General features: G+C 41.4%; 13 protein-coding genes and 1 long non-coding RNA gene across 18 annotated transcripts; 8 read left to right on the top strand and 6 right to left on the bottom strand.

The window, feature by feature from the left end:
- The first annotated feature begins 28,865 nt into the window (after positions 1–28,865).
- cunh14orf180 (chromosome unknown C14orf180 homolog) lies at positions 28,866–41,906 on the top strand. The gene is made up of 9 exons (XM_010767038.1): positions 28,866–29,315; positions 30,042–30,072; positions 32,873–32,959; positions 34,513–34,633; positions 36,500–36,530; positions 36,643–36,751; positions 38,789–38,952; positions 39,072–39,204; positions 40,132–41,906. The coding sequence occupies exons 1-9, from the start codon at positions 29,163–29,165 to the stop codon at positions 40,335–40,337; spliced, it is 1,035 nt and encodes a 344-aa protein (XP_010765340.1). The 5' UTR covers positions 28,866–29,162; the 3' UTR covers positions 40,338–41,906.
- On the bottom strand, positions 41,511–44,112 carry LOC104941874 (transmembrane protein 179). Its single transcript, XM_010767039.1, has 4 exons — positions 43,773–44,112; positions 43,189–43,326; positions 43,017–43,095; positions 41,511–42,935 (listed from the first exon to the last, which is right to left on the bottom strand). Exons 1-4 carry the CDS (start codon positions 44,072–44,074, stop codon positions 42,762–42,764), a joined length of 693 nt encoding a protein of 230 aa, XP_010765341.1. The 5' UTR covers positions 44,075–44,112; the 3' UTR covers positions 41,511–42,761.
- Positions 44,113–47,968: 3,856 nt separating this feature from the next.
- LOC104941886 (uncharacterized) lies at positions 47,969–50,950 on the bottom strand. The gene is made up of 4 exons (XM_010767050.1): positions 50,875–50,950; positions 50,318–50,762; positions 49,461–49,567; positions 47,969–48,076 (listed from the first exon to the last, which is right to left on the bottom strand). The coding sequence occupies exons 1-4, from the start codon at positions 50,944–50,946 to the stop codon at positions 47,969–47,971; spliced, it is 732 nt and encodes a 243-aa protein (XP_010765352.1). The 5' UTR covers positions 50,947–50,950.
- Positions 50,951–57,509: 6,559 nt separating this feature from the next.
- Positions 57,510–59,790, top strand: LOC104941884 (photoreceptor outer segment membrane glycoprotein 2-like). The gene is made up of 3 exons (XM_010767048.1): positions 57,510–58,090; positions 58,601–58,847; positions 59,563–59,790. The coding sequence occupies exons 1-3, from the start codon at positions 57,510–57,512 to the stop codon at positions 59,788–59,790; spliced, it is 1,056 nt and encodes a 351-aa protein (XP_010765350.1).
- Positions 59,791–61,047: 1,257 nt separating this feature from the next.
- On the bottom strand, positions 61,048–78,689 carry ubr1 (ubiquitin protein ligase E3 component n-recognin 1). The gene is made up of 47 exons (XM_010767036.1): positions 78,588–78,689; positions 76,313–76,572; positions 75,299–75,377; positions 74,792–74,902; positions 73,554–73,681; positions 73,326–73,464; positions 73,131–73,193; positions 72,882–73,005; positions 72,470–72,577; positions 72,287–72,375; positions 72,084–72,182; positions 71,648–71,805; positions 71,463–71,562; positions 71,215–71,343; positions 70,881–71,061; positions 70,740–70,792; positions 70,483–70,593; positions 70,313–70,378; positions 70,105–70,206; positions 69,953–70,016; positions 69,742–69,866; positions 69,595–69,647; positions 69,399–69,501; positions 69,263–69,311; positions 68,990–69,144; positions 68,788–68,887; positions 68,559–68,662; positions 68,356–68,436; positions 67,742–67,923; positions 67,420–67,628; positions 67,228–67,327; positions 66,950–67,102; positions 66,761–66,861; positions 66,291–66,390; positions 66,058–66,206; positions 65,916–65,971; positions 65,738–65,834; positions 65,494–65,561; positions 65,151–65,298; positions 64,960–65,044; positions 63,944–64,080; positions 63,755–63,863; positions 63,622–63,678; positions 63,452–63,529; positions 63,187–63,357; positions 62,944–63,045; positions 61,048–62,474 (listed from the first exon to the last, which is right to left on the bottom strand). Exons 1-47 carry the CDS (start codon positions 78,630–78,632, stop codon positions 62,333–62,335), a joined length of 5,223 nt encoding a protein of 1,740 aa, XP_010765338.1. The 5' UTR covers positions 78,633–78,689; the 3' UTR covers positions 61,048–62,332.
- A 430-nt stretch (positions 78,690–79,119) lies between these two features.
- atxn3 (ataxin 3) lies at positions 79,120–83,603 on the top strand. 2 transcript variants are annotated; one of them, XM_010767035.1, is made up of 11 exons: positions 79,120–79,186; positions 79,691–79,855; positions 79,942–79,986; positions 80,086–80,171; positions 80,265–80,331; positions 80,414–80,501; positions 80,584–80,713; positions 80,821–80,984; positions 81,223–81,379; positions 81,613–81,673; positions 81,770–83,603. In XM_010767035.1, exons 1-11 carry the CDS (start codon positions 79,142–79,144, stop codon positions 81,776–81,778), a joined length of 1,017 nt encoding a protein of 338 aa, XP_010765337.1. In that variant the 5' UTR covers positions 79,120–79,141; the 3' UTR covers positions 81,779–83,603. The 2 variants fall into 2 exon arrangements, with proteins under 2 accessions (XP_010765337.1, XP_010765336.1); XM_010767034.1 differs by having other exon boundaries at positions 81,609–81,673.
- Positions 83,604–84,207: 604 nt separating this feature from the next.
- serpina10b (serpin peptidase inhibitor, clade A (alpha-1 antiproteinase, antitrypsin), member 10b) lies at positions 84,208–86,090 on the top strand. Its single transcript, XM_010767033.1, has 4 exons — positions 84,208–84,889; positions 85,017–85,290; positions 85,498–85,645; positions 85,733–86,090. Exons 1-4 carry the CDS (start codon positions 84,286–84,288, stop codon positions 85,922–85,924), a joined length of 1,218 nt encoding a protein of 405 aa, XP_010765335.1. The 5' UTR covers positions 84,208–84,285; the 3' UTR covers positions 85,925–86,090.
- An 844-nt stretch (positions 86,091–86,934) lies between these two features.
- ddx24 (DEAD (Asp-Glu-Ala-Asp) box helicase 24) lies at positions 86,935–92,704 on the top strand. 2 transcript variants are annotated; one of them, XM_010767028.1, is made up of 9 exons: positions 86,941–87,041; positions 87,246–88,228; positions 88,542–89,039; positions 89,131–89,284; positions 89,770–90,285; positions 90,606–90,681; positions 91,555–91,743; positions 91,829–91,958; positions 92,059–92,704. In XM_010767028.1, the coding sequence occupies exons 2-9, from the start codon at positions 87,250–87,252 to the stop codon at positions 92,340–92,342; spliced, it is 2,826 nt and encodes a 941-aa protein (XP_010765330.1). In that variant the 5' UTR covers positions 86,941–87,041; positions 87,246–87,249; the 3' UTR covers positions 92,343–92,704. The 2 variants fall into 2 exon arrangements, with proteins under 2 accessions (XP_010765331.1, XP_010765330.1); XM_010767029.1 differs by having other exon boundaries at positions 86,935–88,228.
- Positions 91,988–96,002, bottom strand: LOC104941866 (ubiquitin thioesterase OTUB2). Of its 2 annotated transcripts, none has more exons than XM_010767031.1 (6): positions 95,984–96,002; positions 94,266–94,346; positions 94,042–94,160; positions 93,883–93,967; positions 93,107–93,298; positions 91,988–92,986 (listed from the first exon to the last, which is right to left on the bottom strand). In XM_010767031.1, exons 2-6 carry the CDS (start codon positions 94,344–94,346, stop codon positions 92,780–92,782), a joined length of 684 nt encoding a protein of 227 aa, XP_010765333.1. In that variant the 5' UTR covers positions 95,984–96,002; the 3' UTR covers positions 91,988–92,779. The 2 variants fall into 2 exon arrangements, with proteins under 2 accessions (XP_010765333.1, XP_010765332.1); XM_010767030.1 differs by lacking the exon at positions 95,984–96,002 and adding an exon at positions 94,457–94,561.
- Positions 94,347–97,872, top strand: LOC104941867 (uncharacterized). The gene is made up of 4 exons (XR_797942.1): positions 94,347–94,438; positions 96,018–96,130; positions 96,642–96,770; positions 97,785–97,872. It is a non-coding gene; the product is annotated as an uncharacterized lncRNA (long non-coding RNA).
- ccdc197 (coiled-coil domain containing 197) lies at positions 94,871–98,044 on the bottom strand. Its single transcript, XM_010767032.1, has 9 exons — positions 97,729–98,044; positions 97,572–97,617; positions 97,318–97,494; positions 97,049–97,206; positions 96,878–96,960; positions 96,603–96,775; positions 96,402–96,512; positions 96,184–96,300; positions 94,871–96,101 (listed from the first exon to the last, which is right to left on the bottom strand). The coding sequence occupies exons 1-9, from the start codon at positions 98,019–98,021 to the stop codon at positions 95,916–95,918; spliced, it is 1,344 nt and encodes a 447-aa protein (XP_010765334.1). The 5' UTR covers positions 98,022–98,044; the 3' UTR covers positions 94,871–95,915.
- Positions 98,045–100,089: 2,045 nt separating this feature from the next.
- LOC104941863 (ankyrin repeat and SOCS box protein 2) lies at positions 100,090–108,585 on the top strand. Of its 2 annotated transcripts, none has more exons than XM_010767026.1 (9): positions 100,090–100,277; positions 100,788–100,971; positions 105,377–105,546; positions 106,224–106,379; positions 106,471–106,716; positions 106,803–106,974; positions 107,335–107,938; positions 108,024–108,177; positions 108,305–108,581. In XM_010767026.1, exons 2-9 carry the CDS (start codon positions 100,850–100,852, stop codon positions 108,433–108,435), a joined length of 1,755 nt encoding a protein of 584 aa, XP_010765328.1. In that variant the 5' UTR covers positions 100,090–100,277; positions 100,788–100,849; the 3' UTR covers positions 108,436–108,581. The 2 variants fall into 2 exon arrangements, with proteins under 2 accessions (XP_010765328.1, XP_010765326.1); XM_010767024.1 differs by lacking the exon at positions 100,090–100,277 and adding an exon at positions 100,589–100,668 and having other exon boundaries at positions 108,305–108,585.
- Positions 108,586–108,714: 129 nt separating this feature from the next.
- On the bottom strand, positions 108,715–110,367 carry LOC104941864 (protein FAM181A). The gene is made up of 2 exons (XM_010767027.1): positions 110,068–110,367; positions 108,715–109,937 (listed from the first exon to the last, which is right to left on the bottom strand). The coding sequence occupies exon 2, from the start codon at positions 109,877–109,879 to the stop codon at positions 109,106–109,108; it is 774 nt and encodes a 257-aa protein (XP_010765329.1). The 5' UTR covers positions 109,880–109,937; positions 110,068–110,367; the 3' UTR covers positions 108,715–109,105.
- Positions 110,368–115,822: 5,455 nt separating this feature from the next.
- Positions 115,823–127,401, top strand: prima1 (proline rich membrane anchor 1). Its single transcript, XM_010767023.1, has 4 exons — positions 115,823–116,654; positions 117,494–117,635; positions 120,029–120,161; positions 125,178–127,401. Exons 1-4 carry the CDS (start codon positions 116,373–116,375, stop codon positions 125,275–125,277), a joined length of 657 nt encoding a protein of 218 aa, XP_010765325.1. The 5' UTR covers positions 115,823–116,372; the 3' UTR covers positions 125,278–127,401.
- Positions 127,402–128,851: the final 1,450 nt, after the last annotated feature.

Below are 128,851 nucleotides of genomic sequence, written 5' to 3'. Positions count from 1 at the left end.
GCATCTCAATTGGGTTGAGGTAAGGAATGACTGGGCCACTCCAGAAGGCGTATTTTCTTCTGTTGAAGCCATTCTGTTGTTGATTTACTTCTGTGCTTTGGGTCGTTGTCCTGTTGCATCACCCATCTTCTGTTGAGCTTCAATTGGTGGACAGATGGCCTTAAGTTCTCCAGCAAAATGTCTTGATAAACTTGAGAATTCATTTTTCTGTCGATGATGGCAATCTGTCCAGGCCCTGAGGCAGCAAAGCAGCCCCAAACCATGATGCTCCCTCCACCATACTTCACAGTTGGGATGAGGTTTTGATGTTGGTGTGCTGTGCCTTTTTTTCTCCACACATAGCGTTGTGTGTTCCTTCCAAACAACTCAACTTTGGTTTCATCTGTCCACAGAATATTTTGCCAGTAGTGCTGTGGAACATCCAGGTGCTCTTTTGCAAACTTCAAACGTGCATCACATGTTTTTTCTGGACAGCAGTGGCTTCCTCCATTTTATGACCAACTTATGCAGAAATCCAGGTAATTCCAAAGGGTTCACATACTTTTTCTTGCAACTGTATATATATGTATGTATATATATGTATGTATACATTTAAGCAATAGCTCACGACAGGCCGTGGTATATGCTCATTATATCACAGCTAAGGGGCGTGGTTCGGCCCGACGCGAAGCGACAACCCCCTTATACTATACCCCTATACTTTTTTTTGTTTTTTTTTGTTTTTGGGTACCTGGCTGGCGCCCCCTAGCAGCGGCGCTCATATTTCAGCAGCGGCGCTGCGCCGCCACTATTTGTATATAGGGGAAACACTGAACTCTCCCCCAGTGTTCCTAATTTCATATTTGTTCCTTGATTTATATTCAACATTCCCAAAGGAAATTGAAACTCCATATTTCCCGAAAACTGCTGCTACACTTTATCTCAGTTTTTCTCTTCTTTACAACATGTATACGATGGGAAATACATACACACAATGTATTTCTCCTCTTAAAATAAAGATATTTAATAAAGCACAGATCATCACAAGATGGTACTTTTATTTGTTCTGTTTTTTTTTTTTGTGAATGGAGGAATTCATTTTATTCAGAGGACACCTCTTTTTGGGGGGGATTAGGACAGGGTTTGAAATTCCTGTATTCTATAGACATTTTTGTTTGTTTATAGATTTATTTTTACATTTTAACAAAAGACTTAACTATTTTCCTACTATTTTATTTACTAGTGTGCTTCAAACGAAAGACTTGTTTGCAAAGTGTATCACAATTTTTGTAAAATCCTAAAACAGACGCAGGGATTGGTCATGTTTCAGTTTTCTCTAATTCTAAAACTCCATATTTTAATTCATTCATTCAACTACTTGTCACATTCAGAGTGAAGAACCGAGTGCAACACAATAAACGGCAGAGGAGACACTGTTTGAAAGTGTGTGCTTGTATTGTACAGTATATATATATATATATATATATTAGCATAGGAACAGCGGCTGTTAACAAGTGCTCCTCTCTATGATAATAATAACACATTTTATTTGTAAAGCACCTTTCATTGCCAAAAAGTAATCCCAAAGTGCTACAAGGGGCGGAATAGAAAAAAGAAACAAGTTTAATCAAAGGCTTTTTTTAAAAGAAAAGTTTGTAGGCCTTTCTTGAAGGCGTCAGTGGTCTGTGGAGTCCTCAGGTGGTCTGGGAGGGAATTCCACAGGTGAGGAGCAGCTGCACAGAAAGCCCGATCCCCCATGGGGCGCAGTTTGATCCTGGGGGGGCGAAGCAGATGGTTAGTTGTGGAACGGAGGTTGCATGTGGAAGTTTGTGATGAGAGTAGTTATTTGAGGTATGAAGGAGCATTCCCGTGGATGCACTGATGGGTCAGCAGTGAGATCTTGTATTTGATCCTGAATGACACAGGAAGCCAGTGAAGAACGGGTGTGATGTGATTGTACTTTCTCACCCTCATCAAGATCCTAGTGGCACTGTTCTGTATGTATTGGAGCTTCTGAAGGCTCCCGCTAGGAGTCCCGATGAGGAGAGCGTTGCAATAGTCAAACGTTGCAGTTGTCAAACGTTGCAGTAGTCGAGCCTTGAGGAGACTATTACGTCATTCACACAAACGGTGTTTCAGGGCCGGTTCGGAGCTGGTCCCGGAGCTTGAAAAGCACCGGGTTTTCCTCTTCACACCGCAGCGGAGCAGCCTCTTAGCTCCGGAATCCGGTTTATTTCAAGCACCAAAAAATTGTCCGGCCAGAGCAAAAGCACCACATAAGTCACGCTTACGTCGAGGCGGGGGCAGGGGCAGAGGTGGGATCAACTCCTGAACAACAACAAAAAGCCGGCGTTTTATCCAGTTTGTACACAACGATGGAGAAACTTAACAAGCAGCAGTGGTCCACTGAAGAGACCAGCTACCTACTGGGAATCTGGTCTTCCGAAGAGGTACAGAGGAAGCTGGAGCACCATCGGCCATTGTTGTTGTTGTCGGTGTCAGCTGTGAGGGGTTTCCGCGCGGTTTGGCTTTATGAAGCAGGCACGCAAACGGTTACGTCATGACGCAAACGATGACGCAATGACGCAGCACCAGTCGGACTTTGGGCAGTGTGAAAAGAGCCGGAGCTAAACCGAAGAACCGGTTCTGAACCTGAAAAGCTCTAGCACGGAGCTTGAACCGGAGTTGCGTTGGTGTGAATGAGGTATCAGACATAAATAAAAGCACAACAATCAATATGTACAAAATAACAGTCACTTCAATATCTTTGTGGTCGTAATAATAAGGTTTCCTGAGATAAAGCCGCACACAATTTGCGTATGCCGGAAACGTCAAACACACCAAACAAGTAGCGACAGCCGAAGAACCCGGGACGTGCAGCTACACCGTGCGTAAAGACACTCAACACTTTCCGTCTTTCCGACCGACTGCAGCCGTCGAGTAATGTCTGGTGGTCCCCTCAGGGAGACCGGAGGTTGATTCGTCCTCTTCTTCCGAGCGACTGCGGTCTAGGTAGCTTCGCGCTCTACGGACCCCTACCTCTTTCCGACCTTAGAGGGGTGACGCGTGCTGAGCAGGACTGCTCGAGCGTTTCAGACGTTAGTATTCGTGTGAGGACACCGAGTACATCGTATTCCGTATATAAGTTTTACCGTAGCTACTTCTCCCGGGAAACGATGTACTCCCGTGTGCGGCTCACACATCTAAACGTCTGAAACCTCCGACAGTCTGTCCACACGGCGTCACCCTCTAGGTCGAAGAGGGTAGTGGCGTCGTAGAGGGAAGTACAAGACCCAGCTCGGAAGAAGAGCGACGATCAACCTCCGCGTCTCCTTTGGGGACCCCACCAGACCCCATTTACTTCCGACGCTCAGTCGTCCGAAGACGAAGTGTGAGTGTTCTTTACGCACGTGTGTAGGCTGCACCCGTCGTCTTCGCTGTCGTGCTTGTTTCGTCGTGTTTGACGTTTCCCATTAGGAATTGTGTGCATCTGGATATATTGATCAAAGGAACGTAGTGCTACAGCAGGAACACAGTGCCTCAAAGGAAGACGACTCTTTATTGTTTAATGTACAACTTTTGCGTTTTCAACACAATAATTTTCTCAATATCCGGTAAATTGTCTTAGTTATATAAACGGCCGACCTTTCCGGGTCTANGATAAAAACAAACAAAATAAACAAAAGTTGAATCAAAAGCTTTTTTTAAAAGGACTCCACAGACCACTGACGCCTTCAAGAAAGGCCTACAAACCTCTCTTTTAAAAAAAGCTTTTGATTCAACTTTTGTTTATTTTGTTTGTTTTTATCATGCACCTTAGGATTGCTTTTAGCAATGAAAGGTGCTTTAAAAATCGAATTTATTATTATTATTAATATGGCATTAAAAGTTCCTTGCAACATTTCTGCTAAAGAGCTTCTTGTGTGAGCAGGTTAAGTGACAATACTTTTTTGAAACGTAAGACCTACTTTTAGCACTCGGTATGAATTACTCTTAGAAAACAAACTTGTTGGGAATGACATGCCCTTTTATTTTTTGTCATTTCACCAAACTTAGCCATTTAGGGGCTACTTTAAGCTTTAGGATGTTTTAGCAATGCACCCACTGGTTTTTAAAACTCTTAAATGTAGCTGTGTGTCGAAATCTATTTGACTTAACAGCTATTCAAACTGAATCATACTCCTACAATAATTTATTTTGTCAAATATGAATCTGGGAAAGGATCTTGAACACTAAGTTAATAAGCTTTGAAAACCTGCCTCCTATGGTGTAACAGCTCCTTTAAAGGTCTATGAATATAAATTGCATCTCAGAAGAAAATTACAATGCAAGTCAGGATTCAGGACACTTCTGCATTACTGCTCATGAATAGCATGTCAATATATTTTCTACTTACATGCTTTACAATCATTTAAATGTATTTTGCTCAAATATCAGCTTCTTACTCCAACCGTAGCCCATCACTTGTTGTAACAATAACATACCTCAGCCCTTATGTGTTACTGTTGAATGTAACAGCTAATATGCAGTTGATTTACAGTAGAAATGTTTCTCTAGCCTTCATTGTACATGTCTACCTCAATCCACAACATCAATCCATATGGTCAATAATATATCCAGGTCCCTTTCTTCAACTTCTCCAAAGATCTCAAAAAAATGTCCAACTCCAGGGAAAAACAGAAGATATTTGGGAAATTGAGACGAAATTAGATTTGTCATGGTCCATAATCAATAACAATTTACACTCTTTGCTGTTGATTTTGTGTCATTAGGGGGTCCCCTAGTACATTTAGATTTTGGGAGTGGCTAACAACATAAGCTTAACTTTTCTGTAGTCTCTGTTATCAAATTAATTCCGCCTTGAGAAAGACCAGAATCTCAACTGTTGAAATTTGTTATAACAGAAAAACGTGTTCTAAGCCATTAAGGAAGACTTTAACAAAGCCACACAAAAAAAACAAGTACCGAGACTAACAAGTTAAATTCTGCAGCTTCTAAATGAAATAGATGTTGTTTTTAAAGGAAGAATCTGAGTATTCATTTATTTAAAAATACAGCATGGGTTAACACCAGTTATCAAAGAACCCATAAGAAATAATTGCGTGAGGGGTGGAGACATAATTGCTGAGCTCTCGTGATCTTCCTTCAGGAGGTTAGCCATGCTGACAATGTCAAATCCCCTCTTTCATCTTCCACAATTTTTTCAGGTTCATTGCAATACACATTTACAGTTCGCAAACTGCTGAATGAAATGACGGAGACAATGTTATCTGAAATTGAACTCCGGTTTGGTGCATGAGAGTTCCTACTATCGTCAGGTAGAGATGGGATTGACCCTGAGAGATAAATGGAGCTGTGTAATTGTGTGTCTTTATCAGGTCCAGGCAGCCTGGTGCGGGAAGAAGTCATCAGGGCTGTGTCCTTGTCATCTCTCCATGAATGGCACGCTGGCCTCGATGCCAAAGTGGCCTCATGGCACTGCGACAGGAAAGGTGCTTTTAGGGTCTTTTTTTCACTGATGTTTGTGGGATGGCACAATTTAATTTAATTTAATAATGTTCACATCAATAAGCCGCAGTTTTTGTGGGATAAAATATGTTATCCCACAAAAAGAAAGGATTGCACTTGCTGGATTAAGTTTCCTCCCCTGGTTGAAGAGACATTTTCAAACAGTTATGGGACTAGTCTGTCTGTGAGCTGCATGGAGCACTCTGATGTAAACATAGACATCTTCTGTTATACCTGTTCTTCCTAATGGAAACCCCCCCGTCTGCCCTCACTGGTATTTCAGCTGATTTAACCCATTACTACTTGCTTCTTGTGCTCAGTCACACACACGGGAAGCAGCCATCATGTTTGATGCATGTGATGTGAGCTGACAGCGAAACACTTAGTGTTCGCAGGAATATTCAGGCCAATGAGCCGCTCGGGCTGCCAGCAGGGCCGAGGCGCAGCGGAAACAGGATGCTCCTTCTGCGCTGTGTTAGAACACTGTCCTGAAGAAAAAAAAAGGAACTAGGACATTGCAGCTCCCTCACTGAGAGAAGCAGGTTGTGTTGCTGAAACAAATGACATCATCGAGATCCCTGTGTGGACGGACAGACTAAATCAATAATGGATAAGAAAAGCGAATGATGCGGAAGAGAACCTGCTGTATAGTCTTGGTATTTCCAGTGCTCAAATAGATTTCAGCTGAGATCTGATTCCCAGTATACTGTGTACGTCATTATATTGTATATAGCACTTCTTTTGTTCAGCTCTAATCTGTTTGGTACAGATATCTTTTGCCTCCTTACTGTCTAGCTTATCTGTACCTGAGTAAAGGTGACAGGCCATTTTTCTTGCAGCCAAAGCCGTTTATTTCAAAATCCCTCGCTGCTTGAGGATTCTGTGTAAGGATGGAAACCATTTGAATGGTAAGAAGAAAACAAAGGCCTATTCAGACCACATTTATTTTCCATTAAATGTCTCAAAACTCATGGGTTTTCTCGTATGCAAAGTAGCACTTCTCAAATCATCAATCGATTTTTTTTAAAACATAACCAACCCTTTGGATAGATTATCTTTGTAATAACCCAGCTTTATTCCTTAGTATCAGCTGATTGCAAAGACACCAATGAGATCAACATAAGCATGATTAGGCTATGAGCAGCTAGTCTTTTTCATAACTCGTTTGAGGGCCTCATTCCACTCCAGCTTGTCTTTGAGATAATGTCCTATTTAATTAGAAATTGTAGATATCACATTGTTTTTTAATGAGAGGAGCACTTTACCAGAGCATATGAGGCATCAGAGAATCGTACACAAGAAGGATAATGGCTGCATGCGAGGGCTTGAGGGAGTCAGACGTGATGCTTTTTCGCTCAACTGCCCTTTATTCCCTATTCTCTATTCTCAGAATGCTTTCCTCCAATATATCTTAACATGGAGAGAGGGAGCACTAAAGGTGTAAAGTCTCACATTTTCTCATTACCATATCTATTTTAATGTGTTTCCAATATCTCCTTTTCTTTTAACTCCTCACACATGTGCATACACAAACACAGGATAACACTGCGTTTCACCCTTGTATAATCTCTTTTGTTCTGTGATTTCTGTCTAGGGTGGTATCAGCAGGGTGGTATGCAAATGCAATGTGTTTGCTTGGGGAGAACATGGGAAGAGAGCGTTGAGCCATGAAAGCTGCGTGGGGCAGGTTTTCAGCAGGCCTCTTAATTCCTCTGCCAGCTCAGCGGCACGCTCAGGGGCTTTGACCTTTTACCGTGTCACTGTCATGGAGCGGAAGGACGCAGAAATATATGCCTTTCTCAGACCAGAGGGGTCATGAAAGCACCAAGAATCCCCAGATTTGTTTCTCTCTATGTAGCCAGCCCCAGGTGAGGCCACTGAAACACACCCAGAACAATCTGAAGTTATATTGTAGAGTAAAGGTTGGTAAATGCATCTCTGTATGCATCTCAGTTAAATAGGCCGGTTAATGACTTGTCAGTTGACAAAGGTTAATGTATGATGTATCAGTGGAGCAAAGGGTAATCTATAATAGATATACCTACTTAGGGGAAAGGCATGCACATCTTATATTTGATTAGCAGCGCCAGCTAAGTGGAAACTATTCCAAGAGCTTAGTATTATTTAAAGATGTTACCAGGATTGTAAAAATATGGAATGGTCTGCCCACTCTGTTCACAGGGAGAAATCTAGAGACAATTAAAAGTTCTCTTTTCATTCTGGTTCCCACCAGTCATCATCTCTCTGACTTTCTTTCCTCATTCAAAAACACATTGTTGTATCTGGGGCAACAGCTGCACGCATTATGGCTTTCTTTCTCTCCAGGGAAAAATGTGTTTGCTTAAATACATTTTTAAATGGGATTTTATGTGATACAGTTAAATCATGTCTGTAATAGTTTTTAGTTTAATTTAATAGGGTTTAGCCAAGAGACATAATTAAATAAAACATTGTTTAGAGCAGTCTTCTTTACACCACGATGTATGTACAAATTAAACAAACAACTATAGTGTAACAATTTTATTAGTTAGATTTTGTTGAATGTTGTTACCTTTTATGGCACATTTCCACTGCAGCGGGTTAGCCCCGTTTAAGCGTCCCTAAGCGTCCTCGCTCAGGCCTCGGGCTGCCTCGCTGGCCGTCCGAGGCCGTGGCGCATTTCCATTACAGTTTAGGACCTGGGGTAGCAACGCAGTGTAGGCCGCGGGGCATCTGTGCAGAGACATCCTGGAACACTTTCACATTTCGAGTTGTTCCGTCGAGCTCCCGCTGGATTTTATCATCCCCAATGAGATGTAGGAACGTCGTCACCTCCTCGGTCGACCACGGTGTGCTTTTCTTTGACGTTGCCATTTTTGTAGCTCCTCCGTTTACAAAAATGCTGTGTATAAAAATGCTGCAACCTTGCTTCTAGATATATATGCGACGCTAGGGATGATCTCGCGCGCAATCTTGTGACGATTCTCTCTGACTAATCAGCAGTCGAGAGTGTTGACGTCACTAGTTCAGCCCTGGCCCTGGCCTGATAGAACCACGATTTTATGGGGCCGGAAAAAGAGGGGAAAAGTACCCGCTAGCCGGTGCTACGCTATATGGAAAGGCCACCAAAAACTGGCCTGGCCGCTTGAGGACGATTAAGGACGCTTAAACGGTGCTACCCGCTGCAGTGGAAATGCGCCATAAGACAGCCATGCTCGCTTTTTCCTTCTTAACCATTTGTATGCTAAGTTGATCTAAGCTCGTGGCAAGAAATGTCAAACAATTCCTCGCAAATATAATTAACACATTCAAATATAATTAACACATTCAAATATAATGCCATTAACCTTTATTTTTTAAATTGCCATCTGCAAACTTTTTACAATTCGAGTAGTTTAGAGAATTACCAAATTCTCAGTAGAAAAATTCAGGAGTCAGCCTTGGTGTGTCCGTTATCCTCTCTTCCCACGCCAAATGTAAAGTGGGTATTAAGAATTGAAGCTGTGTAGATGAATGAAGAAAACATGCTATATACCTCAAATGATTTGTACTCAGAGGTGTGAGATATTGACACTGTCGACGTAATGATAGGAATCCTGTCAGGATGTCGGAAGACTTGCTGCTAATAGGACCTGTGCTATCATGGCGGTGGCGCCCTACAGGCTCTAAAACGTCGATGACAGCATTGTGACTTGAATAAGAAATGTCCCTGTGAGGTGCGTGGCTGGAGCCATCAAACTGTGATCACTTGTAGTTGCAGGCAGAGGATAGATAAACCCAGGCAGTAGCCCCTGACAAGGTGCTGACAGATACTCTGCTGCGCCCGCACCACCTTCCTGTGATTTGTCACCTCACCGACACCATTGTGTCACCACTTCAGGGGGGGAATAAATAATAATTGACACTTGTCCTGGTTTGAGAAAAAACAAATGATCATATTCTTTTAAAGACAATCACTCATTGCAAGTTGAATTTTCTCTGATGACTCAAACCAACAGCAAAAATTATGATTTGTAAAGACATTTTCTGGAGACAAAATATTAAATAAATAGCATCCAGACTGCATATCTATTCAGAAGAACCTTGTACTTGATTCCTTACAATTACATTCTTGATTTAATTTGCATTGTACAGGTACTTGCATTCAAACAACTTATTATTTTGTTTGAGTAAATAACAATAGAAAACAAATTGATTTTTGGACCTTTGGATGAAAGGGTTTAGAAGGTTCAACAACTTTGAAATTTGAAGAAATATGTTCCAATAGTAACATTTGAATATTGATATGACTCTTATATATGCTATATCTGTCAAATATGAGGCAAAAGCTAGCATAAATACTGGAAGCACACTATATAAAATGTTAATTAGCGAGCTTTAGAGATGCTGGCAGGCAGATTTTGTTGGCTGTGGACCAAGCCAGACTTGATGTTTACCCCTTGTATCAAGTCTGAATGCTAAGCTGCTGGTTAGTTTTGTAAATACCTTACAGTTACAGAGAATTGTATCTGCATTCTCGTATGATAAGTAAGAGAATAAGCGCCGATCCCAAAACGTCAAACTATTCCTTTAACGCTTTGGCTTTTTGATCCTGCCTTGTGAGCTGAGTGTTCACTTAAGTAGCCTTCGAGGCTCCGTCCTCCCTGGCCCTGCCTCAGTAAAGTCCTTCTCCACTGGCTGACACTGCTGGCTCTGTTAAGATTAGATTTGAATTTATGAAGATTGCCTCACCTGGAGCACGGCTGTAATCTATGCTGCTGTAGTAATTCACGTTTAGGCCCTCATTTCCAATGCGGTCAAGACAACCCATATTTCACCATGACAATGTAATCACAGTTCCACATTAAAAAGTCATTATTGTTTAAAATCAGGGGCCTGACTGAGAAAACACTGACTATACTATAGCTGTCTTTGCCATTCACACGGATGTTTACCCAAGAACAGAGGGCAGCGTGATTTAAACGCACGCTTACAACCTTATTGATCACAAGGGGGTTTGAACACACACATACACACAACACACACACACTACACACACATCCTCATTATTGTCTTCTGGCTGTACTTGTGCTTTTTGTGCTGATTAGCTGGTAATCTCAGTAACAAGCTTTGATCCCTGCAGATTAGCTGAAGTATAAGTACACACCATGTTTGTTCTGAAAGCTTAGACATGCTATAATCCGTCTCTGCTCGACTGCCCAGCGGTCTTAGATGAGAAGTTTTTCACATATTCTTCTCTATTTAGCTGAGAAAAAGTTTGTGCTAAAAGGTCCAGCTGTAGGCTTTATGAAGTAATGATTCCGACTTAGAGTTGTTATTTCCTGAAAACCAAAACATGTTGCTTATAAAAACAGGCTTTAAGAGGAATTGTATTTTTCCCCCAGGTCGAGACACTGTCCAATAATGGTCCTTGTTTTCTGGTTGGTAACTCTCAACAGATTTCTCCTGAATCTCTTTCAATAGCGTGGTGAGATGTTGAGCTTTTCATCTTGATTTATTGCATTGACAGAGAATAAAGGGAGTCATTCCTCCACTATCAGCCTGGATAAGTCCTCAGGCACCGTGTTTTACAGATGACCGGCCAGCCTCACTTTGATCCTTTCCCGGCAGGTCCTTGTCCCTGACTCTCTTTCAGCAACAAGGTAAAATTAAAGTACAAAGAAATCATAGGCTCGTCTTATGTGATCTTGATATCACCTTTCATGTTTTGAAATAATGCCCTTGGGGGCGGTTACTTAAAGAGATTCTGTTATTGTGCATGTGAAAGGAAATGTTTTTGACTACGCAAGCAAATTAGATAAAATCTTGGGTTGTAGTTTTTCGTTTTCTTTCTTTGTGCACGTAGAGTGTATGGTTGTGCCTCCCCCTGACCTTATCAGGATGCATTCATTGGTGAACCATTATTGACCTCTCTCTTGGCCCAGACTTTAATCAGCATGATTTCAGTAAGGATCAATAGGTTCTTTTCATGTCTCACACTTCTCACTATTTTATTTTTTCACAAATCAATACAGTGCGTGATGTGTTGTTCTGCCGCCACCTCCCATCCCCAAACCAACATCTGCTCCATTCAGCTTTTGCGTGTTCCTGTCATATGGCCCGAATAAGTGGTAACATATTCTCTTTCTTCTATACAAAATATATTGAACAAATAAAGATTGAATGAGGAGCAATAACAGTGAAATGCTCCATAGTCTTGTTCATAAACATGTTTTCAATGAAAAACCTCACATATGAAGTCATCCTTCTTTGATCAAGTTAAATTGACTCAAAATAAAAAACCATGTCTTCCGTGTTATTTCTGCAATAGAGTGGCAATGTGGTTTCTATGAAATACATATCCAACCCAGATCAGGGGGGATTGCAGAGCCTTTGTTAGTGCTGAAGCTTTGTTTTCCTCTAGATTTATGATCGTTGCGAGGAGTTGGCAGGAGCTTGTGTGATTACTGCTTACACACTGATTTATACCTCTCTTTTAATTATCTAAGGGGGTCTGCAGCTTGCTGATGCCAATACAGCCCTTCTTCTGGGACCAGGAGGTGGAAAGGGGGCCGTCTCTGGTTTCCACGCCACCCATTCTCCCCCTATCTGCGGTACGGGACCCAAACAGGGCTCCACTGCGCTCTTGGCAGCGTCCCTTCTTCCCCAGAGCAGAGCAGACGGATGTTTCTGACATTCATACACAGTGTGGGATCTGAAAAGAGGCTTTATGGAAATATGAAGCCGCTGTCCACTGGACATGTAACACTCCCCAACGCCCTATAAATTATATGGCTGTGAGAGCCACACAAATCACCTCCCTAAGCCCATCTTCTCTACTTATTCTCTACTTTTTCATTTTTATGGAGTTCTCTTCTGTGAAATTACAATGGGCAGGTCTCACTCAGCAACAAATCATTTAAAATAGTGTTAGTGTTATAGTGTTTGTAAAATCTATTAGTGTGCCCTTCCTGTGCTCTTAATATTGAAAATGAATTGTACAAGAACGCAACCACTGACAGGTTGAGTTATTTTAAACATCGTTCCAATGATTCATTACTTAATTATCATGCAATTTCAACTTACAGTAGAAAGAAACTAGGGCCATTAAATGCGAGCTAACGAGATGTGCATTAAACAAAAAAATTGATTAAGAAAACTACGCAGTCCTGCTGCTCAAATATCTCTCTTTCTTTTACTAAATACCCTCCAGATTAAATCAACATGGAAAATAATAAGTATGCAAAACACTACTGTGCATCTCACTTGTTGGAGTAAGACCCTTGAGCAAATGAAAGCCTCGTTAACTCAGTGATTTAAGTGGAATATACTAATAGATATTTAAAGATATATCCTGGGTTAAGACGGCGCGTGTTGAGTTTACTATCTTTTACTTTACTTCTGAAAGCTCTTATTAGTCTTTTTTTTTTCTAAATCTGTATATTTTCACTTCGGCTCCGAATCAATAACTACTCATTTGTGGTATGTTGGCTAAAAGGCAGAGATATTTCACAACTTTTCTGTGCAAAAGGCAAACCTACCTGATAACTGTCAAATCAAGTTGATTTTCTGCAACAGATATGTATCCTTTGCAATAGCTGATACTAAACAGCAAACACCACATCATGAAAACAGATTTTCTAATGACGTTTGAGGAAACTCGTATCGTAAAAAATCGTAATTGAACAGCCCGAATGCTGCTCACACAGGGACATGTCTTGGCTTTAAGGAGGGTTAATTTTGAGCAGGACTGTTTTGTCTTTCCTAATTATTTTTAATGTCTGTCATTAAGCTGTCCCTTGAGGGAGGGAGTGAGTTCTCTGTCTGTTTCGACCTCATATCAGCAGCCAGGCTCACTCCCCATTAATCCTCCTATTGTCCCACAGACCTGATATGTGCCTACCCTCTCCAATACACCACACAAGAGAAGCCATTAATGAGCTGGAGTTAAAGAACTACAACAAACAATGTAATGCTTATCATTCCTCCATATGCCATTAGCCACAATAAATGGCTGTGGATTTGAAAGAGTGCTGAATAAACTACATTTCATTCAACTAAAAAAAGTAGCTTCAGTTGTGTCTAAAATATATTACACAAAAAACTGTTGAATAATGGATTTATCTTAATCTGTCGCGCAGATTTTGTCATTCGTTTTAGGAAAAGGGATTACTATTCGTTTTAGAAAAATTAATTTTAGGATGTCTTTAAGATACTTTTCAACACTGACTGCTGCTATCTGAGCCCTGGGGACACGCAGATGACAGCAGATGGAATAAGTCGTGGATCTTGCATCGTCAAGGGTATCATTCTCATTTCCTCGTATTGTTTCTTCATCCCACTTCTTGCTTTCCGAGTCATTTCCCCTGTCTATCTCCTTGCTTCATTCCACTTCTATCCTATTCAAAATGATATAGCTGGAAATCAATGATGGGCATATCAGCTGATTAGATCAGTGTGCAGGGCTCTGTTGTGTGAGCAGGTGTGGTGTACGAGGGACTCCTCAGCAGCTCCTCCACATGGGGGTCTGTAATGAGATTAGAGGAGCCTGCAGGACCTCACACAGGAGATGTGGTGATCTGATTAGGTGAAAAGGACACAGTAACTTATAGAGGCCTGTGACTGAAAACTCCCAAGCCACCACACGGAAGCTTTTCTTGTAACAAAACACAACCTAAGCAGAAATCTCTCATTTTGACCCAGCTGGGTTTACAGTGTCCCATCCTAATGTCCCTGCTCCTCTCTGTCCACACCCACTAAGAGACGCAAGGTGTGTGTGCAGAGGTGTGTGGTGCAGGTGGGGGGGATTGGTGGTGTCACATTGATGGATTAGTCCGCTCATTGCTAGCTCCAGCGATTAGGTCAGCGGCCCAAGAGACAGCAACACGTCTTCAATGAAATGCTGATGCCAGACTTACTTACCAGTTAGAAGTCACTGCATCACTGCCAAGCGAGGCTGCACACACTCACCACGCTGCGGTGAATAATACAGCGGTCCCCCCCTCAGAGAAAAGGGCAACAGACTTCAGAGAGTCAGGGCCGTTTATTCGGTCAAATCTCTTCTCTCTGAGGAAGGCCTGAAGCTCACATAACCTCTGTGTTCAAAGCCCATAACCTCTAAACACATCCACGCCTTCTTCTTTCCTCTCAGTAAGTGAGGAAGTGGTGACAAAGGCACACACACATAAAACTGTTTAGCCCTCGCGATGCCATCCTCTTTCACAATAATGCTATTCCCCTCTCCCCAGCAGCCCACTTTCATTTGTTCCGTAGTGAATTCTCTGGCTGTTAAACTGAAGGATTGACTGTGGTGCTTGTCAAGCTTTTATCTTTTGCCCTGATTCATTTTCATTTCCACTATGAAAGGGAGGACGGAGCGGCACCCAGTGCCATTATTTTGTCTGAGACAAGCAGATCTCGCTGCAGAATCCTAAGACATATCATCTTGTGTGAGTCATCCCATTGTTTCTCAAAGACATTGCAACATTACTGTACTAAGAGAGATGATTGCAGTAGAATTTTATGGACTATTACAGTGAGAGCGATGGATCTGGTGACCACAAAGTAACGACATCTTTGTGCCCCACAGCGCTGGGTTGAACAATACAGAAGTGTGATTACAGGGGGAAAACTGTTTTTTTCTGTCTTATTACCGCACCAGAAATTACACCATATTGTTTTCCATAATAACTTCATTTTCTATAAAAGGACCATTTCGTAAGTTAAGTAGCTTGTCTCCTTCAGTTTAAAGCACACTCGTTTCCTTGTGGCCTTTTTTATGTTTTTCCCTTTTTCAGCATGTTCTTAATGAAAGAACAAGTCAAGATTTCTCGGAGATGTCTGATTGGCTTATTAGACTCTTTATTATCTGCACAATCCCATGTGTGCATATTAAGACTCCAACATTCACAAGAAGAAAGTGCTTTCTTTTGTTTCCTACACAGGATAATGTTCATATAGATCAGACTTTCTTATTGTGGATGTGCTATAATCTAAATTATGTTAAGAAGATTTATTTCTCTGCATATAGTCAAGCACCTAGCATCCCCATTTTGATGGGTCCATAAATGGTAACTATAGAGAATAGCAGATTAACTCTCCCAGAAAAACAACAAAAGGCTGCGAATGAGGGGAACTCCTGCTGTAGTAAAAGCCTCGGCCGAGGAAGGTGCCATCACCCGGCATAATAAAGATAAGAAGACAGGTGTTTTCTCTGCTCCCCAGCCATGTGCCACTGTTAGCTTTTCTCTGAACACACACACACACACTTCTTTGGATGGGTGCCTTTTATGGCTCACGTCACAGAGAAATACACTCCTATTTCATATGATTGTTGTTGCCCGCGGAGCAGTTATCATCCCATTGTCACTGTTATATTGGTGGAACTAATGGATCTGATAGGAGTGTGTTTTCCAAGCCCCATACATTTAAATACAATGGAGTTATGTATAGGTTTATGTGGCTTGGTTGTAGAGCTGCAATTTTCCAAATAAGATGTCATAAATTATACAGCTGTTGGTTCTTCATAATAAGCTGAAATACTGTGTATGCCTTGGCAAATTGTACTACTATCTAAATCTTGTACAAATGTCAGCGTTTGGGGAGAGCACATAGTGGATGTGATTAATAACTGATTTCCATGTTTGAAACAAGACTCGTCTGCCCTCTTCAGGCCTGGAAAATCATTTAGAAATGTAAAACTACCATTATTCTGTACAGGAGGAGATCACATACTGAATGTCATAAAAATCCAATTAACAGGTGTGGCAGGTGCAGCGCTGGGTGTATCTCAGTTGGTACACTTTATGCCCCCACCCCCCATTGTCTTTCCCACTGCGGCCCTGGAGGAGAACATCTAACTGAGCTCACCAGGTAACTTATTTGCAATTAGATTTGTTTTATTTGCCCCATTTCTAACAGCACAGCATATGTTGCTGCTGCTGGAGCCAATTTCTCCCCCAGTTAAAAAGGTGTGTGTGTGTGTGTGTGTGTGTGTGTGTGTGTGTGTGTGTGTGTGTGTGTGTGTGTGTGTACTATGTATATATATATAATATGTTTGCGTGTGCATAGTGCATACATGTTCGTGTGTGTGCAGACACAGAGGGAATCAAGCTCCAGTGTGTATGTGCAGTAGTGCATCTGCAATTTGTGACAATTCCCATCCAGGGGACCAGATTCTCCGGGGGCCTCTGAGGAAATTACACCTTGCTCATATCAATCCATTCTCCCCGAGCCTGTTGATCCTCCCACTTCCTCACAGACTCCCCCGCTGCAACTGACAGAGATACTCCACCACCGTATAGCACCGAAAATGTTAAAGCAGCCCAATTTCTGAAAAGCCATTTCATTTTTCACCCTTGTCTTGGACTTGCAGTAATGGGCTCCTCTCACTCCACAAGGTTCCATCAGTGATACACATTCAACCCAATACTCACTGGCCTTCTGCGACCTCAGACAGCGGATGCAATTATGCCAGGCCTAATGCCCTCCTGAACTACACTGCGAGACTGCTTTTAGCCGGCAGAGCCCGGCGCTGGGCTGCAGACGCCCCATGGAGTTTTTCCTCTCCAATCCCTTCGAGATTGAATTTTGAAATATGACATCACTGTAAACCAGAAGGCAAATATGGAACCTTAATGGATTTGAAATCTGAAATACAGCCACAGACATACAAACCCTGCAATACTTCCATGATTTTCTTTGAAAGCGTGTACGACAAAACCGTCTATTCTTCCATTGACAGGGCTTTGCACAGACTCCAAAGAGCATTCATTCAGGATTATGCTCTGTCCCTCTCAATCTGGAGTCCAGGGTCATATGAGGTCTGACAGTAAGCTGTGTGATTCTATACAGAGATCTTTACGTACATTACCGTTGGGTGGCTTCAGGAGAATGGAAGCTGGGGATCAGGAATAACGTCTTATAGTAGATTGCTCTCCTGTCAGGGCTTCAGTAAGTGCAGGTCGTGCTGAGGTTTACCCCCTGTTGGCTCCATTCTCTTCTGACAAGAAGTTAATCAGGCAAGAGGCATGCTAAACCCACATATATTGGCTGGTGGGCAGGAAGTGCCTTGAAAGATGAATGTTTGGCTTTAGTGATTCCGCCCTGTGATGCACCAACAACTCCAGACAAAGAGTAAATCAAGCGAGAAACACTGAAAATTATGTATAAGGGTTTTTTATGCCAAGAAGTCTGTAAAAAGGTAGAGTGCTGCTAGAGAGCCTAGAGGATCAGTGAATCGCCTTTGGAGGTGATTGAAGGGGGCTTTCCAACAAGGACTGCATCCAACACTATAATTCACCTTCTTCAGTTCCTGTTATGTTGAAACCTTAAGATTTCCAGCTGTAGCAGCGTGGCTCTATGGAGGTCAATGTCAATCTGCCTTATAGTTGTTTAGTCCAAGTTTGACTTAGTGATATCCCTGATGATGAATACTACTGACTTTTACTCCTGTGGAATATCTACAGTATAGAGTGATTTGAAAGATTGTCATGAAACTTGTTAAAAACATTTCCGGTGTATTTTGACATAAACAAATGACAATCCTTTTTTCAGTGCTAATACGCACATTTTGAAATGATGGAACACTAAACTAATCACTGGCATGGAAGCACTGTCACTGGGAAACGTTAGCAAGGATGATGTTAGCATTTAGCTTGAGGCCCTACAGTGCCTGAGTACAGCCTCAGAGATCTGCTAGCATGGCTGTACTTGTTTCTTTATTTTTCAACTAAGAAAAGGTTTTTAAAAAGGTATTAAAGACAAAGAGTGGAGTGGAACCTGAGAGGAAATGTAAATAGTAACAACAGATCTTATCCTGCTTCAGATCAGGGGATGACTGAATATACAAAGTCAACCTACAACAGTAATGCAAAAGCAAAACATTGAATAATGTGTTGCTTCAATACGATCCCCTATTTACAGTAATGCATAGGTAGAAGTAGCAGGAAGGAAAATGCATTGTTGAAAACATAACAAATCATCTTAAATCACAAATAGACGAAAGTTAATGTTTACATTTTGCATCTGATTGTATTCTTCTGTATAGTAAACAATACCGTTCAGAGTTAGTCTGGCCTGGTTTTTGTTGGTTTTGTGTTTTTGCTCTATGGTTAAAACCCTCCCCTCCTGATTTGGCAGTGAAGCATTGAAATTAAACCAGAAAGCAGCATGTGTTTGGGATACATCCTCCAGTAATAAAACCAATATTGCAAGATAATTATAATGGATTTTACAATATGCCCACTGCAGTTCTCCTGGAGGGGATACTGTCAAGCGTTAGCAGATACATTTTGCTTTTTATTAGCTCACAGTAAAACACTGCCTCACTATCTTAGATGTTATACAATAGCCTAGCTTTATAGTCCAGGGAACGTGCGATAAAAAAATAAATGCATCAGTGGTTGCATACTAATGTAATGTGCAACATAATGCATATTATACAGTATGCAGTCACGTTGTTTTATGTTAGGTATTTGTTTTTATGTAACTAATGTCCAGATGGGCCCACAGCGTACATGCTGACCTGCTTTTTCATAATTCAAATAGTCACCTTTACAACTGAAATCCTAACATATGGCACAGAACTCATCCTGTGTGCAGTGTTCCTGAATTTCTGCACACAAATTGGTTCTTCACTGTTTCAACTTCAAGATATTCAGGTTATTTGGTTTTTGATTTGTCAGAACAAAATATATCATTCTTATTCTTGAAGATAAGGGCATGTTTGTTTTGTTGTTGTGTAGTGACAGAAGTGATGGCAGTGACGGAGAGATCGACATGTCAGGGTTCCTGAGCTGCATTATAACAGAATGAATGCTAAGTAACTGAATGGAAATGGCAAATCTTTTTATCATGAAAATGTCCCTATAAAAGGCATGTTTAACTAACTACAGGGCAGATGTGGCTAACATGTCAACCTTTATAGCCGACACAAATCCACTACCAGCTCTTGCCAGCCAGCCACATGTTTTGCCTCCGTTTAATTTACTGCATGGAAGGTACTTCTACTTTTTAGTACATTTTACCTCAGTATTGTCGGATAGAAAGGTAGCAGTACATCCTTAGACTCACAGAAGCAGCAGGTTAGCCTCTCTGACTCCCTCTATGCAGCCTGTCAGAGTGAGCCATGGCAGAGCAGGTGGGATTGTCCCACCACGGAGATGTATGCATCAGGAAGCTGTAAATCCTCCACCGTCCTCCATTTGTTTACGCCTCCTGTTTCCCGCCAAACAAACTACTAGATTTCCCATGAGAGTTCCCGGCCCCCACACGGCGTCTTCAGTGGACATGCTTTACGGGCGTCACTGCCAGATGAGAACAGTTAAAACACCATTTTTAAAAAGCTGTGTTTGTGCGAGAGCAGAGCTTAGATTCAGCTCAATTATTTGCACAAAACGAGTTGATGTGCTATCAATCGGCATACCGATCATGCCTGTCTTTCTTTTGAATAAAGCCCGGATTCATTTAGCAGACAAGCAGTTATGCTCAAGTTTTATTTTAATCCATCTCCTGATTCCTGCTTCAGAGCCTACAATAGGTTTTAGGGTCATACATTGAATTTATCAAACCAGTATAACAATTTAGATTGAAATGGAAAGTGTATTTATAGTACAATGGTGCTTTTTCAATGACACGTGGATCAGGTGTTTTTTCAGCATTTGCTTCATACCATGTTAATCATGTTTTGCATTTAGTATGTCAGACTACAAAGTGTCTGCTTACTTTAGAATCATTTTTCAGATTTCTTATTTGAATATCACTTTTTCTTTGATGTCAAGCTCATTATATACAGAATGCACACTGAGATTTCCAGCTATTTCTCCCTTAAATGAGAATCCAAATTATGTCAAAGCTGCCATCCCAGATGGAACGCTTTAATTAGGTGCACTGAAATGTCAGCACAAGCTTTTCATTTAATTATTTTTTACACTGATTTGAGATGGTGTAACTGGAGCTCCATCTTGCCGTGTGTGTGTGTGTGTGTGTGTGTGTGTGTGTGTGTGTGTGTGTGCGTGCGTGCTTGCGTGCGTGCGTGCGTGCGTGCGCCTTATTTTTGAGTTTTATGTTTCCGTGCCAAGATGGTTTATTAACGCATTGCCTCTCAGACGAGTTGACATATTTCTCCAGTGAAGGACGTGACCCTGGTTGTTTATTTCCCATGATGAAATTGTCCATAGGGTTGATGACTCGGTAAATAAACAGGTCACGGAGCAATAGCTCTTGGCTTCCGGTGAGCAATGTAATTATTATTGTGTAATCATCACAGGGCAGATGTGGCTGTATACAAGTGTCCAGCAGTTGTGTTTTTTTGCTGTTACAAATAGAAGAGATTTAGGATCACCACCTGTATCCACTCATCCTCAAGGACAGCGCCTGTGATTCTATGGGATGCATTACTACATCTAAAAATAATTTCTACGTCTAAAAAAACTTTTATTTTTTGTTTTATGAGCCACCACTCCCATCCGCCCACTTTCTTAATGTTATCATATTAAAATACTTAATTCTGTCTAAGACTTACTCGTTAGGTACTGCAAACAACTTCTCGTAAATATAATCAAAACTTGCTACAAGACAGACAAACGTCTTCTTTTGCTTTAAAAATCCAACAATGTCCTTAATGGAAGGAACACATCATTGGGGCCCCACAAACCCAATTACAACCAACAAGCAGACCTGGTCATACAGAATTGAATCTAATTTACTGACAATTAATGGACATCATGTGGCAGGATCTGTGCGCTAACACCAGAACAGCTGAATCTGCAGAAACAGGAAGTCTGGCAACTGTTGCAAGTGCTTCATTGGTGATTTCTTGTTGTTCCTTGGATTTAGTCAAATTGATTTTTCACAATGACTTCCTCACACCATTATCTAAAAATGTTGGGTCCATGAGTACAAAAGTGCTCCATAAGGCAATAAGGTGTACATTTAGTAAATGTTCTCATTGTAAAGCAATCTCATTGCACCGTCTCCATTGAGCTCTGCGTGTTCTGCGATGTAGTTTTTTCTACCCCAGCCACCTTACCATGCTTTGTCAGCACAATTTACTGCATATAGATCCACTGTATGGACAATCTATAAAGTCCTCCCTCCTCATCACGCCCAGGCAGCTGTTAGAAACTGTGTTGCAGAAAGAGAAATTAAAGGGCCAAGCAAACAGGGATCTATAAACATATTATGTCCTGTTGTTAATAGAAATGTCATCAGCAGAAGTCTCACGGCTCTATTGAGCGATGAGCCAATTTCCCTGACTCTCTAAACCACTGGCATGTAAAACGAGTGGAAATTCCCAGGAATAAGTATGCTATGTATTGTACAGTAGCACCAGTTCGCCACCAAGAACAAAACGACCACATTTTCCAACCAATTAAATTTAAAGGCCTCTCATCCCAGTTTAGAATGGACGACAATAAAAAGGAATGCGAGAATAGAAGTGGAGAGCTTCTCTTGCAGGATGAATAATGACACATAAACATTTACTGTGTGTGGATAGTCCCTGCCGGTCAGCGGCCTTCTTTACCCTTCCATAATAAACCCCCCCTACCTATTGAGTTATCATAGAGTGAGGTATGTGTCTCTGAAGCTGTATCAGCGGTTGATTGACCGTGACGCTGACCGCCGAGGCAGCAGCATCACACAGCCACGCTCATTTCTGTGGGTCACTGAATGTGGAGCAGCGCTTGACCTTTAATTTCATCATTGGCATTCCTTTAAACCTGTGAGATGTCGCATGATATGAAGTCGTGCAGCAGGAACTGATGAAATGTGGGTTCCTCAGCGTAACATTAAAAACAGGAGTTGTTATCAGATTGCTGCTTTGCCTGACAGTCTCGCTCGAATAGACCCTACCACTCTGATCAAAAGTAATATCCACCAAATTACAATTTTACCAGCATGTAATAAAAGAGAAGAGGAAATGTGCCTGGCAAAGAGCTTTAGTTGATCAGATTAGGAGCGTGCAGTAGTCCCTGAGCTGTTTTTAGGAAAGCTTTTCACAAGGATTTGCAAATACACATTTTAATAACACAGCGCCATTTCAAATTGAGCAACTCTGTGAAGCTGTACTCAGGCACAGCTTTGTTTTGATCTAAATACTCAAATAAATCAGCAAGCTCAACCTAGCAATGCTATTATACTGATGTCTAGCTAAGCAGGTACAATATTTACCATATTTTCCATGGATATTTAGCGTGTTAGCATTACCTGATGAGCACTAAACAAAAGACAGCTGCGGCAGGTGGGAATCTCATTCGTTTTGCAGCTATATGCTGTTTAAGTGTCTGACAAATAAAATAAGCTTGGCTACAAATAAACAAAATTAGTTCAGTAAGCGGAGGTTAGTTCCTGTACTGCATACCATTTTTTTTTTTTTATAAATATGTTCGAAGCATTATTGATTTTATAAAGAGGAATTTGACAAATGAATACGTATAATCAGATTGTTGCTCCAGACCTTAGACAGTGTATCCGTAGTGCACAAATCATCCATTTGTTTGAAGCTACTGCCGTCTAGTTTGATATTCTGTTTAAGGCACAAAGGGGTTCGAATTCAAAACATCTTCATTAGTTTGTTTGCAGTATTTTTAAAATCATGCCATCGCAATTATTCCCTAAAATATACATTTCTAATGAGTTAGCAATTGCCATCCAAAACAGTTTCACAGCTTGCTTTTATTTTTGGAGAAAAGCATTATTGTGGTTCTTATGACCATGATCAGCTTTTTGTAAATGACACTGTAGAAACCCACAGTAGCTCTATTGTGGCTGTTATGTGGTTCTTCTTTGTGGCTCAATTTAGACTCCTGGTGGAGAAAAGTATAAAGACTGTTCTGGTTTTTATCCCAGATGTAGACAAAAGCTATGTGTTAGTCTTCAGCTCATATTGGAAAAATCACTGGGCTTTGGTGTGTCGCTTGTTATAAAATAAACACCCAGATCTCCACTCTCTTTTTTCCACTCAGACACCTTGAATGGGAGAAAGCAGCCCAGTGTAGCCCCCTTTGATGGAGTGGCCCACACCTGCATGATTACACAGGAAGAGGGGCAACATGGAAGAAAGGAAATGATAAAGTGATGAGCAGCAGCAAAGCCGGCGAGGCTGGAGGTGTCTTGTTGACACTTGAGCCTTATTGACAGGTGGCCTGCAGTCTAGTTTGAATTCATGACAGACATTAACCCTGTGGCCTATTCAACAACGAGAGACATCTTTCGCTAAACTGATACCAGTTGGCATGGCAACCTCCTGTCAATTGATGCTGTGTGTTCTGACATTTATATCTAAAAAGCTAAAACAGTATGAGTGAACTGTTAGCGTGGACATCAGGTACCCCATAGATGATCTGCTGCCAATAGCTTTAGTGCATTAATGTGTCCTTACTGTATTTTGTCCTTGTATAAAATACAATTTAGCTTTGATGCTCTTATATATTTGTTTCCCTTGGTTTTCTTCAGCCCCCTCTATCTTGTGGAGAAATGGAAAATAAAAGGCCCAGGTGCTGCTTGGTGGTAATGACTCTGTATGTGCAATATGACCATGCAGTGTGTAATAAGGTGATGAATACAAGGTCTGGAGAGATCCTGTGACTGTAAGCATCATGATATCCCTGTGAGAGTGAGTAAGCAGCTGTAAGTTTCACTGTCCCTATCTTACATTCTGACATCATGTCTCATTATAAGCATTCAAAATGGCAGAGACAAAAGCAGGTACAAAAGATATAAGAAGAGAGAGAGAGAGAGCGATTTAAGGAATGGCATTTAAATACATGTGATGGATAAAAGGAGTGGGAGTAAGGTGCCTGAGTTGATGTCACAAGACCTTCATTTAACAATAAGAAGTCAATTATGTCTTTGACACTTGCTGCTGTCTTGTACTTAAGCTCCCACATAGAGAAAGAAACCCTGCACTCTCTTTTTGCCAACAGATGGCCCCATACTCTGAGTGAGCGAGAAGGACTATAAGACACGAGGGTCTATAAGGATTTATGGCAACAATCACTCCACTCAGGTGATTACAGTTTTACTTGTTTCACTCACATTTGACTACCCATATTCAGACGGATTCAGTGTGTTTTTAGGAAGTTTAAGCAGCAGTTTTACTTATACATAGAAGTATTTTTATTTCGTAACATTAAGTAAAGTTTCTTAATTATTTTTTCATCGTCTAGGACTAAATATTGCAATATTCATCTTCTGCTACATACAGTATATATATCATTTTTTGGTGCTGTTTATTTACAAGCGTTTGTGGTAATCAGCCATAACACCAAACATGACTAAAAACTATAGATACACATTGCTCACCCTTTTTTTGCGAAGCTTTGTTTATCAGCATGTCAGACTTCCATCTACAGCTTGTCCACTAGGGGTTGCAAGTGTGGAGCGAAAGATAATCAGAATCAGAAATCCTTTATTTGTCCCACAGAGGGGAAGTAACATTGTTACAGCAAAGGGAAAATGCAGATAAAACACAAAATAAGAGGAAACTGGCATTTAATAAGAGGCAAGCACACGTTAATAATATAAAAATCAAATATGTACACATCCAAGGTGTAATTAGCTGCACGTTATAGCAGTTGTCAGGAGTATAAATTGCACTGTGTTATTTACAACAGTGTTGTTACAATGCTAAGTATTAAAAAAAGGTCGCAGCCAATAAAAAACATATTACATTTTAAAATGAGCCCAGCAGCAGAGGTGCAGTGAGAGGTATTCCCTTTAATCAACACTTCTTAATGAATTGATTTTAACATACTGTGATGAAACGCCATAAACCCAGTTAAGAGGCTGTTTTCATTAAGTCATCCAAGCAACTGCCTCACAGTGTGAGTCACGCTGTGTGTACCGTGGTGCATACAGTATGTTACCCTTTCACATTGAATCAGTAATGAGGATTCAGGTTATAACGCCCACACAGCTGTAATTGTACAGGATCTCTGATGATTCATACTAAAATGTTCTGCTCATTACTGAAGAACAGCGGCTGCGTCTGAAGCCCTGCTACAATGACAACTGACAAAACAGAAATCGTAAAAGAATAGTTTGGGATGATGTATAGACGTGTCATAATCTATGCTTGGGGAATGCGTTACTGTTTTTACCTGGACAGTGTTTGTCAGTAAAAGTCACTGGGTCAGATAATTGAGTAAAAAGAGACAGATGGAGGCAGCATTTACTGCTGATTACATGGAGGTCATAAACTGCCTTTCAGAAACTGGGGGTGTCAGGTCCAAGCCTATTAAATTGCTGGAGCCTGAATCTAAGAGGGATGGGGAGTGGAGGGGCTTTAACAGTGGGCCAGCAGTAAGACTCCAACATCCAGAGTACATATGCACAATATGTATATCCAAGGTACATGTTTGTAGCATTAATGCTGGCATTTGAAATCTGGACTCAGTCCTGCTGGAAGTCTATGATGCTTTGTTTCATTTAAAAAAAATAGTTTTTCTCACATCACTGGAGTTGGCATTATGTAGTGAATGTTGTAGCTGCTGTCACTCACACTGAGTACAAAAGTGTATACCACAGGCCTCTAGGCTACAGAAAACTTGCGTAGAGTGGCTGTATGTGCACAATGCAGGAAATATAAATAGTATATGCTGATGTAGGGCCATGCGCAGTGTTGTGAAATGACACGAGGACACAAGAGAGGCAATGTTCCTTCTGCAAACCTGCTGGACAATGCAAAATGCATTATTCTAACAAATGGTTTATGTCATCGTGTAAGATTTATGACCTTATAGGAAGTCAGAAAAAGAGGAATGTGCAAATATACAAAAAGTAGGACTCAGATTTCATTAAATAACAGAGAAAATGTTTGATATTTAGCGCCTAAGTTTTGTTTCTTGTTGTGATATATACATCAGCTCAATCCGTACTTATGGTAGTACATTATAAATAAAGATTACACAAAACATTAGCAATAATTGAATATTTTGGGCTTGCAAAAACTGCACTGCAATAACTTGCTGATGCTGATCTGAAGTTACCCTTTCACTCTAACCTGTTTCATGGCTTGCTTACCATTCATTTGCATTAGTCCATTGTATCGGCTTCCCTGTGAACGGGTGCCATGGAGAGTGTTTACTGATCACACTGATGTATTTGTCCACCAACTACGCAAGACAGGCAATCAATATTCCAATTACAGGTAGATTTCCATTCTTGCATCACAGAATAGCGAACATCAATCAATATGTTTGTTGAATGTACTGTCTGTACATGTGTGAGAAGGGGTTTGGAACAGGATGTGAGCAACATAACCTCCAGATAGTTGGTGCCAGAAAGTCAAATAAGTCAATGTTCAAAGCTATAATTGAATAGGTCAGAATACCTGACAGCTGTTGGTTAAAATGTAAATCTTCACCTCTGCTGAACAGTTCTTCAATCTAGGATATGCAAAGCTGTATCATGTGAAGAGTACTACAGGGACTTTCTCTGTAAATTATATATTATTGTTTTATATCATATTATATTTAACACATTGATCAAAATGAGTGAGTTTTATTTTTGTTTTATATTATATCTATTTTCTACATTTACATACCCAATAAACATTCCTTTTTAGAAAGGAAAATGTATGTCGCCTTGTGATAGTTTTCTCAATAAGCTTCTTAAGAGTGAGTTCCAGACTACTAGAAACTCTCCCATTAACATAATAAAATAATGTAATAGAAAAAACGAAAACTCAGACACGTGTAAATTATGCATATATGGTTCATTCACAGACGTAAGTATAATCTCATAGTAGATTTAGTGACATGAATGAATGTGCTTACGTATTTTGTGCATTTTTCTTAAACATTTCTTTTAAATGTGACTTTTTACCAAGGTTTTTATCTGACTGTATTTCATGTATCTGTTTCTTGATTGCGATTTGTATGTCTGATGCTATATATACAAGATGAAATATGTCAGTACGTTTATTTTTTAAAGACTGATTTCCATAAATCAGTATCATTAAAGCTAACATTGCTCTCTAAAGTAACTAGAACCTTACACTCACAGCATCTCAACAAACACAGTGACTTCCTTGAAATACATATTACTGTGTTGTCAAAATATCAGATAATATGCCTCATACACACTTTGAGATTGAAAGGCTTGCTGTCCTGCCTGGGTGGGTTTCCTGTCACATGGTTGTTGTCAAATCTTGTTAACATGATGACAGGAACATCCCGTCCCGCCTCCTCACAGCTGATGTGCGTCTGTTCAGCTTGACTGGGCTGTAATGAGGAGATGGAGCTCACTCTTTTTTCAATTAGGACATAACACAGTCAGCCATTGGCCCTCCAACTCAATCTCATCAGACGCTTTGCTTGCTTTCTCACTGCATTCAAACTGGACTCAGTGAAGGGAGTCCAATCACCTGTCTGTGTTCTCCAGTTAAAGAAACCTGCATCAGCATAATCAAGTCCCACCACTGTTCAGATTCTGTTAGTCCGAAATGAGTACTGTGTTCACAGTTCCCTGACTCTGACCTGCCTGTGCAAGTTTAATGCTCTCTGATACTACCGGCCACTGGCATTCACAACCATTAGAATCCCATCCTGCTTAGCAAGATGCATCTGACACTAATGGAGACTGACTCTGCCCATTTGCTCTGCGTTGCCCCATTCATTTCTTGCAGCTTCCACACTTGTGTCCAAATAGAGCGAGGGTGGGGAAGATTGCTGCTCTCAAAGTCGAGACTCATTCATGATCCTCTGGATCATCCGTGGATCAAGAGCTGAAGTCGTATCTCTTATCTTTTGCCTCGCTCTCCCCAGGCACAGATTGGCCTTACATTAATGTTGATTAGCAGAGTGTGAAGGGAAGTGTGCACACATTCAGAGGAGGCACTCCTTCTGGATAAATATTTGTTTCCCTTGTTTGGATAGGGAGGAGTGCTCTCTCTTTCTTTCTCTCTCATACAGTGGCTGTTCCTAATGACCCTGTGTTTGCATAGATTTGCTGTCTGGTTTGCTTCAGAGAATTTACAAAAGCTTGCTTTACTCTGAGGTGATGTGAAACGTGCTCGCACAGCATTTCTTCTGTTTTGCTTGTTAGTGCATCTTTTCCATGCACTCATTTATAAATCATAAGTAGGCAGTAAGACTTAAAGGGATTCTCTCACATACTGTAGATATAAATAATGCACTGTTCTGTTAATCCAAGGGAAATTGGGTCAAAAAACTGGATTTAGTCTTATGTATACGTTTAAATATTAATCACAGAACATGTGTACACTATATTTGTTTTTATCAATACCTACAGCTGTGTCATTTCCATTTACCAGGATTGGAGAGAGACCAAATGAGAAACACATGCTGGAGGAGCTACTGTACATTAGCAGAGCAGGGATTGGTCCATAGCTCTGTCACTCAAACAGCAAATGCTTCCCGACTTCCTCTGTCCTCCTTTCCTGGTGCAGCCTGGGAGGAGGGAGGGGAATGGATATTTTCTCTGTGAGCTGCCGGAGCTTCTTCAGCCTGCTCCTCACCACCTGTCCTTGACTTACTGAGCTCCGACGAGACTGAGAGGAAGCTGTGCTGCTCACTCCTCCCTCTGCTTTCTCTCTGTCTGTGTTTATGTGAGCAGCTACATTTAAAACAAATCTTTCACTCTGTTTCTTTCTACCTGTGGTGCTTCAGTGGAGTGGCGGGGAGAGAGGAGCGTCTGTTCTCGGCCGGTGGAGCTCTGATGGGAGGCGCTGCTGGCTCTGGCTGGGACTGGGGATGCTGACCGGGGGGAGGGAGGGCCTGTTTGAGCTGGGACAGCAGCTCCAGCAGCAGGGGGAGTCTCAGGCTGCCCTCCACTGCTTCCTCAGCTGCCTGTTGGGACTGACCCATGTGCAGAGCTTCAACTCTCTGCCCAACTGCCTACACCAGGTGAGCAAGAACACTGAAAAACCCACACCAAATACACTCATAACATTTGTGTCACTCTTTCTTTGTCTTACACCCACCAACTTGTGTGTTCATTACATGCATTCACTAATCTATTGTATCAGCTTTGTACACAGCTGTATAGACACATTTGCACCACTTCTCCTGTCAAGCATCATAAATTATCCCACACCATGACACACAGGAGACATTCAACCTTGATTTCACCAACACCAATGTCAAATTTACCAGCACAGTCCGTCATGTTTCTCTGTGTTGACACTGTGAGAGCATTTACTAGAGCTAATAGTGTGCATGCAGCTAAATGAGGTTTAGGACGCCACACTCATATACAGTAACAATGTGGTTGGACTGCTCACATTGTTAAAAATACTACAGTGCCCAGTTAATGTCCCATTTTGCTATTTTTGGTTCACAGACTTTGTAGCACTCTGTATCCAGGCCAAAGATTTGGCAGATTACACACTGGGGTCCTTTGTAAGGCAAGGTTACGATTTTAATTCTGTTTAGTGTTGCTTGAAGGAATGTCCCTCATGTCAAAACAAAGCCTCTAAACCAGAACTTTGGAATGTGTTTCACCATGTTGATCAGTGCTGTGCAGAAAAGAAGGATTACGTGTTATGACAGCACAGGACACCATACACGCACACAAGCAGGAATGATGTTGTAACTTGATAATTAACCATGTCCATTGTCTGGTCTTTACAGATCGCAGAACTCTTCATCACTGAAAAGAACTGTATCCTTTACTCAGGGAAAGACTCTCACCACATCATACACTTTTACTTTCACAAGGACCGTAAGTGTTAGCAAGCAAGCTAACTACACACCTAGCATTTCCTTGTTGTGAGGTGGACATGTAAAAGATTGTCTTTGGTGGGAGGCGTGGCAAATTCCTGCACAATGGAGGATGTAGCCCCTTTTAGAGAAAGCAGTATAAACTGAGGGGTATAAATGGATGCCTGTGTGTGAGGTCATACTTACACATTTGTCCCAGAATGCCTTGTGTTTTGGGTGCAGCTCAGGCTGTGTGTCTGTCTCTTAAGAGGATTTGTACGCTCTTATCTCTGCACAACAGAGTGGAAGAGCACTAATTAACCTGTTTCCGTTCTGACTAGCCTCTTCAGCGCCACTCACTGCTCCTATAAACTATAATAGAATAGGACATGGAGATAATAGAGGGGTGTTAGGTGTCAGTATATATTACCTCCATGACTCTTCTCCCGGTTATTGAGACACTCCAACACTTAACTTGCCAGCTCAGGTTATCTACCTCAGCATGCATCTACCCCTTACTGTCCATTTTCCAAAATAGCTCGATTTGCTGAGCTTTACTTCATCAATAGCCATCAGTAGGCCCCGCACATAATGGTACTTAAGAGAGTTATCTACCATGACAGGGTTCAATCTTTTGACATACAGTCATTTATTATGTAGCATCATCAATAGTAATGGTTTCAAACTGTGGCGTTTTATGAATGTCAGAGTTACTTTGTTACATGGTTTTTAGTTTTAGTGAAAGGTAACAGCCAGGAAATAGAATTATAGTATTCATTAAGTAGGTCAGCAGCAGAGCGGACCAAATCTAAATAATTTAAACCCAAAAAGTATTTTAAGTACTCCGCTACAATATGATATTTGCAATAGCATGAAACAGTAAGAACTACATCTAATGATATTGATAATACCAGTGTGTGCAGTGATTGAAAGTATGTAATCATTTTCAAGTTTAACTTATTTTCAGTAGTTTTCTTTGGCATCAAAGTAACTGCAGCAGGGATGTTGAGTGTTTTTAAATGGTCCTCTGGGGAAGGAGGTGAAGGGTCAGTGTGCTCAAACAGAGAGGATATGTGAACTCTAGAGTTTCACACAAATGTCTACGACAACAGGATGTACTGTGTCGCCTTACATTTTGTCTGTGGGGTCAAACTAATCTTCCCAATTAGGAAACAAACTCAATGTATATATGTGTGGCTTGGTGTATCATTATCAGAGCTGGCAGTATCTACAAGTGACCTTTGTCTGAAGCCAAAAGATCTTTTGGCTGCTGAGTGTTTACTGATATGCGTTTCTTGGGAAGCCAACCTAGCAATCAGAATGTAATCTCAAATAGAGGGGTGTATCAGATACAAATCTGCTAATCAATATAGTAGTATCACAGACAGTCACACTAGATCCTGTGATCTATAACTCTTCTGGCTAGAGATGATATTGTGCTTCATCTCAGTGCACCATTAGCAGAGCAGTGCTGCACGTGTGATGAGATGTCCCTTTAAAGGTGCCAATGCTGATGCAAGTTGTTGTCGGGTTTTGGAGTGCAGTCCAATTACCAGCTCAGGGTAGGTTGTGTGTACGTGTGTGTACGTGCATTTGGTGGAGCACATGTTCCCCGGAGAGGATAGTGTGAGGTCTCTGTTGTGGTCCAGTCAGGCTAAAAATAGGAAGCAGAAGTAGTAGACTGACCTTTGATGATGGCTGCTCCCCTAATCCTCCCTCCCAGATGGTCCACTTCAAACTCACATTATTCCCTGAAGCCAGGTGATCACAGGAACTGGGGCAGGTACAATGCGTCACCTATTATCCTGTGCTATATATCAGGATTTGCTTAAAACCATAACAAAAGTTTCATTCAGGTTGGAATATCATCTTTACTGTAATGTTCAGTAAACTTTTCACCATCCATCAACTTTTCTGGTATAATCAGATGCAAAACAATCTTTCCTTTTGATAACTGTCCTTTCCTTTTGATGAGAAGCATATCTAGAGTAGGTAACTGCACTTTGCCTCAGGTTTCCTGTTGGAACTTGTTTTGGTTCAGTTGTGTGTGGTTCTGCCATTATTCTCCAGGTGCCAAAATAAAGTAAACCAGCTGTTGTTCTTTTCACCTTTAAGAATTTCTAACCTTAAAAGTAGAAACATAATGTCTATCTTTCCTATCTCAGTATAAGAGTACTTTATATTGATGTATAATTGGCAAATAGTGTGAAAGTTAAACTAGAATGTAATTTATAGTGTTTTCCCCTCAGGAGATCTGGTGTTAAGTAGGACGTTTATACAGGCAGGGCTTTGTTTATTTTAAGCATTCTCCTTCTCATTGGTCTTTAAATTCACCTGACAAGCATCGGTGGTGTCGTTTTACAGAGGGACGGACTCTCAGTACGCAGAATGCTTTGATAAAGTGAAGAGGCTCTATTTTTAGGACGCTTTTATAGAGAGTGTTTTCATGGAAACAAAAAGTGGCATTCAGATCAATCAAGAGGATTCTGTACAAAACACCAATTCAAAAGACACTGAAATAGAGGGATAATACGATATGATACAAAGGGGTGTAATCAGATACAACTACAGTGTGAGATTTAACATTTGAAACTTGATATGCATCCACTTCAAATCACTACAAACACCAGCTCTTGGTTTCTACTACACATTCTGTTTGTCTCGAGGGGTGAAAAAACAGCATGGAGCTTGGCTGGGTTTAACTGCAATAACCGACTAAAATCTATTGACATCCATGACTTATCCTTCACCTTTAAGAACAGATGAGAAGGCCCTGCAGTTCATCCAGGCGGAGAAAATGTTCTATGAGGTGGCATTGATCGAGCTCACGGCTCTTCAGGGGAGCACAGGCAAGTACTTTTGACAGGACGATGTCGATGAATACTGTAGGTCCACATACAGTGTTGAATGTAATATACTACCATATCATGCAGCCTTGGTTAAATTATCTACTTTTGTGTTGGTAATGCTTTGTTTTCTTTATAGCTTACTGTAGGAAGTTTCATATGAAATACATGATTATAGGTGTAATAGTGTATTTTGTATTAATGATTTGATTCAAATGTAATGTTAAGCTATAGTGTAACCTAGATCCTTTTTGGTCAGTGCACATCAGATGAGCTGAATGTGTAAAGATGAACATGTGGCAACAGGCAGGCATATCATTTAGTGTTGAAGAAGTAGGTTTAAGAATTGTGAATTCATATTTACTTGTGTTTAACTTGATTTTAATGATGGTTTAAGCTTTTAATGTAACACCATTAATGTCAACGTATTACTTGTGTAAATACTCAGTCACTATTATAACACCCAATCACAAACTTTCCTAATTAATATCATTTATTTGAAAATAACATGAAATATTAATTTTAATTTTGAGGTTGTTAGCAGATCAGCAGATGCACTGAGGCTGCTCATTGGCTGACAGTCTTTTTTTAGTGGGCAGCTCTCCAAACAAACTGGCCCAAACATAATGTATAGCCTATTACACAGCTCAAAAATATATTCTGTTAACTCATAAAGCCAATATGAAATGACATCCTCTTCCTGCCCAAGTCCATCTTTGTTTACAATATACATGGTGTAGCTTTAAGCGGACATTCACAGCGAGGCCGCTCATTCATCAGCTGCTGCTCCAGACGTCTGCTCTCCCTCTGTCTGCAGCTGAGGAAGCAGCGCGGTGTAGCGTGAGCACAGTGGAGGGGAACGGGAAAGACATTGTAGAAGACAAATGGCCACGCATCTCATTAGTTGCTCTGTGTCGCTGTGGAATACTGAAAGCCTTGATTCAGCACTCACTTGGATTGAATTCTGTATGTCCAGAGGCATAGCTGGCACTACGGCTGCATCTAACAATCTCTCTTCCTCTCACTGTTTCCTATCTCCTATGAACCCTTCTCTGTATCCCCACTGACTGCTCACATAATTGTAGTTTTGTAATGCAAACAAACCTTACCAGTTACAATGATTCATTTGCACTTGCTTTTTGCACGGATTACACGCCATACTCATTTCCACTTCCATTATTGTGAGTGTGTACAGTACATGCTGTGTGTTTGTAGTGTGTCACCGTGTGCCTGCGTGTGTCTCGGTGTTCCAGTGGGCGTGGTGACTGTTGTTTGACTCCCGTATCTGCTCTCTCCTGCCCTTATCTCTGCTCTCTTGTCTCCAGTCCTCAGTTGGCTCCACTCTGCTGTTCAGGCTCAGAGTCCGCAGCAGTGCCAGACAGGCTGATAGCCAGGCTCTTTGGGCATTGTTTTCTTAATTCTGTGCAGCGTGAGAGGAGTAAAGAGATCACAGGACAGCTAGGAGAAAGGGATTGATAGTGTAAGGAGCAGAGGGAAAGACTAAGTGTTTAGCTGGCGGGCAGACGGTGACTCCATGCCCTGTGTTTGTGTAACAGGGCCTCAGGAGGAGGCTACACTGGGCTCTGCAGGATGGACGACCCCAGAGGAGCTGTCGGAGCAGGCCTCCCAGGCTCAGCACCTCGAACGGCTGGCCCAGCTCTGCATCATGAGCAAACAGTAGGTAAAACTGTGTCCTGCTGCAGCTTCTGTGGCGCAATTAATGAGGCGTTACATGTTCTGTGAGTTTAAGGACTCAGGGGGCTCATCAGGGGAGAATTTATAGTGAAATAAATTCACTTTTATGACTGTTTTACTACCAGTTCTATACTGTTAAAATACAGCATATATATATATATTTGTTATATATATATATGTAAATGTGTGTGAGTTGAATTGGAACATTCATTACTTTATAGTGCTGATTCAGTAGTAACAAATATTTGCATTTGTTTTATAACGGAAGAAGCAGCGGCAATAAAAAGCTCATTTGTTTATAGAGTCTAACCCTGAGCAAAGCTACAGCGTGCTGAAATAATCTTAAAATAAATAATTTACAGAATGACAGTAAAACGAATATTTGGGTCACTAGGGTAAATTTGTTTGGCAGTTTAACGAAGCCCCTTTAATGAATGTATCACTTATCTTTGATCACAGTTATCTGTCGTGTGCGTCCCGAATTTCCATGTATGCGCATTCACCTCTCTCGTATGGACATTTCTCAAACTAGATAAACTCTGTCTCAAGGTCTTTTTAGCTAGAGTTGAATTTCCCTGTAGATGGAGAAAAGAGACACCGCACTCTATCTGAGTGTTACAGAAGAAATAGCTCAACTGGATCTGGTGTCTCCTGTTGCAGGGGTACTTTGTTAGGCCGTAGCATGCACCCATTTTCTGAGCCTCTGTTGTCATTGTTGGAATTAGGCCATTTAACCTGACGGCCAGCGAGGGTGACAGAGGGTGGAAGGGCTGCTCAACGGAGGGCCGGTCACGCTGCTTCATTAATGAAAGGAACATACAGTCATTAAACTTACATGAGATTGTACTGATTGTGCATGGCTGTACCCAGAGGCTTTGGTTTCTGGCAAAAGCATAACAAGCTATTGGATTTTACTCTTTCATCTTTTCTTGCAGACTTGCCCTTTGGGGATTATAAAAGTTGTACAAAATGAATAACATAAAAAAAATCTAACCAGCTTTGGTTTTTCCAAGAGGGGAAATAGTCGTTATGTTTTACTACTATCATCTTAAACCTCAGTCCCAATCTTTGCTTTTGTGTGTAGACAGGAAGTTGTAATACTCCCTGAATCTTTCAGCAATGTTTTAGGAAGTCCTTTTGGCCGGCAAAAGGCGTTTCTGTCGTCGCTGATCAGATGTCTCCTGAAAAGGACGTTCTGAAGAAGTGCAAACTGACACCTGGCTATTACTAATTGAAGGAAGTGTAGGTTTGGAGCAGCCAAGCTGACATCTGTCACACTAAACAGAGCTTGCTCTACGTCTATAGGTTGTGACGTGAGGGTGATGAATGTCCTTGGCTGACTTTCCATGGCAGATATGAGTGGAACAGCTGGCAGATTCTCAATGTACCACATCATGGTATCAAGCTTAGCACCAAGCACAAGAGTAGTGAAAGGGCACAAGTCAGTAAACAAACCCGTAAGCCTTCTGAAACTCACACTGGAGAATAGAAAGGGGCCGTCAGTACTGGCAGAAATAGAAGGTTTCCACTTCCTGCCGGAGGCGCCTGGGCACCTGCAGCCCTGCGCTCCGTGTCTAATCACAGCTCGCAGATGTTTAGATTCGTCATGCTGCTGAAATTGATACGCTCACCTGGCAAAGCAGCACGGGCCACGAGACTTTATTAAGGTCACGCACTGCTGTTGTCGTTTTCTTTGAATAGATTTGTGTTTGAATGGAAGAAGAATGTGCAGAGGTCATCTGATAATTCAGTGCCATTTTTAAGACACGTCTTGTGTTTTTAGTAGGTATAAAATATGCCACCAAAAGAAAGTAGTCTATTTGTTTAACGGATTCCTTTTCCTTTCAGACCTCATCTGGCTTTAGAATACAGCGGTAAGGTATGTCCATCATTCTCTCTGCTTCATTTCTCGATTTTTGAGCAGATTAAATATTTTATAGCACTCTTTGTGTGGAATTCAAATCCCTGCTATCTCTTTATTAATGTTTCAGGCTGCAAAGATCCACCAGAGGGCTTTTGGTAATGACCACCCCATTACAGCCAGGAGCCTGGAGCTAATGGCCACCGTCTATGCAGAAATCGGCAAGACTGAATATTCAGGTAAACACTCACATGGGATGATTGACACGAGAGGCACAGTTAATCCCGACCTATGATCCTGACACAATGTTAACAGGGAAAGGCAAACATGGTTGTATGTTTTTCATAAAGAGTGGAGGACATCTCTCTCCATAGTGCATATTTAACATTCAGTCTGAGGGTGGATCCCTGCGTCTCGTGAGACATTACAGAACCAGAACAGTCATGTTGATCTCAAGAACAAGTTATCTCCTCTCTGCTTTAGAGAGCACACCATAGGGTTGGAAGCAATTCAGTTACCCTTTTTATGCATGTCAACTCGTGAAAATGTTGAATTAATAAACACACAAAGTCATGTCGGACACAGAAGTGCTTTTATGCAGGGCATCAAAAGAAATTAGCTTTGTGGCAGTTTGAGGGCACAGTTTTGTTGGACAGTGTGTATGCTTGGCTTGCTTTGAGAGAGAGCAACACTCTCTGCGTTTTTGGGAAGACTGCTGCGGTGTGAAAAAGTAATATGCACAAACCAGCCTTGCTGTCGAGTCAGCTTTCAGAGGCGGTGGTGCTGAACAGCAGGACTGGAGTGTACAGCATATAAAGACACAGATTTATAACTCTCTTTGTTCACCTCAGATCATCATAAATGTGTTTGGTGAGATGGTGAGAGTGCAGGCTCAGATGTAGTTGTTGTTGCAGATCAGCGAACACAGAGGTCTCTGTGCACTTTAGGCAACCTTTTACTTTGTATTGTACACAGAGAAATCCTCTTTGACCCGCCCACTGTAAGAGGATTGAACCGGGGCATGTTTAAGTGGTTGCAGCATTTGTCCCTTGGACACTGTTCAGTGTAAAGTGGGTCATTCCCCCTCCCTCAGCTAAAAAACTATTTATATAAGTACAAATATTATGTCAGCTGTAGTGTGTTGTGTAGCACTATGTGGAAACGCTTTGAAACGTTGATGAGTGATTAGCCAAACTGCTAACTACCTAAGAGATGGAAAATTGTTAAGGTGTCGTGAGGCAGTCAAGCCCTTTTTTGTTTCACTCTATTTAAAGCATATGAGGGGCCGTACAGGCCGTAATTCATACTGGTCCTCTCACGCACATACATTCTCCTTTTACATACATATATGTTCACTCTTACACACGTATATATTTACACTCACATATTTATACATTTTGCTCTCATGCACATTCATTCAATGTTTACATTTAATATTATAAATAATATATGCATGTCTGAAGACAATATATGTATGCAAGAGAAGAATGCATGTATGTGTGAGAGAAAGTATAGTGGAAACGGAAGGAGCATGGTCTAAACGGAAGGCAGGTCATTATCGAGCTGTGATTGGCTCAGAAGGTCGAGCTTACAAAGGATGTTTACCTGCCCTAAATATGACCCACTTTACTTTACAAAAGTGGGAAATTGAGTGTCAATTATAACACCTTTTTGGAAGCGCATATTAACATGTGTACGTTTTATTATGATTATCAATATGCAGTCTGAAGGGTGGTACTGTTTACTTTTGGCATCTTTCTGTATTTTCTTACACATGAAACAAAGTTTACACTTGTTTCATTCTTTTGTATAAAAAATATAAACGTACTGTACTTAAAGGCCTATCCGTCTATGTCTCTGTCAATGAACCCTTCTCCATAGAAGCTATTCACTTGAAAACAACCATTAATCGTAATAGATTGACTTAACAGTTGATTAAGTCATGAAAGTGATTCATCAGCTAGAGTTGACAGACAAAACAATTCAGGATTATTGAGTCGGAGGATCATTTCTACTTTCTTTTTACCTTTTGGGAAGTACATCGCTTCTGATGAGTTCAAGGCCTTTGCCTCATGTTTATAACTAGAAAGTACTAAGCTGCTCTCTACCTGGCACTGACAAAGTTACCTGCCGTCTTTTCTAAGACACATTTGCATATTTACTTTTGTATGTTTTACCCCGCCTCACAGTCTGGCTTAAGAGCAGGCTGCAGACTCCTGTGTGAAGCAGACCTAGCTCACTGCTGCTGTACTGTGTGGTCATGACTCTCTTTCTAGACTCCCTGGGTCAGTGTGTGTCTGCACTGTCCAAACGCTTCGCTGCTGCAGAGTCCATCAGAGACACCGTCAACTGTACTCCTCATTCCCACCGGGAGAAACACTCAGAGGTCCGCCAGAGGAAGGACACCCACCACCAACAGGAGGACGCACCGACACTTAAGGTAGTGTGACTCTGGGTTGTTTGTACAAGATGTGTTCTGTCCAGCTGTTTGATGCCGACCTTTGAAATGTATCAGGAGTTTGCAACGGGTATACTCATCCTCAGGTGTATCTGATGTAGGTCACCAATGGCAAAGTGCCCACCTCCATTCTAAAGAGGCCATGTCCCAGCTACGGGTCAGACACTGAACCAAACCACAGACGGAAAGGCGAGCGGAGGGTCCGATTCAGGGAGCCAGAGACCACAGTACATGGTGAGTGAAATCACAAGTAAACAGTCTAACGGAACAGATGCTGCCCTCTGCTGCTTTTATACCTCAACCAAACTATGACTTATTTTCACCTTTACTTCCTTCAGCCTGGCCTTGTCAGCTAGAAAATGTATTTATACAGTTACAATAAAAATGGGAATCATATTGTTTAATTTTCTTTAAAGCGTACAGAGGAGCCCTCAATCAAAGTTCAACAGTAGTGGATGCCCTTCACTGAAAAAAGAAAGGACAAAACGATTTCCAACATCCTGAGATTGCATCGTAAACTATTGTCCTTTGGGGATTATGTACTATATAAAAATAAGGTAATGCTGTAAGACCCCCAAACATGAGCAAGTGATTTACTCTTGGTAATTAATTATGCATGCAAATGAGGCACCTTGGAGTCTGCTCCAGAGAGATAGGAGAGTCTGTGAGGGCTCAGCAGCTGGTGTTCATCCCAGAGGTTAGCTCCTGTGGACTGATTGGCCTCTTCTCTCTCGGCTTCACAGAAATACCTTACTGTTACTCCGTAGGGGGTAATTTTGTCTGAAAACGTGAAGATTAACTATGTTAACGTGCATGACAAAATGGCAACGGCACACTTTTTATGTAAAGAAAAAGTCAACTAAATATGAGTATATGGATGTGTGAAAAAGGGATTTAAGTTGTTAGGTAATGGGTGTAAATCAAATGTCACTTGTGATTAACGTTTGATATAACTTTCCCCCTAAACAATGTTTGAAACACATAGAGCACCAGTTTGTGTGACAAGGCCTCCACTACACCCTAGTCACATTATATCATCCATTAAAAACGTCCCCTCTTGAGGTCTTGAATTTGTTAGGTAAACTGGAATAAGAGGGGTCTGTGCATCTGGAAATTCAAATGCTCTTTTACAAATCAAAATTGTACTTTTTGTTGTTGTAGCCTATGAGACAACAGCGTCCCGCCCCCACCTGGTCCTGTTCACCTGCCTCTTCCTGCTGATGTCCTGCCTGGGCGTGGCCATGTACTGCACAGACCGCCGGCGCCCTCAGAGAGTGTGTGAGGAGCTGGAGGCCACGTTGGCTGTCTACCTGCTGCACATGAAGCAGCTGCTGTGGGGCTGCTGGATATGGCTGACTATGCAGTGACTGAGACCGACCACAGGTGGCGACATCGAGCCCCCTTTAATTTTTTCAGACCCTCTTTTTTTTCTATCGCTGAAGGAGCCCGGGCCTACAAACACCTCAGCCTTTTTTTTGCAAGGCTCTGAACGCTGTCAGTGACAAAGGGGAAAAATGTAATCCCAGAAATATGTAGCTTCCATGTCTGTATGTACATATGTGCTAAGGTGGTGGGCACGCCACTCCTTATTTAGCATATTTGAACATCTGCAATGTTGATGCTCACATATACAGTGAGTCACTTAATCATCAAAACCTTTCGATCTCTCAGTTTGAGTCTATTATAGGTGAGTGAATGTTTCCATGTAATGCACATTTGTATTTTGTTACAATACACCATATTTGTATATCAGATATAACACAGAACTGAATGTGTATATATATGGATCAACATACTAAGGACTATCACATTATTCAGCCTTGTAATTGCACATAAAAGAACGTAGACATGTTTGGAAAAAGCTTTGATTGGCACTTTTGCAGAAGGACGAGGATGGACACAGATGTGTGAACTGTTGGATAATGATCTGTGAGAATGGAAACACAGGGCTGCATCATTTCACAGCACCAGGTTGAATGTCTAATAGAGGGAAAACGCCTCCTTTACTGACTGTCTGCTGTCCTGTACGACTGACTGTCTGTCTTCAGCTCCACTGAAGAGAAAATCTGCAGCACAATGTTATGATTCTCTCTCCTTATCTATCGTTGAAGAGAGTATACTCAAACTGAATGAATAATAATGCTTTTAACAGTGTTCCTCTTTATAACCGCTTTAATCCAACAAATTACCCTTGATCCTAAATGTTATTTATTCTTCTATACTGTATATCTGCATCTACACTTATATCCAACTTTCAATAATCTTTACTTTTTTTTACTTTTTGTTACCTATTGCATTTCTATTTAAAACACTGGTATTCAGGTTTTAACCGTGATGTCAAATGCTCACCAAGCTTTGGAGAAATACATGGTTAGACAATATATTTAATTTGATTAATTTCTTTAAGAGGCCAAACACAGAAATATAGCAGAATCAGATTCTGTATGTTATTGTCCCCAAATTCAAGCCACACAAATGCATTATAGAAGGGCAGTGATGCACATCGGAACTCATTATGAGCAATAACACACATCTCACAGTTTCCAGTAAAACATGTCGCTTTATATAACAGGTTTCAGGGTTTGGAAGAAAAGCATCGGATTTTGGAGGTTTCCCATTTGAATGTCAAAGCAATATTAGGCTAATAACGCCTGTATAGAAGAAACAAACACTCTCAACTCCTTACTGTCAGACTCAATTGTCAATAGCAATAAAATAGGCTATCCAGTAAACACATGTCCTGCATATGCACATTTAGCTTAGAAGCAGCATTTCATGGCTGTCTACATGTTTATGGTCACTTTGAAAGAAGTGCCTTTATGGAGGGTTTTCTTGGTTCCTACCGTTTTATGATTTCACTTGTTTTGAATAAAACTGTCATTGCCTATCAAGGTCAAGCAGGTGATGTGCTTTCTTCCTGTTATCCCTGCCAAAAAGTAAGTGTGTGATGTGTATGTACAAGGGAGAAAGATGCATGCGGGTACATTTGGGCGTCTACTCACAGTCACACAGTATATTGGTTTGTAGCCTATAAAGTGTGAAGAAGAGGCCTGAGTTACTATATGTCACAAATATGATTTTTATCTCACATAAGATTGCTAAAAGCATTTTTGGACCGGCTGCCCGATACCTAAATGTACTGAACTACAATTTGTCATTTTATGAAACACCTTTTGTCACTGCTGATAAAGGTTTGAATACGTTGCTACAGCACATATCCTTTTACTTTGCTGCCGCATGCAAAGACTTCTTCATTGAGATTCATTGCACATCCTACCAGATAAAATCCTTCCTTAGGAATACATTTATTGGTGTATAAAACAAAAAAGAACAACCCTCTACATCTAAAAACCACCACCCTATTAATTTGTCATGCATTTGGTCCATGCAGAACTTTCACAAAGACAACATGAGCCACTGGCCAATCAGTCCAGCCATTAATAATGGGTTGCTAAATAGAAAAAACTGGAAGTACTGGAATTTCCATTATATAGGCTGAATACTGTGGGGGCTGAACTATGGTTGTTTGTGTTGAAGAGGAATGCAAGCACTGGACGAATAAGCTCAATAAGGCTAAATTCCTCAAGGGATTAAACACCACTGGGAGATTTTTGGAGGGAAAATCAATTGCCTTTGGAGAACAAAGCTAAAACCGGTTTGATTCAATTCATGATCCTTGAGAGCGAAAGCCAATTTAATTGTCTACAGAGGCAAACATTGGTGTTTCTCATGGCATGAGGACTGCACGGATGAGTGTGAGCGAGTGTGTGTGTTGGTGTGTCCTCTGGTTTCTAGATCAGGCCGCTCTTGAGGTCAGAGTTGCGGCGAGAGGAGCGGCCCAGCAGAAGGTCCTTCTCGTGGATCAGGCTGTCCAGAAGGTCCTCTTGTCTGTAGTTGTGGTAGACCTTAAGGAAGGCCATCACTGCGATCCCAAGCCAAGTGAGCCACGCAGCCCACAGGCCGAACTGGAGACGGAAGGGAATCACCATAAATAACTAGAATTCAGGATGTGGTTATCTTTCCTGAAGGATATTAACCAGTCTTACCTGAGCTATAGCAAACTGGTCGTAGAAAGCTGAGTTGTCCAGCCCGAGTTCTAAATCAGTGTCCTGCAGGTCCTCACAACTAAAATATGACACAAAAGCTGGTGTTGAGGACGACCGCTGCATTGTAAAAGTAAATGTTCTGAAAAGTTGAGTTTGTGCACTGCTCTCTTACCTGCTGGGCATAGTCCCACCCTCTGTCACGGAGTCGCACCACATGTTGAAACCAACACTGATGATGGTGCTGGACAGGAAGACTGTGAACACCACCAGGGAGCTGATCAGCAGGTTGAGGAACGCGTTAAAGATGGAGCTGCAGACAGGTAGAACAGAGGATAAAACTGTGAAATCCCTGATTTATGTTTACATTATCCATATCAGATCTATCACATGGCTTTATTTAGTTATCTGTGTGTTATAATGCCTTCCAGTCAGACGTGAACATTATGACCTAGGTTGGAAATACTGTTTGTTAGCCACAGTAGGCAGTGACTTAGATGTTTCAAAGGCAACAGTGTATTGCCTCCATCTTTTTAATGGAGGACCACAATGACTAGTCCTTTTTATATACTCATTATATGGCATTCATCATAGCATAGCCTACATTACACGCAGTGCCAGAATAACACATGGAAGGGCGTGGGAGATGGCCAAATAAAAACACTTCTACATTGAGCCCTACGTGATGCAGCATGCCCTGAGCTCTTAATAGTGCTCTATTGAATTGTGTTGACGGAGCACAAGTGAACGGTCACTCACTCATCGTGTCCTTTGCACAGTAAGAAGAGCAGCCTCCATGCCTGCACTGCGGACAGTATGAGGGACGATATCCCGACAAAAGTGATGAAGCTGCACGAGGACTCGGGTCCCCACTCCTCCACGATGAAGCGCTGCTTCGACACCGTGATGTTCTCGTTTTGCCACATTCCCCGCGTGAAGAGCAGGCATTTTCCTCCGAAATCCTCCGTGTTTTCAGACATAGGCACCACGGCGATGAAGCCGAAAACGAAGGCAAAAAAATAAAGGATGCATTGCCCGAAAATTAAATTATCGAGGGCCATTTTTCTATCTGCCTCTGCTGCTCTCTGCGTCCAGGAGAAACTGCGGCTGCGCAGTGGAGGCAGCGATGAGCGGAGCAGCATCCGACGCTCAGACTGCTGGGGGGGGCTCCAGGGGTCCACATCTGATCTGCATCCAGCTGTGGAGATCTTCACTGGTCCTCTCATTAACACAGATATTTAACAGTTATATGACTCTAAATTCAAAGATTCAAAATGTTTAATATCATATCATATACACAACTTCAGTGTAGTGTGACAATACTATGTTGGTATTGTCAAACCTATAATGAAAAAGTCACAGTAGCCTATGTTGAAAGAACATGAAAAGAGTCATATTATAGTATGTTCAAAACAATTATATTTTAGTAGGCCTACATGGAAAATATCATGAAAAAGTAATAGTAGGGTGATGAAAAATCATGGTAGTGTAACGTCCGAGGTGTTAAGGCTTCAAAGATACTTCTGTGTAACAAGAGCTCAGGAACTTTAGTAGGCAACTTTTTGGAGCGTCACAGACAGCACCTCCGATTATTATTGTATAGAGTCACACCACACTCTCCTTTACAACTTCAGGACAGACTGTGCATGCTCAAAACACATGACCTCTCAACCCAATGCTTACATGCGTCCCCCCTTACTGAAAGAAATGTCCCCATTTCCACATGGTGAGAACACAAAAAAACATTTAAAAAAAACTATACAACAACGAAAAACCCCAAAACGTACACAATACCCTGCAGAACAATACGCATGACCTAAACATAAAAAAAAAAAATCTTTGAATAAAAACAATGACGAACAAAACACATCCACAGCCCAAATAAGACATCAAACTTGGTATGACATAACCTATTCCCCTGTCCTGCACACTTGAAACATGAACAAAAAACACAATTATGCAGCATAGAATACACAGGAGAAAATAAACACACAAGCATGTAAACACCAGTCATTCAGCCCATAACAAAGTCCATGAAGCGGACATGAGGCCACGCTAACCTCCCAGCCCGAGACACCGTCGGTGCGGCTTGTTCGAGCTCAGGGGAATCACCAGCCCCAGAACCCGGCCCAAGATCACAGTCACTTTCCCCATCGGAAAATCTCAAGCGTCCAGAGCTCTGTGGGGAGACCTTGATGGTCCCTCCAAGTTCAGAACTTCAAGCTCAAAACACATGACCTCTCAACCCAATGCTTACAGTAGTATAGTATACCGAAAAAAGTCAAATGATAGAATGTGGAAAATATCATGAAAAACCTCATAATAATTTCGAATATATAATGCAATAAGTCGTACTATTATATGGCTAAAATATTTTTTTTTAAAGTTATAATAAAGATTGTAAAAATATATAATGAAAACAAGTTATGTTTTTTAGTATGTCAAAAAGTCATCAAAAGTTATAGTATGTCATTGAAACAGTCATAATCAGGAATAGTATGACATAGTTTATCCTAGAATGTCATAAAGAAAAAGTAAAAGTATAATGTGTCATAAGAAAATGTCATCGAATATTATTGATTGATTGATTGATTGATTGATCGATTGATTGATTGATTGATTGATTGATTGATACATTTATTTCGAAAAAGTAAAATAAATAAATACAAAAACTAAAAATGTTGCAGTGCATAGTCATGTAAGAGAAAACGAAAAACAAAGTGACATTTACAACAACAACAACAACAACAACAACAGCATTAGCAACATAAACAGTCCCACATCTAGTGTTGGAAAAGGAGCAAGAACAAGTATAACTTATTTAATCTCACCCCCTTGTCCCTAAATAAATGATGCCATTTAAAAAATCATATAGTGTTTATAATGTTGTTAATGAGAAACATAGGATGTGCTGTTTAACATTTTAATAATGTACCCAACATCCAGTATACATATTTGGTCATTATCTCCTATATTAAAAAGAAAATTCAAGATTGGAAAAAGTTGCCATTGTGGTGTAACTTTTCAGATATGTTTATTTAAGGTGACCAGTGCAATCATGCCCTTGTACACACCTGCAACCATGACCACACACACACACACACACACACACACACACACACACACACACACACACACACACACACTGTACTCAGAAATTAGACTAATGGTTTGTTTATACATGGTGACAGTCCTTAAGGAAGGGCAGGTAGCTGTCACAGCCATCTGACACGCTTCACTGAGCCCATCTGGTGAGCTGGCCAAGGTGTCTCACCCCTCCTCCACCACCCAGCCTCACTGCCGCTCACAGTGCCCTCCAGTGGGCAAGGCCCCTGCATAGTCAGACCCTCTGTCTGATGTTCTTACCTCAATTATGTCCTTGATGTAGTCTACAGATGCTGCCCAATGGGATGAAAATACCTTCAGATAAAAGGGAAGCAGCAAAGTGACCAGCTTCTTTACAGACTAGCATGCATTCAGTGTGCGCACCAAAACAAATATGAATGATTTGTGTGCATAGACATACACAAAGACAAGTATTTATATGAGAGCTTCCCAGACCAGAGAGATGGTTATTTGTATCCATCATAAAGTGCAGCATTTTGCATGCCCTCCCTTGCACATGATTTATGTGTCATTTTGCTGCTCCACAGCTCTCTTTTTTCCATGATGTTATCAGCTCTCAGATTAGCTTGAGTCATTGCGTGTGCTTATGTGCATGTGTGCTCTAGGTATGCTTTTAGACATCATTAGGTATTGTAACTTATGTTTCATGCTCCTTATGCATTTTTCTCTGGCAGACCTTTATTCTTATATGATAAATTGTCCAGATGACTATTTCCTTATAATACATCAAGTTGCAGTTTAGACCTTTTTTGGTTGATGTATTACACTGCTTGTAACACAGCATTCTCTCCTTTTCTAATAGAAAATCAGAGCGCATGGAGTGAACCATAACTATGCTGCCATGCTAATGTTCTGGCTAGACCTCAGACATCACCTGGTATCAGAGCTGCTGCCACACCTGCAAGGTCACAGAGTAAAACAGAGTAACTCTATAAGGCTTTCCTGCTTAACACAAACAGGAGATTACATGCACATCCACACACAGAACTCCGAACCACACTTTTAAATAATACAGCATGTGTGGGCTCGTGAACTGGCCACCCAGGGGAGACCCAGAGCACAAGTGTGTCAAGCTGAAATATGTGTTAAGTTATTCACCCCCAGAACAAGCTAACGGGGGAGGGAAGGAGAGATGGAGGGAGTGAGGGAGGAGGATGCTAACCCAAATGCAGTCCCTTGGCTATGTGCAAATACGGGGAGCGATGGGCAGCAGAAAGCACTGGGAGGTCATCCATTTTTCATGAGATGCAATGGCAGCAAAGCAAACATCCTTTTTTCTAGAGGAAAGAAAACAGTCAAGAATCTTAAATGCAGAATTATTTTCAAGGACACCACACTGCATTTTTTGTGAAGAGCATTTATGTTTAAAGTGGACTAACATGCCCTTGTCAACAGATAATACACATACACAATATAAGCCAACATTGTTCTTTTTTATTGGAGTTTTAATGAGTTAAGTATTTAATAGTTTGTGTTTATCAATAATCCCTGAGAAATCCATTAATGAGTGTTTCTGACACGAGGTATCACCGTGGAGGAAAAAGGGTGTGGCAGGACAACATCAGCGGGTGGGAAAGGTTGCTGATAGAAGCAGAAGCAACAGCCGTCAGATTATACTGACCCCCTGATTGATGAGGAAGGGGAGACGGATCACTTCAAGGTGAAAAGTCTATGCGGTGCTCACCAAGCCTGTCGGTTTCAGTCAGTTCATTTGGTGCAAGTTTATCCTTACATTACAATGTGAATCTGATCTGAATCAATACAAATGTTATAGACTTAGCAAATATATTCCATTCAGTTCATGTGTAAACTAGATGTGTTTTATGTCTTCATGCTCTCTTCACTCGTTTCCCTTTCCGTAGCGTTCTCCCACTTCTTATGGCACCTTGTGAACCTTTCCCCAAACTGCTCCAACCCGCGGGCTCCTCTTTGTCTGCCTGTAACACGAAACAAAAGCAGAAAACAGACACAATTACAGCCTCATATCCTGGGCAGTGATGTGGATGGCCTGATGAAATATCCTGTGCCCATTAATCTTTCCCCAGGGGGGCGCAGGAGAATGGGTGCACTGATTAAATGCTCCTAATAGAGGCCATTCGTCTCCCCTCGGATCCTGAACGTTTCAAAATCATCCAACACTACTCCCCGCCTCCGTCTGTGAAAATATTGGTATTTTCATAAAGACAGCAAAGTCGATAATATTTCACTCTGTGATATCTTTTTAAGCGGGTATGATCTCTTTTTCCATTTCATCGATTACTTTGTTTTGAACACGGGGAATATCTCGTTTACAAGTTAGCCAAAACAATCATAATAAACAGTCACGCATTAGGTCATACGAGACGAGATCAGAATTTATAGCTAACACTAATTACTATGTTTAATATCCTGATTTTTTTTATCTTTAGCCACTATGCCATTAAATAGATGATGGTTTGATCAGCCAGTAAGGGTTTGTCCTAAACTCATTTTCACACATTAATCATTCATATCTGCCAATTAAGCAAATCCTACACAGCATAATTTCTATACAGGATGAACAATTAGATAACACTAACAGCACTGCTTTCAACACAACCCCCTGGAAACACACTCACACTGAGAGTGCAAGTTAATGGGTGTAATGCATTCACTACAAACATGCACTGTACAACCAAAGTAGATTGGCCGTGATAAACACACACTGTTTGTACAGTGTATGCTACTCAGGCCTGAGGTATAATCATCATTAATTAACATGGCGTAAACGTTTCACCTGCCAAGCTCCATATGTTCCCCAAATCTCAACAAAAATAATTAGGTGACTGCATCAAACAATTATCCAATAAACTCTCAGTAAAACAATTACATGGTCATATCTGTGCAATGATGTTACAGTGCTTGTTCAAGTCGATGCACAACATTATAATTATGCAATATAAAGAGGTGACGACATCAGCTTCAGATATTATATTTTTGACAAATAATTGTTTCTTTTAAGTCCGCACTTCAAGAAACAACACAATTGATTCATATCCCCTCAAGTACAGCCTTCACATTTGGAAAATGACATCATTGTAAGCTGGGATCTTAAAGCAGCGGTGTTAATGCTTGAGGACAGGAGAAAGAGGGATGAAGGGTAGTAAAGAGGGCACCTGCTGGGTTGTGATGGAGCAAAATCCCCAGGGACCAGAAATGAGATCATCCAAATCAGAGCTGCTGTCAGGCTCCTTAACTGGAACAACAGTGACCCCTACTGTTCCCACTGGCTTAAATCTCCTTATAATGAACACACGCTGTACACGCCTCCATGTACAGCATGTATCATCAGAAGAAAGGTACCTGTTTGCCATCGCTGCTGTCGCCTTTCTTTTTTGCAGTGAAGTCCATGAAGTTAACCAGACTGTTGGAGTATGGTTGGCCCAGAACAAAAGAAGGCCTCTTATCCTCTGTGGATGAACAGAAACAAAAACATGAATATAACATCAAAATGGTCTCTTTGTTTCTAATGATACTTCACCAGTTCTAATGATCCATTGCTGGAAACATCAGACTTAATCTGTAATCCAGAGGCTGCCTATTTGACACTATCCTTTTAATTGTATGCAACATTGCTCCACTCTCATGTCTTTAACCCTTGTTCCACTGACAAGGTTGGGGCATCAGCGAGGGGCAATAGGCCGTGGACCCCTGAGGCCCCGGAGTGATGAGCACAACGCGGCAGATGGAGGGAGGTCTGCCTGCAGTGGAAGACGGTATACACCCCCCATAGAAAGAGTGGGGGAGGGGGTTGAAGGGGTTGTTTTATGGATGACTGACTGCTTCAGCAAGGTTAAGGGAACCAATCTCTGACACTTCACTTCCTCAACAGTCCCCCTCTCCTCACAGCGCAGACCCCCTGCCTCTGCTACATGTACCTGTGTGCTGCACCATGATGTGAACAGCGGCCCCTCTGACATATAATTACATCCCGCCAGAGCACAAACACAAATTATTCCTGCTTAGACCAATGCTAGCAAGGACGTCAATGGGGTATTCAATTAGCACGTGTAAGAAGCTTTTGCAATGTTTAAGAAGCTCTAAAAAAGACAACATGTTTCCTTGTCTTTACAGACACGTGTACACCATTTGGTTGTAAATGGTGGTATATGAATAGTAGTGTTTATTCTTAAGTGTAAAGAAAATTGAAAATGCTTTACCTGATGTAAAAGTCGCTTCTGGTGCTTTAGTAGGTAGAAGGCCAGTGGAGGCTCTATGTGTTTCCAAATCCTCTTTCAAGCAAAGGCCCATGTTGTATTGTTCAAGCCAGGCTGAGGTGCTCTTGACATCCATCTGTAATTGGGCTTGGAGGGAGCACTCATTGGTGTTGTCAGAAGGAGCAGATGTGGTTATGAGGTCGCAGGTTGTGCTGGGGGTCAGAGAGCTACCAGGGAAGTGAAGCTGTGAGGGGAAAATTGAGCTGCACACAGGGGTGAGGAGGGAGAAGTCCTGCTGACCCGGCTCTAAATCCCCTGAGCCTGTGGCTGCTGGATCCTCTGAGTGAAGGTCAGTCAGAAGGTCCTGAGTGGTTTCAGACAGAGCCCAGGAGAGGTCTTGATTGAAGCATGCAGCTGTTTCCTCTTGCTGGTCAGGCTCATATGTTTTCTGGTCACATACAGTGAAAAAGAATACACATGAAGAGCCCCATTTTGTAAAAAGGTATTGTAAAAATCAATCTACGGTATGTATGTTCAAGTTAAAGAGAATTATTGCATACCAGATTAAATTCCTTTTCCATGAAAAAGTCAGATATGTCTGCTTCACTAAAATTGAATATCTGTGAGGGCATGCAGTCTGATTGGTCCTCTTGGTTGAGTGACAACGCAGAGCTGCACAGATCAGTGACATCTGGGGGTTCATGAACTATGTCCTCTCCTCTGCTGGCCATTTTCTCTGCGGGGTAAATGTTCATGCAGTGATGTGAACATTCAGTAAAGAACAATTTAGCTGGATATATTTGTGTTGCTTCAGCTGGATAAACGTACACACCATAGTCAGGTGAGAGGATGCTATGACCCTCCACCGCAGACTCACAGAGCGAGGGTCCTGATTGGCTAACCTCATTGCTGTGGAACTCAGGAGGAAAATACAACCTGCAACTTGACCAAAGCAAACATATAACTCAGTTTGAATTGACTCGCCAGTGTTAAATGCACCATAAGCATATTGCAGGATAAGATGACCTCTGACCTTTCTTTTACAGGAACGTTCTCATCCATTGAAGGTCCTGAGGTCTTGCTGGATAAAACATGTGTCTTAATATCCTCTTGCCCTGAGAAAGAGTTTATTTTTGTCTCATGAATGTCTCTCGAAGTGAATATAGTACAAGTTAAATGTTTTCTAAAGCTTACCCTCGGAAGATAGAACCACAACGTCTTTTTTCAAGTTGTGGTCTAGCAGAGAAATGGTGTCTGTGGCGCCATCTGCTGTCATCTCAGGGCAATGTGGCAAAGATGTTCTGCTTTCTTCTTCTTCTTCCTCCTCCTCCTCTTCGCTGCTTGGGTTCTCTCCATCAGTGAGGAGAGAGGAGATCCTCTGCAGAGTCACTGTACTTCTGTACTCATAAGGACCGTCCCGTCTCAACAGAGGCAGTGAGGATGCTGAGGTGAAGGAGGAGATGTTCTCAGAGCTCAGATCCTCAGAAGAAGAAATGCTCTCTGGTGGTTCAGGCTTCTGCTTGGACAAGAAGAGATGTAAAGGGCAAGGATCATTATTTCTCAAAATCAATGATCTACTGTTGTGGTCATTTATCTCAGGGCCACTGACAATGCATACATTAGAGACAGGCTGTTTCTCTTCTGCTTCATCTGTATGTGCTGTCTGAACTGTTTCTTCTAACATGGCCAGTGGGGAGGGGCTGGGCGTGAGATGACGGAAAGCCTGGGTCGACAGAAACATCTCTCTGCTGTTCGATTTTCTCTCATTGTGCTCCGGCGACGCAACCTCACTGGAATAAAGATTATGGGAAAATGAGTTGTCCATGCAAATAAACATATTTTAAAGTGATTCAACCTATGATGTCAACACGCCATCTCAGTACCTTATCTTGGGGTGTAGCGTTCTCACTTCCGTCGCAGCCTTTCTGAGCAGTCGTACTAATTCCTCTGGGAAGACTGTGTTGACGCTCTGAGCCTGATACAGTTTGGCAGACAGCGGGCAGGGTGGCCTTTCTGCTGACATGTCTATTAGGAAAAAAATATAGTTGTTAAATGTATTACACTTCAATCTATCCATTTAAACTTCTATGTGTTTATCTGAATACCTTTCTTTATCAGTGGCAACCCTGTAGTCCCATTTACAATGTCCTCCTCACCCTGATTAAACGATATAAGGGAAGATATGTCATTTCAAGGCCAAATATCTTTGGTGCATTTGCTGTATACATTGATATTCACCTACATTGTATCCTGCAGGGATGCACTTTAAAGCTTCTGCACACAGACCCAATCCATTACAGACCTGGAGGAAGTACAGGACCACCTCATCGCTCTCTGTGTGGCCTCTCTTCAGCAGAGCCCAGGCTTCAGAGACACAACTGGGGAGCAGAGACATTGTCAGAAACACACAAAAGATAATAGGTAATAATATTAGCTAAATTAAATGTAATGTAATATAGCCATCAGTGTACCATAATGCACCTGTTTTGAAGTAGCACATCTGCACATAGCTTCACATCCTCAACGCTCTCCATTGCAGGCCTGGTCCAGTGAAGGTACTTTAACGCCAGCTGAGGCTGCTTCCTGGTCAGCAGACAGCGGATGATGCAGCGATGCTGCCATGTGAGACATGGAGCAGCAGCCCGGGGGCTCAGCAGTAACTCCATGGAGGCCTGGGCAGGATGGTATATGACATAAAGTAGAAGAGACTGTCATTTAAAATGTTGTTTCTTAACATATATGAGAAAACAATTTCCGTTGCACATGTTTTTTGATAAATAAACTGGCCCATCTCATCATCCATGAAAGCCTTCGCTCTGTCTAAAGAGAGGTATACTGCAATATTGTCCATAATGCTTGCACAGTGGAGCGTCATTACAATAATCATACAAGCTACTGAAGTGGTGAATTAGTGACACCTGCTGACCATTATGGGTGCAAAGCCAAGGATGCTAATGTTTTCGACAGGATGGTAACTGACCCAGGCAGCTGTCACATCCACATTTCAACAACAATCAGATCAGTAACTCATCTTTTGTATGAAACCATTTTGTAATGTAGCTTTTTGGTTATGTACCTTGATTTGTCCTTGATCAAGCATCCAGAAGGCCCTGATTTGTTGGGAAAAGCAGAAAGGAATAGAGAAGGCGTGGCAGAAAGATTGGAGAAGGTCGTCTCTGCACTGCAGGAAGTTGGCTGTATCCAGGACAAAGTACATGAGCTGTGACACATGTAGGTTAAGGACTATATGACCTGAATCAAATACACTGTCTGTATACAATATTTGTCTAAAATAAAGCAGAACAGACTAAAATAGAAGAAAAACAAATGTACATTCGGCTTTCTTGATGCTATATTTGGAAGGATACAAGCGCTTGGACTGACATCTTGTCGATATGAGGCACCAACACGAGCTTGAGCAGAGACTGCAGATTAGGAGGGGGATAGCACTGGTCTGTGAAGTCATCAGAAACCCAAATGCTTCCATGTTGTCTCTCTAGCTGGGTCACTATACCCTGTATCAATGACCTAAATCTTCCAATTTCTCCCTCTTTCCGTCTAATCAAAAAAGAAAAGCAGAAAAAATGGAGGAGAGAAACTTCAGCTGGAGATAAAATAATAACAATGGCTCATAACTCCTTCTTTAAAGTGGACCTATCATGCTATATTTGAATAATATATTGTAGGGCCATACCTATATAAAACATGTCTGTGAAGTTTTTTTTTCAAAATACCAAACAGATAGCCATGCCTCATTTCGCTCTATTTGCTGTATTCCAGCCCTGTTTTTGCAAGGGCTGATTCTGTGGCAAATGAGCTGCAGCTGACCATGCCCCCCTGCAAAGGAGGGGGGCAAGGCACGAGCGTCATGTTACCATGCTGTTAATCAAGCTGTTACCATGCTGTTACCATGCTGTTACCATGCTGTTACCATGCCACGGCAACCTCTCATTCCCCTGATAGGTGGAGAGTTGCCCATATAGGCGGAGCTCCCTGTTTATGATGTCAGAACAATTTAAAATCTGTATCAATCTGTATCAGATCCGTTGCAGCCCCGTTTTTAGAGATTTGGGTATGGAGGAAAAGAGAGAGGGTTTTGTTTTCTGACACTTGGTGAGTTCCCTGATACACCGGGGACACATATTCATGTATAAAAGACGTACAAAAGTGCATTTTGCATGATAGGTCCCCTTTAAGTCAAATCATGAGTTACCCAGGTGTCTCGAGACAAGCTTTCCGTTGACTGTGAGCCATGTCCTTCCACATTTGGGAGATACGCCTCACCTCTTGAGCCTCTGACAAAAACAGCAGAAAAGCCTTCAGAGGCGTGATAGCAATTTATCACTTAAATGTAATGTAATGTGTGTGATCATATCTTTACCAGCGTACTTGGGTAGAAGTCCCATAATGCCCCACCACTGTACCAGCTGTCCTAGCCAAATGTGTTGCTTTAGGGCCCCGTGCTCTCGGTTCCAGCAGCCTCGTCTGATGTCTGAGGAGCCTGATGCATCCCTGCAGACAACACATGGGACGCCCATACCTAAACAAGAACATTTGATTATATTAAGTTGACTACATTTACAGTCAAAAATATCAACCAAACCATCATGCTGCTGTATGCTGTGTGTGTATTGGAGTGTGTACCATGCCAGAGGTGGGCTGAACCGAGCTGCTTCCTTGCCCACTGAGCCAGGGTGAGCAGATTCCTCAGTCTCTGCAGCAGCATGTGCACTCTGCTGAAAGCGCTGCGGTCCAGGAACATCCACAGGCCCTTGCAACGACTGAAACCTGTGGGAAGACACAAGAGATTTTAAATAAAAATACTCAGTGTACTTTGAATTTTGAACATTTAAATATGATTGATAGAGAAACATCTTACATAGTGTTAATAACTCCTTCTTAGCAAACTCTGATGTCCTCTGTACCCAGCAGCTGAAGGTCTGTAGGATGTCCTCCATCTCACCCACACCTGCAGCAGGGTGTGAAGCAGGAGATGAAATACAGACAACAATAACTCGTAAAGTGTTACTGCAGGTAGAGGACAAAATTAAAACGTTATGGTAGTCAGATGCTCCTGATGCACCTTCAGCTGTGAGCTCCCGCAGCCAGCGGATGATGGCTCTGATGTTGTTGCTGGCTAACGCCTCGGACCATCGGCCCTCTGTATCCAGCATGATGCCCTCAGACCCCGGGCTCCACTCACAGACCAGGGAGTTCACATGCTGGGATCATAGGACCATTGCTGCAAAACTAATCCTGATACCTATGGTTCATTACAGAGAAGAAACAACTGATTAAACATTTGACATACTCTTTTCTAAAGTTGTTTTAACCATAGCTTTTTTAATGTGCTTAAAGTATCTCATAGTAGGTAAATAACTTGTGCACTTAAGCCCTCTCTCAGGTGTCCATAATTAAATCAATGGATTGTGCAATAACAGACAAAAGTGGCAGTGGTGATTTTAAACAACAAAGAAATGATTTAAAGATTTGATTGATTCCCAGTACTTACTTGGAAACGTGGTGTACTCCCCAGTAGCTCCGTTAAGGTTCACTCTCTTTACTCTGCACAGTGGTGAGTGTTCTGTGTCCCGTCTACCTTGTGGATTAGCTGACTGTTCGGGGGCTTCTGTAACGTTCCCTTGTTACACAAGCTACTTTGGTACATGTTAATCCACTAATCTCACTCTCAGTTAACATTTCCTTGGCTGATTGGTCTGTGAGTGTTTACTGTGTGTGTGTGTGTGTGTGTGTGTGTGTGTGTGTGTGTGTGTGTGTGTGTGTGTGTGTGTGTGTGTGTGTGTGTGTGTGTGTGTGTGTGTGTTACATTTAAAGTTGGAAACAAAATAGCTAGGGCCAGCAAGGGTGAGATGATAGCTGCATTTGAAAAGGGACTTCTTAAATAGGAAGGAAATCCCCTGATCTATCTACAGCTTTAATCTTCCAGGCATTTGTCATTTTGGCCACACCCCAATGAGTGATGTCACAACAAGTTGTTTTTCACAATTGTGCAACAGCAAAACACCGACTGTTTCATCAAAGCACATGCCTCTAAAGTAGAGCTGCAATGATTATTCAAGAAAATGATTTATTAATAATTCTGAATAACTGTAAGCTGCCACCTCAGTAGTTATTTCTGTTTACATAAATGTACTTGTATTAAAAACTCAATTTTTTTTTAAAATGTGCACTTAATGCTTTAGATACCACAGATGAACTAAAATATCACTTTTTAGATTGTCAAATTGGATTGCTGCTCTTTTTTACTACGACTGGTACTACTACTTCTACAAATACAAGCACACCCACACAGACACAATGGCCATCCTCCATTACTTTCACAGTGCCAGGACACACAGATTTGCGTAGGTGGCAGAAGGTAGCACCAAATCCCTCTTGGGCCCACAGGGCTGATTAATGATTAAAGGAGATTAGGAGGAGGGTCAGGACTTGGCTATTAGTCTCACTCTGATGCTCCGGTGGCTGCCTACAAACTATCTGTGTCACTACGGCTAGTCGCCTCTCTGGACTAAATCTGAGGATGTCTTCAGGAAAACAAGCCAAAAACAAGAGGAGAATGATGTTGGATATTCAAGGTGAATGCTGACCTGGATAAGGTAGGCACAGTCTTGAATTCTGTGTCAGTTATTTCTTTTTCCAGGAGTTTTGTCGAGAAATAAATGATAAAGCGCTCGACAAATAAAATGTATTAAATGCCAGGACAATTGTTTTTTTAAGGAAATTATGTTTTTTTCTGTTTCAAACCAAATGATATCTCACTGAACTTTTCTCAGTATGTCTCACATAGATTGTAGATTGTTTTCATACATGTTTCTTGCATACAACTGATCACATGTCATTGTGCTTTGTCTTGTTTTAAAAACAAAAAGGGTTAGGCTAGGGTTAGTTTTGCTGTCATATAAGAATATTTATTTGATGTACTCTCACTTCTGTACTCTCACAGACCTGCAGAGATCTACAGTGTAACCATAATGCAGCGTCCACATGATATCGATCATTACAACCAAGCTAAGCTGCTTATGAGAGGACCTTCAGAGAACTGTACCACCAATCTGCCTCCCCTTGGTCCCCCTCACACCCTGGAGGATAACCCGCTCCTCTCCACTGCTCGACCTGTGTCCCACCCTTAATCCTCCTCTGGACTTAAAGGAAAACTTACCAACCGATTTAAACAATGGCATTTTTGAAATTGACATTCAGCAAGAACAAGAGGGACAAGCTGGCCCAGGTGCTATGGATCCTGAACTGGGTCTCCGTGATGACAGGGATCCTCCTGTTCAGCATGGGGCTCTTTCTCAAGGTGGAGATCAACAAGCGGGTAGAGCTGATGGCTGAGAGGGACATCCAGTATGTTCCCAACATGCTGATTGCAGTTGGCCTCATCGCCTGTGCCATAAACTTCTTGGGAGGGAAGATCTGCTACGACTGCGTGGACACAACCAAGTTCTTGCGCTGGAAGCTCATCTTGCTGCCATACATAATGTGCACCTTCTTCTTCACCTTCTGTGTGCTGGTGGGGGCTCTGATGTGTTACAGCATGCATAGGGAGCTGGAGGAGTCTCTGAACCTGGGGCTGACGGAGGCCATCAGGTTCTACAAGGACACAGACACACCAGGACGATGCTTCCTGAAGAGAACTGTGGACCTGCTGCAGATTGAGTTCAAGTGCTGTGGGAACAACGGCTATAAGGACTGGTTTCAAATCCAGTGGATCAGCAACCGTTACCTGGATATGTCCAAAAAAGACGTGTTAGAGTAAGTACTAATATTAGATTGAGGATAGTGATTTCATATCAAGAGTATAATCACATCTAAGTCGCTGTGAATGACACTGTGTAAACCCAACCTTCCCCAAATATCTCAAAAATACATGCCAGTATAATTTGTTTCAACTTAACGAATCAATATACTTGGAAAAAAAATCATAATAAATGAGTCATTTCCAATTGTGAATATTCTAGCCACTTTCTGAAATTGGTAAAAAGATACTAAATAGCTTGAAATATAATAACTTTGGTTGACAATGATGATATGATTCAGGATAAAGTTTAGTAGGGAACGGCTATTGGTAGAGATAAAACTCAAATTCATTAATATCCATGTGTACTATGGTTTTGTCATTACTGGCATATAAATCCTATTAGTTGGTTGACTCTTTGGAAACCCTAACCCTCCCATGTGGTCCCAAACAATAAAACACCTGAGGTTCACACACAGATGCATTCAAAGCATTAAGAGCATCTCCTTCTTTCTCCTGCCTTCTAGCCGATTAAGAAGTAATGTGCGGGGGAAGTACCTGATGGACGGGGTCCCCTTCAGCTGCTGCAACATCAACTCCCCCCGGCCCTGCATCCAGCAGCAGATCTCCAACAACTCGGCTCACTTCAACTACGAGCACCAGACGGAGGAGCTGAACCTGTGGATGAAAGGGTGTCGCCAGGCGCTGCTGGAGTACTACACCCACATCGTGCAGTCCATTGGCCTCACTGTCCTCATCACCTGGCTGTTTGAGGTGAGGAGACACACGTGATAACGCAATAGTGAAGTTAAGACATAACTATACTTATTTTACAATCAGGGTCGGTTTCCAGTGTCAGCCTCAAGTGACTTAACTTGAGGAAGGTCAGTTCGGAAAGTGAAGCAATTTTAGTTTGCATGAAACTAAAGATCATCATAGCATAGCATAGCATCATAGGAGGAAATTAAATGTTAAGCATCAGTTTGCACGTACTACTTTAAAGCAGATGTGTGTCTCTGTAGTTTGCGTAAAGAAGTGGAATTCTTTGCAGAATGATTTAAAGAACATTTGTATGTTTAAGGAAATGTATAGAGAAAGCGTAATTCGACAGTATGAAGTTGACTTTTGATTGTGTTCCAGTATTTGTAAGCAACTGGGACTGAAAGAATATTGCCTTTATTTTACTTTTTTATGGTTATTTAATTTCCTTTCTTTCTTTTTTTTTTATAAGAAGGGGCAGGTAAAATAAGATGTTCTTCTCCCTGCTCCTTTCCACCATGCGCTATAATATTTTGGGGAAAAAACAGTATAACTGTACATGTTTTGTTTTAAAATAACTGCCTTGTGTGGACTAAACTAATAAATATAATAAAGAAGAAATAAAGAAGAAATTCAGACAAACTCACTAGTCTTTTGACTTCTTGAACCCCGATTTGTGTGCACATTGTGTGATGTTGTCTCTAATGTGCCTCTGTGTGTTTTGTTTCAGCTGTCAGTGTTGACAGGGGTTCGTTACCTCCAGACCTCCCTGGAGAATGGGCTGAGGCAGGGCGACCTGAACTCTGAGTCTGACGGCTGGCTGCTGGAAAACGGTTTAATGGAAACCGCACGCATCAACCTGAACATAATGAAGAACATTGGCAAGTGCAACCAGATAGACACAGCCAACAACGGAGACCCGAACATTGACGTTCCCTCCTCCTCCATAGCACACTAAGGGCCGGACAATGTGCCGCCAAAGCAAATACCTGGCTGAAGGGCATCCATGAAGGCCTTTAAACCGTTATCTAAAGGTTTTTTTTATGTTATTTAAAGTTTTTTAACCATGAGGCAAAAATGACCGTGAAGAAATATCTATACAACGTTTACTGTGTGAAAACTGAAATATATTGAAAGAAATTAATCACTATATAACACATCTCTAATCATGACAGGGTAGATCTTTTCCAAAATGCAAATATGCCTTGTTGTGTAACCAAAGTCTTTCTCAAATTTCTTTTTGATACAAACCCATATAACACACGAAAAATGTACATTGTTTCTGTTCATCTGTACTGTTATCTGTTGTTTACAAATTACATCTTGTTGTCTGTGTATCACAGTTTAGCAACAGGTTTCCAAAACTGTTTTATACACCTGTCGGGTTAGCAACACTGGAGGCTAATTTGAACATGCAATATATTTTAGAATGTGAAGAAAACTGTGTGATGTGGGTCAGAAGTTTTGCCTACGTGCTTATGGCCTCAATTTAAATGCAGTTCAAGTACTTTAAGTCCACAGTTACAGTTTTGGATCCTATCGGTGCATATTATAGGACTATAGCGAATAGAATTGTACCTTTGCTTTTAGTTAAAAACACAAAATCAGACACAAATCGAATTGATAACTCCTTATAACATAATCCTTTCAAACCATTTACAATGACTAACGTGCCTCAGCAATGCCACCATGGTCTTATAAAAACACCTCAGCCATATTTGCTGGGATGAAAAACTAAAAGCTTGACAGTAAAACTTCTGAGCTAGATATGTTCATTATTATTGTTTTGTTACGGCTCCAAACTGTACATTGCAAACTACACTACCAGGGCTTACTAAATGTTTAATAAGTAAGCCTTAAACACATTAGCTGATGACGGCAGGATGACATCTGTTTGTCAAATGAACTTTTCTGCCTTTTTTCCCCCAAATTAAGGAGCACATCAGATCAGAAGCCAAATTAAAGCTTTAACATTTGGTGAAGCTAAACGACTTGTAGGTTGCTAAATTAAAGTTGGGGTTAGGTTTAAGCAATCTTGATTTTGCCTCATCGGGCTCTCACTTGATGCATGATGTAGTATTGATAGTGGAAAAAGATAATTAATTTATTCTATGGCTTGTTAAAAGAAGGTTTGTATTCCATTTCATTAAATCTTATCGCATAACAGTTTAGATTTTATACACACTCGGATTGATTCAGGGCACAGAAGCAGATAATCAGTATATAGGCCAATGTCTTTATTTCCACAGCCTGGAAGTCATGTAGGTCTGTCAAACAACACAGAGGACATTTATATTCACACATTTCCTGAAAAGGCTGAATGATGGATGAGTAACTGAAAATAAAATATATACTATCTTATATTGTGTTCAATATAAAGTACATTTCTTTCCTAAAAAGAAAATATTTTAACTTAATTTCCATTTGTATAAATTGGATTACCACCACATGGAGAATTGTGACAAGCAATGGTCCCCTCTATACGTTTCATCTTAACAAATGTACACTGGATATCAGATCATTATAATAAGAATCACTTTGGCCTAAACTTTTTTTTTGTATTTATAAAAGGGCATTTTATAATACCATATATGGTAGGGAGGGTTTTATATATTATTCGCTCACTAATTCTTAGGGTCAGCGAGGAAATGTGGCTGAAAATATTCAGAAAAGTGTCTGTTTATCATTCAATGCATCTCTTTTTCAGGAAACATGTGGGCTCGTCACTGTATCCTTCAGAATACTGGATTTATTTAAATACAACTTGAAAAAATTTTATATTCTTTATTCCTTACATATGCTCCTATTATGCGAGTAAAAGTGACGTTAGGATGTGGCTTCATCATCTGGACTGTCTACATAATGAATGGGCAAAAGCAAAAATGAGTGATGTCTCTAAACGCGCCTGATTTCCAAACAAATGTACCTTTTTAAACAGCATTATATAACGGTTATAACTCATGACAAATCATAGTGTCTAACACCAAAAGAGAATGCAGAAAATTCACAGCATTACCGAGGGAAGTGAAATATATAAATGGATAGCTGAAACATGTTGGTGTGTAACTGATGTTTGTCTTTATTTGAAGGAGCCTCTTGCGAATAACATCACTCTGGGAGAAACTCACTGTCACAGCAGACAATCAAATTAAAACAAGGCGACTTGGGTTTACTTATTATTCATCTCGCTCCACTATTCTTCCTCCGACCATCCCACCTCTCTATACTCCAGCAGGGGTTTCATCAGGGTGAGGGTGGCTGCTCAGACCTCCTTTGATTGTAGGAGGTTTCAATGTGTGTATGCATGCGTGTGTGTGTGTGTGTGTGTGTGTGTGTGTGTGTGTGTGTGTGTGTGTGTGTGTGTGTGTGTGTGTGTGTGTGTGTGTGTGTGTGTGTGTGTGTGTGTGTGTGTGTGTGTGTTTGTGCCCTAGGAGCACCGGAGCAGGGTGTGCTCTATGGCTGTGCTCTTTACTTCCCGGCCACCACATCTGGAGCAATCATCACAACATCTGCCACTCAAAGGCAAACATAACGTTGACCACCTCCAGGCTGCGGGCGATTTCTTCCAGGATGCAGTGCTGCTGCCACAGCTGGTTCAGCTTCCTGTAGCGCTCTGGGCAAAGGTGCAGTGGATTGCCCCTTCTAGAAATGAAAAGACAGAGGGAAGGATTTATGGAAGGGATTGTCAAAGAAACACACAAATCATTTGATACAACAATGGTATATTGTAACAAGCTTCTACTGAAGCAGTAATACTAAATGGTATAATTCGTATTTTGTTCAATTCAAAGGATTGTTAATATGATGTTTAAAGGTGTGATATAATCTTGCTCCCAATCCTTTTGGTCTATTACCGACCAATTTTAAACGGGGACAAATGGTGTCACTGATGTGAAGCAACAGTCTCAGATAATATTATCAGAACACAATGTGTGTCCCAGCTGCAGTTCTGAATAAAAAGCAGCTGTAACACTTAATGCCTGCAGGTGGTGGAGGTGTTTAAACTTGCAGCAGCTATTACAATACTGACTTGCCAGTAGGAGGCCATAACAACACTTGTAAGCAGAAGTTCTAAGAGTATAGCACCTGGACAAAAAGCTGTGATTCTTACCCAAGGTGAGGATCAGTCTCCCCATAATCATCCAGGTAAGGAGCGGGGTAAGTGCTTCCTCGAGTCTTACTGGCCATCAGTACAATTTCACACTCTCTTATCCTGTCAACATCAAATCAGAATTCATATTCAGCACATTTCAAGCAGGAAAGCATGCAATTCATTTCAAAAAGCAGATACCAATCCTGTTTTAGAGCTGAAACAAAAAGATCTTGATCCGTAAGAGGCCTTCAGTTGACCCACCTGAGGAACATGCCCACTCCGGCTCCACAGGTAGCAGCGTGGGCGGTGCAGGCCCCCACATCCTCTCCATCCAGCTGGCTGAGGCAGCAGGAGCTCTGAGAGCACAGCATGGCCCCACAGAACAGGCACAGGGTCGGGTGCTTCCTGTCATCGTCTGTGGACTTGGGGCACCTGAGGACGGAGTACAGAGGAGACCGGCTGAACATCTCGGACAGACTTTACAGAACAACGTTGTGACGGAAAGGCCAGTTCATTTCCCACTTACTGAAAATGGCATGCTTGATTGAGGAGAGCACTGTAATCCTCAGGAAGATCAATCAGACGATTCCTTCTTCTGGGGTATCTGGGGAAAGAGTTTATTCATTGTTTCACGAGATTATGTTTTATTACTAAATAAAAGTGGGACTAAAGTGGGAAACAAAGGCTTAAGTCTACCTGACGCTCTGGATTTTGCCTCTCAGGGCTTTGGTAACAGCTGGGTTCCCGCACCACCTAAGGAATCAAAAACATTGTCGTACAAACTCTGGGATAAATATGAACATATCTTTGCCTCATGTTCATCACCTACCTCTGCAGCAGTGGAGTAACGGGGTCTCTGTGCTCCTGGAAGAGCTGGAAAACATTGGAGGGAAGTGCCAAGTAGCTGCATAGTGCCTCAATCTGTCCTTGAGAGGTAACTGCAAAGAGCCAAGAGGTCAGCTTGATTTCCTCGAATCAGCGTATGCATTTAGTTGTAGTCGTATATTCCTTCACCTACCTGCAGTACTAGAAAGCTCCTCTGGAGGATTGACTCCTGTAAGGCAATTGAAAAAGAGAGCAGCACAGCGCAGGAAAGGTTCCATTCCTCTCTTTACTCTTTCTGCCACAGAGCTGCCGGACACATCTGGATTCAGCCTGATGAGCAAAACCAAGAGGAATCAGTCAAACAAGCTGAAGGAAGTCCACATGAAGGACACCAGGGAACAAGGAGCGACGATTGCCTCGACTGAGAGGTTGTTTGTTTCCAATGTTTTCATAAAAGGTTCAAAATAACAATGTTCTCCCTATTGCAGGGTACTGGGACGCTCAAACATAGCTTACAAAATAACATAAGGGTGGTAGCACTGCAGACATCAAACAAATAAAAAACACATTTGCCACAAAGAAGGTAACAATAGCAGAAGCTCAGTTTTAGCATCAGCATCTGAGAGGGTAATGTAACAAAGTAGAAGAAAGTCTAAGGTTGTGAACCGTCACTGCTGAGAATTACATCCATACACACAGAGGACTGATCCCATAATAACTCCATTAAGAATCTGAGCTGAGAAGTGTGACCTTTATGTAAATGTTAAACTATTAGAAACAGCTAAATAAATTGTATATATACACACAATTACACACACATATATATACATACATACATAACTTTTGGGTCACAGAACAAAAATGTATTTTTGAATGTTTTAATCAAAGTATCACAACACACCTTTGCATTTCCTTAATATACATGTCTATTAGTTTGGAGTTTTTTTTATATATCTACACGCTTGCTTTTTCTAGCTTTTAATGGTTGTGCTGTAAGTTGCTGTATAAATTGAAATTGTTTTGCTTATTATTCAGTAGAAATGGAGTGTACCTCAATAACCTTTAGTTACCACTCTACTTATAAAAGGATAACCCAGATATACAAACTGCAAGTAGTTCACAGATCTCATCCTCCTTTTGAGTTGTTATCTTGTACAAATGTTAAACCAAAAAAACATTTGCTCATGTTTTTGTCAGAAACCCTGGTACCTGTCGGTGTGGTGTGACGCTGCAGCGTACAGCTCTGCTGCTGCCCTCGTCTCCTCTGTTTCCTCTCCAGCTACTGCAGGGAAATCTAGGTAGAAATGTTACCATTATTTATTCATCTGTGATATGAAACAGCATTCTGAGGTAGTAGGGTAAAACACAACATACATAATGTATGGTTATGCTGTCTGTACCTGTGGAGGACAGGAGGACCTGCAGCATGTGAGCCATGGTGACCATGTGCAGGATGTGCAGGTGGTTGTAGGCGGAGCTGACGGCTGACGGCTGTAGGTCTACAGCCTCCTCCTGATACAGTGAGGGTATAGACAACACCAAGCCCACCTGACACACACACAAGGACACACACACCATAAACAAAGATGTTAATACATGCAAGGAGAAACAAAAATAAAGTTATATTAAAATAAACTCAGAAATGACGAGTAGAAATGTTGAATACATTTAAAAAATGAAATCAATGATGCCGATCAAAACTTTTTGAGGATCCACTGGACCCCCGTTTCAGGTGAAACCTACCAGAAGATGGAAGAAGTCGACCTCCAGGATAGAAGGCGTGTTCTTTCTGCCTATGACCGGTAGCAAGACTGTGGGAAAAGTCAGTTAAGACCACAGTGTATGGACAGCAAGAACAAATGAAGTAGCACATACTATAATACATAAAGGAAGAACACAGTATGCTTTGTATAGAAAAGAAGGGTAATAATAATAATAATAATATAATAATTACATTTTGTTAAATTCATTTTAAATGTCCACATACCCCCCAACATGTCGTTGAAGTGCCTTTGAATGACAGCCTGGGAGCTCTTTAGTCTCTGAGCTGCTGAAAACTGAACAATCGCCTTCAGACCTGCAAGCTGAAATAGAGAAGCATTTAAAAACTGACCAAGTCATAACGTTATACATATCATGCTTTATGGAGTCAAATGGCAGCCAACCTGTCTGTTCTGCAAGGACCCAAAGAGTGGCTTGCCCTCTTCCTGCAATATGTTTTCTGTGAAGACAAAACATATTTTGAAAATTGCAAAAACTTAAAAAGGGGGCAGATAGACAGAAATGGTATTATAACTATTACTGTACCTATGGCCTGTATAGTGAAGGCACATGTGTTCCAAGCCATAACGGGCACACGTGGGCACAGCTCATTGGGTCCCGTCTGCAGACCCACCCTGTGAACCGTGGTGGCGCAGACAACCAGCATCTCCACTATGCTGTCGGAGAACTTCCTCCTAAAAACCACCAGCAGCAGAGAGTTCAAGCTGCTGCTCTATCGGACACAAAGACACTCAGAGGGCGCTGACAGGTTCACTCACGGTTCTTGTACTCCGTAGCTCAGAATGGATCTGAAGTCTGGCTGGCCCTCCCCACACAGCCCCGTGTCCGCATCAACACTGCTGGCCTGTGTGTTGCACTCTGCACCAGAGAGAAATCATCAGTGTCTCGTGTAGCACATGGCAACAAATAGTTATAACGGAACTTAGTAGATATTGAAGCAGAGGAGATGATATATAAAAGGTAGTCATTTATCAACCTCCATATTCTCCAGTCAGCATGCACCTGTTTTCAGTTTGTGACGGTACATGCAAAATAAAACTTCTGCAGCTGCTTGTCCTCCACCCTCTAAAGCTTACTTTGGCTTTTCTTATGAAGCAACTGCAGTGCCGAGTTTACATTAATGGCATACTGCTAGCGACCAATCCTAACCCTCCAACACATTCATAGGTGTTGGAGGGTTAGTGCCATTGTCCTATATAGTCATTGTATGTGGATTATGTCTTCTTACCATTATCCTGAGCAACAGACTTGAGTCCTTTAATCCTAGCAGAGAGGATCTGGATCCAGCGAGGCAGGGTCAAATGCTGTCCAATTATCTCAGCATTTTCACTGCACACAGGAAATAAATATTCATGAAACATTCGTACAGGTATCAATCGATTAAAAGATTGGCCTGAAGAAGCCGAGCTGGACTTACTAGTTAAATGTTAGCGTTTCAAACGGGATGAGAGGGACCACAGTGTTGCACAGAGATTTGCACAGGGGACACAAGTACTCCCCGTTCTCCAGGTCGATGATCAGCTCAGCGTGAAGCCGGTTCCTGGTCATGTTCTGAACTGCCTCAAAATATCTGAAAAACATAGAAATAGCAACCTAATGGCAAATGGAGTCTTCAAGTGGATCACACAGATACATTATCATCAAATGTGTTCTTTATAGTTTATGTTTGCTTTTAAAATGTATACAATTACTCACTTCTGCCAACATGTGGCATGCATGACATGTCCACAGCTGCCCGTGTGGGTCCCAACTGCCAGTTCAGGAGGCATGAAGAGGGGATATGATGCCCCTGTCCCTTTAAGGGATACATACAAAAGCACACATTAGTTCCAGATTTCTTCCAATCAAATTACAGTTAACAATGAAATGAAACAAATGGAGACTGACCATCTGCCCTGTTGGCCGGTATCTTTCCTCTGCACTGTGTCAGCACTGTGGACCTCTGGACACACGCAGTCAGCACCATGGCTGGAGCCTGGGCCACCACTTCCTGTTCCTCCTGGCACAGGATGCAGGTGAGCACCTCCCTCTCGGCCGGGGAGCAGCCTCGTAGGGGCCCCACGGCGACACACAGCTCCCTGTGCTCCATGGCGCAGCTAGAGGAGTCAACATAACCCCAACGAGAATTAGCCAAATCTATTTGTTTTAGATGTTGATCTCAAGCAAGCTACACACAGCCATTGATTTGTTTTTCCATGTTGCTCCTCACTTCTCAGGAATTGTCACAGGCTCTCCCTGTGTCCCGCTCTCTGGCATGTTTTCATACAGCATCTTGTTTGACTCTATGAAGTTTTTCTGCATCGTTGACATCTGAGCCATAATCTTCTGCCGGTGGAGTTTGGCTGCTTCGGCCTTTCTTTTGCGTTCAGCTTTCTCTTTGTCCTGAGCACTCTGGAATAATAACAAACCGATTCAAATCTCCACAAACTAAAAAGATACACAATGCAATCAAGTTTTTCTTAGTTCATACAATTTCATGAGTGAGAGCTATCATTGTGAGCGGTAACTTAAACGTAGGTCTCATTGGTAAACCAAATGAATATTGAATTGTGAGTGTAATGCTGTAAGACTAAGGAGGTACGGACATGAAGACCGTGCGGCTCTGAGCAGCACAAGACGCCTGTTAGTCTTGATCATTGATCTTTTATAATTCTAGTTTTTAAGTTTCTTAAATGACTCTGACCACGATAGGAGAAGTGGTTTTATTTTTGGTAACAATGACATTAAGCTTTCTTGAATACTCACTCTGGCACAAGACAACGTTATCTTGAGCCAACAGTCAGTAAATGCAAATGTGTTCATCGTTATGCAAGGTTCGTTTACCTCCTCTGGCTTGCTGGTATCCATGCTCATGGAGGCAGATGGACTGGACTTCTCTCTAAGGCACTTCACAATCTCAAACATCTAGTAGAAAAATATAAAACATTGTTAATTGAAGATAAATTGAATGTTGAAGAGAAATGCATGAATGTACAAAAATGATAGCAACTGTTATACAATAATAATAATAATAATAATATGTATACCTGTAGAACCCATTTGACCATGTCTTTTTGGGCTTCGAGGGAAGGAACAGCCTTGATCTTGGACAGCAAGAGAAACACTGACTTCCCATGTTCTGAACCGATTCCTAGAAAACCAGAAGAGACATTTATATTATCACAGAATATCCAAAACTAAACCGATTGATAGATTTGAGAAAGCTGATTGATAGTAAGGGATTGCTGAAAACAAAAATAATTAGTTGTCACTTACTGCGGGCCTTGAGGCTGAAATCAAAAGTCACCTCCTCATCAGTGCTCTCTTCAAGCTGTGATTTCTCTTCAAGCAATGCCTGGCCTATCAAGTGCAGGGCCTGTGTGGTAAACGCATGCATTTAGTTACTGCAAGTGGTTTTAGTAATAAAAAGCAAAAGCCAGAGCAAGGTAGACTAGAAAGAAACTGATGTGATGTGTACCCTCTGGATCATGGCTTCTGTCCAATGGGTGGCTCGGTCCTCTGCAGCTCTCTGCAGGACACGCCTCAGGACGTGGATGATAATGTCGCAGCTGAGCAGACGCACTACGCTGGAGAAAGCTGGGCAGAAGGGGGGGGGCATCGGAGGACGCAGAGCTGGGAACAAAGACAAACAGAAGGAATGTTGGTGGAGCTGCTTCATTAGCAAGGGGAGAATATATTGTTGCATCTTAGAGGTATACAGAACAGTGTGCAGAGGAAATACATGAATAACCTTTGTCATTGCCCTCGTGAGTCCTCCTCTTCTTCTGAGACTCTTCAGCCTGCAAACAGTAAAGGAGACAAATGAAATAAGGGATATTCACTAAAGTTCAAATGTTATGTAAAACTGGAGTTAAAACACGGTGTACCTTGCTATGCTGTGATCTTGAGTAGTGGTAGAAGAAAGGATTGAATTCTACCAGAAGCTCTTTTTTTACTCCATACAATCCATGCCCTGAAACTCCGGGTTTTCTAAAAGAGAGAAGCAGAATGGACTGATTTCAAACCAACTCCGAAGTTACCATTAACTAATCACCCATTAGCTATGTTACGGTCTTTACGTACTTGAAGGTGGCAACTTTGGTAATTACAGACTCCAGGCCGGTTTCGTGGCTCTCCTACAAAAGAAAAACATTTTAACGTGTTCTCCAAGAATTATTCAATCGTAAAACAAAACATGTAACTATAATTTAGCCAGCATGTGGTTCTTACGTTCTCTGGCAGACCTTTGACCAGGCTACTGTGAGCCATGGGCTCAATGCACAGCAGGTGGATAACCTCCCTCATCGTCACGTCCTCTTTGGTCACCTCACTGACACCGGGGACGTATCGCTCACCTGAAACACAACACTGGTCAGATACTGCAGTTTGGTTCATATCCAACTAACTATCTTCCAATGGTTAGCAGAATGTGACAGTGTACCTGTGATGACGATAAGGAGGTACAGCATCTCCTCTGTCAGGCGGTTCCACTGTATCAGCTCATCCTGAAAATGGGGTTGCATTACATAAGTAGAGCATTTTGTGGCGCAACATTTTTTTATTCTTCTGAGTGGTTATTAGTTTGGTGCTTACCTGGTCTTTGCTCGAACAACTTCCATTGAAATAATCAAAGAGCTCGAATCTCAACAAGACCAGCATGAGGAAGTGGTTGGGGTCCATTTTGGAAGCAGCAATCTGTTTGAACATTTTAAGAGGCGGTCATATATCAACACATGTATAAAAAAGGTGAAGAGTAAGAGCAGATATGGGAAGATATTCTCAATGTATGATGGCCGCCAACCTGGAGCATGAGAATGTCCTTATCGTACATCTCGTCCCTGCATTTTACATCCTGATAGTAGTAGACCTGATGATGTGAAGCAACAGTTAATTGACTTGAAATTTGTTTAATTAGTAAATAATAAAGGAGAAGAAAAAAGATGCGTTGAGCCGCAAAGAGGTGTATTATACCTGGCTGACCAATGAGAGCCCGTTTCTCCGCCACATTTCAGCAGAGACCTGAGCAGCCAGCACCACACAGCGCAGAGGATGCTCCACCAGCTGGGTGCGGTCGAAGCCCGCCTGCAACAGATGGAGGAAAACCTTATCTCTCTAATACCAGCAGTGGACGTTAAGATGTTTATTCAATAAAGGCAACAACACAGCCCACACTGAACACTGAAACAGGCTGCTAACTAAGCATTTCAATATGGTTTGAAGACACTTACAAGATTATCCACACGATCAACTGCCCCTGCTCTGCACATTAGCACATACAGACCTAGGGATTTAAATGCACAGAAGAGTTAGTTCACTGTCAAAGAAAAATACCAATAGAATATACAAGTGTCTGAAATAAATGATCCTACCAGCTAGTAGCCTGGAGACGGGCAGGTGTATGCTGACAGGCTCTTGGGACACTTTGTATGGATGAACATGGATGATGTGTTTGCACATGTAGTAGTCGGTGGCCTCTCTATGGAAGGGCTGGTTATTGCACTGCATCAGGACACTGTGGCACTCTTTGAATGCAACCATCAATATCTCCTCCTGGGGGGACAAACAGGCAACAATTGACCAAAAGCAATGACATCCTCTCTTCTTTACTTCTGCCTATTCTAAGTGAACAGACAGTGAGGGGGTGACGCTCCCTAAATCTGTCGGATAACTTTGATTTTAGGGACAAATTGCAAGACAACTCACATCAGAGGAACACCAGTCCTGAAACATAGCAAGAATGTGGCGAAGCTGGATCTGAAGAGAAAAGCCAGCCTCCCATTCCGGCTCTACCGCAATGTGTTGACCAAACTGGCGCTTCACCTCCTCCATACCCTGAAAAGAAAAGTAAAAGAAGGTATCAAATATCTGGTTTCTCACGCTTCTGTAAGCTGATGTAATTGCCCTGCTATTGCACAGTATCAAGAATGAATCCGAGTTGAGATAATTATTACCTGCATGCATTTGAGAAGCCCAAGAAAGACTTTGAATCCCTCCATGAACTCTTTCCGCAGCTCTTCAGTCCATACTGAGGGTTTACTGATCAGGATGTACCTGGGAGACACAAGTTCCATGTTAGATAAAGGACCAAAACAAGTTAGAAGCTGAGAGTAGTTCAAGTTGTTTCCTGTTTAATGACCTGAGGTCGTGGAAGATGACCTGAATGCGTGAGAATTTGTCAGAGTTGTAGCCGAGGAAGAAGAAGCGATTGTTGTCATCCAGATGTTCACGCAGCAAATCCATGACTGTACCAACTATCACTTTAATGACATTGCCCACTTCGATGAGCTGTCTGGCCTAAAAGAGGAACAGGCGCGTGAGAAAAGACATGGATGTTGAGTCACAGATTTAAAGACAAATAACATTTACCCCATTATAGCCCCTTTTACACTGGAAAATCCACATTAATTGACATCTGGCTTTTGCCTCCAGTGGAAAAGTTTACAACCGGCATGTATTCCAGGGACACATTCATTCTGCATTAAAAAAACCTGAATATTTGCAATAATTGTCTGCAGGAAATAGGTTTATAACACAATATCTACATTAATGCCCCAACAAAAAACCACACTCACCAGTGTGGGTACAGTGAATATTTGAACAGACAAAGCAGTGATGGATATGCTCCTCTCATGGTCATCCACTATAAAGTCCCTTTGCAGCTGCTTGTAGTGCTGAGAAGACAAAGTAGAGGCATTAATTGCACATGTACAAAACATGTATTAATTTAGGCAGGTTATAGAATTGAAAAATAGCAAAAAAGTTATATTTGTTTTACCTTTGTGAATTCAATTGCAAAAAGCCTCTTGAACTCAGTCTCCATTAGCATGCTACAGAAAATCAGTTCATGGACGATCTTGCGTGCACCTTGAGGAAATAGGAAAACAACCTTCATGTTAGTCTCAAATGGAACCGAGTTGAGGATAAGCTTGTACTGAAGATCAAGCTCAGATCCACTTGCCTTTGTACATCTTGCCGTCGTGCAGCATGAGTTTGCTGATGAGGCAAGGCTGGTCCCCGTCTGGATTGGTTTCTAGTGCCACCAGACAGAAAGCCTGCCTGAAGCCCACTGCACAAACACAAAGGTTCCAATCACATGACATGCAACTGGGCAGGGACAACTGAGGACTAACTATAACCAAAATGAACATCTTCTGCAGCAGTGAGACTTGTTTGTGTGTTTCAGGTGGAAGGATATTTGTATACCACAGGTCAACCTGTAACAGGATTCTATTCTCTGGACGCAATTTGACGCTAAAAGTTCAAATCATACACACATTTTGCAGCTTTCTTTAGACAATGCTACCCATCAAAAGAGAGAAATCAATAAATGAAACTTTTAAGATTGTGTTGTGCAGGTATGGGAACAATACCTGAGTAACCGATGATCTTTTGGAACCAGGGGCCGAGGCGCAGAACAAAAGTTTGATGAGCCATAACTGCTGAGTGAAGGATCTCTACACGTAGTGGCTGCTGGGAAATGTGCTCCGAGTTGGACTGAAAAGCAGCAGAGAAAGATTTAGAATGTGCTTAAAAATGCAAAACTGGACAATAATGATTTCAGATTCAAGACTTGTTGTGATTTAAAAAGTCTTGCATGAAAGTCCGAGGCTGGTGTTTACCCTGATGAGATCTTTTGCTTGTTGGCAGGAACGAAGGGTTCCTCTCTTTACTGCCCGTCGACCCTGCAACAGTTATCACATATTACATTTTCTGCAGTAGATATGATGTGTCCATATTACGAATTAAGATTTAAGTCGTCTCCCTTCGAATTTACAGTATTGTTAAGGAAGAGTTATGAAGAAAACAAAAAATACCTCCTTGTCAATAAGTGCTGTGTGTGTCTGCGCTTCAGCCTGATCACAGTTAACAGAGCGCTGCAGGGTGTAGATCACATGGTCGTACGAGTGGTGCTCATCATTGTACAGGACACAGTAGTATGCATTGTCTTTTGCCCTGCACAGAAGGAGAAATACACTATCAAAGTAAAGTTGTGTGCTTTGCTTGTGAATGGATGTATTTGCATGTGATTGGACAGGCCATACCGGGGCTGGAGCTCGGCTGAGAGGTCGTGGCTCTCCTCCCACACTAAGAAATCTGTGACGTAGTCCAGAAGTATCCGAAACAGCCTCTCAGCACGCTCGTATAACTCAGGCTCCACTCCACACTCATCCTGCACAAAATGAGACACAGGATTATTTAAGCACACCAATAACATTTCAAGAGTTAACTATCAAAGTGGAAACACTTATACTAGGGAGAAACATTTATTTTCTGACAACTATGTGTCATTTGTTAGAGACGTCAATGAGTTCATAAACGTTTAAGACAAGTGAAAGTATTCCATGATTAAAACTGAAAAATAGAATTAACTTTCCAAAAACAAGAGCTACTCTGAAATGGATAACGTTTCTGACCTTCTATAATTCCATATTTTCTTTGGCACAAGCTCTGACGCTCCAATATGACATGGAGTCGGTCTATCTATTTTTCTTAATAAGAGCTAAACAGGCAGCCGCCAAAGTGGAGTTAAAATCAAATCCCCTGAGCAACATTCCACATAGCGGCGAAGTATTTCATACAAATGTCTGACATTTAACACACAAACCAAACTCAAACAAACAGTGAGTCTGTGTGTTTACACCGGTCCCTACGTCACACTACTGGGTGAGAACAAGCACTGGAATCTACCACAATCTAAACAACAAGAGGTGTGAAGCAGCATGATGGGTTTTCATGTTCAGCATGGAGATGTGTTCATGGCCATGTGATGAGTCACTTCTTGTTAAGCACAGGTTCAGATCTAGAGTAAAACACACCGCAGCCTGGTGGACTGGTGCCAGTAATGTCTTTGTTAATAGGAGCACCTGCTGTTTACGGAAACTGGCGCAGAGCCGTCAAGCTGCACGTCTGCTCAGAGCTCCTGAGTAGGATCTTATCAGAGAAAATCCCAAACACATCAGCAAAGAAGGGCCTGAAAAACAACTGCTGCACAGGGCAATCAATCATCAATATGTTTCCAAGCAGCAGTCGGGTAGGAGAGGCTGTAAACTGATTACACGCACAGTCCAGCACCAACAAATGTTTTCCTCCAGCTTCTCAGCACTCAAACACCCGCCTAATCTTTTAACCTAGTTATACATGTTCTCAGTCGGTGCAGGTCAACAATGTGCTTTTTCTTTCTCATTTCCGGAGCCAAACTCACAGCCAAGAGAGCAGTGACACAGAATGGGACAAGTAAGCCCCTCCCACGTCCCTCTTTCCGCTCTCTTATGTAACTCACCGTTACCATGGCAGTGTCTGCTCCTGGGTCGTGTTTGGAGCAACAGGGGCCAATCTTCCAGGCTTCTACATCCCCACAATCACAGAAGCCCCCTCCTGATGATGCGTGCATCTGGAAAGAAATGTACATGCTGTATATCACTATGGGAGAGTAGTGGATACACTGAGCTGAAATAAAGTAGTTTAACTTCTGTAGCTGTGGGGATGCATTGTTATTTAAAACTGAGTTACAACATGAAAGACCAAATATCAGTCCTATCTTGATTTGAAATCCATTAATCAGACATTTTATTGCATATGGACTTGGGTTTTGTTCCAAAGACTTTAAGGATGCGACTAAAGCATACTATAGTACATACATAGTATCTTCGACTATGCGTTAGCCTAAAAAGAAATGTCGTAACATAAATACAACAATCAGGGATTTTCTTTCTTTATCCAAGGGGGGGGGGGAAATCATACAATTGTCCATTTAGAATTCATAGAAAATGTAAACATTGACCCCAACCTTGTAACGATGGGTTTTGTGAACGCTATCCTGGAAGCAGTCCATGCACAGGACACAAGTGGGATCTATTGCACAGTCCCTGAAATGTGAAGAGGATTTGTTATTTAAATGTGTATTATCAGAGGCTGAATGTTGTCATAGTTACTGTACAAACTGAACTGGATGAAGACCGTTCCTGCATTAACCTATCCTGTTTCTTCAATGTCAACATTTCAAGAGAAAACTTGATGAGCACATGCACTTCAGTTCTGTTGATACCGAATGATTGTCATTGGCTTAATATCATATTTATTATAGTATCAGAGTATATGTATATGAATATGATTAATAAAATAACAAACAGACTTTAGTCTCATTGTATACTCAGGTACCAGCTTTCAATATCTGTGTGTACTTATGACAGTTGAGTTTTTAAAGAAACACCTAGAAAACTGCACAAAACCTTCTTTTTCTTTTTAACCTGAGTTATTGTCACTCGTCATTGTTAAATTGACTTGTTAAAAGTGTTGCCCTCTGGTTTATACTAAGACATCCAACTTTTTATGACACCTTGATAAGGAAATTGAGGAAGAACTGCCATCAAAAATGAGAGTCCACTCACAAACTGCGACATACTGAAACCTGAGTCTACTCATTAACTATTTATTTTTAACACTTAGCCTAAATACTGTGGGGTTGCCGTGTGATAAGATCATTGCTGAACTAAAACCTAATGAGGCCAAACTGTTCCTTACAGTTGTATTTAATGATGACAAATAGTCTCCAGGTAGGTTTATTGCTCTCTTTGAACTCCATGGCTTTATACCTCATCTTGTAATCTAGATTCCAACGGGGCTGAGCAATGTGCAAATACTTTTAAATTATTCATCCCTAAAAACAACCAAAACGATAAGATTTGTTGTAGATGTTGACGTCTTCCAGTACTTTTAATTACAAGCAAATTGAATCACAACTACAATTATTATTGCCATGACAATTTTCTTTTCAATTTGTTTTTCAGATATGTTTTCAGACCTGCAGGAGTAGACAGTCTCTCCCTCTTTAAAAACACGTCCGCAGAGTTGGGAGGAGGTGCTGCCCTGCTTGAGCTTCTCCAGACCCTCCTGAGGATCCTCCCCAAACAGGAAGCACTCCAGAGGGTAGAGGAGTTGGCTCTGCATGAGCTCCTCTTCCTCCTGAGGGGTGGACTCCTTCTTCAGGCAGAAGATCTGTGGCACCTGCTCCTTCAGGTAGCGGAACAGCTCCGCCCTGCTGTCTGCGGCCTCCAGCCATTGCTGCAAGACAACAGAGTTGGGCATGACTTGTTTCACAATGACTCACATCTGTCTCATCACCTGACTCATAACCACATTTATAAGGTACAATTATCTGATACATTATAACTTTAGAAATATATTATGTTTACTTATCGATTTAAACTTCACTTTTTTGGATTAAAGTCATGTCATTCAAATTATGGAGGTGTAAATGTTTGAAAAAAACACAATAGTAAGTTATTTGTTGACAACTGATGCTGCCACGTTGTTTTGAGGTGGGGAACCGTCCACCACAAACAAAATAGAAAAAGCTTGGATCTCCATTAAATGTCTTCACAACTCATTAGTAACTTAAGTTATTAGTGAGGTAGGGGTCACGCTTTTTCTTGATGTCTGCCTAAATACANNNATTCAAATTATGGAGGTGTAAATGTTTGAAAAAAACACAATAGTAAGTTATTTGTTGACAACTGATGCTGCCAAAGTGTTTTGAGGTGGGGAACCGTCCACCACAAAGAAAATAGAAAAAGCTTACCTATGAAGACACATGGATCTCCATTAAATGTCTTCACAACTCATTAGTAACTTAAGTTATTAGTGAGGTAGGGGTCACGCTTTTTCTTGATGTCTACCTAAATACAGAAGCTTTTTTTCACTGACATCTGTATTGACTGGCAGCTGAATAAAAAGCCCCATGAACTAGGGCTGCTCAATTAATCGCAATTACGATTTTGGCTTGCAACGATTGTGAAAACAACATAATCGAAATAAAACGATTATTTGTTTATTTTAATTTTTGTATTGGTTTTTCAGTTGAATTATACTTAAAGTTCAGGGTAATCAACTGTTAAAAACATACTGTTCACATTTATTTTTTTCAATAAATGGATGTTTTCAAAGTAAATGGATAATCGTTTTTTAATAAATCGTGATATCAATTATTGACCCAAATAATCGAGATTATGATTTTTTATACATTATTGGGTAGAACAGAATAAAAAAAATAGTGTTGGTTTGTTTTATTTTACAGAAAATATCCAATCAGTGACTTGAATGTGCTCTGTAGTTAAATTAGTGTTTTGAGACCTAAATTAAGTGTGACTGGCAAATGGGTTCACCTATTATATATACATGGGTAAAACCATTAGACATTTAACATACTTTTTAGGTAAGTATAAGCTTAAAACATCTAGTAGTTTAATAGAGTATACAGTACTCACAGCTGAACATGATTTGGGACTGGATACAATTACCTTAATATGACAACATTATTATTGCTCCAATTGTTATTTTTCAAATTTCAAAGCCATCCTGTTGGCAGGTAATTGCTGTGCACATTACTGCACCCTGAACGTTGAGGTACAAGTTGCAGTTAGTCATTTTTATATGTTATGTCGTTGGTCCTGAAATGTGTGTATGCCACAAACCGTGCCTGTCATTTTGGTGTAATCATTGCTGTAGCCTACTCCATCAACTTAACTTAACCAAGTGTCGAACTGCTGCAATCTGACTTAATAAAATCAGATCCAAAAAGGCCAGTTTTACTGTCACATTGCAAAAATAAACGCATTGTATAAGATTGTATAAAAAGGTTTCAAGAGTTTGGGTTTGCAAAACAGTCGGGGCAATGGTGTTTAAAATATATTAACTCATGAAAACTCGTTTGTAGCGCTGTAGCCACAATGCGCCAACCAAAAATACCACAGGATGGAGATTAACACACTTATTTACGGATAACACTGCCATATTTACACTCTCAGTATTGTGTACTATATAGCACATACCGACCCATGAAAAACAATAACTAACACGGGCTGTTGGTGAGCAGTAAATACTGCAGCCTCTGCAGACATTTTTACCATTTTAGGTAGCTAGCACAGTAGCTACCTACGAATGCTAACCACGCAATTAAATGGCTTTTAAATGCACGGTCAAAGTATTTTGTACAGAGAAACTAGCACATTATACCTCGGTGTGTTGCCCCTGAGTCTCAGTAACCACTGACAGCTATATTAGCTATTTGAATTTCATACCTTGCTGAGCTCCAGTCCGTCTAGGGATTTCTCACCCTCCGCCATATTCCATTTGCCGTAAAGGAGGTGGCGTCACTAGGAGACTCTTTCACTTGTAATCGTAACCTTTTTTGCGACGTTATTCTCAGAACGATTACGATGTAGGTATTGACTTATAAATAACTGCGATAATCAAATAGAGCACTTGTTTGGGAAAACAGACCTTTCATTTATATGTGCCTCTGGTAAAAAGAAAAACATTTTGTAAACAAAAAATCCTGCTAGACCTCGCAGCGCCATCTGGTGGTAACAGTTCTCCATGCGTGATTTGACAAATATAATGAGTTCATTCTATAATGTTTTTTTGTCAAATTTTGATATGTCATTGACAAAAATATATTTAACAGAGAAATTAGTCCATAAGGCTTCATAATTAATCGTATTTACATTGCTCTATTTCAAACAAAATCCGTCAATGGAGATTTGAATGTACACTGGAACCAGGCCACTAGAAGGCGCTGGTCGAGATTGTCCCTTCTCTCCGTGGTTATGAATGATCTTGAGGTCAGAGTTGAATGTTTGACAGAAAGCTAAATATGGATTCCATATTTCACGAGAAAGTAAGTTAAAACATTTAACTTTACTTATCAAGCCACGAATAATTCTTCTCGTTTATTTGGAAAGCTTTGTGCCTTTTAGCGGCGGTTCGTAACCTGGACCTATCTGGCCGGTGTTGAGAGATTTGTGGGGATGTTTGGTAGTATTGTTGTCTAGAGTCAGCTAACATGCTAACTGCACCTGCTAATCATAGATTATGAAAAGTTTATCTTCAGCTAGGAGTAACGACGCTAAACGCTCCCTAATAGCTACAAGCATGTTCTTTTTTTGTCCAGTTAGTAAACTAACTGGCTAAATTGGCTATCTCGTCTTTTAAAGTAGTGTTAAGAGTAGTTATGTTAGTTTACGTATGCTATATGTAGCCTGTAAGGCTGTTTCCGTGGCGACAAGACAAATGAAAAACATGTTACTATTAACGTTAGCTAATTCAGTGTCTATTTAGTTTTAAGTTTACATAACAAAAATAATGCTCTAGTCTCTCATCAATAACTCATCTTTATTTGTAGCAAGAGGGCTCTCTTTGCGCCCAACACTGTCTGAACAACCTCCTGCAGGGTGAGTATTTCACTCCTGTGGATCTGTCCTCCATCGCTCACCAGCTTGATGAAGAGGAGAGGATGAGGATGGCGGAGGGAGGTATGGCCAGTGAGGAGTATAGGACCTTCTTGCAGGTGAGGAGACATTAGATGTGAATGCTAATGCAGCAGCTGCTCTTACAAACATGTTCCAAATGTATTTTCTATGAATGTGTTTCTAGCAACCATCTGGCAACATGGATGACAGCGGATTCTTTTCAATTCAAGTGAGGGATTCACTCATCTCAATAGTTGTTTATTCACAAATCAATAACTGTATAAATCAGTAATGTCATTTCCCTGCTCTGTTATATATTTCCTCGTAGGTAATTAGCAATGCACTGAGAGTCTGGGGCTTGGAGCTAATCCTGTTCAACAGCCGGGAGTACCAGAGCCTGATGATCAATCCTATGTAAGTATTTATTATGTATTTTCCTTATCTGTAATCTCATAGCTTCTTCACAGTATACATTGATTGTGACAGCTATTACGCTCATTTTTTCAGAAATGAGAAGGCCTTCATTTGCAACTACAAGGAGCACTGGTTTACTATACGCAAACTAGGACAACAGGTATGAGGCAATTGTCATCATAACCAATGTTGACACAGCCTGAGTTGCACACAAAAAACACACCGTTTTGTTTTCATTGCAGTGGTTTAACCTGAATTCACTGCTGACTGGACCAGAGTTGATATCAGACACCTATCTAGCCCTTTTCCTTGCTCAGTTACAACTAGAAGGTATTGTAAAATTACATTTGTAATGCTATGATTGTTGTTTCTTTTGCTGTGCAGAAATAATTTTAAAGTTGAATTTGGACAGGTTATTCCATATTTGTGATCCGTGGAAACCTCCCTGAGTGTGAAGCAGAGCAGATTTTAGGGATCATGAGGGTACATCAGCAGCAGCGACCAAAGCTTATCGGAGAGGATGAAGCCCAGACCAGTGCTGGGTAAGTACTATATTTGCTAACAGTACAAACAGAACAGAATTATCATCGTTTATGTATTAAGCTGCTAAAAGCTATATCTAACTTATCTGTACTTGCGCTCTGAGCAGCAGGTCGGCAGCTCAGAGCCAGGCGGATATGACCTTTGCTGTGGAGGACGAGGTTGTAGATGAAGACGAAGAGCTGAAAAAAGCTCTGGCACTCAGCAGACAGGACATAGATGTGGAAGATGAAGAAGCTGATCTCCGCAGAGCCATACAGCTCAGCATGCAAGGTAAATTATGGGTTATCCAACGTTTTTAATATGATTTAGGTTAGGGATTTCAACAAAAACGTTGATTTAATAAATCTACAATTCTTGATACACTGCACTGTTATTTAAACTTCTACTAAAGATCATATCAACAAGTATTTTCGTTTTCATTGTTAATTTCACAAGTTGTGCTCCAGGTTTGCAATAATAGAATAGTTTAAAGCAAAACGGTATTCTTTGTTTATTAATAATATTATAGGAGCAGTGATGAGCAACAAGTCCTCTGAGTCTGAAATGGGAAACATGAAATTGGCAAGCCAGGCAGCAGGGAGTTCTACTGGAGGACAGAGAGCCGGCCAGAATGAGGCGCTCACAGCTGAAGAACTGCGGAAGAGGAGACAAGCCTATTTTGATCGGTAGGTTTGGCTCGACACAATAAATAATAAACTCTTGAATTCTATTAAATAGTCCTGCAATTAACACTACTTTTTATAATTTATGCTGTAACTGTGTCTTCATTATAACATGTTTTTAATTTATAGTTAGAACCGATTGAAGTATTCCTGATATTGTGTCCTCCCCTTTTAAATTAATGTAAACTGAATTCATGGATGTTTCTAAGAATTCTCTCTGTTCATTTCGTAGGCAGCAGCAACAAGCTCAGTCCAACATTCCTCAGCAACCTGACCCGAAATCATCAGGTGGTTCAGGTAGTGACATCTGACTTATGTTAACTAACTGTATAATATAAGCCTATCCAGGTAACCCATGAAATATACTTAACTAAGCTCTCTCCCCTCTTCTAGGATCAATGAACCCTGGCTCTGAAGAAGACCAACAACAAAAGCCCAGCCAGTGAAAGTGTGCACGGTTTGCCTATGTTGTTTACCAGCTGCCAGGATTGGCAACCCCGTACAGGGGAAGCTTTGCTCCTTCCTCTAACCTTCTGCACATGCGAACATAAGGACAGTCAGAAGGCTGACGCGTTTCCCCTGGTTAGTTCGCTGACAGGCAATAGAGAAGAGAACAACGATGAGGAAAAGGCAGCAGTTAGTCTAATCTAACTCAGCGAGACACTGACACTGGGAAAAAGGGCGACCACAGAACCCACGATGCAGTTAATCCAAGTTTGCATTTGCCTTTTTGCCATGGCGCCTTCTATTTCTATTGTACACTGTTTTTTTATTCTTGTTTTTTTCCGACAAAAGATGAAAAGGAATCTTCAGCATACAAACGGTGTGTTTATCTATTTAGGGGGAATACATATGAAGATGGTTGTCCGGTGAAAGCCAATAGGAAACCAAACACACCGATAAGATGTTTGATAGATAATGACCCCTACTTTAACATTGGACTTGTATTTGTAGGACATAGGATGTATTTCCAACTCCTGCCCCACCCAAACAACAATTTAGCTCTGAAATCACTTCTAGTAGTGAAATATATTTTAGCAATCAGCACTAACATGTGTGGGTCTTTTTGTTCCTTCCTAATCTTTACTTGTGAACGTCTAAGAGTAGTATCCCAAGGTATTCCAACAACATATAACTGATGTTGCGGCTTTGTTATTATTAGCCATAAGTGTATAAGTAGGCATAATGAAATCTAAGATTACACAGCTTTTCTATTTAGGATGGACAGTGCACAAAATAACTATAGAGCTATTTGCTGGATCTAAGATACTTTTGACTGATGCATATTTTTCACGTCTTGTCCAGAATAAGTTGGCCTGTAACGGGGAACAAAAAATTAATCTGTTAACACCATTAAACTACAGCTGCTAAATAAAAGTAACATTTTCCAGCAAGTATGATCACCTAAAAAACGAAAGAAAGTTTGACACGTCCAGTCTAATAAGTTTAGGACTGCCTCAGTCGTTTCTCCTATTTGTCATAGGGAATTTAATTTTGTTTAGGAAATGTAAAGAAAATCTTTTTGATGTACCTTCACAAGTGGTTGATAGTTTAACACCTGTAATTTAGTTTTAAAAGCACTGCTTAGACTTCTCCTCTAGTCCAATAAAGCACTGAGGTGCCATGGGTTAAATCTAACTATTTTCCAATCGATGACCTTTAGAAATAACAGTAAAATAGTGAGAGGGGGAGGGACATATTTTGATTATTTAAAACCAAAAGATAGAACAACACATCACAGTGTATTTACTTTAGAGTTTGTTGTATTTTTGTTGATACAACAATCTCTTCTTGATTTTTTTTCAATCAAAATGATGTTGATTGATTGAGCACATACTGTAACTGCATTAGAAATGTTTGTTGACAGTTATTTAGTTTGCTGGAACCAATGACAGCATGGGTATACCTTGGTTCCTCCACAAGAGTATACAATCTCATACGAAGTCTACTTTTTGTACTGGATGACAACCAAGGAAAATCCATGATGTCCTTATTGTTTTCCTTTGGATCTTTTAGGCCTTTTTTCTATTTAAATGACACTTGCGAAAGTGCATGCATTGTTGGTTGTTGGGTTTTTATCATTGCATTGTTTTTACTCCCTACATTCTCACAATAAGTACTCTTACAAATCTGTTTTGTTATATTTCACTTGTTACCATAGCACATTCTTTGATTTAATGTGTCGGGTCATGTTCCAGGATTAAAGTGACATTCACTCCTGAAGTTTCTCATGTCTCTGTTTTTCCAACTCAACAACATGCAGTTATTGATGGTTTATTTTTGGGACTTTTCACTCCTGAAAAAAGAGGCCTTGAATATTTGAGCTCTGACTCCATTTGGACAACACAACAGGCGATGCGTCAGGGTTAATATGTAACTCTGAGAGCACACTTGCACTTTGTTTCCCCAAATAATACATGGAGCTATCAGAAGTAAACTCGCACAAGCTGAATGGTACGTACAACAATTTTGGAAACCAGCTATCTATTGCATTTAAAACTTGAATTATTTCAATTTCTTTAGGTGGGAATTTAAATGGGGAAGAATTGTGATGGATGAGATCTAATGTGTTATCATTTCTGGTAGATGGGTTAGATATTGTGTTAGTATTGTGTTATTGTCAAATAGGCTCTTTTCACAGCGGACAATTTGGCTTGTCACTAGGAAATACAAAGGTGTAGATAATGAAAATATTATTTTTCTTTAGCTGCTTTGACTTTAGGTTTGGCATCATGGACACTAGCTCACTAGAACAGAGCCATCGTTAGTGTTATTTGTAACACCCACGCTTTTTCTACTGATTCAATTCAAAAGGTCTGCTGTGAGGAAGGCCTGTTGTCTTTTTTGTACTATCTTCTGACATTACTTGTCTGCATGTTTCAGGTTGTGCAACCAAATCTCTCAAAAATATGTTGGTACACAAATTGAAAATGGAACTTATTTTCATTGTCACCTTGATGTGCTTCCTCGCTCCTGTCCAACAAGCGCACATCCCAGGCGCCACCATCTCGGATCTGTCCTTCAAAAATATGGACTTTGCCATGAACCTATACAGAAAGATATCCAGCTACCATGACAAGAACATATTTTTCTCACCTTTGAGCATTTCCACCAGCTTTGCTGCTCTCTTGATGGCTTCTGATGGAGTTACACACCAAGAAATACTGAAGGGACTCAATCTGGAGCAGCTGGAGCGGGCTGACCAGCCTCAGCTTATCCCAACACTCTTCAAACTCCTCCATGAGAACATCACACAGAATGGATCTCTGAAACTCGACCAAGGCATGGCTCTCTTTACGTGCCAGCAGTTTGTGGTGGAGAAGGCATTTGAAGACCAAATCAAGATGTTTTTTGACGCTGATATTAAAAGTGTAGACTTTGCTGACACAACGGAGAGTATCAACTTCATCAATGAGTATATTAAGCAAAAGACTCAGAACAAAGTGACAGACATGATTTCCTCCCTGGATGCACTGACCCAGGTCATGTTGATTGACACAATTTTCTTCCAGGGTAAGTTGAAACAATCTCTTAAGAGTTAAGATTTACATCTTGGTTCATTATTAGCTGTGCTTTCACTACTTTTTGATGTCTTTCACCTATTGTATCCACAACTAAATAACTATAATTTCCTCTACAGGAGGCTGGCAGAAGCCTTTCAATTCCAATTACACAACAAATGCACCATTCTACATTGACAACTATAATATTGTGCAAGTGCCGATGATGTTTTTAGAGGATAAGTTCTATACAATGGAAGATGCTACTCTCCGTGCCAGAGTCCTGAAGCTGCCGTACCTGGAAGGTGTTTCCATGCTTATTCTTCTCCCAAACAGAGGCATCGACTACACTGTGATCGATGATGGGATCACTGCTGAGAGGTTTCTCAGTTGGATCAAAAAGCTGCAAAAAGAGTTAGTGCATAGAAAGTCATTATGTGGAAACGTTTGAAACATCATAAGGCTATTTTATTACCTGTATCTGTTGTATTTCAGCTATCATTGCCAAAGACTTTGTGATCTTTTTTTCCAGAAACAAATTGAAAAAAGTAAAAGTGCAAATACACAGTATCATAAAACAACAGTCCACTAAACCTGGCTGGCAATTTTTTTTTCTTTCAGCAAACTTGAAATCAACTTGCCCAAATTCAAGATGGAGGAGTCGTATTCCCTGCACAATCTCTTACCAGACATGGGCATATCCAGTATTTTCAGTAATTCAGCCAATTTGACAAAGCTGAGTAATCAAGGCGGACTCAAAGTGTCAGAGGTTAGTTTTCCATGATGTAAGAAAATGTTTGCATATTCCAACACCTGCAGTTGAAACATTTTTTTTTAATCTACTATAAAATCACAGGTGCTGCACAAGGCTGTGATCGAGGTGGACGAGGCAGGCACCACTGCAGCAGCTGCCACAACCTCTGGCATTATTCCATATTCCTTACCCCGGACCTTCACTATAAACAGACCATTTTTCTTCTTCATATACCATGAAGACACAAACTGTCTGCTGTTTATGGGCAGGGTGATTGACCCTACCAAAAACTAGCAGTCATGACTGTTTGAGTCTTGGAATGCAGGCACATATTGTGTTTATAAATGGTTTTAAAAGACTGTTTTGATGCCTTTTTTCAAACTTGAATTACAAATGCTTATTCTGGTCTGGGACCCAACTGAAATGTGATACATATTAATAAAAATAATAAAATACATTAGTGTGCTTTTTATTTATTTTGGAAACCTCAAGAGTTTAGGAGCAGCGACCCCTTCACCAGGACCTTTAATTTCTGTAAACAGCACCAACCTTGTGCATAACAAGTGAAACGATGATGGATATAATAATGCATTTTTTGATAGCTCACAAGCAAGATTATTTGCATAACCTGGCATTAAGAAGGTGCTCTTGTTTATAAAAAATATAACTGATGAGCTGTTTTATTTTTGGTGCCTTTATGTATGTTTTAATGTAAATATTAAACTCTTCCTAGTATGCTATAAGCAGAGGTTGGAAGTAACTATAATTAAAACATATGTATTATTGTGGAATGGGCCAATCTACATAATGAGTACTTTTACTTTTGGTACTTTAAGTATATTTTGATCCTAATATATATATGTGTGTTTGTATTTGAGTAACATTTTGAATGCAGGACTTTTACTTGTAACAGAGTATGCCTACAATCTGGTACTTCTAATAAACTGTGATACGGATCACAGTCTAAGTCCCGCCCATCTACTTCCGACCCATGGGACCTTATTTCGGAAAAATTATGTATTGAAGTCAATGGAGAGAGAAAACTTATCTTTCGATTTGTAGTCTTTCTAGTTGCGTATTTTTCATAGTCTTATATTTCAACAGTTCTATGACAAACTGTGACTTTTTTTGCATGGAAATTATTTTTTAAGATTGACAAACATCATATGTGTAATTCATGGCACAATTCAAACGGGATCGAAAGATACGTTTTCTCTCTCCATTGACTTCCGGAAGTAGATGGGCGTGACTTCGCCTCTGTTGTAAAGAAATCTTTGTTTTCTTTTTTTCGACAAATAAAGTTTTTTCAAACCACGTGATGAAGACTGTCATGGCTGCGCCCTCGTGTAATGCGTGGTTGTAAACATTCGTGAGCATATTTTGGCATTAGGAAATCGCCAGAGTTATCAAGGTATTGTTTTTTAAAATTATTGTACGAATATTTAGTTGTTGCGTTTGTTGTTTGGGTTATGCCAAGTCAGTTGGGTCTGATATTTTTGCGAACATTTCATATATAGTTGGAGTTCCTCGGCACCTAGCTGTTAGCTCACTTCAGACATACGCTTTTAATGAGGGAGGCAGTTTAACATATTTTTGTAACTCTAATTATTTATAGAAAGATGAAGATACAGAAGATGAAGCCCGGAAACAAGCGCATGTCCTTCGGAGTGCGGAGGCCATCTAAACGAGCCATCCAAGTGAAAGGCAATTGGAAAGCTATAGAGCTCGACCCCAGTATCTTCTCCGAGGAGGGCTTGGAGGGTCTTGTGTGTTTTGAAGAGCTCTCAAATTACCGTCTGATAGACACTGAGAAGGCTGAAGCCAAAGCAGAAAGGCAAAAGTTAAAGCAAAAGAATAGGAAGAAAGCGAGAAGCGCGAAAAGAAAAGCCAGCGAGGGAGAGGGGGCTGCTGAGAAATTGGATGCTGCTGAGAAAGTGGATGCTGAGAAAGTTGATGCTGAGAAAGTGGATGCCGAGACAGTGGATGCCGAGAAAGTGGATGCCGAGAGCAACGAGGGGGACAAAGCAGCTGAACCAGCTAAGAAAAAAGCCAAGAAGAATAAAAATAAGAAAGCAAAGGAATCAGAAAAACCAGATGACACCTCTGAGGAAGTGACACAGAAGGATGTAGATGCAGGTGAGGAGAAAGGGGAAGAAGAGAGGCCTAAAGAAGACGCTTCCACAGATATAGCAACTGCTCCAAAACCTGATGCACCCTCAAAACCAACAAAGAAGAAGAACAAGAACAAGAAACCGGAGCAGCAGATGGAGGAAGAGAAAACCCCAGAGGCTCAGCCAAACCAGGAGTCTCCATCTGAACCTCAGGCTTTGGAAAAAGAAAAACCTGGAAAATCCACCCAAGAAAAAGCGCCTAAGCCCCCCAAAAGCAAAAAGCAGATAAATAATTGGACAAATGCAGCCCGTTGTGGTTCTGGTGACCAAAATGTTGACGTGAGTGCTTGGAATGACCTGTTCGTCCCCTCCCCTGTGCTAAAGGCACTAAGCAGTCTTGGATTTAGCTCACCGAGCCCCATACAGGCCCTGACTCTGCCTCCAGCCATCAGGGACCGTATGGATATACTGGGAGCAGCTGAGACAGGTACGATGAATACCATTAGTTTTAGTTTTAGTTTTTTACCATAATGGTGTCACAATTAATTGATCTGGAATGAAATATCGATTCAATGATCCAATGATTTATTTTTTATTGTTTTTCATTTAAATGTGTATTATAGCCCTGTTCTAAAACATTTTTTTAATAGCTTATTGTTAGTTAATATACATGGCAGACATTGTGATGCAAGCACATGTCCTATTGTGTCCAAATGATTGATACCTGTTGTGATTTACACCACTAAACCATCTGTCGTCATGTTTCCAAAGTGAAGCTAATGTGAGCACTGTCATTACAGGAAGTGGAAAGACGTTGGCTTTTGGTATCCCCATGATCCACGCCATCCTACAGTGGAAGAGCGGTTCAGAAAAGCCTGTTGATGATAGCCGCGAACCAACCACAAATGTGAAGAGTTTGTATTTACCAGATGTAGAAGAGTCTTCAATAGAAGAAGACAAGGAGGATGACATGGAGGCTGAGGGAGAAGAGGGTGAAAGCATCACAGAGGAGGATCAGGGTGACGCAGATGAACCCAACAGTGAAGACGAACAGGGTGACGCAGATGAACCCAACAGCGAAGACGAACAGGAGGACATTGAAGAAACAGATGGCGATAATAGGATTGGGTGTGTTCAGGTCATTGAAAATGCAACGTTTGGTTTTGAACACACCGTTGAAGAAAAAGAAGAAGCTGCAGCCGGTCGGCGGCAGCCTCTGCTTGGACTGGTGCTCACTCCCACCAGAGAGCTGGCAGTTCAGGTCAAGCACCATTTTGATGCTATTACAAAATTTACAGGTGAGTTTTATGATTACTATTTAATTTTTTTTAATAATTAGAAAGTACAATTTATTGATGTCAAGATCCTAAAGATGTTACTTTTGTGTAGACATCAAGACAGCGATAGTGGTGGGTGGAATGGCACAAGAGAAACAGAGGAGGGTGCTGAAACGAAGACCAGAGATCATAATCGCTACTCCAGGACGACTGTGGGACTTGATCCAGGAGCGCCATCCACATCTGGTGAATTTAAGACAGCTCAAGTAGGTCACGAATTCACTCCTCTTTATTTCATGGTTTGGTCATATGGAAAAAATCTGTAGGGCAATATGATATCTAATAAATGTAATGTTGCTATACTAATGTTTGCCATATATTTACTTTTTCTAAAGCTTGATGCCATTCAGGACATCATATTATTTTTAATAAATTGCATATACTTAGAGTCAATCATTTGGCTGACTGAGTTTTGTAAAACCCTAATTTTTATCATCATGTCATCTCTATATTAAGCCTTTTTAAGGCAATCGACTGCAATTGTCATCCAGCCTTTTGTTCTTATTAATTATTTAGTTTATAATAAACAGCGTAATAAGTTTGGTTTCTTAGTGTTAAATGTCAGACCATAACCACTTCTTAATGGAAAAGTTTGCCTTGTTTCTTATAGGCAGGTCAAAAGGGACCATATTGGCTTATATCAATTTTCATGCGACATTTTTTACTTACTGGTTGTGTTTTTTTCCGACAGGTGCCTGGTAATTGATGAAGCAGATCGCATGGTGGAGAGAGGCCACTTTGCTGAGCTGGAGAGTATTCTGGAGATGCTCAACACCGTGCACTTTAATCCCAAGAGGCAAACCTTTGTGTTCTCCGCTACACTGACCATGGCTCGCAGCGTGCCCATCCGCCTCCTGCAGAAGAAGAAGAGGAAGAATCTGGACCAGAGGAACCAGCTGGAAATTCTCATGGAGAAAGTGGGAATCAAGTCCAAACCAAAAATCGTTGACTTGACCAGGAAGGAGGCAACTGTGGAGTCCCTGACTGAGACCCGAATCCATTGTCAAAAAGAAGAAAAGGACTTCTTCCTTTATTACTTTTTGCTCCAGTATCCTGGCCGCACCATGGTGTTTGCCAACAGTATAGACTGTATCAAGAGACTGAACTCCCTGCTGGTCATCCTGGACCGTACTCCACTACCTCTGCATGCCAACATGCACCAGAAACAACGCCTCAAAAACCTGGAGAGGTTTGCTGAGAGGGAGAGGTAGGTTTGCACACACTTGAAGTAGCTGTATGAAGATATTTAGCTCAGCTTAGGTTCAATTGTGTTCCTATGATGAAATATAACACCTGTGCACTACAAGGGCTTAAGGGTTGTATACGGTATGCGTGAAAGTAAATATTTATTACAAAGTACCTACTTTAAGAATATCCATTGTGTTACTTTAATTTTTCACATTTATTGGAATAAGACTGTCTTAGAAAGTTATATTCACCTTTATCCCTAAGTAAATCAACTCAAAGATTTACCATTTATTCATTGGTTACTGAATCAACAATAACATTTTAACTTTTCATTCCCAGTTGTGTCTTGCTGACTACTGATGTTGCAGCTCGAGGGCTGGACATCCCCAACGTTGAGCATGTTATTCACTACCAGGCAAGCTTTTTTAATTGTGTTCCATTGTGTATATTTATTTTGAACTCGCACAAATTTTGATGTATAAAAAAACTGTAAAAATAAACACTATAGCTGCTTTCACACCAAGTACTTTGCCGTACTTAGTGCCCAGCACTTAGTGCCCCCATGGAACTAAGTAAAGATCGCGTTCACACCGGAATAAGTCCCTGAGGGAATATTACGCAAATGAAGCCGCTGACGTCACTTCTTCTTCTTCTACTTTGGCTTTACTGGCAGGCCGCAAACCACTTCACGGCGTATACTGCCGCCCGAAGTTCCCGGCCGGAAGTCCCCGGAGTTGGGGACTGGCTTCAGTAGAAGCTGCTGGGACTCCCAGCAGCTTCTACTGAAGCCTTCCGAGTAAATCGCCAGAACGCCAACACCTCATCACTCCACCGCTCCCATGTTTTTTTTTGTGTTGCCATAAGTTATTCTCTCTCCGTTGGTGCGCGTGGCTAATGCTAATAATGCTAATGCCAGCAAATACAGTGGTTTGCAATTCGCCCAGCCAATCGAAATTGGTACTTCTTTCTCCCCAGGATAGTCCCACCTCTCTAGCAGGCACTAAAATGGAGGTAAAAGTTCTCGGAACTAAGTACTCTTTTTGGTGTGAACGCAAAATTCCAGGCACTATCGGAACTAAACGGGAAATGTACGGGTAAAAGTACTCCGGTGTGAACGCGCCTTATGGTTAAATGAAACTGCAGGAGATGCTTTACAATCGAGCTGAATTTTGGTTCCAGTTGAGCATTGCCAGATATTTGATTTTAACGAATACAGCTGCAGAACTCTGTTCACTGCAATATTGTCTATGCACAAAGCTATATTATAATGTTCTCCTGTAAACATCAGGTTCCCAGGACATCTGAGACTTACGTCCATCGGAGTGGGAGAACAGCGAGAGCCACCAAAGAGGGTCTGAGTATGCTGCTTATAGGCCCAGACGACATGATGAACTTCAAAAAGATCTACAAGGCTCTTGGGAAGGACGAGGATCTTCCCATGTTCCCCATTGAGAGCAAATGCATGGAAGCCATCAAGGTAAGACCCACCTTAAGGTCATTACTTTGCGGGATATTTAAAAGATTACATTTGATCCTAAACTGTTGAGTGCGTTCCTCCACAGGAGCGGGTAAACTTGGCCAGACGGGTAGAGAAGATTGAGTTCCACAACAGCCGGGAGAAGCATCACAACTCCTGGTTCAGACAAGCTGCAGAGGCTCTGGAGGTCGACCTGGATGATGACCTTTTAATTGGTAAGACCAACACAACACAACACCACATCTATTGTAACAGGTTCCCTTTATTAAAACATTTTCAAATACAGACAACTGAATATGCAATCTTTGTCTACAGGTGGAGCAAGGGATGATGAGGGTGACAGAGAGCAGCAGAAGTTGGTGAAGGGGATGAAAAAGCATTTGAAATATCTGATCTCCAAGCCTGTGTTCAAAAGGGAGATCATGACCAAGTACCCCACTCAAATGGGAAGGCTCTCACTGGCTAACATGCATCGAGGTGGAAAGGAAAGTGCCCTTACCACGGTTACAGAGCAGGAGGAAAAACAGAAGTTAAAGAAACGTGGTCCACAACAGCAGAAAAAGCAGAAGAAAGAAAAGCAGCAGCAGCAGCAGCAGTGACGTGTTAATGGAATGTGTATTAAGAGAAGATTTATGTATTTGTTTACATAAATACATTTCAATTCATTTAAAGTCATTTCTAAGATTTTCATTTAAAATGAATGTTGTTTAACAGTATCGTAGTGAAGGAGATAACACAATGGTGGTAAAGCCTTGGACCCACTAATGTAAGCTCTTGCATTTGGGAAGTGAAAATAAAGTTAAAATAGAGTTTATTAGCATAAATGCTGCCAAAAAGAGCACAGATCTTCGAGATTGTAACCTTAAATACTTATTGCACAATGTGCAAAAAAACATGTATTTCTAAATGTTAAATCGCTGTACACTGCAAGACTATATAAAAATCTGTTTTTCTCAAGTGTCCTTAAGCCCAGTTGGGATTTTATTGAACCAAAGTCAATATTCCTGAGTTAAGCTGAGTCCTGGTGGATCTCTGGTCAGTGCTGAAGTCGCGGGTAGAGAATGTTATAATGTGAAGTCTGGTAGAGGAGGTGCAGGGAGGGTTCGGCACCCTCTGGAATGACGTGGTGAGCCAGCTGCTGCTCATCCCCCTCCATGGAGACGATGTGGATGCAAATATCCAGAGCCTGTGACAGAGCTAAGATATCCACATGATCGCACTCCATTGCCATGGCCTCCACTTCCTGAAAGAAGAGACATTACCAAATCTGACAGTTATAATTCCTAGACTTATCTTCTGTTAAAACACTTAATTAACTATCAACTCTTCTTTTCACTGGATAGCAGCAACAGTTTGAACTAACCTGATGACAGTAGACTAGTAGATTGGGTGCCTCCACAAAGTGGCAGAAGAACTCTGCCTGGTTTTGAAGGTGTGCTGAGGTGAGCAGCCTGAGATATTGCACCACACTGTCAGATGTCCTCTGCTCATTGAAGAGCCTGAGCAGCGTGTCTTCCTGCTCATCAGCCTGACACTGCTCCAGAACAGTAACAACCTTCAAGAAAACAAACAGTTACTAACATTGTCAAAAAAGTGTTCTCCCATGAATACTCTACATTTTCATTCCCTGTGGATTAAAAAAGAAATGTATTCGTTCCAAATAATGGATAATTGCCAGAAAACTAAATTCACCAAGTCCAATGGGTTTTGAATTGCGGTAATTACCTACTTTACGTGGAAAGCTTTTGAATTAAATGTAGCTCAGCAGCTGATCCAAGTATCAGACTTCAGAGATTCATACCACAAAATCATTCTCTCTTATCTTGAGTATTATACCTGTCTTGTCCCAGGATTCCCATTCTGTGCATTTGGCATGCATTATGTCCAACACTACCTTTGTTGTATCACTGTTGTGGCCTAACCAAAGGACCAAACTAATAATCAGTCATCTGCCTAACCTTGTTTTATTGCTTGAACATTTTTTTATTTGAACTATTTTCAAACAATGAATTCCCCCTAGTGTTCTCACGTCATAGCAATTTAATGAATTGTATTTTCCAGGGTTATAAGAATTAGTGCTTTACTCACCTATGGCTACCTGGTAAGTAAACAGAACGTGAAAGGAAATGCATCATTTACTGTATTCAGGTGGTGCTTGAAGGAACTCTCATCAAATCCCGCAGTAGAGAAGTCTTCACAGGTTTGAAGGATTTTCTCCCTAAACCTGCAAAGTAAAACAAGGCCTCTTTGAATAAACAGTGAGTTCCGTTTATTTGACTGGCAAAAATGATAACTGACCTCTGCAGAGCCCTGGGGTTGTGTAAGACTGACTCCAAGTATGAGAAGAAGAGGGCTCTGTAGAAGCAGTTTCCATCTCCGCGCACTTGTCTGACGGTGTGGAACTGGCTGCTTAAATCCTAACAAAGGACAATAGGTGGGATTAATATGGGGCGGACACTGATTTAGGAAGGGAGACCATGACCACATACAGTAAACGACCCCACCCCAAATAAATGTCATACTTTATATTTGGCACCCGGCGTGTGCTCGGGGAACAGCGTAGAAATGTCCTCTCGGTATGAGACAAGGCTGCCTGCCTCCATCTGTCGAGAAACAAACAGCTTTACTATTTTCGGACCAAACTGTTTCCGGGCCCGCACGACAGACCTTCGGATTACAACAAAATGGAAACACGGTAAGAAAACGTAATTACAGTTAAGCAAGAATCCGTGCTTCAAAACTGCGTGTCAAAACATTGTTGCAATCTTATTTCCATTTTCTGAATAACCGGATGTTTGCAGGTACCACGTGTTCCTGTTAAAGGGACAGTACACGGCTGTTTAATGCTGGCGTCATGCCTTTGGTACGGGACGTTTTGTAACCGAAAGAGTCGTAAAGCAAAACACTAACTAAAAAAAGAATAACCAGTGAAACATGTTATGGCTCAATGTGCGACTGACTACATCAGCTTATTGTGGGTTTTTCCATTTCCATAATTGGACATGTAAACTAGAGTGATCGACAGTTTCGAAAGCAATACTTGCGTGCAAAGCTTCTGTCAAAATGTTTATTGCATTAAAATACAGCAAAAATGATAAGCAAATTATTCTCAAAGAACATAATTTTATAGGTTTTTTTGTGGGGCAAGCTGTGGTTGATTTACACTACTTTGGGCTAATGCATCATATTTGTTATGTTTTGGAACTCAAAATGACATGAAACTGAGGCTCTTACATTATTTACTTACTTTAATATTTTCTCCTGAAATGTAGGAACGTAAAAGTGGGAAGTATCATACAAACAAAAAACTTACATTAATTACAAGTATTTAAAAATAAATACATGCACTAATAGCCCGACAACCCAGTTTACCATGTAGTCCAGGAAAAGAGAAGCACTGACAACATAAACGCCTGAAAAAAGCTGCATGTGTCTGAACATGTTTTCCTATTTAACTGCACTGCCCAGAGGAGCATTGCAACATAATTGACTTCTGCACCAGAAGGTGGTAAGAAAACCTGTGTAGCAGTGTTTGACAACATGGAGGAGGCCACAATCAAGAGTTAGTTGTGAACATACAAGCTAATTCAAACACAAACTTTGTTTAAAGATTATGAAAAATGGATGCATCATGCGGTGTTGTATTTGGGATTTACAAAACAAAAAGTCACTCTCTGCTGTACTATATTTAATCTAATTAATGTACTAATATATAAAACGCAGAATATCACAAAAATATTTATGATACATCATTGAAAATACTTTTTTTCTCATTGTTGTTTGTATAATCTATGTTAGAAATCTCATACATACCAATGTATATGCCATTATGATGGGTGTTGATTTCTGGTCTGACAGCTTCATTTGATTGTAAACATTTGTTTTCAAAATGCAACTATCGCAATGTTCCATAGATACACATTTACAAAGTTCTGATGAATAAACTCGATCACCTCATTTTCAAAAATATGTTTACATTTGAAGTGCAAAGTCGAGTGCATCACAAACATTACCGTTGTTTATTTGTACTGAAAATGCTGCCATAAGAGTCCATTGACTTAGATTTGTTTATTTGTCAAACTTTAATGCAGCCCTTACATTCTTCATCCTGGTCATTGGTTGTTACACTCCAAGCAGTGACAGACACCATGGTAAATTGTAAACATTATACATCAACTCATTGTCTCACTCTTTCTACTGACTTTACTTGAATTTTTTATTTGTGTTTTACTGCCCATACTTTTGATTGATCCCTTCTCTCTTTTGTCTGTCAGAGCGGTTCTACTTGTGATGGCAGTCCCCGACTCCATCAGTCTCCTCGCTCTCCTCTCTGTGTCTGCCTTGTCCTGGATGTAATCCTGAAATCATACTCTTCATAAGTTAAAAGGTAAGGAAAGGAACATGAATAACTGTATGAGTACCGGGTAATAACCAACATACCTTCACCATGTCCATCTTTGTCAGTATGTTCATGTTTTCCAGAGGTCCATATGTTGCTATATAACACAGGTCGGCCAGGTTGTTGATGGCCATAAGCAAGCAGCCTACTTCCTTAACCTGAGTGATAATGACACATTTGACACCATTTATATCCAAAAAGTCCTATCTGAAAATTATTTCCACTGGTAATTTCCATCTCTCATCATAAAAGCGTATACCTTCTCTCTGGACAGGCCTTGCTCCATCAGCAGGTTAACCTCTGCCTGCTCGTTCTTCTCTTTGAGGGTTTCTAACTCACTCTGGAGCTCAGAAAGTTCCTTATTGGCCATCTGCAACACATGTTAACTTTCTAAATATATTTTTAATTCACAAACACTGTACATTTATGCAAAGTTCCTGTCATGTTCTGTGTGTCTGACCAATCTTTTAATACTGTGCTCCTGCTTCATGATCTGCAGTTGTCGCTGGCCCTGCTCCACCTCCTCCTCCAGATGTCCCCAACGCTGTAGTAGGTCCCGGTGGGTGATGGACAGGGTCTCATGGCGCCGAATGATGGGCATCACCAAAGATTCAGACCCATTATCGAGGTAAGCTGAAAGAGATATGCAGTTTGTTCCATCTTACAACCTTTGTGTAGAATAAACACTACAGGTTCATGTAAAAGTTGCTTATAGTTCAAGTCAGTTTAACTTACTACTGGGGAGAAAATCTAGCGTTTTCATCAAGTAGTCCTCAAAGATTTTGTGTTTTGCCATTCTCTCCTTTAAAACTTGATGTCTGTGAATGGAGATATGGTATAACTGAGGCATAGGGTGTCTAAATTAGCAATATCTTTACATTAAGGCTTGGTTTTGAAGATTCTCACCTGGCTTTAAGATGTTTGAACTGTTCTGTGTGAGCTTCTATCTCTCTCTGTTTGGAAATGTTCAGCTCCCGTGCGGCCTCATACTTCTTCAGTGCTCGGCGTTGCTTCGCTTCATTTTCAGCCACAAACTTTTCAAACTTGATAGCCCTCTCTTGAGTCTGGGTGGAAAAACAGACCCCAAGGGCATGCGTAATATTAGGCAAATGCCATCAGCAGATATCCATTGGATCATTCATGGTTTTATTTACTTTTAGGGGGTTTAAAATTACCTGCTGTAGTTTTAATTCCAGTTCAGACCTTCTCTGAGCTAGACCCTCCACACGGCTCTTAAACAATGCTCGTTTTACTGCAAGTTGCTGATCCACCACGTCCAACTCAGCCTGTTTCTTCAGAACCAGGGTCTTTTGTAAAGTGTTCACCCCTGCCTCGAGGACTCTGCCTGAAGTCTAAGCAAAACACTAAAAGTCTTCCTAAAATATCTTAATAATCACATTCTATCATTTTGTTATTATGACAATCTTACCTCTGTCACAACAGGTATGTGGTTAATATGTTCCTCCTTTTGGTTCCTGAGGAGAAAATGTTCAGTGACAACACCATTCAATCCAAACATTTATAAATGTGTTGTTGAGAAAAGGGAGTTGACTGCTCATTGTGGCCCTATAATGAAAGCACAGTACCTGTTGTCCTCCGATTGTGTTACAAAAACATTTTGTATTCTGTTTTCCACCCTCAGTTTTAGACGAGGGTCGCCGGGATCTAACGCACCAAGGGAAGAAGTCGTCATGTTTGTTTTATTGCAAATATATTGTCCAGGAATACCGATGAGTAAACAAGTCCTTGTAAATATTCCAAGTTCTGGCGACCTGAAGGACGACCGAGGGTCTTTCCGGATGTTTTCCTGGATTTGTGTAGCTGTTGCCTGGGAACCGCAGGGGTGACAACGGGGAATGCGCCGGGATCGTTTCTCCATGTCATGGCAACTGCCAGAGAGGACGTTCTGTTTCATTGACTGAGAATTGAGATCGAGAGGTCCGAGACGAGGGGAGAATGAAGAGCGCTCACTCCGCTATAAATCCAGAGAACCGTGAATCAAGTCCAAAACTCTGCTGACTCTGACTTTCAGGAAGGGTTTGGGGTGCACCGTTATCTGGTTCACATGATAAATGCGGCTACTTTGCAAAGTTTACCAGTGAGATATGTCCCATAATCAACCTAATGTTATCATGAAATGATAATTAGGTGTGGTCATTGGTCAATACCTCAACATGTGGTTTTGCATGTTTATAATCACTTTGAATACAACTATTGGTTATTCTATAATGTTAACAGAAGCTTTGTACTATTTTGTTAGATGAATGTGTCGTGATTTATAAGGTTAACTTATTATTATTATTATTATTATTAGGCTGATGCTGGCTACTTTTACCAGTTAAAATAATTTGTGAGACATAAGGATTATTTTTATTTTACAAAAGAGGTGAATACAACAATAGCAGAGGTGTGTTTGTGATCCCATAATGTGATCTTGCATGAGATGGGAAATTGTTTACCCTCTTGGTTCTAATTTCGGTACTATAAGATTTAGTAGCCTATCAATACTTTAAGAATTGATCCACCCGATCCTTATGATAGTAAGGTAGAACAAATGTATAGAAAAAAGCCTCCAGTTTTTCCAACTTTCCAATAATGATCCCTTTTTCAGACATGTTTTGGACATATTTTATTAGTCTGCTTTGAATGATAATTTGACTGAATTTGACCAAATCATTGTTTTAAAACCTTTTCAAATAAAACACAAAGGCTTTACAAAGTATTTCTAGTGCTTTTCGGTCATTGAAAATTCAAGATTTTTCCGATATACAACTATTTTTCTTTTGAAACGTTTCAATTGACACAAGAAGGCTTCTTTAGTGAAAGGCCTGTTCTTGGCCTATATCACTTGAGGTTTTTAGGTTTTCACATCACACGACTTGACTGAGTGATTTCAAAACTAGTCCTGACATCCAAAAACAAAGTAACTACATGTCCTAACTTCAGATTTGAGTAAGTACAGAAAACATTTCCCCTTTAGCAGATGAATATGAAAAAAGGCTTTGGTTTCGAATTTAGCATGCATCCTTCTGATCAGTGAAAGGATTTTTGGACATTCTTCAACAGGATATAGCACATGGTAAATAAATAACAATAACGATGGCTTCATTTGCATTAGTTATACCAATAAACAACATTTCCCAGAAGAGAATCTGACTAGCTATAGCAGGAAAACTACACTGACAAGGCTTGTTGACACTTAAATGTGGCAAGGACATGGTTAACTAGCCTAGTAATGAAGACTTTGTCACACCTACTAAAACAAGTCATGTCTTTGCAAAAGGTCTATAATTACACAGTCAAACAGAGAACCATGCTGGTAATGTTACGAGGTTATGAGAACTTGCCAGATTGTAAAGATTTAACTTGTTATTATTAAACAGGACCACTCAGTATTTCCACTATCCTCAAAATCAACAACTGCCGCTCTAAATTTGCTTAACAGAGAAGTGCTCATTGACATTTTGGTGTTTTAGGAGGGGTTAGTTGTGAGGTTAAATTATTTTGTGTGTTACTAGTATTGTGTCCACTCCATTAGAGTAGGTAGACAGATCAATATGGATTTTATATATCTTTTAGTTTGAATAAATATATCTGCAATATATATATCTTAAATATAAAGCGACACATTGGTAAGGATTTACAGTAACAAGTAACACTGTGTTTAGTGTTTTCGTAGTGTGGGTACTGGCTGGACTTGTTGTAGTATTACCTTGAATAAAATACTGGTGCAACTCTCAAAATATAGTTAAATAATCAAGTCTGTCTTTGTTTGCCAAAATATGTGGGGCTCCAGAGACATTTAGAAACAGCCTCAGAGCTTGTCATCACTGTTTAGTTCCTCCAGCTGTAAATAGATAAGCTGATAGACTTGTTTGTGTCACGTTAACCAGAAGACGCCACTTCCAGTTTAGATGCAGGAAGCATTTTAGAACACGTCCTTAGAAGGGATTGTGAAACAAAAAGAATCTGTCGGGGTTGTGTGCACATTTTCTCACTTCATCTTCCTAACAATCGGGGCTGATACGACAGAGGATACTGTTGTTGTTGTTGTTGTTGTTGTTGTTACAGAGGTGGATACATTTGTAAAGTTAAAGCAGCTTCTGTGAACGAGGATGAGGAACACTGTCATGTGGTGAGTTGAAGTCTCTGAATTAAAGCTTTACACCTTTTTAAACAGTTTTAAACACATACTCATTCAAATGTGCTCAGATGTTCACTCTATCTCTGTGTATGCATTACATACAACATTCAAATTCCATTGATCTTAGTCGTAGCTGAACATATAAAGTCCAGGTTTATGTGTTATTCTTGTGCCAACTTTCTGCTGGATAACTGACTGTTACACGACACACAACCTGACCTCAGCGTAGCCTCTAGAGCAGCAGCATCAAGTGGAATCAAACACAGTTGAACATGCCCTTAAAAGGCTTCCATCTTCATTGCCTGAGCTGCTGCTCTCAGCTCTGTCAAATGAGCTTGGTCTCTAATTCAGTATGAACGTGTGCAATCTACTATGCATGTTGGTATGTTATCCTTTGGTTTTAGATTCTTTGCAAACCTGTTTTTACAATTGCTGCTGTAAGTGTTCTGACTTTGGTTTATTGATCTGTTGTTTTGGATCCTATTCTTCCTTTCTGTGAAGAGGACAGCAGCTCACTGTTGGATGTCCCGGTCCTCAAACTGGACAACACATCTCCTCCCGTGATGATTACAGTCAGCAGATCCAGGTCTCTTTACAAGAGACTAAACAATGATATCAAACACAGGCTGGCTGTCTGCTCCCTGAGTCTCCACACTTCAGACCACTCAACATCAAACTTGCTCAGGTGAGGATTTGTCAGATTAATTTATGAAGTCACTTTTTTATAAGAAAAATTCCACAGTATGCACATACCCATGGTATTTATTTGCACGTGCTAATATTAAACGATCCCTCAGAAATCCCCTTTGAATCCTTAAATACGTTGTTTTATGTGGTAATGTGGTTATGCTAATTCATACTGTAGCCTATATATTACATTAAATCAAGGAAAAGAGTGCGAAGGAAACAACAAAACACATTTTTCTCTGGGATTTGAAGTAGAAACTTGAGAGTTTGTGGAGGCTTAGCTCAGTATAGAGGACTATTTCACAAGACAAAAACATAGTGATGAAGTGTCAAAGCCAATTCAGGAAGGGAAATGTGGCCAAAATGTTTTTTCCATTAGTATCAGCAGATTGCCTGATTTTGCAACAGCCATTTTTTTCTGCCACAAAAGCTGACATGGAAATCTGCAGATATAAACTAATGCTGCTATTATTTCAATGTCTTGCCATTGTCAAAGACAAAACAGGTCCCTCTAGTGGAGAAACTGAAGACTGCTGTAAGTGAATGTGTATGGTTACAAGCTAGTATCATGTGCTTCATATTTAAAAAAAACAACAAATATTGGTAAGACACATGAAGCTCATGAGGTATGCCGTGCAGTCATGAACATAAATAATGATGTACTTGGGAATGGGATGGTTTGCCTTAAATACGTTTTAGTTTTGCCAGACAAACTATTCTGCTAAATGTCACTCAGTTTTCTCAATAGTAATTATGAACCGTCTTATGGAAGCATAATTATGGAAAATAATTTTAAAAAATGTAATTCCTGCAGATTCATATAAAGCCAGAACTTAAAGGTGGGGTATGTAATTTTGGAGAAACCAGCTAGAGTGTGCTAGAATTTGAAAGTACACAGCTGAAAAAAATCTGCCTCTTCCTTCAGACTTCCTTACAGAGCCCCTCCTCCAACACACACGAACGGGCCGGCTAAAATGATTGGTCATGCTTTTTACAGCGCTACGGATTCCACAGATGCATTTTTCATGTATTTATTGTCAAAGCATTTAATATATTCATTGCTATCGGGATGTTAAGAGCATTCCATGGAATATGACAAAAAGGGTTTTCTGAAATAAATTACGTACCCCACCTTTAACATTAAGGTTTTTGTAATAATACCTGCAATAAAACATTATTTTATTTTCTATAGAGTGTATTGGTAGGTGGGGGAATTTAGACCCATGGCCTCTAAAATCTTGGCAACGGCCCTTGTCTACTTGATTAAAGGACCTGAGGAGGACTAACTGAAAACTGTAACCTTTGAATTATAGTCCCTATGGACACGTGGTCTACAGGCAGGGCCGTCCCTCCCTACAGGCCGATTATGCAGGCTGCATGGGGCCTCACATTGTGCAGGGGGCCTCGCGCAGGGGGCCTCGGTTTATGAGCTCGGCTTGTGCGCAGTTCTCCACGCATGTTCTCCTTTATTTACCTTTTATTCAAGTATTTTATGCCTTTTATCTGCTAATGTACAGGAGGAAGAGTGATCAACTGTCTGTCTAGTTGGCTTACATAACAGTTACGGCTCGTCCACACAGCGGCGTGCGTTGACGCATCACCATTCACTTTGAATGGGGCGACGTCACTTTTTACCGAACTGCACTTTTGGGAAGCGACGCAACGCGTTGCTGGCGTTGCTCGCTTAAAAAGTTGAGCAATGTTCAACTTTTGGCACCTCGGCAGAAGCGTCAGCCAATGAAATCCCGTTTATGCAAATCTGCCAGTACAAGCGCTAGCCAATCAAACCGTGTGTATTCTGGGAGAGACTACGCAGGTCATTTCCTCATATTCCAAAAAATGGAGGAAAAATTCATTATAGCGGTAGTGAATCACCCGGTGCTGTATGATCAGTCTCTGTTCATCTACCGGGATACAAACCGGAGGAGCCAGGCATGGAGGGAGGTGGCAGAGACAGTGGGTGAAACTGGTAGGTTTTCGCCTGTTTGGGGATTTTATATCCAGTTTANTGTCGGGCGGTATGCATAAATTGGTGTGTCTCTGCGCACGTCTGAGTGTGCGTGAGTGTGCGTGTGTGTGTGTGTGTGTGTGTGTGTGTGTGTGTGTGTGTGTGTGTGTGTGTGTGTGTGTGTGTGTGTGTGTGTGTGAGTGAGCCCCAGGGGTCTGCCCCAGGCTTATCACACACAGGCAGTGAGAGACGAGCTTCCTGAGAGAGAGAGAAAGAGAGAGGGAAAGAAAGGAAGGGAGGGAGGGAGCGAGGAGGCGGGGGTGTTGTTTGCGCAGCGGTCAGCGCCTTGTTTGTGTAGTCTCAGGTTTTCTCCTCCCTCTCTCTCTCTCTCCCTCCCTCCCTCCCTCCCTCTCTCTCTCTCCACANTCTGAAAGCTTGGGGATTTTTTGCGAGCAACACGACCAACAACCAATCACATGAATCTCCCGCCCCCGACATACAGAGCAATAGCAATGTTAAAACGAAGTAAACTGGATATAAAATCCCCAAACAGGCCTTCGTTTTAACATTGCTATTGCTCTGTATGTCGGGGGCGGGAGATTCATGTGATTGGTTGTTGGTCGTGTTGCTCGCAAAAAATCCCCAAGCTTTCAGACACGCCCACCTCCAAGCATCAACGCACGCCGCTGTGTGGACGGGCCGTTAGAGTTTACAGCCTAAAAAACATGTAGCATTTTTTCCCCCTTTAATTCATTTTTATGTCAATTTGCACATTTCATGGTGATGCTCAGCCTCTCCCCTGAACTCCTAACAGTCATCATCATGTCAACCACAACACAGAGAAATATTGATAGAAATGTGTGTGTATCTGTTGATACATTGCTGACAGAGGGAACTACATTTGAATACAGATTTAAGAAATATCAGTTTTTGAGTGTGTAATAAGCCTGTTTTGTCTTGACTATATTACAACTATATTATAATAAAATAATATAGTATTCATATTATTGAATTGATTATGATTATTATTAGTAGAAGAAGTGTATTTGCATTCATCATATTAAAAACTGCTCTGGAGATGTTGTCATTTCTCCACAAAAGTGAGTTACAGGAACTGTACCCAAATCTCTGGATTGCCCTCCGCATTGCAGTAACTCTTCCTGTAACAGTTGTGTCTGCTGAGAGAAGCTTTTCCAAACTGAAGCTTGAGAAGACGTACCTCCGGTCGTCAATGGCACAAGAGCGCTTAAGTGCCCTGGCTATCATAAGCATCAACGCACAGTTGGCACAGCAGCTGTCATACGATGGCCTTATCGAAGACTTTGCATCCAGGAAATGCCGACGTATTCACCTGTAAACGCATACTGAACGACATACATGCACATTTACCATTTACCTCACTGTATTAAAAAGTAACTGTGTAGATAGTAATAATAATAAACAGGAATTATATTTTATAAAAACAATTTTTCCCCCGTGGTGGGGGGGGGGGCTTCATCTCACAATGTCGCTTGGAGCCCCAAATTGACCAGGGACGGCCCTGTCTACAGGACTAGAATATATAGCCAACTATAGCATGTTACAGTGCCTTGTAGAGCTATCTCGTGTATTGTGATGAGTTTATCTTTTACTTCTATAGTACTTATTGTTATGACTAGAGTTTTGTGTTTTCCCTCTTCTACTAGGCCTATTCTTCCCAAAGTGCCCTTTAAGACTCGTGCTTTTTATTATCTGGCTGTTTAATGAACAGGCGGTCAATGTAATAAAGGCTTCATGCAAAGAAAGACATTTCGGCTCAGGCTGCTTTATCTCCAGTGCTGCTTGCCTTATCTCTGGGTGTCCGAGTCTCTTGACATATATGGATAAACGGTCACTCTGCCGCCTGACAATACAGTCCCAAAATAATCCTCGGCAGCACAGCTGAGCCCCGCTCGGCTCTGCACGCGGCTCCGCTGTGAGAGGAGACACTGCCGAGAAATCTATCATCAGTAATGACGAAATTCAGCTATTCGGAATACTTATCTCAGTTCCGTAATGCTGGAGGTAAATGTAATAATGCGGTGTCGCGACTGCGGGGAGATAGCAGGAGAGGACAAAGTCAGAGCGACCCACTGTCAGAGCCGGAGTGAGTCTTTTGTGGTGGGGGGCTCTTTGATATGGGTGCTGCTGTGTGTGTGTGTGTGTGTGTGTGTGTGTGTGTGTGTGTGTGTGTGTGTGTGTGTATACCTTGCGTACAACTCAGGTTTCTGTGTAATTGTATACGAATATGACATGTTTGATCATGATGGATTTAATACCATGCTAGCTTATTTAGGTTAAATCATCGAGATATTCACCTATAAAGATTACAAATCCATGATATCATGAAAACTACAGACCTCAAGCTCTGCTGATGTCTGCCTTAATTGCATTTAAGTGTAATTCAATGAAAGTGTTGTTTATCTCTCTTTTCAAGGGATGTTGAGCCAGTGGTCTTTGCCGTCAGGAGAGGGGATGTGAAGGCTGTTAATGATCTAGCAACATCCACTCCTCTCAGCCTGCTGAAGGAGAACAAAGATGGGTGGATACCTCTGCATGATGCTGCCTTCTGTGGGCAGACGGAGTGCTTGAAGATCCTACTGAAGGGTATGAAATTAAAGGCACTACTGTACAGTGCATATGTTCAGTTTAAAGGTGCCCTATTATACTGTTTTTCATCATTATATTATAGATCTCAGATATATACAAAACATGTCTCTGACGTGTTTGGCTCGACATACCAAACAGATCATGCATTGTAGCATCCTATAAACCCCTCTATTTCAGCCCTGTTTCAAAAGTGCTGATTCTCTGTATGTTACTTTAGATGAAAATAAGGAGCCACTCCCCACGCCCCTCTGAGAGATATTTGGTTAAAAAGAACACAATGGTGCTCTAGGAGGAGATTCAGGTGATAAGGTGCGGGGGGTTGGGGGGGGTAACCTTGGTTGGTTATTGGCTAATGGTTACACAAGCCAAAAAATCGTTATGACATCTTAAAGTGGCCAAAATCTGATCGGCTCATTTTCAGACAGGTTTTTATATAAATCGATCAGGACAAAAAGTGAGCTAATCTTTTTCCTGAAACTTTCAGAATCTCTTTACACAGAGGGGACACATGTTTATGCATAAAATACATGAAAAAGTGGATTTTGCTTAATAGGTGACCTTTAAATCACATGGGCTTAGTGGTAAACAAAAACATTTATCTTTTCATAGAACTGTTATGCGAAATGAACCCAGACACCTGACTGTTTGTGTGATATGTATATGTTCTGCTCCAGCTCATCCAGGTACGGTAGACAAGCGTACCTTGCAGGAGCAGACGGCCTTGCTGCTCGCTGTGTCGTGTGAACACTTGTCATGTGTTCGGTGTCTTCTGGAGGCAGGCGCCGACCCCGACATCAGCAGCAAGAACAAAGAAACCCCTTTGTACAAAGGTACAGCTGTGAAATCAATCTTTAAAATAGACTTAGGAAAACACATTATTGGTAACTGTATAACAGCTGAGCGTTTTGTCTGTTTCTGTAGCCTGTGAGTTGGAGAATGTGGACATGGTGAGTCTCATTCTCTCCTACGGGGCCACTGTGAACCAGCGGTGTGGTCAGGGTTGGACGGCCCTCCACGAGGCTGTATCCAGGGACAACACTGAGATCTGTGAGATCCTAACAAGTGCACAGGCCACAATCAACCCATCGAACACCTACAGCGTCACACCTCTCATTGTAGCAGCTCAGCGAGGACAGATGAGGGCACTGTGTTACCTTATTGGGAAAGGTACATTTATTTTCTTCCAAATATTCGTCCTTTACACGTTTCTGATCCCCATTTTAAGGCTGTAAAGTGACAATATTGTTCTGTAGGTGCAGATGTGAACATGCAGACATGCGATGGCATCACAGCGCTTCATGAGGCTAGTAAAAATGGAGGCAAGGAAAGTGTGGCAGTGCTTTTGACTAAACATGCAGATGCCAACAAACCCGATAACTCAGGACTGCTGCCACTACATATTGCTGCCCAATATGGACACCATGAGTAAGTTGAGACCTTGTTAATTAAGCATTATTTTAAGAGACAACATTGGTCAAGATGTACAATTTAAATTCAGTTACAAAATGTGTGGGAATAATGTAGACATTTTTGTTGTTGGCTGCCCCCCTAATCAACTAATTGGTTGTTTTGATCTTAATCGACTAAGATGTCTTAAGTTGATAAATATGTTTTTCTTTACTGAATGACTGAGGACTTAAGAGCACATCTCAGTTTAATACAAGATTTACTTAACACAATTGTATCAGTGTTAGTCAAATTATAATTTATTGGTTGAAGACAGCTTTAGTTGTTTTGAATCGAGCTATGATATGTTGTATTTTTGTGTTCTCTCTTTGCATTCAGGATTGTGTCCATGCTTGTCTCAGTGACAAGTCGAGCCAGGCTCCGCCACAGCTGTGTCAGCCCCCTCCACCTGGCAGCAGAGCACAACAGACACACGGTGGCAGCTGTGCTCCTCAAGACAGGCGTAGACGTAAACGCCAGGCTGGCCAGCAGTCACTCCATGCAGTATGCGGATAGAAGAGCAACAGCCCTGTACTTTGCTATTGCCAACGGCAGCACCAAGACAGCAGAGGTGTTGCTGAACGCTGGGGCTAGTCTAAGCTTAGACCCGGTCAGTCCTCTGCTGATGGCTGTACGGCAGGGCTGTGTCAGCACAGTGTCCCTACTGCTGGACAGAGGGGCCGATGTCAGCGCCAGATTACCCTCTTATGCCACTACGTTCCCTGCTGTTGTTGCACTCTGCATGAATAATCTGCCTCTACTTAAGTGCCTTTTGGACAATGGCTGTGATGCCCTCTCCTGTTTTTCCTGTACATACGGCTGTGCCCCTCACTCAACAACATCAGGATCAGACATAAGAACTGTTGGCAACAATGGATTTGTAATACAGAATGACAATATGCTTCCTTTTAACTGCAGTGGAATGTCAGAAAGAGAAACACAGGTGTGAAAAAAATCAAATACAGTTTCCGGATTTCACATTAACTGAGATTTGTGTTGTTCTTTATAAGTTTGTTTTTCTTTTTCAGTTCTGTGAGTGGATGTCCACATCAGTTATGTGTCAATGGGCTGGACCGATCATAGACCTGCTGCTGGAGCATGTTGGTAACATTCAGCTATGCAGTAAGCTCACTGAACTGTTGGACAGCCGAGAAGAATGGCTTGCTGTAAAAAGGAAGTCATGTAAGCATCTGACAAAATCTTATCTTCCTGACATGCAAATGTGTATTTCACTTCATCATGCAATGCAAATGTGGCCCAATATGCTGAGGACGATCCTGTTTATCTCTTCTCCTTTTCTTGTCCACAGTGTCACCTCGTCCACTGATGCACCTTTGCAGATTCAGGATTCGGACACAAATAGGGAGACACAGACTGAAATCTCTCCCAAGTCTACCTCTGCCAGACAGACTGATCAGATACCTAAGCCTGGCTGACTAACTTTAAAGTGAACTTCAAGCAATATCGGCATCAGAGATGTGACAACATTTATCCTTTGTGTTTCTTTTTTTAGCTGCATCCGATATCTTCAATCTGTAAATGCAATCCTCTATGTATAAAATATCTATTTATAACATAAGAAACGTGACAATGAGTTTCTTTAATCTGTCCGTCAGGGTGTTTGTAGCTTCAAAGATATGCTCAATGAAAGCAAAAATAATCTAATGCCCAAAGGAAGGGAAGTTGAATCATTTATTTAAAAATAAAAGTAATTGTTTCAAATGTGACTATCAAAAATTACTTTGAAAACAAAAAACAATCTATGTCCCACATTCTATTCTCATGGTTCAAAGAGAAACTAAAACAGGATGGTCTCATTCATTTGCAGGAAAAAAAGAGCAATCATTCTCTGCAGAAACCTGAAAGTAAAAACCTTTTGACTTACTGTCAGTGTTCAGAAACTTGGAAGGCATCAGACTGGCATGAAAGTGAACGTGATTCTGCAAGTGCAACTTAGTCCTTTAGGTTTAAACAAGAAAAATAGATGTTGCTCTCCAGTAAGTGCTTGAGGAAGTGTCTCTTATACAAATGTTTAAGACAAACATAACAAAATCAAAAATAATTAGTCCTATTTACACATTTTTGTGTGACTGGTCCACTAGTAGGGTAATTAAATGAATCCAAACACACTGAATATTGGTGACTGCACGGTGGGTTTAGTCGGTATGGGTTTGATCACAACGTGCGTGTGTAGTTTCTGTCCATAAGGATGCTCAGGTCTCTCTGTCTCTGCTGCTTTGCTCCACAGTCCAAGGGCAGGATGGGGGACAACAATGTGACTGTGGAGGACCTGGTGTCCGTGGTACTGGAAGGGACAGCAGCCGCACACACTCACACAGTGGTGAGAGCTCAGGTCCATTTTCAGAGTGTCTTTATCCGCAGTGCTGCGTCGACTGGACGCAGACAAAGTGACCTTAGCGTCATCATCATAACTCCTCTTCTTATTTTCATTTTCACTGCCCGCACATGGCCCTGCAGGGTTCTTCTTTAATCCTGTATGTGAGTCGTCTCCTTTAGTTTGGGTCAATTTAGGTTCCTCCCAAAATGAGGCTGGTAGCTGGCGTTTCCTCATAGGCACCTGCTCCGTTGCGCTCCTCACCTTTTCGGCAGACTGAACATCCAAGCTGGCCTTCTCTGTGACCTTCACACTCTGGTTAGCGGCTCCCACAGGTTTTGCACACCCAAACTCAGCAGACCTGTGCGTGTGGCACCTGGGGACTCTGGAGTACTTCTGAGAGAAACGCTTCAGTTGTTTCTGCAGATATTTCCTGTGATCCACGGAGCGTCTGCAAGGAGCTGACTTGTCCAAGGCTGCTTTGATATCGCTGGAGGCCAAATTGACAAAATTCAGCAACGTCTTGACCTCACTGTCCGCGTTCGCCATTTTTGCATAGATTTGGATCAAATCAGTCCATGTTGGAGTTGTAGTCCACCATCAACATCTAAAGGAAAATCAGAAAACAAACTTAGGCTATGCGTAATTACACATTATTCTTTATTTATATACATTATATTTTCAAGTGTAAATTAAATTAGATCCCTCTCAGTTAGTAATAATAACCCTTTACTCACCACTCCTGGATGAATCCCGCCACAGTCCAAGCTCAGACTTCTGTCGAGGCTGCAGTAGGAGCACTTCAACAAGTTGAATGAATATAAACTCCTTGTAGTTATGGTGCTTTCCTTGAACCAATCAGCGACCCCAGGCCCCTCACAATGCACCCCAATCAGCCTCCCCCGGTATCGAATTCTTCACCATTGCAAATTGTTGTCATGGAGACCTGGAAAAAGCCGCTGAGGGGATGTGATATTTCTCTACAATTTCCGCGCGTTGGCCCAATATCTCCAGAAATTCTAAGTCTGCTTAAAATAAAATGAGTGCAAGTTTCACGGAAATATACCTGCATTCTGCCTTATTCTGAAGCGTTTAATGTTGAGTTTTTTAACAGCCCCTCATACCCTCCCCAGGAGTGATGTCAGCTGTAGGATTTGGTGAGGGGGGGGATCTAAAGAGTGCATAACCATGGAAAGGGGCTTGAACGCTCAAGAATCTTGTCTTTCTGTTTGCCCCCTCAATCGAGCGACACAAAGGCTGAATTACTCATTCAAACCTCGCGGGACAAAGGGAAAGGAGCTGGATAGCACTCCTGCATTTGTAGTCAAACATTTAGAGACTTAAATCGAGTCGTCATGAAGGAGAAAGAGTCGGACAAAGCCCATAGAATTGCCATCAGCAAACATTTTCCTGTGTCATATTATGGGGTCTCCATGGCTCCCTCTGGCCCGCGGACAATAGCACAAGTTTGCACACTCGAATACTGTCACCCTGCCAACGGCAACAAGGGCCCAAAACAGGACAATCCCCAGAGAAAGCATGGGCTCCGCGGGGAAGGTTGCAATGGAGGAGGAAAGGGGACTTGTGAAATGCTAATTGAGCTTCATCCCCTTATTGAAGTGGAAAAAGAGTACCTATCGTCCCATTGAACAGCAGCAGAAGTGGCCTGAGATGTGAGGAAAAGCTTTTCTGGTAAGTAACACCACATACTTGTGCAGAATGTTGCCCTTAAAGCATATACTCTGAACCACTCTAGCACCAGGACAGAGGGTTTTTAAAAAACAATCTGCAGGCTGGAAGCTACAGGCCATTTGTTTGGAGTGAGCTGCAGCTAACATGATTGATTGCCTCATTCACTCAGTTTGAGGTTGTGTGAGGAGAGCCCTGAAGGTCTATATGTGCTCTGGCTGGTCTATCTTTTTCAGGCGGTGCATCCCTCTTGTTCTGAAGAGGCAATGGGACCCTTTTGTCCTCCTCTCTTCTTCTTTCCTTCACCTCTCTGTTCATCTGAAAAGGCCAATTAACAATGGGGCTCCCCTCCCCTGGCCTGCCACCCCACTCCTGTGCTTTTGAAGTGAAGGAGAAAGAGGAAGCATAGTGGCATCCATAAATCCCACAATGTGATGCTGTCCTTGTGGCAAGACAGGTGGACAGGATGTTTACCCAGCCTTTCAGATGTTTGGAAGATTGAGCCGATTTAACTGATAGACACTCAACCAAATGATACATTTTACTTGCTTCTTTATGTACCTATCCACTCTAATCCAATTTAGGAGGGTCATGGGAGCTGCCACACACCAAAATACAACTATAAGTGTAACTTTTCACTGCTGCACCAAAGATTTGTAAGCTGCATTTTTTTTTTATTAAACAGGCAAACTGCAATGTGAAAAGGCTGCAAACAGGGAGTGTTGATGGTCTTCTATGATGCACAGTAATGCTATAAACTAATGTGACATACAATGTATATAGCAGAAGTCCAGTGGAGTTTTAATATGACTGAAAACTGACTGTCTGTATAGCTCCTTGGCAGAAGCGCTTCAAGGTGCAAACATTAGTGCACATGTTCTATTGTAAGCTATGTTATGTCCCCCCTATCACTTCTCAATCTGGATCCGGACAAATAAATAAAAATATGGTCATAGAAAAAGAGACCTTAGACCAAAGCTTTTTCTTTTTTTATATATATATTTAAATTGTGACAACGCAAGAAAGGCTAGCCATATATAAGGAATACATGCAAACTAATTTACAATAAATAACTAGAAAATATAAAATATAAATCTAGTAAAGCAAAAATTCTACTTGAAACAAAAATGCACTTTCTGCCCTTTTAACAACTTAACTTATCCCGTTGAATGAATGTATAGTGCCCTAATGTCTTGTGTTGCCATGCTTTCCCACTAGATGGCAATCTACCTCTACTATGATACAGCCAAGCTGGCCTTTTTAAATTAAATTAGAAATATACAGATCGTCAAGATAAATGCAGTGGAGTTAATAGTCTCTGAACATCAATATTCCTCAAATGACACTGGGTATTAAAAGCTCCATTTGTTGGATGCATGCAATATTTTGGGCTCTATTTGTTTGCAGAGTTGTTGATTAAGTATCTTGGCTGGAATAATCACACTGAAAGACCACAGTAATTTCATTAAGAGGTTTTCTTATCTGAGTTTAAAAGTGCCTTGATGTATGTTGTGGTAGATTGCTGCTAGTTGGAATGAGTTGAGGCAGCAGGAAGGAACCAGGAGGATGTAGTGCTTTCCTCTTGTCAGATAATCAATACTGGGACAGACTGTAGGAGAGGATGGATGAACTGAACTGCCAGGCACACCAAGAAAAAAACCAGCCTTGTTGTGCACTTTTTAGAAACTCTGGAAAATCTCTGCATTGTAAGCTCAAATGCAGTTCAGCAGCAGATGTGGATTTTCCACTCTAAAAGCCATTCACAGCTCTTGTGCATTAGCTCACCCCATTACTGCCTGTGAAGAGTGTTTTGATAGGCAAGAGATGTGATAAATGCTGAGCCGCATCAAAAGACTGTAGGGCTACAATCCATTGATGGTAAGCCAAAGTTGTTTGAATAGTTGGCTTAAACGCTGTTTGTGTTATTTGGAATAAGCAGGCTGTGACACATTTGGCTGTCACTTCTGCTATTTAAGCCACCAGCAATACTTTCAAACAGAGGAGCACAACAAATGATTATGGATGTATGAAACATGAATAAGCAATGAGACTGACATACAACCCGAGCAGTGTTGGCTGAGCAGAGAAACTGACCTGCAAAGCTTCAAGCAGTTGAGGTGCCAATTTTTTTTTAACAGGTAAAGGGCCGTTGCTGGTGCTCAACAACAAGATCCCTGTTGAAGCTAGTATGGAGAAAGAATAAAAACTGTGTAGGGACAAAGCATACATTTCTGTCACAATTGATCAAAGTGAGAAAATGAAAGTAATAAAATAGTCAAAAATGCCTATCGTCATTTCCTAAATCTCAAAGAAAGGTCTCAATAATGTCTTATAAGTCCAATCAAAAGCCAAAAACATAAATATATACAGTGCATCCGGAAAGTATTCATACCCCTTCACTTTTTTTCACATTTTGTTATGTTACTGCCTTATTTCAAAATGGATTAAATTAATTTTGTTTCTTAATATTCTACACATGATACCCCATAATGACAAAGTGAAAACGTTCTTAAAGATTTTTTTGCAAACGTGTTAAAAATAATCAAATGAAATATCACATGTACATAAGTATTCACACCCTTTGCTTTGACACTGAAAATTGAGCTTAAGTGCATCCCATTTCCACTGATCATCCTTGAAATGTTTCTATAACTTGATTGGAGTCCACCTGTGTTAAATAAAATATATTTGACATGACTTGGAAAGGAACACACCTGTATATGAGGTCCCGCTGTTGACAGTGCACATCAGAGTACAAACCAAGTCATGAGGTCCAAGGAATTGACTGTAGACCTCAGAGACAGGATTGTATCAAGGCACAGATCTGGGGAAGGGTACAGAAACATGTCTGAAGCATTGAACGTCCCAACGACCACAGTGGTCTCCATCATTTGCAAATGGAAGATGTTTGAAACCACCACGGCTCTTCCTAAAGCTGGCCGCCCAAACCAAACTGAATGGGAGAACATTCCAGAAGGACAACCTGTGCAGCACTCCACCAATCAGGCCTTTATGGTAGAGTGGCCAGAAGGAAGCACATGAAAGCCCCCATGGAGCACCAGAGTACTCTCAGACCATGATGAATACAAATAGTTTAGTCTGGTGAAAACAGAATTGATCTCTTTGGCCTGAATGCCAAGCATCATGCCTGGAGGAAACCAGACCTGGCCAATACCATCCCTACAGTGAAGCATGGTGGTGGCAGCATCCTGGTGTGAGGATGTTTTTCAGCGGCAGGAACTTGGAGAATAGTCAGGATCAAGGGAAAGATGAATACAGCAATGTAATAATAATAATAATAATAATAATAATAGATTTAATTTGTTAGCGCTTTTACAGGTGCTCAAAGACGCTTAAATGTACAGAGAGATCCTTGATTAAAACCTGCTCCAGAGCGCTCTGGAGCTCAGACTGGGGCGAAGGTTCACCTTTGCAGGACAACGGCCCTAAGCACACAGCCAAGATAACAAAGGAGTGGTTTCAGGACAAGTCTGTGAATGTCCTTGAGTGGCCCAGCCAGAGCCCAGACTTGAACCCGATTGAACATCTCTGGAGTGATCTGAAAATGGCTGTGCACCGACGCTCCCCATCCAACCTGATGGGGCTTGAGACGATCTGCAAAGAAGAATGGGAGAAACTGCCTAAAAAAGGTATGCCAAGCTTGTAGCATCATACTCAAGAAGACTTGAGGCTGTAATTGCTGCCAAAGGTGCTTCAACAACGTATTGAGTAAAGGGTGTGTGAATACTTATGTTTATGTGATATTTGAGTTTTTAATTTTTAATTATTTGCAACAATTATTTTAAAACTTACAATTATTTTAAAACTTTTTTCACTTTGTCATCATGGGGTTTTGTGTCTAGAATGCTGAGAAAAAAAATACATTTAATCAATTTAAAAATATGGCTGTAACATAACAAAATGTGGAAAAAGTGAAGGGGTGTGAAAACTTTCCGGATGCACTATAACTCCCAATTACAAAATACCTTTTGGTATAAATTGGTACACTTTGCAGCTTTTGGACAATCAACAATTATCACAATAGGCCTACTAATCAATACATTTTCTGTATTATGCAAATTGAGTTGATCAATAAAGTATCCAATTTTCAGTGCTGGTAGTTAGTTGAATTATTTTGTTTTCTAACAGGATGAATTATTTCACTCAGATCCAAAACCATCCTTCTTATTTGCCTCCCTTATTTGCACCAAGATAAACACAGGGTTTTATTGCCACTGTCAGTTATGTGTTTTAGTAACTTCCAGTAAACTGAGAATGTCACTTTGTCTCTCTCTGTCCATGGCTGTGGGCTGTGGGGTAATTTCATAACTGTGCCTTGTAAAGAGTAGACCACCATCAATATTATGCAACTCTGCTCAACTACCCATTTCAGTCTGATTATTTTTGCACTTTGGCCTAAAGCATCACATCCTATAAACCATTTCACCATGATGGTTTTACAAAATAAATAAAATGAAGCTCTGGTTGGAAAAGAAACATCTAATAAATATCTTATAAATGTCTTTGCAGTTGAGCATTAGCAGTGAATGCCAGGTTACATCAGTATTGTTTATCTCAACCTACTTCGGGACATTGGACCACTGAGTGTTCTTCTCGCAGGCACAAATCAAACATGCGGCAGTGTTTTCAGTCGGTAGGCGTCTCAAGCGCTCTCTCCATCTCTCTCTACTTGACTTTAATTCGGTCTTGTACGCGTCATCCTTATGGACTCGCCTCCACGCATTGTGGGCTATACTTTCTGCCTGGACCACTATTTTAAAAAAACAAATCCAACCTAAACAAGCAAACACAAACAAACCGCTGACATTACCGACGCCTACATAACCACCTCCTGTGTTTTTTTTTTTAAGAGGAGGGGGGACTTTATGAGTAGCGGAGGGTGAATTTGTTTGAGCACACGCTGTCAGGATGAGCTGATGTGAGCGCTGCATCAAGTGCGCGGTGGTGATGCTCCCGTATAAAATGTATTTTGGCACAGAGGGGGATGCATCAGTTTAACCCTCGGCTCTGCCCTCCGGACTCGCCCATACAGTGTTCAGCCTAGATAAGTTGAGGGGATGTGTGATCCTATTGTGAGGAATCCTGCCGCACGATATTCCTGAGGATCTCTCTCTGTTCGCTTTTTTTCCCTTCAACTTCGATGGCTTGAGTGGCCCATTTGCACTCATGCTTGCAGCCGAGGAGGGATGTAAGGTACGGGCCATCTACCGCCCTCACATTGCACGGAGTAGCGGCGTGATTCAGGTCGCTATCTGAGTGCCAATAAGAAAAAAACTACTTTCGAGATGTGAATTATCGAGATTGCTACTCATTCCACCGGCTCGCCTGTCCTATGCTATCAACAACGGGATTTCAAGAGGAAAATGATTGTGGCATAAACTATTTCTGGAGACGCTTGTCACAGATATCGCCGCTGAACTGGACAGGGTGGATGGTTATTTCCCAAACAGTTCAAGCCTATGTATACTGCATTTATTTGTTGGAACCCCTGCCTAGTATCTTCGAGAACAGCGCAAGAGGAATGCTGGTCCAAGATCTAATGCCATTTACTTTAAGTTTTTGGCCTTTTTTCTTCGGTCATTGCCTTCTCTCACTGTTTTTACTCTCATGCCAGGTAAGGATCAGGTTCAGCCGCTCCACTTAGTCAATTTACGCATGAGATTATGTCACACTATAATGTAACTGGAGTTGATTTACTGATGGATAACAACTGTATAACTGATTGATTTTTTTCAAGAAACGTATATACTCATTATATTATTATAATATCTATGCAATGCAGTGCTTTGTTTGTTTACACCAGATGTTGAGATCACCAGTTCACCTGTGTTTAGGAAATACTGACAGGCATGCATGTGTAGAGTTTCCAGCAAGACATATAGCTATGCACACAAACACTTTTCTTTTGTAGAGGGAACATGGAGTAGCCAACTATGTTTTTGATAACAATATTCAGTTATCCCACCAGGATCCCTGCATCAGGCATATGTTAGTGATGAGTATTCTAACCTCTGCCCCACGCTGCTGCCTACAGATAGTGGTGAGCTGTTCACACGCACGCAGTGTTGCCAGGGTTCATGTGTAATGCGATCTGCTTGAGTTTCCAAGTCCACCCACGCACACTCCTCGGGGCAGCCTGCTGCCCACTCTGTTGGTGGGTGGTTTCTTACAGGGAGCGTGCTGCAGCCATAGACCCGATACTATTCTGCATGTACTACATACACAGCAGCCCCAGTGACAACAACATAGGAAAATAATGCAGAGAGGATATCCACAGGGCTGCTAACTGAGAGGCTGCTGAGTGTTCAAGCCTCTACATTTGTGATGCACAGTGTTGTGCTGATGGCACTCATGAGTAATGCACTGAAGGACAGTGCCACAGTAATTTCAATGTCTCTCTCTCCCTCTCCCTCTCTGTCTCTTTCTCTTTCTCTTCCTCTTCCTCACCATAAGGGAGAACTCCAGAGGTCATGCTCACAGACTGTGGCGGAGAAAGTTAGCGAACAGTGCCAGCTGGCATGCCACTGTAGAAGATACCCCCCCCTTCCTCCTCCGCCACCTCCTCCGCCTCCTCCACGGCTACTGGGCACCACAGGTAGGACTCCCAGCTCTCACTCCCAGGTTTCACACATGTCTCGCTCCAAGTCGGCCTGTCTCACTCTGAGTCTGCTCTCGCCCCACAGTAGGATCTCATTCTAAGCCAAACGCAGGTGTCAAGCAACTGGCTAATCTGACCGTTTTTACGTGAAGTGTTTCCTTTTATGCTCAAAAAGAAAAATATACCATCAACCCCCTGAGATAACTGTGCGAGCCCCCGTGCATGGGCACTGTTTTGCACGTGTGTGTCTGTGCGTGTGATAGAGCCAGCAGGATGTTGACAGCTGAACACAGGACTCATTTATGCCGGGTCTGACCTCCGGGAGTACCCAGCTGCCTGTGAAATCCATGCCCGCTGGGCTGTCAAGCTCAGAGTTTCAGTGGTGGGTTTCCCCCGGGAGACCCCTGATTAAAACACAGATGAGTTAATTCAATTAGCTTTAATTTGTTAGAGATAAGCATCTAATGAACCAACCATCTAAGCTTCATTTTGAAGTTGAGCTGGCGGCAATGAGGGTGTGTGTGTGTGTGTGTGTGTGTGTGTGTGTGTGTGTGTGTGTGTGTGTGTGTGTGCGTGTGTGTGTGCGTGTGCGTGTGCGTGTGTGCGTGTGCGTGTGTGTATTAATGCTTGTTTACAACAAGCATACACGTATATCTGTGAGGAACTGCTGCCTGTTGCAGCAGTTTTCCATCCGACACTCCCTCTGAGATGCTAAATCCATTGACAGATAGGCAACCATATTTCATAAGGCTGCTTGCTGAAAGTTGATATGATTTGTATAAGGTCTCAAGCACCTTAATGAACAGTGTGCTGATATGAGACAGGCGTTACTGATGATTCAGCCATTCTGAGCTATTACTGTGACTCTTAAGAATCACTCACCCTGAGCCCTTAATATTATGAGATGGGAGGAGCACTTCATCATCAGTCTCACCAGGCAGCAGTGTAAAGGTTTTAATCAATCACTTCCAATTATTTATTTCTGTTTGGTCAATTTTTAAATAGACCTTTCCCCCCCCTGACTCAACATGTGAGATACCTATCAAGAGTTATAGACCCTTCTCCAAATGTTGGTCACTGTATAAATGCTGTCAGGATCGAAGGTGGGAGTTTGAATGCCCAATTACAGACAGCGCTCGAGTGGAACTGTGAAAGCTGCATCCATAAACAGCGGCGCATCAGGATAAATATGATAAGCAGGCCAATTTTTATTCCTTTTTAACTTTACACAGAAATGTTTGCAGAGGGTGGAGACGCCATGAATAATTCACTTAAAGGGAGTTTTTTTCTTCAGTTTTTAATTTAATCTATACAAGCGCATAATTACCCTGATCTTCCTTCCGTAGCCCAATTTGCAGAGCAGTTAAAGCTGAAATCCTGCCTTTAACCGTAGTCTTTAAAAATGCAATGAATATGCATAGCTAAAACTGGGACAATGACTGAGATCTTATCTATCTGCTTGAAGTCTTTGAAAAAAAGTGATACAATTGGCACTGTAACTTAAGTCTATGTGTGCTAAAAACGGTTTCCAAAGTCCTTTCAAAGGAGTGTGCTATATCACAATGAAGTAGATCCTTACACTGACTGAATTAAATCCTACAGCCGTTGACAAAACGCAGGATTAAAATGGAAATTTGGCTGAGAGGAGGTTTTAAATTCACTGACTTATGACGTAGTGTGCTGTACCGGGGAAAGCCGTGAGTTGTTATTTGCTTCTTAGAAATGTGCTGTGTTGGAAAATAGTCTACAGCATTACTAAGGAGTAGTTGTTGCCATGGTGTAAACCCCTTCCTCCCATACATAACAACATACCTGTCAATGCAGGAGCTACAAGTTTGTTATTATATACAGCACAGAGTATTTTCTCAGGAGCACAAAACTGGAACAAATCGGCATTCATTGATTGATAGATATGCACATGACTAAACTGATTTATAGATGCTGGGAGAGCATCAAACGCTGCAGAAAGAGAAGAGAGAAGTTTTGCATTACAGATACGAAGTAGCTGATGCACATAATGTTATACAACATTCCTGGTGAGTGGTCTTACACCATTGATCTGATGTAGAAAGAGCAGGAGGTTCCTGCAACAGTAATTGGTGTGGACAAGAGTGCTGGTGTACGGAAGGCTGATGGGACCTTAAATGATTCATGGTGTCGGGTTAGATATCTTTGAACGTTGAACCTAAGACCTACAGAACAGACGAGGACACAACGTCTTCCAAACTCAGAGACCTGGGAGGAAAAGTTGTATAACGCAATCACTAAAAAAAAGTCATTGTTTTATCTTGAGGGTTGAGCTCTCATAATTGTTTTTTCATTATTTTTCTGATTTATTTTGTTTCCGACCCTCTCCTACTGTCCCCTCTTCTTCTCTCTCTGTTTCTCAGTGCCAGAGCCCGTGGAGCCCTCGTTGAGGCCCTGGTGGATGGAGATGGACATCGTAGTGCTCGGAACGGTGGGCTGTGCCTCAGTGGTCTTCCTCCTCTCAGCCATCATCATCTGCTACAAGGCCATCAAGAGGTTGGGTGTTACTCTTGTCTTGTTCTGTTCTTGTAGTATTTCAGTAAGAACTTTGAAATATTTTGTGAGGACAAATTGAAATAGGATCTATCACAGGCAGGCTACCCAACACATCATGTGTAATCTGACTCATGTTTAGACTGTACTATATCTCCTGCCTGTGTGTGAGGCTACGCTGACCCTGTCATCACCCAGCTGGGTCACACTGAGGTCAGAGGTTAGATAATGGACTGGGTTGTAAATGTCACTGAGAAAGATCCACTACACTGAGTCGCCCGGAAACATCATATAAATTAATTTATCGAGGCGCATTATGATCCAGCTTTAAAATATACTGTGTTGATTTCTAATTTGCATAAGTGTCTAAAGCTTTCTAAAACAGCAGCTGGATTCATGAAAGCGAGAGGCGAGCAGAGGAATCCCAAGACGCCGCTGTGGCAGAGGGAAATATTTCTCCCATTTGGCTTATTAGAGAAAAGACTGCGTGAGGTTTTAGACTGCAGCACAACCCAGACCCATTTCTCTGTGTGACATTCAGGCAGCACCGTCTCACACATGCATTCTGACATCCACAGTAATGTTCGCAGACATTTTACACACTCACACACACGTCCATATCGTGCGAAGCACTGCACATGCAGGGATTTGTGTTCACCCATCCATAAGCTCACAACATCTTTACATACATAGATACATCATGTTGGCATATTTACACACTCTATAAAATGACTATAAACATTGACTCTCCACACACCCATGTGAAAACAGCCAAGGATGTATGTGCTAAATCAGGGAGCTACTTCTATCTTTTATTTATGTGTGTTTAAATTGATTTAATAGCATACCTTGTTATTTTTATGGAATTGTATTAAGCCTGTATGCCACATATGGCTTTCCTCAGCAGAATTCTATTTCTCCTTTCTTTAAACAACAAATAGGCAAAGTCAGGCAGTGGAAGTAATGGGTGGTTGGCTCAGGAATTCATTATGGCAATTCTCCAGCCCCCTGTGTAGCCAAGGGGCACCTTTTTTAATGCAGCAGTGGTAGAAAAGTGTTGTTGCAATATGGGCTCTAGCCCCAAACCCAAGTCATTATTTATGAATTAATTTGCGCAGTCATTCAGTCGCAGGCAACATCTTTTATACATGCAACCGGGTCGTGTCCTGAAGCTCTGTGGGCTCTAGACTGCAGACTGTGTGCCACGCCAAGCTGCCCTCTCTGAGAAGGGAGAAATACACATGTCCAGCCAGACTGGCCTCATTAGACATTCATTAGTCACCAGCCAATAAGAGAGCAGTCCAGGAAAAAATGTGATCCCTTTAACATTTGTCACGGATGCTCTAATCATCCATCGTTCCTGAGCGGAAGGCAGAGGAAACAACACAGCGAAAAGGACAGACAAATGTTGTCTACGAAAGTAAGTAAAGGCAGTAATTGAGCGTCCGAGTCAATAACAATGTGAGAGAGGGTTTGTCAGCAAGAATAACATGGCCAGTTATATATAGCGCTTGCAGCCCCTCAGTGCTTCGGGCTTTCCCAATGAAAATCAGCTGGACGAGGGCCAGGGCCTGCCTGAGCAGCATAGACAGCAGAGGAGCTAGCTCTGCGGGTCCCAGCCCTGCTGGCCTTTTGTTATTTTTTATAATCTTTGTCTGCCAGTCATGTGTCTGAAGCAAACGGGCTAGGATGGAAAAACACTTCCATACAATTCTATTCAGAGTCCACAGCACCAGGGAGGCTGGTGCGTGCAAGCATTGAGGAGAGGATTCAGACACACGCTGCGTTTCAGTGTTGCTGTGCCATCCAAAGCTAAAGACATGATGCTGCAGTCCAGGCTGTCAGCCGTCCAAGAAGCCAAAACAAACAAAACTCAGACCAAGTGACTAATGAAGCTAGAAGCATTTCCCAATCACTTACCGCTCAGGGAGGCTTGTCCAAAGACGGATAATACATCACAGCTGCTCTATCCAAGGGCAAAGAGAATATCCAAAATACAATACAAGGGAAATACTTGTCAGGCAAAATGGTTTAAAATTCAATATTTACTAATACATTATTAATCTCCTCTGTTTTATTTTTAAAATTACTGCACCAGCACCATTAAAACCGGCGACAGATTTTTACAGTCTGTTTTTGATGTGTTTTCTTTTAACCATAGCATGTTACTCTAATTTCCAGATGGCTAGAGTAATTGTAAACAGCTCAACACATGTCCCAATTTCGCCATGATCCATTCCCCAAACTTCAAACAGGAATGTGCGCTGTGATTGCACAGCTTTGATATGAAATATTCATCTAACCTGTGAAATGTTGTGTTGCCACCTGCCATGTGTCAACAGCATGGCATCTTTTATTGAAGGCCTGGGTAGAGGTCGGCTTGAGGCCCTGTGTGGCGGCCCAGAGCGACATGGTCAGTCTGAGCGGAGATTACAACCAACAGGGCCAGAGCACCTTCCAGCAGGCCTAAGTTCACCAGCGTCAGAACGTAGTGGAAGAAATACAGACCTGGCAAAAGTTAAATAATTGGTGAGATGCAAGGACGCTGCATAACTTTTAACGAACATTGAACTTGTTGACATTTTATTCCAAGTGGTAGAATTCCCAGACTGGCTGTAAACACTGCCGTCTGTCCCTTAGAGAAAACGTTGGTATATCCCAACTCCCCTAGCTGCATCTGCATCGGCCAATCATCTCCCCCGCAGCGAAATGTGTTTCCATCCTGAGGCTGGGCGGTTTCTATTCTGAGGTTTTTCCCCGGGTCCCATGGGGACACCGGAAGCAGCATCTGTCCTATATGGTCGCCATGTTTCCCTGGTGTCCTCATCCCTGTGACCCCTCCCAGCTGACAGAGTCCCACAGGAAGTCTTAGTCATCATTGCCACATGTTTTGTTTACAACTTTGCTCAATGCCATTGGCTCAGATCATCTGCAACAGCCCCAACAACTCCATGCAGTTTGCAAAGTTTAAAAATCTGTCATTTATTTTCATCTTCTTTAAAACCGCAATGTCCAGGGTTAGATTATGGCCATGGGACCTTATTTTCATGTCATACCCCACTTTCTCCCTCCCCGTTTCTAAACTGTCAAATAAATACGAAAATGCACAAAAAAAGGAACATTTAAGAAATAAATTGTAAAAATAAATCATGACAATAGAGTCAAAGTCAGGGGATCATAAACGTCGGTAGGATTCGCCCTCCGGACCGGGGACAATGAATGTGTGCAAAATGTCAGGTGTTGAGATATTTCAGTGTGGCACAAAGCGAAGGGCTGACAGACTAAAATTGCAATTCCTATCCATGCTGCTCGCATAGCTAAAAATGACAGATTAGGCATGCTGAGAGTGTTTATTATTTCGACCCCATTGTGACAGTTCTTATTTTTTTGAGTGAATCTTTAAAGACTGGTAAAGACTCTGAGAGTGACTTTGTTGACAGATGAGAGTTTCTGGAACACAGGAGGTGGAGGTTCACAGGGCTGAAATGACAGCTGAAAAACAGCCAAGACAGGAACCGTTTAAAAACCTGACAGCAACAAGACGTTTGAATAATAGGTGTGGCAAAAACAGACCGGCGAAAGTGCACGGGAGAAACGAGAAAAGACAGCACACCAATTTAGTTGACAGCAGTCAACAAATGAGCATGTGCACAAAAAAAACTCACCCTAATTGTACATTTTACATGACTATCAATCATATTATGTCCAAGAAATGGCCAAAAAAATGACCTAACAGATATTGAAAGATTTTACATAAGACGTCCATTTTTATTTAGAGTGTAAGACAGTCTGTCAATGACATGAGGGGGCATAATGCAATCCAATGTTTAAGCATATCAAAAATGCAGCCATTTTAAAGCTCACAAAGTTTGCATTTCACTTCTTTTTACTGAGATCTTAAAGGAGAGAATACAACACAATCTTACACAACAGCAGCAGAAAAATGCTGTCCTGAGGCTTTGTATTTTTTTGCTGAACTTTCATTGTATAATGGCTAAAATGCATCTAGGCTGCAGCAGCTAAACCTCATTAGTTAAATTGAGCAATATTGGATTTTAATGTTTACAAATTAAATGTATTGCTTGGTAGAAAACGAATGTGTTGTTTCTTATCTCAAAGGGTACACAGTCACTTTATTAATATATTTAAGAGTGAATCCTCCTCCCTCTTACACAGTCCAACCAAAAATTAAACATAACAAACCGTAGTATTGGGTTACAAGATGAGCTCATCTCACCCTGTAAGGATTCCCTCGCGGCACAATGCCTGATAAGGGGAAGAGATTTGTGCTGGACTGGACTGAGAATGACTGTCAAAGTTGCACTGGCCAGCCAGAGCTTTCAGAGCAGAGGAGAAAAGAGGAGACGCTGAGCTAAGATGTCGCTCAAGGGTCCTCTGTGGCAATGAAGGCATAGTACAGTGTTGAGTGGGACAATGACTGTACTAACTGTATTCAGATCTGTCTCCGAGTTACATAAGCCCGAGCAGGGGAGAGCAGCTGAGGGGGTCGGTGCAGAAGCCACAGTTCACTGGGCAAATATAATAACCACAAAGGCACAGAGTAATGCATGAAAAGGGCTGCATTGAATGATACTGCTCTTCAGTAGAACCAAGGATCATGTGTTGCAGCTAGTGTGCACCAGAACGTACTCAAAGAAAGGACAGAGTACTACCCCCTGTTTGGAGGAGTATATGTATCGATGTTATTCCAAAGTTGTTTTGACAGCCACACAAATATTCATTACTTAGGGGGAAGATTGCATCTACCAGTCAGGGTAGGTAATTGCTGTATCCCCTGCGTTGCAATATTTATTTTCCTCCTGTCTCCTTGCAAAAGTGACCTTTGAACATTTTCCTTATTAGAAAGGATTGCTGAGAGCGGAGCAGCGCAAAAAATCTAATCAGCCTAAAGGTTAACAGTCTAGAAAACTCTGTTTAATGACATGGCCTTCAGCTGAGGGTAAATGTAACGTCTTGTCAAGGAATTTATCTTGACTTTATGAAAATCTTTATTTGCAGGAAACCACTACGAAAGGAGGAGAACGGGACAAGTCGCGGGGAATATGCCATGAGCATCCGTAACAAGAAGGCCATTGGCACGAACAACACTGTGGTATAGACTGTCTCCAGATAGACACAGGAAGTGACATCACAATTACAGTCTCTCACCTAAACCCCCCCTGAATACAACAATCCCCTCTCACCCAGAATGCAACAGGGTTTGACCCGAGGTTTTCCAATAGGTTAACCGTCCCCTCTTTGCTTGACATGTTGCCCGGACTGAAGACACCATTCAGCTCAAGAGGAGCTGCAAAAGATGGAAGGAAAAAAAATCAAGGCAGAAAGGACGGAGTGAAAAATCCACAAACCCCCATGGTGTCGAAAGTGGCACAGCAGGCTGAACATTATGCTCTTAGTAACAGCAAGTGTTGCTGACAGGCTGGTTGGCTGCTGGCTGGAGAGGGACTGTCTGCCAGTCGGCCGCAGATCCAGACCTCACACACTGTTGACATCTGCAAAGGAACAACAGACAATACAGCACCCAGGACAGGAGAGGCCCATCATACACAATAAATAACGTGCATGCAGTTTTTACATAGAATGCAACATTTTTTTATATTCCAGTCCCAACACTGTCCATCTTTTGTTCTGCATTTTTTGAGACAGATGCTTTGTGAGAGGCATGTTGTTCTTGTCGGTCCTGGCTCTCAGATGTGGATTCATATGACTATGCAATTTAAAGAAATCCATATTGAAAAAAAAAAGAAGAGCAACGACATCAACAAAGGACGGTTATTTTACCATTCCAAAAATGCTCAATGTAATATACTTCAGTCATTCATCCATTTATTTGTTCAATTTAATTACTTATCTACCTTTTGAATTTATTTTTCTACTTAAAGGAAAAAAAAACCTGTCTTGAAAGTTACTCATATCTTTACAAAACTCAAACATCTTGATGAATTATTTTTATTTCTTGATAGCTCTGTTTTTTAAGTGAATAATTTATAAACCGTATAATTCATTTGTGATGCTCCGATGCTTTAAGCCTGCTGTCAGTTTGTTGAGACACTGATGCAGAAAACGCGCTTGCTCTGCAAAGAGTTTTTGTACCAGTTGTTTTGTCTCTGGGTGTTTGATATGCTTGTCTCTGTTTCATTGAGACTTCAGAAGTCAGTGGTTTCTTTGTGTCTCTATATGTGAATGTGTGTTTTCTGAACATTATTTCTGTGCCGCATCATAATGGCAGCTTCCATTGTTGATTAGTTCTCTCAAAGCAAGCTCCCCACTACAAGTTAAACCTGCTCACACAAGTCGTTCGGTTGTTTCAGAGTCTTGGGGTCAGCGAGATGCCCACAGCCGTGCTTTGTTTGAATCTTTATTTTTCCATCTGTCAAGTAGGGCTTAGCTCATCGCTATAGAAACAGGGGACATGAGCCCAGGGCTGACCTTGTGACTGGCGAGAGACAGGAGACTTAGCCAATAGCCAGAGATCAGGTTGCACAGAGGATGGCCTCAGCAGGGATGTGTGTGTGACTCAGTGCTGTCACCGGCATCCTCCACATCCCCGCTGGAAAAACACAACTGAGCTGAACTGGAGCATCACTCTGCTTTTATAAATTAAATCTGCGTGTGTATGTGCGTGCATGCGTGTACGTGTGTGAGGGCGTGTTTGTGTGTGTGTCTATCTGTCTGTGAGTGTGCATGCGGATGAGTGTACTCAGTGAGAGTGGGCTGTGCTCTGTGGCTGTCAGTTAAGTATAGATATTGGCTAAACTGTGGACATTTGGTAAAACACATGCTTGCATCTAAAACATGAACATATATTAGCTACCAGTATACCCCACCATGTACCTATATGAGAGAAATGATGGATGCATGAATGTAAATATCCATAATTAAATATCTGCCTTCTGGACTGTTAATTAATGTACAGTGTGACAGAACATATGTTTATACATAGTAAAACTTAAACAATGTGCTACCATTTAGAATAATGTCAATGTTGTCATGTTGATGGAGCAAGCCATTCATGTATATATGGCAATCAATAGTACATACACAATTTATGCATTATACCAAGCAGATAGAAAGATGTGCATAAGTTGATTTCATTGCTGAGTTTTTCAGTTGTAAATAAAACTGTACATAACAACAGACCCACAGTCTATTGTTTTTAAAGAGGTATATGTACACATTGAGATCTGTTATTATGTTATGGCAGACAAACTGGCCGTCTGTGATAAAAATGAGATGTTATATTTAGCCTGTTCCCGTCCTGTCTGTGTTTCTTGGTCCACGTCTTGGGCAGAGATCTGTGCTGTCCATGTCCCACCCCCCCCTCCTCCTGCAGTGGAGGACATGTTCTCAGTCTGTCTCACACAGTGCATCTTTAATGAACTGCTCTCCGTGGGGCCTAATGACGCAAACAAGAAAAACTTGTAGGTTGCATATTGTGCTCGCTCTGGTCTCGGTAAATGCTCATGTGACAAAAAAATGTGTTAAGGATTTCTGCAGCTCAAGCAAGAACACAAGTTAATTTTACAAAATAAGGGTTTTAACAGGAAGTTAAAAGATGGTAGCAGATTCTGAAACACCTCTGTGAAGTGGTTTCCTTCTTACATTAAATTGTATGGACATGTTCCCATTTTAATTTGCACATTTTAATGATGTGAAACAAACAAGGGGGACAAACCTGTACTCCACAGGCTGATGCAGAGGAGCACTGAAGAGGAATGTCAATGAATTATAATGTGAATGAGGGACCGTAGAGTTTGCCTGCCCTGCTTTAGATGTGCTACTTGATGGTAATGCCAATGGACACTCTGAGCAATTTAAACATTCATGCATGTCCAGCCAGGGCGCTGTGAATTTCACTGTTATAAAAGCAATGTGACAGCACTAGGCGGGGGGACCAGAGATTGTCACTGTCTCAACAAGCTTTACGAGGCTCTCAGAAGGTATTTCCATAGAGCAAAGTGGCACTGATACACATTCCTAAAAATATCTGGAAATTGTTACTGTACAAAACTAGCAGCATGTTGGAGACTCTTTAATCAAGAAATGTGACTAATGTACACACCTGGTGTTACACCATGCTGATGAATGCATGTGTGTGTTTGTGTGAGAGCCCGAAAAGTCCTTTCAAAGCTGACCTTCACAATCTGTGAGGACCCACTCACACCCTCTCTGCCTGAGAGGCCTTTGGTCAGCGTTAATTACCCTCACTACCTCCAGCTGCCTGCTCATCAGGTCAGCGCTCCCATATGGTCCTCCAGGAGGCAGCAGGCAGGCGGGCAGGCAGGGGCGGGGAAAGTGCTGGATACCTGTGGGACACTGATTACATAAGCTGCTGCTAATGAGAGAGGTTCTTTGGAAGAGGGCTGTGAGTTCAAACGATCACAACGGTGGCAGTGGCTGACAGATGCAACCCCAGAGCAAGGGGGACTTGATTAAACACACAGACACACACACACCTGTGAACATGCTGGGACTGGGACTGGGACTGACACACACACACACACACACACACACACACATATATTTAAAGCCAGAAACCCTGCCAAACCCATAGAAACATAGCGTCACCTTCTTAAACTAATGGCCTGCCTAAGTCATATTTTGGAGAAAATGGTTTTTTGCCTAAATCATCTCTTCTTGATGCTGGCCACCTCTGGTAAAATTGCCTAAAT

Source organism: Notothenia coriiceps, unplaced genomic scaffold (assembly GCF_000735185.1).
Source record: "Notothenia coriiceps isolate Sejong01 unplaced genomic scaffold, NC01 NC01_scaffold00004049, whole genome shotgun sequence".
In the NCBI taxonomy this organism is placed as follows: domain Eukaryota; kingdom Metazoa; phylum Chordata; class Actinopteri; order Perciformes; family Nototheniidae; genus Notothenia; species Notothenia coriiceps.
The sequence above is the reverse complement of the archived record's forward strand: the minus strand, read 5'-3'. Positions and strand labels throughout refer to the sequence as shown.

Bases quoted from the DNA above. Each gene is read 5' to 3' on its own strand.
- ddx24 (XM_010767029.1), top strand. From the start codon at position 87,250: ATGAAGATACAGAAGATGAAGCCCGGAAACAAGCGCATGTCCTTCGGA. The intron at 90,286-90,605 runs GTAGGTTTGCAC...TTTCATTCCCAG, and splicing joins AGGTTTGCTGAGAGGGAGAG to TTGTGTCTTGCTGACTACTG. The intron at 91,959-92,058 runs GTAAGACCAACA...CTTTGTCTACAG, and splicing joins GGATGATGACCTTTTAATTG to GTGGAGCAAGGGATGATGAG.
- cunh14orf180 (XM_010767038.1), top strand. From the start codon at position 29,163: ATGCTGACCGGGGGGAGGGAGGGCCTGTTTGAGCTGGGACAGCAGCTC. The intron at 30,073-32,872 runs GTATCCTTTACT...CTTTAAGAACAG, and splicing joins CTTCATCACTGAAAAGAACT to ATGAGAAGGCCCTGCAGTTC. The intron at 32,960-34,512 runs GCAAGTACTTTT...TTTGTGTAACAG, and splicing joins GGCTCTTCAGGGGAGCACAG to GGCCTCAGGAGGAGGCTACA.
- serpina10b (XM_010767033.1), top strand. From the start codon at position 84,286: ATGTTGGTACACAAATTGAAAATGGAACTTATTTTCATTGTCACCTTG. The intron at 84,890-85,016 runs GTAAGTTGAAAC...TTTCCTCTACAG, and splicing joins TGACACAATTTTCTTCCAGG to GAGGCTGGCAGAAGCCTTTC. The intron at 85,291-85,497 runs GTTAGTGCATAG...TTTTTCTTTCAG, and splicing joins ATCAAAAAGCTGCAAAAAGA to CAAACTTGAAATCAACTTGC.
- atxn3 (XM_010767034.1), top strand. From the start codon at position 79,142: ATGTTTGACAGAAAGCTAAATATGGATTCCATATTTCACGAGAAA. The intron at 79,187-79,690 runs GTAAGTTAAAAC...CTTTATTTGTAG, and splicing joins ATTCCATATTTCACGAGAAA to CAAGAGGGCTCTCTTTGCGC. The intron at 81,674-81,769 runs GTAGTGACATCT...CCCCTCTTCTAG, and splicing joins GAAATCATCAGGTGGTTCAG to GATCAATGAACCCTGGCTCT.
- LOC104941866 (XM_010767031.1), bottom strand. From the start codon at position 94,346: ATGGAGGCAGGCAGCCTTGTCTCATACCGAGAGGACATTTCTACGCTG. The intron at 93,299-93,882 runs GTAAATGATGCA...GTTTTCTTGAAG, and splicing joins TCAAGCACCACCTGAATACA to GTTGTTACTGTTCTGGAGCA. The intron at 92,987-93,106 runs GTTAGTTCAAAC...CTCTTCTTTCAG, and splicing joins TACTAGTCTACTGTCATCAG to GAAGTGGAGGCCATGGCAAT.
- ubr1 (XM_010767036.1), bottom strand. From the start codon at position 78,632: ATGGCGGAGGGTGAGAAATCCCTAGACGGACTGGAGCTCAGCAAG. The intron at 74,903-75,298 runs GTTGGGGTCAAT...ATTTCTTTCCAG, and splicing joins ACAAAACCCATCGTTACAAG to ATGCACGCATCATCAGGAGG. The intron at 67,103-67,227 runs GTGAGTAATTGT...TATGTTTTTCAG, and splicing joins CATGCCACATGTTGGCAGAA to ATATTTTGAGGCAGTTCAGA.
- LOC104941886 (XM_010767050.1), bottom strand. From the start codon at position 50,946: ATGCCCTCACAGATATTCAATTTTAGTGAAGCAGACATATCTGACTTT. The intron at 50,763-50,874 runs GTATGCAATAAT...GTATGTGACCAG, and splicing joins TGGAAAAGGAATTTAATCTG to AAAACATATGAGCCTGACCA. The intron at 49,568-50,317 runs GTAAAGCATTTT...GTTCATCCACAG, and splicing joins AGAAGCGACTTTTACATCAG to AGGATAAGAGGCCTTCTTTT.
- LOC104941863 (XM_010767024.1), top strand. The intron at 106,380-106,470 runs GTACAGCTGTGA...CTGTTTCTGTAG, and splicing joins AGAAACCCCTTTGTACAAAG to CCTGTGAGTTGGAGAATGTG. The intron at 107,939-108,023 runs GTGTGAAAAAAA...TTTCTTTTTCAG, and splicing joins TGTCAGAAAGAGAAACACAG to TTCTGTGAGTGGATGTCCAC.
- LOC104941864 (XM_010767027.1), bottom strand. From the start codon at position 109,879: ATGGCGAACGCGGACAGTGAGGTCAAGACGTTGCTGAATTTTGTCAAT.
- ccdc197 (XM_010767032.1), bottom strand. From the start codon at position 98,021: ATGGAGAAACGATCCCGGCGCATTCCCCGTTGTCACCCCTGCGGTTCC. The intron at 97,207-97,317 runs GTAATTTTAAAC...TTTTCCACCCAG, and splicing joins TGGAATTAAAACTACAGCAG to ACTCAAGAGAGGGCTATCAA. The intron at 96,102-96,183 runs GTATGTTGGTTA...GTATGATTTCAG, and splicing joins CAAAGATGGACATGGTGAAG to GATTACATCCAGGACAAGGC.
- LOC104941884 (XM_010767048.1), top strand. From the start codon at position 57,510: ATGGCATTTTTGAAATTGACATTCAGCAAGAACAAGAGGGACAAGCTG. The intron at 58,091-58,600 runs GTAAGTACTAAT...CCTGCCTTCTAG, and splicing joins TCCAAAAAAGACGTGTTAGA to CCGATTAAGAAGTAATGTGC. The intron at 58,848-59,562 runs GTGAGGAGACAC...GTTTTGTTTCAG, and splicing joins TCATCACCTGGCTGTTTGAG to CTGTCAGTGTTGACAGGGGT.
- LOC104941874 (XM_010767039.1), bottom strand. From the start codon at position 44,074: ATGGCCCTCGATAATTTAATTTTCGGGCAATGCATCCTTTATTTTTTT. The intron at 43,327-43,772 runs GTGAGTGACCGT...ACCTGTCTGCAG, and splicing joins CTGTGCAAAGGACACGATGA to CTCCATCTTTAACGCGTTCC. The intron at 43,096-43,188 runs GTAAGAGAGCAG...GTCATATTTTAG, and splicing joins GGTGGGACTATGCCCAGCAG to TTGTGAGGACCTGCAGGACA.
- prima1 (XM_010767023.1), top strand. From the start codon at position 116,373: ATGCTATCAACAACGGGATTTCAAGAGGAAAATGATTGTGGCATAAAC. The intron at 116,655-117,493 runs GTAAGGATCAGG...CCTCACCATAAG, and splicing joins TGTTTTTACTCTCATGCCAG to GGAGAACTCCAGAGGTCATG. The intron at 117,636-120,028 runs GTAGGACTCCCA...TCTGTTTCTCAG, and splicing joins ACGGCTACTGGGCACCACAG to TGCCAGAGCCCGTGGAGCCC.